The sequence below is a fragment of the Eurosta solidaginis genome, chromosome 3 (genome assembly GCF_040869045.1).
Source record: "Eurosta solidaginis isolate ZX-2024a chromosome 3, ASM4086904v1, whole genome shotgun sequence".
Taxonomy (NCBI): Eukaryota; Metazoa; Arthropoda; class Insecta; order Diptera; family Tephritidae; genus Eurosta; species Eurosta solidaginis.
In genome coordinates this window covers 792,103-936,281 of record NC_090321.1, presented here as the reverse complement: position 1 = coordinate 936,281, position 144,179 = coordinate 792,103, and the positions used below count along the sequence as shown (strand labels likewise).

Genomic DNA, 144,179 nt, shown 5'->3' with positions numbered 1-144,179 from the left:
GAAGCGAAGTAATTTATAACGTTAACAGTGGTAGCTCTCTGCATGGGTTTTAGCCAAACGTATTTGGAAAAATGGTCTAGTACTATGAAAAGAAATTGATTTCGCCGCTTGGATCTCGGATACGGCCCTAGAAAGTCGCAATACAACCGCTGAAATGGCCTTTCGGATTCAAAGGTACTCCCTATAGGTGGTCTCGACTGCTGATTGGTGGGTTTTACCGTTTTGCAGGTGTCACAACGCTGGACGTAGTCCCTGACGTCCTTAGCCTGCTGCGGCCAGAAGTACTTCTGCCTAACACGCTCTAAGGTTTTCTGCCATCCGCCATGGTAACTCCGGTTAGCGTCATGTGCTAATCTCACTGCTTCCTCAGTCAACCCTTTTGGCAACCACAAACGCCACAGCGAGTCTTCTTCCCCTTCCAACCCCTTACGAAACTTAACTCTCTTGAAGATTACACCGTCCACAACTCGTAAATCCGGAAGTGACTCCTCGTTTTCGGTGACGGTCCGAATTAAGTCTAAATACTCATTGCTGGTAAATTCGGGAGAGACTAAGTCTATTTCTCCGGGTGTGGTAGTGAAAGTTAACTCGTCAACGTCAAAACGCGACAACGCGTCTGGTACTACATTCAGGGTGCCCTTACGATGTTCCATTCTAAAATCGTATCTTTGCAGTAGGAGTGACCATCTCGCCAATCTCCCGCTCAAGTCTTTTTGTGTCATCAACCACTTGAGACTGGAGTGGTCCGTAACAATCCGAAAAGGTAATCCTTCGACATAGGGTCGGAAACGCTTCACGCTAATTATGGCTGCGAGACATTCCAGCTCGGTTACTGTATAATTGCGTTGAGCATTATTCAGCTTTTTCGATACGAACGCGATTGGATGCTCAGCGCCCTCATCGTCGACCTGGAACAACACTCCGCCAACACCTATTTTGGAAGCGTCGCATTGTATTACGAATTCCCTTGAAAAGTCTGGTTGGGCCAAGACAGGCGCCGAACTCAAGGCTACTTTTAGTTTTTCGAATGCCTCTATAGCTTCAGGAGTGAGTTTAAACGGGCCTGCTGATTTGCGGAGACAGTCGGTCAAGGGACCTGCCAAGTCAGCAAAATTGGTAATAAATGCTCGGTACCAATTCGCCATGCCCACAAACCTACGCACTTGCCGAGGGGATTTAGGGATCGGGAAGTTTTGTATTGCTTCTACTTTTCCCGGATCCACTTTCAGACACCCGCTGCCTATCAAATACCCTAAGTAGCGTATTTCCTTCTGACAAAATTTACTTTTTTCTACGTTTATTGTCAGACCTGCGTCTTTCAAACAGTTCGCCACTTCCGCTAGCAAGTTTAGATGATCCTCAAAATTAGTGCTACATACCATCAGATCGTCCAGGTAGACAAAGACGTTCTCTCGCAGACGCGAAGGAATTGCCTTGTCCATCAACCTACTCATAGTCTGCGGTCCATTGCACAGACCGAATGGCATCACCTTAAAGTGGTACAGAGGCCTCCCCGGAACTGCGAATGCTGTTTTTTCCTTTGAGGACTCTGTCAATTTGATCTGGAAGAACGCGTCTTTCAGATCAATGCCACTAATAAAATGCGTGTCCTTGAGTCTGCTCAATAAGCCGTTGATATGGGGTAGGGGGTACGAATCCTTCTTAGTCACCGCGTTGACCTTTCTCGAATCTATGCACAGCCTGACTTTGCCTGGTTTCCGGACCAGTACTACAGGACTACACCACGGGGAGTTGGATTCCTCTATAACTCCTAACTGTAGTAACCTGTCTAGTTCTCTAAAAGCTTCGGCTTGCCTCGGCGGCGAAAGAGGGAAATGTTTGCTTTTTATGGGTACAGCATCACCGGTGTCGATGTGATGCTCCACTAATTTAGTTTGCCCTAGGCCTAACTTCTCGTACGAAGGAAACGTCTCGATGACTTTTCGCAATCCTGATTTCTGTTCTGGTGACAATTCATGGAGGTTAAGTTCCTCTTCCTTTTCAAGCCTAGTCTCTAAACACTCTACGCTCGGGAATATTTCGGGAGCTAACGCGAATGCTCTCCAAAAATCTACCCCGAAGTATGCTTCTTGGAGCAATGAGGGAACAAGGTAAAAACGAATAATCTTTGTGAGATTTTTAAAAGTGACCGGCAGAGATACTGAGCCTAAAATTTTTTGTTTGTTGCCGCCTGCGGTATATACGAACGCATGTAAGGGCTGATATTCGAAGCCGTTATCCTTTAGGAATTCTACTCCATTTTTCCCTAAGATGGAGACGTTGGCTCCCGAGTCTAACAACCCTACAAGAAAACTATTTTTAATTCTAGCCTTTACTAAAGGCCTTTCGTCCTCTGTAAGCGTTAACGTGGTGGCTTGCAACAGTCTACGCTCCTGTACTCTCCGGTGGTATCTCTTCCTACACTTCAAAATATTGTCCGATACCGGATATTGGTCAAAAATGGTATGTCTCAATTGTTCATACCTATCCTCCCTTTCTTTTAAGGTTGGGAAAAGTTGCGTTTGGCACGCGACATCCCTATGCTGGCGTCGCAGAATTTTGATTTGCTCGCCCATCGTGAAAGAGGACGTTCGACTCTCGGCTTCAGAACTGTCTGTACTGTCAGGGTAGGTTATTATTACTTTGGAGGGCTCTTCTGCCAGGGTACTACAGCACCTCGGAAGCTCACCACCTCCATGCAGAGATTCGCCCTCTGGGTCAGCGCACGGGACGACGCCTCGAGCACTGGCTGATGTGGGGGCTATGAAGCCGAACGAGGTTCCCCCGCCTTCTCGCTCGGGTACTGGTTTCCCTGCCTGCGATGGTCCCTAGGGCATTTGGGGGTGAATACACCCTTATACCCACATTTAAAACAAAAAGGACTTTTTATGGGTTCCTCACAATATATATAGGAGTGCCCCATTCCTTGGCAATTCCAGCATTGGATTCCCGAGTAGTCCGGTCTTCTGCTGCGTCTATATTCCAGCGCCTCTATCTGCGGGTCTATCTCGCCGTCCTCGCCTTCCATCTTCATGTCCGGGGTTGTCACGCGTGCCTCGCTTACATGCCGTCCTGGGTAAATGGCTCCCAACAGCTTGCTCTCTTTCAGCACTTGTTCACCTCTGCGTGCTACATCGCGTAGATCATGGAGGTTCCTCACGTCCGCATTAAAAAGCATTAGCTTAAGGCTACTGTTGACGTTCCTTTTTATTATGTCAATCAGTAGAAGCTCTGACATTGGCTCCCTTAAGCGCGCGTTCAAGGAGATTATGTCCGCGTGAAACACGTCATAACACTCACTTGCCTTTTGCTTCCGCATGGAGATCTCCATCATGATCTCGTGGTCCGTTTTCAAAGTGCCAAACTCTCTTTTTAACGAGTAGCACAAGAAGGCATAAGTCGCATTTGGGTTTTGTTTGGTAAACAGCCAGTACCATTCTTCGGCTCGTCCAGAAAGGAACAAGTGGAAACTGGCCATTATTTGTTCGTCCGGGCATTGTGTGCGCTCACACAAAGTGTTCAGTTTAAACAGAAAATCGGCTACGCTGCCATTGCCGTCGAACGCGATTTTCCACTCCTGCGGTTTTACGGTGATGCTGCTTGGAGTCGGGTACATTGGTGGTACTCCCGATGGCAATGGGTTACGGTCCATCCTACTCGCGTTCCTGTGTTGCTGGTGCGCTTGCTGCGTGGATTCGAGAGCGGCGTTGAGCTGGGCCATGTTGGATCTAATTGAGCCCATCTCTCTCCGCATTTCCTCCTGCGAAGCCTGAAACAGTTGGTGTAGCACGTCCACCCACGAGCCTGCACGGTTGGCTTCGTCCTGCGTTCCTAAGGTCCGATCGCTTGTAGCGTCTCCGAAATTTCCTATGTCCTGGTTTGGGGGTAAGGCACCAGCTCCTTCGGGTGCGTAGATCGCCGCATTGGGCATTAGCCCCGAGATATCGTGCACGTTCACATGACTGGTGCTTACGGGTATGTCTATTTTGTCGCGCGGGTCGTTCAGGTCCGAGCCTATGTTAAACAGCGCGGGATCTCCGCGATGTCCCCCTACTGGGGTGTGCACCACCAAGGGACGCCTGGCCTTGGGGAAAGCCCCCCTATTATTGCTACCCCGATTCGGGTTTCCCCTGTAATTCCCCGCGCTCCCGAACGGTGTGTTCCGGCCCTGATGCCCGAATGGCTGGTCGCGCGACATGTTCAGGGGGGAAAAAAAAATTTTTTTGGTCAAGCAAAAACTTATGCCCGTACGGCGCTTAGAAAAAAAATTATATGGAGGAAAAAAAAAATAAAAATTTGAGCGCGAATAATTACTGCAAAAAAAAATCGCAAAAAAAAATTTTCAGTTAAATATGTGTCCTAATACTCATGGGAATGCTGACATCCCCCTCCGAAGGCACTCGGGATACAGGCAAAACTAAAAAATGAAAAAAAAATTACATAAACTCATTCATACATGTCCCTAGTGCTCCCAACCGCAGTGCGAGGGGGTCTTAAGGCCCCCTCCGGGACCGGTTGGGGTCACTAGGGTCACTCCAGGCACACACGGGTCGGTCTCAACACGCCCAGCCGCAACGCAGGGGCAGTCTCCAGGGGGCTTGCCCCTGGGACTGGTTGGGGGTGTTGAGGCCTCCCGTCCATCCTCGCTGGACACCCCTCCTGCCTCCGCCGCAATGGGTGGAGCGGTTTCGGAACCGCTCCCCCAGTCTGGCGGGACAGGAAGGAGTGCCACTCTGAATCCCAGCTCAACCCGTCACAGTCCAGGTGGTATTCGAATCTACCACCTGGGACGTGGGATGAGCTGGGGTTCTTCCAACTCACACACACTCTCACACAAGACAACACAAAATTCGGCATATAACTAAAAAAAACTACTTTACAAAAAAAACTTTTTAAAATTTACTAATAAGAGAAAAAAAAACCCAATTAGCGGACATATATTTTCCAATGCCGACTGCAGACAACTTTCCGGGAAAACAAAAAAAAACCCCAATTACAAAAAAAAATAAAGTGCGTGCAGCACTGCCTCACTGGGTGAAATCAAAAAAATCCGGAGGACTGACGTGAAGTCCCGTGACCCCTTCGGCCACTGCCCCCGATGACCAGCCCGGACAACCTGATCCGTCCAACCATCCCACCGCAACGTAGGTGGCAGCTTCTGTGGCTGCTCACTCGGACTGGTGGGATGGTCAACCTCACAGGTTGACCCGACTGACCCCCGCGGCCAGCGCCTTAGGTGCCACGTTGGGCGCCATCTGTTATGGCGCCCTCAGCAACTGTCAACGATGATCACTTCGGACAACTTGATCCGTCCAACCATCCCACCGCAACGCAGGTGGCTGCTCCTGCGGCTGCTCACCTCGGACTGGTGGGATGGTCAACTTCACAAGTTGACCCGGAATGATCAGCGCGACAGCGCCTCAGGCACCGAATCTCGTTGGGCGCCATCTGTTATGGAAACGCATTTACAATGGAAGCAGTAAGGAAGGCGGTCGGCATGATGTGTTGGTGCACAGTGGCTAGTCATTGTCGGCTGGGGCGGGTCCTTGCCAACCTTACTGTTCCTGCGCCATAAGCAGAAAAATGTTCCTATCATGCCTATCAAAACGAGCAGCTGTCAAATTCAAAAAAAACCTGGCAGAAGCGCAGAGACCGACTCAAAACGCTTATCAATACAAAATAAAACAACATCCGGCTGAACCGGATGTCACGGACAGACCGTTAACATTCCAAAAATTTAAATTCAAATTCAAAAAAAAACTGACGCAAAAAAGTACTACCGAACCGGACATGGCCGGTTACTAACGCTGAAAATCAAATTAAAAAAAAACCGCTGAAAAACCAACCAATAACAAAAAAGCTGAAAAATTTAAAAATAAAAAGAAAAGGGCCGAATATACATAGGGGGCGCCGCGGGTGTTGTTGCGACGCCCGGTGCTTTATCCCACCCTCAAATAACCATGGCCACCGACGCACCTGAATTTCGGTGGCCCCTTACCTGGTTCCCTAAGTGCCTTCTAAATGAGACGAATCATCAGCATTCCCATTTTTTTTTAAATTTATTGACAATTCATTATAAATTCCTTATAACCGTTCGATATAATTTCTTAGGTGGTTATTGCCAACCAAGCTGTCCTCATCTAAGAACTTATTTGAAATGTCTACAAACTCTTTGTTTTATTTTAACTTAAATTGCTAATACTGGAGTTACTCCACAGGACGCCAGTCATTTTGTTTTATTCAATGTTAAATAAGAAAATCAATAAAGTCGATACTTAGATTAAACTATTAATATTCGGAACGTATAATGAATGAAATTAATCAAAGCTGTCATGTCTATATTTTAATCTACTAGAACGACGAAGACCACTTTGAGTCACACTATTACCAACAGCTTTATAACTATCAAGAAGACTTGGAAATCCAGAACATGAAGCTTTAGTTTGAGATTCTTCTTTAGAATCTTCATCATTAATTTCTGTTAAATTTTCATTAATATTTCCCGAAAGTTCAATTTCTTCACATTGAAGGTCTTTACTAGGAAGAATTTGAACAGTAATCTCAACCAGGTTTTTATTAATCAAAGCATTATCATCAATATTTATCTCTTAATAATTGTAAATTAAGCAAAGCTCTAGAATAAATACAATTAGCTTAAATTTTTCTTTCTTTTGAATTATTTAAACTTTCGCATATTTTCATTTCTTTCTCATATGCTCGTATGTATGTACATCTACAACTGTGTTATATAAGGTATAATACAAAAATATGTTACGTATATGCTTAAATGTTTCTATACGTCTTTATTTTATTTGTTTGTGAGTTTTTGTTGAGAACTTTGGATATATTTTCCTTAAATTGTATATAGAAAAAAAATTTTATTGATTGCAACCTTTTTACATTTAGTTCTTGATAACCCTCCAAACGGGGAAAGGTATTTATACTTAGTTCCTTCCTTTTTTTTTTTTTTTGAGTGTATGAAATACAAAAAAAAGAACCTTATAGGTATGCTACGACTTGTTACTTAGACCAGGACCGCATGTTAGCAGTAATTTTCGAACCAAACGAAACAAAAAAAAATTTTCGCTTGGTTACACCCAACAAAAAATTGCGCTCTCATGAACGGCCTGCGTATGGTTTGAATCTTGCGTTCGCGCTTTCAAAGTAATTTTGCTAAGGTTTTATAATAAGCGTTTGTAAAAGAAATGTACTGCATATTAAGACTTAAGTGGAGTGTAGTGGTCAGTGACATGGAACGAACTCACCCATTGTTCTAAATGTTGTGGTTACAGTGAGTGGCGTTGCAACAGGCCTAGGTTCGGGGCCCTGTTGTTGTTGCGGTCCGCGTCGTGATGCTGCAGCGGCCTATAGTTGGCGGCCCGGCTGCCGTTGTTAGTAAAGCTGGTGGCTATTGCGCGCGACGATGCGCCGTCGAGTATGGTAGCGTGCGCGCGGATGGTGGCAGCGCGCGATTTCGTTGGCGCTATTGTTGCCGCACTGTAATTACGGCTCTGCTGTTGTTGTTGTAACTGGTGGTTTCTGTAAGTCTGGTGGTGGTGTTGCCAATTGAGTCGTTGTTGGACCATATAGATGGGTTGTGGCTAACATTGCCGTTTCAACGGGCACATGAGCATATAAAGTGTGTGCCACAGGTGGTTGTAACTTTACTGCAACCACATTCATGTACACCTAACCGCTTGCAAATGTTTGAACCAACTTTTCAATTGTAGTGAGACTCCTCGCTGTTTTAATGCGTTCAGCAAAATTCGTATATTTTATACTTAGTAAAAGATGACTGATTGAACATAAATGGAATAAGTTCTGCTTTTTATAGTTAATAGCAGAGAAGTATGTTATAAACGATTTTCAAATGTTGTCTTTTTAGATCACATTTATTTTTCTGCAGATTGATTGATAACGTTGCAGATATCTTTCTCGTAACTTCTGTAATATTGTTACTTCCTTTGCACTTTCCTGGTGTACAACTAGTTTTCTTTGTTTTTTTATAGTTGAACGGAGTGCCTTTTCCTAAAGACTTAGCTGGAAAAATATGTTGGAACCACTTGTTCTGTATGAGTTTGCCGTTTTTCATAGACGACACGCAATTCCAACGATGAGACCCACGTACGCACACGTTTTGGAGTTTAGTCAAAGCCTTCACAACTCATTAGACTTTTAGGTTATGGTTGCTGATATCAATTTCGTAGTACAATTAATCGTCACTTCAACTTGTTTCAAATTTTGTTGGCTTGTACTGAAGTGCCAAGTCCACACGAGTATCTATTACACACTTATTGCTGTATTCTCATTTTTTTTTTTTTTGGCCTTTCCGGACGCGTGCCATCCACTTAATTGAAATTTTCTTCTTTTTCGTGTCGTCTGCAGAAAACGTGGTAGTTAAAAAAGAAAGGGGTATTTTTTCCTTAGTGATCGCCGGTCTGTCATTTCCTTCTTGTTTTCGATAATTTTCATCGCAACCTTCGCCACATCGCTAGGTGTGTTCCCGTGAACACGCTCCCAAGTGGATCGCAGCCATATGCCGTAGCAGCAGACCGTAACATTACATAGAAAATCAAAATTCAACAGACTTCAAAGTCAAGTTAAGTTTTGAGTAATCAGTAACATGCAATGTTAATTTAACAGAACTGTAAGTGACAGTTCGCAAGCCAAGTCAAGTCTATGCTAAGTATCAGTATTGGAGCCTTAAGTCTTATATGTTATCTGTCAACTGACTGACAGGATGTTCAATATGGCTTCTTTTTAGCGTTTTGACAGTGTTCAATATGGCGGCGCCTATCTTCAGCGGGTGATAGAAAGAGATACAGAATGAGACAGCGATTTTCAATTACAAATCAGGTGATCCAATCACTTTGGAATTTTGACGTCTACGCAGAAGATATCACACTTAGTTCATTGTACAGGTTTACAAGTATGATATGTATGAGGGAAACAATTTCTTTCCCTTTCTAACACACGGCAGTTTGACACTTCGGTCAGTGTCAAACTAGCGTGGAACCCAGTGGAACCTGCGTGGAACATGAGTTTTGACACTGAACGAAGTGTCAAAATTACCGGGGTTGCTTCGTCGAAAGCGACACAGGGAAGCAAAAAAGGGATCGGAATATCAGATATGGGTTGCTGTGATGGTAAATTTTTTGAACGAATTTAGTAGGAAATTTTAAGTGCACCCATATGGGTCCTTCAGAAAATTATAAAAAAAGTCTTCAATTGGGGTATCTGAGGACGCGTAGTTATTTCAGTATTAAGAATACAAACACGGGAGTTAAGTTTTTCTACCCGTTCAAAAGTTCTCCGCGAAAAACAGTTTGAAACCGAAGTCGACTACAATAACCCGTCCAAAAAAGCGGAAAGAAAAATGAAAAGACGCGTTTTGTCCTGTTATCAATAGTCCAAAGGCGGAAAAGTATTCGAATTATTGGAACCGAGGCAAAAACGCGTCTATTAATACTTCCCTCAACGGTTTTGGCCATGTTTTAGCAATCGTACCCAGTAATAAAGTATCACAATTTGTTAATTAAAATTGTCCAAAACATATGCATATTAAAAAAAGATGTAATTAAGTGCTCATTTGAAAGTAAATAAGGATATTTCTTTGTAATTTTGCAATAAAAATTTTACACAGTTTTCGTTAGCAGCTACTAAATTTTCTTGGACCTAAGAAGTACAACACTGCCAAATAGCATCCACACAAAAAACGAACAAGAACAAGCAATTTATCAGGTGAGCGTGGCTGTGTATGTGCGTGCTGCTACATATCCTACTTGTAGACCTGTACAATGCACTAATGCGGCAGTTACCCACGAACGTACGTAGAAAAAACGTGTCAGCTGACACGACCTATCTTATGAGTGTGCAATGTAAACGAAAACTCACCGACGTGCACCGCCCTTACGTACGTAGCCCGGAACGTAGAAATCAAAACAATTTTGATTTTTTCCGTAAGAACGTGTCAGCTGATCGCTCTCTCACTAGACAGAGTTGCCTAGTAAACTTTTGTGCGCTAATTTTTGACCGTTTGCAATTTTATGCAAAAAAGCCTAATTAAAGTTTGAAAAATTGTGGAAATAATTCGAAATAATTATGTAAAAGTGCTGATTATAAATATTTAATCTATTTATACTTATTTAATATGTATTCCGGCCTTTTACAATATCAAAAATTAAATTGGAAAAAGTTGATGTTTCCATAAGCATACATGCAAAATGGTCAATGGCAACAGTGCTTATCTGTAAACAATACACACACAAATATGTTATGTACATGTACACAGACGCACACATTGATTCCTACGGGCTTGAGAGTTCGGTCAAACGTGCTTCGTACGACAAACGTCCTTACGTACGGCACACGTCGGTGGGTAACTGCCGCATTAGTTATCATCATTGTTTACTATATAGTTTGGCAGCTTAAACAGAGGTTATGTTGCGAATAGAGTGGAAGGCAGTGGACTAGGCAGTCGAATGTCATATAATGAAGGAATGGTGTTCGGAGTTTTTTCAACGTTTTAAACAAAAATGATAAAAGCTTTAATATAAATAAAACTATTGTTTTAATAACAACAAAAACGCCTTATATATTCTATATACATAAATTCGTAAGGATTATCTCACTTTAAAATTTGAGTTAAATAATCTAAAGTTTTTTTTTGAAACTGAGTCGAGAACTGTGCGTGTGAATGTTCGTATTTTCACCGATCAGCTGTTAGTTGCGCTACTTAGTAAAATTTACAATGGTTATCATTCACAATGCTGCATTGGAATTGATAGAACAAGATCATCAAACAACAGCATAAAAGTTCACATTCGTTAATTTTTTCTGATTGAAGCTGTCGGACATATTTCATAGACAGTTTTTTTTCACTATTCAATAGTTGAGGTTTAACCAAATTTCATAAATGAACTGAACGTCTCAAATTTGCCACTAGTTTTTTGAGTGCAACAATATATAGAACAGAACGTGGATTAAAGTTATAACCGTAGGAAAAAACGAATAGCCAAGGAACAATGGCTGTAACCACACCTTCCAAGTCAAGCCTTGCACGGGGCTGTTTCAATGCTTTTTCAATATATTTAGTAATTTCTGTGGTATTTACTGCATTAAGTACAATAAAAGCGCATGCTGATGAAATTGAAATAATGGATGGAATTCAGGCACCTAAATCATTGGTAGAGCTGAATGAAGATAATTGGCAAATGATGTTACGCGGCGAATGGATGGTGGAATTGTAAGTTAACTGTTTGTGTAAAGAGCAACAATGGCCGCATGTATTGTTATGTAGGATATAGAAGATGCGAGCAGCTAGAAGGTGCATATTGAAATTTATTTATTTATTCATTTTTCAAATGGGATTTCGCCCCTTTTATTCATTAACCACGTATCGTTCGGGAAATCGTATTGCATAAAAAAATGTAATAGTCTAGAACATGGGTCGACTGCTAATACGTGTCCAAAAATTTCGAGAGAGGTGTCAAAAGACGCGTATTGACCTCGACAACAATAATCCGAAGGCGGAAAATAAAATTTTAACTCGGTCAAAATATTAACCAAAAATCGAAAAGTGACCCCGGGGGTCGAATCCATAGTATTTTTGGGCAGAACACCTTTCTTCGTTGGCGGACTTCGGACGCGCTTATAAAAAATTATCCTGGCCGGTCCACCAATGGGGTGGGATCAAAATTAAATACGTACAAAATCCTGTTGTACACAATTTTTTTCAGGGCACAACAACATTACAACAACCACATGAAGATTGACAACTTCAAGTGCAAATATCTCCGGACAGAGGCAAAATTTGTCTTTTCCGCCTTCTGAGTTTTGTTGTCGAAGTCAATACTTTTGACACCTCCTCAATATTGGACGCCTATTAGCAGTCGACCCACCCCTGTTCTAGACTTTTACCAATGTGGTAATGTAAAAGCAGCAACAATTATTTTTGGTAGAAGTGTAGAACCGGCTAATAATACGCTTTCAAATATATCGGTAAAGGTATCAAACGACGTTTAATCCGAGTGGGAACAGAAACAAAATAACTTTTTTCGGAGATGTTTGCAGTTGAAGTTGAACATTTTCATGGGGTTGTTTAAATAGGAAAAACAATTTTTCGGTTTTTCGCTAATATCTTTTGAATGGCGCAAAATTTTTTTTTCGTTTTCCCGTTATTGATAATGAGATCAAAACGCTCCTTTTGACACCTCTTCCGGTATTTTCGGACACGTGCCAGCAGTCGATGACTCTTCTAATCTTTTACCAAAAAAATTTTGGTTCCTGGTAAAAGAAGGGGCTTAAGACCATAATGGCAATTTATTTTGACTGACTGTAACATTACCCTTATTGATGCCTTATGAAAAAGTGTTCACATGAAAACTCGGTTTGCGCCAAAAATGTAGTTACGTGGCTAAAACCGGACGATATGGCTTAAACTCGCGCATACGACATAAATAACTGGAGAAATATCAAGTTACAAGAGACCTGAACCGAATAGAGAATGTATTAGCTTACTTCATCGGTTAACTTCTTGCACTTTTGTTTTGGTTCATCAAAGGGTTTCGGTTCTTTGGACGTAGTTGGGCTGGATACAACAGTCCAGAAAGAAATAAAAAAATAATTTGTTACGTGACCCTGAACTCGGTGGATGATGGCGGATTTACTTTTCACTATTTATTAGTGTTGTGTTACCATATTAGCTGGGCAATGTTTATCGCATTGTTATATGCAAATTTTCTTATTTAGCTTATGGTAAGTTAGAAATTTTCGGTCCTCAATCAAAATATTAATAATTGTGTTTTGCGCTCACGTATCGAAACCATTTTGACTCAATCGATAAATATAAAACTGTCAAACTTTTTATAAAAATTATTGTAATTTATGGATCTAAAGTGTACTACGCATAGCACCTAGTACAAATATTTTACTAATCTGAATCACCATTTTAGGGCTATTAAACACGGTACTACCGCTATAGCTGGGTGAAGCTGATATTTTTTGCATTACCTCTGATACTCACGCTCAATGTTATCAAGATAAATGGTTTCGATTTATGTACATATATATTTATTTCAAAAACTGTACTTTGACTACTCCTGCTAAACCATTGTGAGGTACACAAAAAAACCTGAGGGAATTTTGAAGAGCGTGAAATTCCCCACAAGATGCATGTTACCGATTCGCAATATTGTAAAAGGTTGCCAAGCACTGGAAATTGGGAAAAAAAGAATTTTCTTACATGCATTTTAAGTCGTAAAACTTTTAATTCAAATAGTAATTACTTATAAATAATATAAAGAGCTCAGACTTGGCGAGGATTTTTTTCTATTTGGAGATTAATATTTTGACGGACCGGCGAAAAGAAAAAATTCCAGAGAAATTAATCACCCTAATGTACCTCTATACATTGCAGACGTTTTTGATTTTCTTTGATTTGCAATAATCAGTTGAGATTAATGATTAGAATATCCTCTAGTATCCCTTCATCAATATTTTCTAATTCAAAATAATATATTCTAAGGTGGAAATCGCTCTCTATACAAAAACCTGTATTGAAGGAATATTAAAGATGATTTGGACCACTTCAGTAAACTCTTTATCTGGGTAGTTATGTAAAAAATAAATCAATATTGGTAAAATAAATAAATGTAAGGCGCGATAACTTCCGAAGAGATTTTAGGCCGAGCTTCTTTTCAAATTTGCGTCGTGTCCTTTTTAATTTTTCCTACAAATTTGCGGGGCGGGACCTACTTGTTTTATGCCGACTCAGAACGGCATCTGAAAGGCAGATGAGTTTTCACTGAGAGCTTTTCATGCCAGAAATATACTCAGAACGCTTGCTAAGCACTGCCAAACCTTATTTCTAAAATTTTGATGTTGCTTTGCCCGGTGTGTGAACCCAGCGCATTCGGTGTGGTAGGCGTAGCATGCTACCATCACACCACGGTGGCCGCCTTTGTTGTGAAACTATTTGAAAGATCTATTTTTGGACGTGGTTTGATTCTTCCCTAATATTTTAGTATGAAAATGCTAAATGGTAAGCAAAGAAAAAGTTATAAATATATCCTTCGAAAACTTATTTAAGAAACCATTGAACCACTTCGAAAAGTGGTTCGGTTTCCAATTCGGAACAAATAATTGCGGACGTTTTTTGTTCGATAAATTTTTCAGTTATTTATTTATCTATTTGGCGGCCGCCGTGGTTTGATGGTAGCGTGCTCCGCCTACCACATCGAAGATGAGGGGTTCACGTCTCGGGCAAAGCAACATCAAAATTTTAGAAACAAGGTTTTACAATTAGAAGAAAATTTGTCTAGGCGGGGTCGCCCCTTGGCAGTGTTTGGCAAGCGTTCCGAGTATATTTCTGCCATGAAAAGCTCTCAGTGAAAACTCATCTGCCTTTCAGATGCCGTTCTGAATCGGCGTAAAACAAGTAGGTCCCGCCTCGCAAATTTGTAGGAAAAATTAAAAGGAGCACGACGCAAATTGAAAGAGAAACTCGGCAGAAATACAATCGGAGTGTTTATTAAATCATTGCACTTTTTTCTAATTGAAATTTTTTTTTTCTAAATTTTCGATGTTGCTTTGGCCGGGAGTTGAACCCACGATCTTTGGTGTGGTAGGTGGAGCACGCTACCACCACACCACTGCGGCCTCATATGATATTCTGTTAATATAATATTTGTTTTTAATAACCCTTTAGTTTTGCACCATGGTGTCCGGCTTGTAAAAACCTTGCACCCACTTGGGAACGGTTTGCCAAAAATGCCAAGGATTTTAATGTAAATGTTGCTAAAATTGATGTTACCACATCGCCATCACTCAGTGGCCGTTTCTTTGTTACAGCGCTTCCTACAATATATCAGTAAGTTAATTGAATAATAAAAAATAATTTCTTCTTAATCTACATATTAATGTTACATTCCAACTATAGTGTTAAAGAAGGGCAATTTCGGCAGTATCGTGGCTCACGTGATGGCGATGCATTGTCATTGTTCCTCAAGTTAAAACAATGGGAAAAAATTGATCCGATTTCAGCCTGGAAAAAACCCGATACCGTACACATGTCCATACTATCATATTTCTTTAAGCTGTCACATACTTTGAAGGTGAGTTATAGAAGTATTCACCTTTATGTTGGTTGCCTTTCTATATTCCCACGACGCCCGGGTCTGTCGGTACGCAGACTATACGCAGAATATACCCGCGGTAGGTATGCCTGTCGTAAGAGGCGACTAAAATACCAAATTAATTCGAGTGGTTGTGTAGCGCAATCCTCTCAAGAGGTTGCCAGCGCAATATATAGCTTCTCCAGCCCAATTTTCAACCTCACCTACCCGCGGCGAATCCTGTTTCATTAAATGCCGAGGCTCTGACGACCCCAAGCTCCTAAAGGAACTAGGGGGTGGGGAGGGCGGTATGGCCTAAAAGGTTTAGTATGGTCATATAAATCGTTCCCGAGATGGTACCTTAATGGTGCTTTGTTACCGGAACGTACCGGATCTATATCCGGCAAAAGACCATCAGCATCGAAAACACTACCCAAAGCCTTCGGAAAGTGTGTTTATACAACTAATGATTTCGATACCTTTGGCGCCGTAAAGATTGTCTTCTCCGTCCTTGATAAAGAGCCGAAAGGCGTATCTCCCACTGTCATCAAACAAAAACTGTAAAAGTCGACAAAACAATTCATGTTGTGTGAAGTGATAAAATGACAACGAATTTTCATACATTTGCACAAATTTTTGTATGACAAACTTATTTTGTTTTTTTCATTCAGAACGCGATTGACCTCATGATCGGAGTTCGCTGTAATAATAATAAATATAATAATAATAATAATCTAAGTATTGATATACAATGTATTTATATACGATGTTCAGAACAAAAAGTTATGCCAGATTTATAAAAAGCTTTGCCTAGTGCATTAGTAAACTCATCTCTCACAAGTGAAGATCTGGGCAAAGAGTTCTATGTATATAATTCGCATTCAGTGGTTTGAGTTTGGAATTTTTATATTAACATTTATTCTTTTTTTGCCTATTAGGACTTCAATGTTCGCCTACAGGAAGAATATGGTTTACCTACATGGGGATCATACGCTCTATTCGCCATTGGCACAATATTTGTTGGCGCCACTTTGGGCTTGATGCTTGTTTGTGTTGTAGACTTTTTATATCCACCAAAGAAATCACATCGTCAAACCTTTTCCGAGTCCAAAGAGAAATCTGGCGGTTCAGACGCAATTGAAGATTTAGCAGCGGATGAAATTGAAGACGAAAATGATTTAGTTGATGAGCAGGACGACGACGATGATGACGACGACGAAGATCAAGAAGAGAATATCGAAGGTGCTGAAGATGGCGATGATAATTATAATGCGGCTAGTACTTCAGAGGGTGAGAAAAATTCAAATGCTAGCGAATCGGATGAACCAGAAAGCGAGAAGAATGCAAAAACATCTGCCAACGAGGGTGGTTCACAAGCGCAGACAACAGCAACAACAATTAAAAAGGAGGAAAGAAATGATAATAGCAGCACTAGTCCGGTTGAGGTGCGCAAGCGTAAACCACGCAAAGCCGATTAAAATTATTCGTGCAAACAATAAGCAGAAAACTATGCATATGTAGGAAGAAGATTAAGAAGTAGGTTATATTCTTTAAATGAGATGAAGAAAATTAATTAACATACATTTATTTTGCGCGTATTTCTGGACAAGTTTTTAGCTCTAGTATTTTTTGTTATTATTATTTAATTTAATGTTACGATTCGTATTAAATTTCGATGCTGCTATAATGCAGCAAATTATTTTAAAGCCATCTGTGTGCATATTTTGTGAAAGCAAAAATAAAACCAAAAATACATGTACTGTAATAACGATAATGCTAATCCATTCAAATGTCTTAGTAGTCAAACAGAATTAGCCATTTGAAATAAACAGAATATCAAATTGTGCATGTATGCAAAAATATCTCAGTCTAACATAATTGTAAATCAGCCGTTAGCTTTTAAAACCTTAATTGGTTATTTGTTTTTTTAAGTCGATTATATGCTATAGTTAAAGAAATATATATAGCTATATAAGACACTCATCAATTATATGCTTTGAAGATTATTTGTCAAATTTGAACCAATTAATTATTATTGCTAATAAACAACGCACAAATGCACATCAAAATAATTTGAAAAAAGCATAAACCAAAGTTTCAATCTGTCTTTTTTGGACCCGGTAAATCATTTGCCCTAACTGCATCTACATGTTTTTTATTCTGGTTTTCTATTTAAGCTACTTCACATTAAATTTTGATAAATATGTGTATAAAAAAAATATATATATATATATGTATATGAGAATATATGCCTTATTTAGTTCCCACACGGCATTTAGATGATTAAATTTTGAATTTCCCTACATATAAATACAATTTGATTCTTCTTTCTGACTAAATAATGAGTTATACAATTGAACAAAAGAAATAATCAAATATGAATACCTTTGATGATCAAAAACTGAAAATCATTTTTCGATCACGTTTTGGAATCATTTTTGAAGTCCTTTGATGATTAAATTTTAATATTTCATAAAAGTCAACAAAAAGAATAATCAAATATGCTCACCTTTCGATGAACAAAAACTGAATATAGTTTTTCAATCACATTTTGGAATCATATTTGAATCAAATGTGTTTACTTTAGGTGATCAAACATTTATAATCATTTTTAATTCAGCTTTCTGAATCTTTTCTGACTATATTTGTTAACTGAATAATGAGTTTTATACTTGTTAAAATTTTACTTTTCATTGAAAAACTTATTTTTTTCACATACACACATTTTTCAATCATGAAGTTCAGAAAAAATATGTATATAAAATTTTTATTATTAAGACATTCTTCAAGACAATTTAATGCAAATGCTGCTCATGCCCGAAGATTTCCCCAACCATTTCTCCACCCTCCCAGATAATACATAATAGTTGGACAATACAAAAGTTGTGAGCTATTTGACCAGGTAAGTGAAACTCTCTTGACATATGTACCTGGATATGTCTTCAACATCCCGTACCGTATCGTAATTTAAGATATTGACGATCATAGCTGATGTTGGATGTTTTAGTCGCAGGTGAATATCGGTCAAGTTTGTTTGCGAGTGACCTGTGGTTCAAATAGCTCACTTCCGCATGCTTTCTTCCCCTGATGAAATAAGATTATTATGTAGTATCTTATTTTGAATGAGATATGGAGAATAAATGCATCATAATCGCATTCAAAAATGAGTCAAAAATCTAAACCAAAACGATTGAAATATATTCACGAATATGATCAGAAAATGACTGTGAAAAGCAGTCAAATATTACTCTAAAACAATTAAAGCTCAATTTTACAATGATATCAAATATGAATAAAAAGCGTTTCGAAATATGAATCATAAATGATTATTCAAGAATAATCACATTTATGGTACATTTTTCTCCCGACGATACGCTAATATTCGAACAGAAAATGCTTTTAAATTTGAACGTTTTTAATCATCTTAGGGTATGATATTTGAATATTTTTTGATCAAAATTTACAAAAAAATGCTGGCTGGGTTGGAATACGAAGAAGGGACTGATCATGATAATGTACTGGATGGAATAAAAAACGCTAAAAACATATAACAGTAAAATTGGCTTTGAAATAGTTTATTTTCTTGTTGTTCAAGCGGATTACCAACAAAAGGCCTAAGCTTACACATTATTACGTAGTATGTAAATGGGTTATTTAATTATAATTTTTAACAGAACCGAACATTTTCAATGTCGAAGTTTATCCGGCTTCTACTTATATTCTTATTTTTCGGTTTGTTGGGTCTTATTCCCTTTTGATCTAAAATCTACCTTTAAATTCAAATCAAATTGATTTTCGATTTGATTCCCCAGCCAAATCAAAGATATAATAATTTTTTGTGATTTGATCATTCCATCAAATCAAAGATACTTCATTGGTCGTTAAATTAAAAGCAAAAACATTAGTTTTTCTTTTTTTCCTCCGACGCAAACATTCAAATGAGAACACGAAAACAGATAACCAGAAAAAAATATTTACCGGCATAACATATGTACCAGGACTAACAGCCAGGAAAACGTTAGGCGCATACATACCCAACAACACTATAGCCTTTTCTCATCGACCACATCAAACACTTAATACAATATTTACAAAAACTAAATACAGAACAAAACAACACAACGTTATTTATGAAATTAAATGCAATGGTAAAGAAGGCGAACCTTGCGATAAAATATATACATATAGGAACAACGAAGCGAGCTTTGGGAGCATTGTGAATGATAACTAATGCGGCAGTTAAGTGGCAATTACCCACCGACGTGTGCCGTACGTACCATAGTGTACAAGCATAGTGTACCTGTATATATACCTGTACCTGTACCTATACCTATACTTGTACACTATGCTGTAGCTACGCATTCATCCATAATGAGCTCTTATATCATAAGGCCGGGAAACCAGGGGTGGCTTTCCGTAATTCGATGGTCGACACTCGTCGGTACGATAATTCAATTCGATATCGAACCCTCGACGAGGCCGTTTTGGTTTCCGTATTTCGATAAAGGCACTCTCGTTCTCATATTTTGGGAAGTGTTTGGAAAGTGATTTGTGGCTGTCAAAAAGTGCGTGCCATAAATAAAAAAATAAAAAGCAAAAAATGTTTAATTGGCGTTATTTTTTGATTTTGGACGATTTTAGTGTGGAAAACTCGTCAATTAATAGGAGAAGGATAAGAGATGCATCTAATCCTATGGAGTTGCCACAAAAACAGTAAGATTATACACATTTCAAAGAGTAAGTCTTAAATCTGTACATTTGCATTTCACAGCTTCCAAACAAAATACTGGCTAACCAAAGAAATATGGAAATCTTAAAAGAAATCAACCTAAGGGAAGGTATACGAAGCACGTATATTCCTCAGATTTTGAGGCTAGCAGCAACACTGGAGATATAAGCAGGTGGCGGTTACCAATGGCAAACTGGTGGAGCACACACAGCACCAATGGGGCATAGTACATTGTCGAAGGTTTTTCGCAGTACTTTTGTATCTATGGATGAACATCTTTGTAGAAAGTGGATACTTTTTGAAAAAGACTTTCAGCCATGCAAGGAGTGGTTTAACCAAAAATATAATTTTCCGGGAGGTAATGCAGCTTAATAAATCAATTAATAACGAAAGTTTAGTTTTTTTAAATTCATTCCAGTCGTTGGTGCCGTTGATGGTACTCATTTGCAGTTGCTAAGACCTGTGGAAAATGAACATATATATTTCAATAGAAAAGGAAAGCATAGCATTAATGCAATGATTGTAAGTATATATGTACGTGCATACCTATATACATATGTTCTTTAGAACTGTTTATTGAGTAAACGCATTGGACATGCTTTATTACAGATATGTGATCATAAACTAATAATCAAAGCTATATGCCCACAATATGGAGGTGCTGCACACGACTCATTTGTGTGGAAGGCCTCAAAAGAGCGACTGGTATTGGAGCGACAATACAACAGTGAGAATAGAAACTCGTGGCTATTGGGTGATTCGGGATACCCCCTTGAACCATGGCTAATGACCCCGTACCGGTTACGAGAAGATGAGCCAGACGAAAGCAAAAGCTTTTTTAATGATACTCATTGCAAAGCTAGGATCATTGTTTCCATCGTCCCGTTTAGGCCGCTGGAGGATTTTATCAGACGACAGAAAACCAAGATATAGCCCAACAATTGTTGCGAAAATTGCAAACGTGTGTGCCGCTCTTCATAATGTGTGCATTAGCCGAAATATTCCTTTTCGTACCAATAATGAAGCTATAAGTTCTAGGCAAGAAGGAGTGATAAACCCTATCCCGCCAGACACAGGCAACCGAGAAGCAGATAGAATAAGAAATTGAATAAAAGACCATATTTTCCATTCAGCTATGTAAGAATTTCATTTTAATTGATAGCAAATAAAGTAAAATTGTTTGTAAATTGGTAATAAATAACATAAAATTGCACTTCATTCTCGTAAAAGTTCACTCATAGGACGAATTAATTAAATAAAAAAATAGATAAACATTGTACTCATTTAACACATATATATATAGGTAGGTTCATTTGCTATTAATTTTTCTTTTCAGCAAAGAGAGTTCAACTTTTACCTTTTCCCAATCCGCCTCCATTATTTGCACTTTAATTTTCTTATACTTAACTTCAATTGCAATTTGTTTTTCCATTAACTGCAGCTTCTTTTGTCCAATTTCGTTGCTTTCGTTTAAGAGCCTTAACATTTCAGTTTGAAATTTTTCCTGATTATCTATTTCTTTTTCAATAATTTTCATTTTGGGATCTGTAAGTTTTCTTGCTCTGGGAGTTTGTGGTGGCTCGTTGTCGCTTACTGATCCTGAAGTTATATTATCTCTTGGCGACTCACTTGGCGTTTTATTCTCGTCGTTGCTAGAGGAACTATATGCGCTCGAAATTGCTGTGAAGCAATCGTTTATGAATGCTTCCTCCGACTGCTTAGAAGAACAAGGATGGTCTGTATTGCTTCCATGTGACGTAGCGCCTGGAACTCTCAACAAATGTTCATTTATTTTTGCTACGGCAATTATTCGTTCTTCCGTGTCGTTTAAAGAAACGGCGTCATATGGACCACCGCCAGTTCTTTTCAAACTGTTCATGCATTGTGTTAGTTTGCGTTTCGTGTTATATTTGTAGTCAGTCCATACGTAGAAGAAATAAAAGTATGTTGTTACCACAAACAATACATTTTCAAAGAGAATTTGTATAATTTCTAATGCCACAACGCACTTTCTACCATGCCTGCGTCACCTTTACAGGAGGACCGTTACTATTTAGCAGGTCCGTTAGGGATTCAAGGGGTTGTGTAGCGCAATATTTAGCTTCTCCAACCCAATTGTCAACCTCACCTTCGAGCGGCGAATCCCGTTTCACTAACAGACGAGGCTCTGGCGACCCCAAGCTCCTCATGGAACTTGGGGGTGGGGAGGGAGGGATGGCCTGAAGGTTCAATGTGGCCATATAAATCGTTCCCGAGATGGTCGGGCCAGCACCTTAATGGTGCTGTGTTACCGGAGCGTATCGGATCTGTATCCGACAAAGGACCATCACATCGATAACACTCCCCAAAGCCTTCGGGGAGTAACCTAATCGCTACAACAACAACAACAACAACAGCAGGTCCGTTAATTTGCTCCATAGCTGTTTTTTCTTTCCGCGGCCGTTATTAGTATTTTGTAAGCTATTTTTAGCTAACGCATTATGCTTTTCCATAAATTCAACTAGTAATTTCAGTTGAGCAGCGTTTGTTTGTTGGCTCCTATGTAAATAAATATCAAATATGTTAAATCACAAAAATATTAAAAATTTTAACTTACATTTTGATGCGGTTAAAGGTGTAATTAATGGTGACTTATAACCGTAAAACCGTAATCAGATAAAACAGCTGATCGAACCTACCTTATGGAAATCAATGTAACCGATTAATGGTGCCATACCATAACGCTAACGCCATAACCATACATAGGCAACCAATTGGTTTTTGGTTTTTCGCCATATCCATAACCTAAAAATATATGAGTTGGTGAATTTAATAACTTTGTGTAGATTTTATTCATTGTTTTGTATACGTTTTGACTAAGAGACTTATTTTTTGTGGAACATGCTTGTAATTTTTTGCGTTTTCTTCATTTTTATGAAATTTTCACGATTTTTAGGTTAAGGCACCATTAATCGATCACAATGGAGATGGTTATGGATATGGGTATGGTTACGACTATGCCGTTCGGGCTAAGGAAGTTTAATTTGGCTTTAATAGCTGCGAAAAAGAAAAACGATAGCAAAATTGGTGTCGAACTGTTTACATCGAACGTTCGATACAACGCGACCATATTTTTTGTTAGAGAAAGCAAAAACGATACTTTGACACTCGTTTCTGCTCGATATCGAAATACGGAAAGCGAAATACCGTAGCAGTTAACATCTTACAACTTGAAATCGGTCGACTTTCATTCTAAAATATCGTTTTGATTAAACGAAGACTATTGAAATCAATGTTGTGAACACAAACGTCTGCAAACTTTGGTCTACATTTTTTAATTTTTATTCAGGGTCCTTGTAAAATATTAATTATGTCGATGCGCCGAGGATTATACGATTTTCACCCATTACGCAATGACATCCACTTGACTGCTTATGATTTCGACGGCGGCATCCTTGCTACATCCGGAGCTACACCTAGAGCTTCTAGGAAAGTGAAGCCCACGAAGGTGAGTTCGAAGTCGCAGACCTATAGCTTCTGTGCTGGCATATGGTGTGAGGATCAGGAGGCGTGGTAGCGATTGGTGGTCGGGATTGCTACTGTTCGTACATCGGGAATTGTAGCTCTTAAAAACAGCCGAAAAAACTGGAGGCGCCGTGTACCACGACAGTCATGATTATTAATACACCATTAATAGCAACCTTAAGTCGCCTTTGTGCGTGACCGCCAAGGAGCCACAAATGATTTAAAGAAATTGTGTTCGCGACGATTATTAGGAGTTACCCCTAGGTGAAACTACGCTTTGCGCGAGATATGCAGACAAAAGTGTGACTATTTTATGTATCTCTATTTCTTTTCAGCAGACGTAGGGGTACCAATTCCAAAGACCGGGGTTAGGTTCGAAGCCTCTCTGGAGTAAGTGAACGAGGGACAATCCTTCCGCAAGGAGCTACTCCTGAAAATTTTTGAACGGTATGCGAGATCTTGAGGCAAAAACCCCGGATCTTTCCGAAATGGCCAACACGTTGATTTCCTTAAACACATACAAACAAAACCTTCCCTAAATATTATTTTTCAAATAGAAAAACCAATTTTTTTTAAGTAAGAGATCGGCGTAAATCTCTACTAGGTATAGCCTGCCTCTTAATTCGTCTATTCAAGTGCTAACATTGCTTTGTGATAATAATAAACAATTTTTTTTAACCGAACACAATTACGGTCGAACGTTTCCTACATAGAGACCAAAGCTCCCTATCTTAGCTAAAAATATATGCATATAAAAACTTTATTAACCAACCTCTTGACGTTTTGCTGATATAAGCCGTGTTTTGAACAATTTTCCATGATAAGCCACTTCTCCACTCAGTCGCCTGTATGTAAAATATTGTACCTTAGAGATGTATCAATTAGTGATGCTAATATTCGTCACAATATAAATACATTACTTTAACAATTTGTACTTGCTATTTTTAAAGAAGAAATTTGCTGTTCGTCCGGAAAATATGTTTTCTCGTCCAGGTTGGAGTGAAATGAAGAAAAAAGTCCGTCCTAATGAAGAATGTGGGTATCTACAATAGTTATGTACACAGGCGACAATTTCACATTATTTTTATTTTCTTGTGTATTTATTCACGGCCTTTAAGACCTAGTTTAAATTAAAAAAGAAAAAGTTCATTTGTCAGTATAGAAATAATAATTCTTTAAACTTATTAATATTTTCACAGCCTTTTATCTCATTTGGTAATTCATTTTACATTTTATAACCTACATACATATATATTCTAAACTCTTTTTATAGACGTCAGTTCTTACTTCTAGTTTCATAGTTGTGAATCTCATGATTAAAATGTATTTGGTTGCCCAGATACTTCGGAAGTATTCCTTACTTCACATGATGAATAAATTTCAATGTAAAATAACTTATGGACTGTTTTAGCCAATTTAGCTTTTTAAAGTTGTAATTCTAGGGGCTCTATTCGAATATTTTAAAATTAATCGCATTGCCTTGTTTTGCTGTATTTGAATTTTTTTTTATCTGTGTATCATTTGCTAATAGGGAGTTCGGCCAAGGATGCCGTCATTGCGTAATGGGTGAAAATCGTAGAATCCTCAGCGCATCTACATAATTGTATGTATGTATGTATTTATTTGAAAATTTGTTCCCAGCACAACAATTTTGACAAATTATTTAACAGTGCTAGTCATGAATAGCATGAGCTATAAAAAATTGAACATTTATAATAATAATAAATTAATTAAATTAAATTAAATACAAGTAAGGAAGGTTAAGTTCGGGTGTAACCGAAAATTACATACTCAGTTGAGAGCTATGGTGACAACATAAGGGAAAATAACCATGTAGGAAAATGAACCGAGCGAAACCCTGGAATGTGTTTGTATGACATGTGTATCAAATGAAAGGCATTAAAGAGTATTTTATGAGGGAGTGGGCCATAGTTCTATAGGTGGACGCCATTTAGGGATATAGCCATAAAGGTGGATCAGGGTTGACTCTAGAATGCGTTTGTACGATATGGGTATCAAATGAAAGGTGTTAATGAGCATTTTAAAAGGGAGTAATCCTTAGTTCCATAGGTGGACGCCGTTTCGAGATATCGCCATAAAGGTGGACCAGGGGTGACCCTAGAATTTGTTTGCACAATATGGGCATCAAACGAAAGGTGTTAATGAGTATTTTAAAAGGGAGTGGGCCTTAGTTCTATAGGTGGACGCCGTTTCGAGATATCGCCATAAAGGTGGGCCAGGGGTGACTCTAGAATTCGTTTGTGCAATATGGGTATCAAACGAAAGGAGTTAATGAGTATTTTAAGAGGGAGTGGGCCTTAGTTCTATAGGTGGACGCATTTTCGAGGTATCGCAATAAAGGTGGACCAGGGGTGACTCTAGACTTTGTTTGTACGATATGGGTATCAAATCAAAGGTGTTAATGAGTATTTTTAAAAGGGAGTGGGCCTTCGTTTTATAGGTGTTCGCCTTTTCGAGATATCGCCATAAAGGTGGACCAGGGGTGACTTTAGAATTTGTTTGTATGATATGGGTATCAAATGAAAGGTGTTAATGATTATTTTAAAAGGGCGTGGGGCTTAGTTCTATAGGTGGACCCCTTTCCGAGATATCGCCATAAAGGTGGACCAGGGGTGACTAGAATTCGTTTGTGCAATATGGGTATCAAACGAAAGGAGTTAATGAGTATTTTAAGAGGGAGTGGGCCTTAGTTCTATAGGTGGACGCCTTTTCGAGATATCGCCATAAAGATGGACCAGGTGTGACTCTAGAATGCGTTTGTACGATATGGGTATCAAATGAAAGGTGTTAATGAGTATTTTAAAAGGGAGTAATCCTTAGGTTCATAGGTGGACGGCGTTTCGAGATATCGCCATAAAGGTGGGCCAGGGGTGACTCTAGAATTCGTTTGTGCAATATGGGTATCAAGCGAAAGGATGTTATGGTTACGCATCTACATTGGAATCAGTAAGGAAGGCGGTCGGCATGATATGTTGGTGCACAGTGGCTAGTCATTGTCGGCTGGGGCGGGTCCTTGCCAACCTTACTGTTCCTGCGCCATAAACAGAAAAATGTTCCTATCATGCCTATCAAAACGAGCAGCTGTCAAATTCAAAACAAACCCGACAGAAGCGCAGAGACCGACTCAAAACGCTTAAAATTCAAAATTAAAACGACATCCGGTCGAACCGGATGCCACGGACAAACCGTTGACTTTCCAACATTTAAAAAAAAAATTCAAATTCAAAAAAAAACTGTCAAAAAAAGAAACTAACGATCAAAAAAAAACTAACCGAACCGGAAACGACCGGTTACTAAATCTGAAAAATGAAATAAAAAAAGCTGAAATACAAAGAAAAATAAAAAGAAAAGGGCCGAATATACATAGGGGGCGCCGCGGGTGGTGTTGCGACGCCCGGTGCTTTATCCCACCCTCAAATAACCATGGCCACCGACGCACCTATAATTTCGGTGGCCCCTTACCTGGTTCCCTAAGTGCCTTCTAAATGAGACGAATCATCAGCATTCCCATTTTTTTTTAAATTTATTGACAATTCATTATAAATTCCTTATAACCGTTCGATATAATTTCTTAGGTGGTTATTGCCAACCAAGCTGTCCTCATCTAAGAACTTATTTGAAATGTCTACAAACTCTTTGTTTTATTTTAACTTAAATTGCTAATACTGGAGTTACTCCACAGGACGCCAGTCATTTTGTTTTATTCAATGTTAAATAAGAAAATCAATAAAGTCGATACTTAGATTAAACTATTAATATTCGGAACGTATAATGAATGAAATTAATCAAAGCTGTCATGTCTATATTTTAATCTACTAGAACGACGAAGACCACTTTGAGTCACACTATTACCAACAGCTTTATAACTATCAAGAAGACTTGGAAATCCAGAACATGAAGCTTTAGTTTGAGATTCTTCTTTAGAATCTTCATCATTAATTTCTGTTAAATTTTCATTAATATTTCCCGAAAGTTCAATTTCTTCACATTGAAGGTCTTTACTAGGAAGAATTTGAACAGTAATCTCAACCAGGTTTTTATTAATCAAAGCATTATCATCAATATTTATCTCTTAATAATTGTAAATTAAGCAAAGCTCTAGAATAAATACAATTAGCTTAAATTTTTCTTTCTTTTGAATTATTTAAACTTTCGCATATTTTCATTTCTTTCTCATATGCTCGTATGTATGTACATCTACAACTGTGTTATATAAGGTATAATACAAAAATATGTTACGTATATGCTTAAATGTTTCTATACGTCTTTATTTTATTTGTTTGTGAGTTTTTGTTGAGAACTTTGGATATATTTTCCTTAAATTGTATATAGAAAAAAAAATTTTATTGATTGCAACCTTTTTACATTTAGTTCTTGATAACCCTCCAAACGGGGAAAGGTATTTATACTTAGTTCCTTTCTTTTTTTTTTTTTTTGAGTGTATGAAATACAAAAAAAAGAACCTTATAGGTATGCTACGACTTGTTACTTAGACCAGGACCGCATGTTAGCAGTAATTTTCGAACCAAACGAAACAAAAAAAAATTTCCGCTTGGTTACACCCAACAAAAAATTGCGCTCTCATGAACGGCCTGCGTATGGTTTGAATCTTGCGTTCGCGCTTTCAAAGTAATTTTGCTAAGGTTTTATAATAAGCGTTTGTAAAAGAAATGTACTGCATATTAAGACTTAAGTGGAGTGTAGGGGTCAGTGACATGGAACGAACTCACCCATTGTTCTAAATGTTGTGGTTACTGTGAGTGGCGTTGCAACAGGCCTAGGTTCGGGGCCCTGTTGTTGTTGCGGTCCGCGTCGTGATGCTGCAGCGGCCTATAGTTGGCGGCCCGGCTGCCGTTGTTAGTAAAGCTGGTGGCTATTGCGCGCGACGATGCGCCGTCGAGTATGGTAGCGTGCGCGCGGATGGTGGCAGCGCGCGATTTCGTTGGCGCTATTGTTGCCGCACTGTAATTACGGCTCTGCTGTTGTTGTTGTAACTGGTGGTTTCTGTAAGTCTGGTGGTGGTGTTGCCAATTGAGTCGTTGTTGGACCATATAGATGGGTTGTGGCTAACATTGCCGTTTCAACGGGCACATGAGCATATAAAGTGTGTGCCACAGGTGGTTGTAACTTTACTGCAACCACATTCATGTACACCTAACCGCTTGCAAATGTTTGAACCAACTTTTCAATTGTAGTGAGACTCCTCGCTGTTTTAATGCGTTCAGCAAAATTCGTATATTTTATACTTAGTAAAAGATGACTGATTGAACATAAATGGAATAAGTTCTGCTTTTTATAGTTAATAGCAGAGAAGTATGTTATAAACGATTTTCAAATGTTGTCTTTTTAGATCACATTTATTTTTCTGCAGATTGATTGATGACGTTGCAGATATCTTTCTCGTAACTTCTGCAATATTGTTACTTCATTTGCACTTTCCTGGTGTACAACTAGTTTTCTTTGTTTTTTTTTTTATAGTTGAACGGAGTGCCTTTTCCTAAAGACTTAGCTGGAAAAATATGTTGGAACCACTTGTTCTGTATGAGTTTGCCGTTTTTCATAGACGACACGCAATTCCAACGATGAGACCCACGTACGCACACGTTTTGGAGTTTAGTCAAAGCCTTCACAACTCATTAGACTTTTAGGTTATGGTTGCTGATATCAATTTCGTAGTACAATTAATCGTCACTTCAACTTGTTTCAAATTTTGTTGGCTTGTACTGAAATGCCAAGTCCACACGAGTATCTATTACACACTTATTGCTGTATTCTCATTTTTTTTTTGGCCTTTCCGGACGCGTGCCATCCACTTAATTGAAATTTTCTTCTTTTTCGTGTCGTCTGCAGAAAACGTGGTAGTTAAAAAAGAAAGGGGTCTTTTTTCCTTAGTGATCGCCGGTCTGTCATTTCCTTCTTGTTTTCGATAATTTTCATCGCAACCTTCGCCACATCGCTAGGTGTGTTCCCGTGAACACGCTCCCAAGTGGATCGCAGCCATATGCCGTAGCAGCAGACCGTAACAAACCTGCTTCGCTTTGGAGACCTGACGATGAAGCGAACAGGAAACCGGGTCAGCTGTGGGAAGCTACTGCCAGGGAACTTCGACGACAAGCAACGTGGGGCACGACTCACCCCTGAGATAAGAGTCTCAAAGTCCTACTACGAGCTAGCCGGGCAACATAGGTCCATCAAAAAAAAATTTAGTCAAATTTGGGAATTAATTTCGTTTCCTAGTTTTAAAAGGGGCTTTGCGGCAAGTAGACATTTGTTATGGAGAACTCGTCAAAACTCCGAAAGGTTTTAGTGGTTATCGCCCCCACAAAAGGCAAGACAAAAAAAAAGTATAGACATTTTGATGGGGAGAACTCGTCCAAACTCCGAAAGGCTAGTCCGGCTTAAGCGTGGACTGCCAGGGTGTTCACGGTCCTCGGTGAGTCGCGTGTGAACATCCTATGAGGTCTGTGCTCGGGGAGGATACTGGGCGAGATGTCCCCGACCGCCAAAACGCCCAGACAAAAGTCCAATTGGTGGGTATATAAAAAAAAATCAAATTGTAGTTCGGTAAGGAAACGTTTTCTGGTTCATTGCGGACGAATGTCCGAAGCGTGGAAGCGACCTATTAATTTCCCGTTTAGGTCCTCGAGATCATACAACGCATTGCCTACTTTTCGAAGCACGCGACACTTCAGGTATTTCGGTAAGAATTTGGCGTTAATGCCCTGTTTGAAGTTACTTAAGGCAAAGTTTCTTCTGAAAACTTCCTGACCTTCCTTGTAGTTGACTTGCCTAGAGCGCTTGTTATAGGTGATTGCTCCCCTATCCTTGGCCTGATCTAAATTTCTACGGATCTGCTCACGAATATTGGTCAACTTGTCAGCTCGGCTTTCTACCGTAACCTGGTCTTCTCGAAGGCTGTCGAGTTTCCCTAAAATGTTGTACGTTGAGGCATGCTGGACCATGTTTTGGCCATATAATACAAAGTATGGAGAACACTGAATCGCCGTATGAAAATCACTTCTCAAAACTGATAAAATTTCGGGTATATGCTTATCCCAATTAGTGTGGTCAGGTTTATCCTTCAGGAAAATCCTAATCTTAGAAACAATTTCTCTATTGACGCGTTCGGATGCGTTCGCTTGGGGAGAATATAGCCCCGTCCTCACGTGCGTCACCCCGTAGTTTGCAAAAAATTGGTTCATTTCCTTCGAGATAAACTGTTTACCATTGTCACTGTGAATAAACTCAGGGACCCCTACAGCCGGAAAAATTTCTGAAGCGAAGTAATTTATAACGTTAACAGTGGTAGCTCTCTGCATGGGTTTTAGCCAAACGTATTTGGAAAAATGGTCTAGTACTATGAAAAGAAATTGATTTCGCCGCTTGGATCTCGGATACGGCCCTAGAAAGTCGCAATACAACCGCTGAAATGGCCTTTCGGATTCAAAGGTACTCCCTATAGGTGGTCTCGACTGCTGATTGGTGGGTTTTACCGTTTTGCAGGTGTCACAACGCTGGACGTAGTCCCTGACGTCCTTAGCCTGCTGCGGCCAGAAGTACTTCTGCCTAACACGCTCTAAGGTTTTCTGCCATCCGCCATGGTAACTCCGGTTAGCGTCATGTGCTAATCTCACTGCTTCCTCAGTCAACCCTTTTGGCAACCACAAACGCCACAGCGAGTCTTCTTCCCCTTCCAACCCCTTACGAAACTTAACTCTCTTGAAGATTACACCGTCCACAACTCGTAAATCCGGAAGTGACTCCTCGTTTTCGGTGACGGTCCGAATTAAGTCTAAATACTCATTGCTGGTAAATTCGGGAGAGACTAAGTCTATTTCTCCGGGTGTGGTAGTGAAAGTTAACTCGTCAACGTCAAAACGCGACAACGCGTCTGGTACTACATTCAGGGTGCCCTTACGATGTTCCATTCTAAAATCGTATCTTTGCAGTAGGAGTGACCATCTCGCCAATCTCCCGCTCAAGTCTTTTTGTGTCATCAACCACTTGAGACTGGAGTGGTCCGTAACAATCCGAAAAGGTAATCCTTCGACATAGGGTCGGAAACGCTTCACGCTAATTATGGCTGCGAGACATTCCAGCTCGGTTACTGTATAATTGCGTTGAGCATTATTCAGCTTTTTCGATACGAACGCGATTGGATGCTCAGCGCCCTCATCGTCGACCTGGAACAACACTCCGCCAACACCTATTTTGGAAGCGTCGCATTGTATTACGAATTCCCTTGAAAAGTCTGGTTGGGCCAAGACAGGCGCCGAACTCAAGGCTACTTTTAGTTTTTCGAATGCCTCTATAGCTTCAGGAGTGAGTTTAAACGGGCCTGCTGATTTGCGGAGACAGTCGGTCAAGGGACCTGCCAAGTCAGCAAAATTGGTAATAAATGCTCGGTACCAATTCGCCATGCCCACAAACCTACGCACTTGCCGAGGGGATTTAGGGATCGGGAAGTTTTGTATTGCTTCTACTTTTCCCGGATCCACTTTCAGACACCCGCTGCCTATCAAATACCCTAAGTAGCGTATTTCCTTCTGACAAAATTTACTTTTTTCTACGTTTATTGTCAGACCTGCGTCTTTCAAACAGTTCGCCACTTCCGCTAGCAAGTTTAGATGATCCTCAAAATTAGTGCTACATACCATCAGATCGTCCAGGTAGACAAAGACGTTCTCTCGCAGACGCGAAGGAATTGCCTTGTCCATCAACCTACTCATAGTCTGCGGTCCATTGCACAGACCGAATGGCATCACCTTAAAGTGGTACAGAGGCCTCCCCGGAACTGCGAATGCTGTTTTTTCCTTTGAGGACTCTGTCAATTTGATCTGGAAGAACGCGTCTTTCAGATCAATGCCACTAATAAAATGCGTGTCCTTGAGTCTGCTCAATAAGCCGTTGATATGGGGTAGGGGGTACGAATCCTTCTTAGTCACCGCGTTGACCTTTCTCGAATCTATGCACAGCCTGACTTTGCCTGGTTTCCGGACCAGTACTACAGGACTACACCACGGGGAGTTGGATTCCTCTATAACTCCTAACTGTAGTAACCTGTCTAGTTCTCTAAAAGCTTCGGCTTGCCTCGGCGGCGAAAGAGGGAAATGTTTGCTTTTTATGGGTACAGCATCACCGGTGTCGATGTGATGCTCCACTAATTTAGTTTGCCCTAGGCCTAACTTCTCGTACGAAGGAAACGTCTCGATGACTTTTCGCAATCCTGATTTCTGTTCTGGTGACAATTCATGGAGGTTAAGTTCCTCTTCCTTTTCAAGCCTAGTCTCTAAACACTCTACGCTCGGGAATATTTCGGGAGCTAACGCGAATGCTCTCCAAAAATCTACCCCGAAGTATGCTTCTTGGAGCAATGAGGGAACAAGGTAAAAACGAATAATCTTTGTGAGATTTTTAAAAGTGACCGGCAGAGATACTGAGCCTAAAATTTTTTGTTTGTTGCCGCCTGCGGTATATACGAACGCATGTAAGGGCTGATATTCGAAGCCGTTATCCTTTAGGAATTCTACTCCATTTTTCCCTAAGATGGAGACGTTGGCTCCCGAGTCTAACAACCCTACAAGAAAACTATTTTTAATTCTAGCCTTTACTAAAGGCCTTTCGTCCTCTGTAAGCGTTAACGTGGTGGCTTGCAACAGTCTACGCTCCTGTACTCTCCGGTGGTATCTCTTCCTACACTTCAAAATATTGTCCGATACCGGATATTGGTCAAAAATGGTATGTCTCAATTGTTCATACCTATCCTCCCTTTCTTTTAAGGTTGGGAAAAGTTGCGTTTGGCACGCGACATCCCTATGCTGGCGTCGCAGAATTTTGATTTGCTCGCCCATCGTGAAAGAGGACGTTCGACTCTCGGCTTCAGAACTGTCTGTACTGTCAGGGTAGGTTATTATTACTTTGGAGGGCTCTTCTGCCAGGGTACTACAGCACCTCGGAAGCTCACCACCTCCATGCAGAGATTCGCCCTCTGGGTCAGCGCACGGGACGACGCCTCGAGCACTGGCTGATGTGGGGGCTATGAAGCCGAACGAGGTTCCCCCGCCTTCTCGCTCGGGTACTGGTTTCCCTGCCTGCGATGGTCCCTAGGGCATTTGGGGGTGAATACACCCTTATACCCACATTTAAAACAAAAAGGACTTTTTATGGGTTCCTCACAATATATATAGGAGTGCCCCATTCCTTGGCAATTCCAGCATTGGATTCCCGAGTAGTCCGGTCTTCTGCTGCGTCTATATTCCAGCGCCTCTATCTGCGGGTCTATCTCGCCGTCCTCGCCTTCCATCTTCATGTCCGGGGTTGTCACGCGTGCCTCGCTTACATGCCGTCCTGGGTAAATGGCTCCCAACAGCTTGCTCTCTTTCAGCACTTGTTCACCTCTGCGTGCTACATCGCGTAGATCATGGAGGTTCCTCACGTCCGCATTAAAAAGCATTAGCTTAAGGCTACTGTTGACGTTCCTTTTTATTATGTCAATCAGTAGAAGCTCTGACATTGGCTCCCTTAAGCGCGCGTTCAAGGAGATTATGTCCGCGTGAAACACGTCATAACACTCACTTGCCTTTTGCTTCCGCATGGAGATCTCCATCATGATCTCGTGGTCCGTTTTCAAAGTGCCAAACTCTCTTTTTAACGAGTAGCACAAGAAGGCATAAGTCGCATTTGGGTTTTGTTTGGTAAACAGCCAGTACCATTCTTCGGCTCGTCCAGAAAGGAACAGGTGGAAACTGGCCATTATTTGTTCGTCCGGGCATTGTGTGCGCTCACACAAAGTGTTCAGTTTAAACAGAAAATCGGCTACGCTGCCATTGCCGTCGAACGCGATTTTCCACTCCTGCGGTTTTACGGTGATGCTGCTTGGAGTCGGGTACATTGGTGGTACTCCCGATGGCAATGGGTTACGGTCCATCCTACTCGCGTTCCTGTGTTGCTGGTGCGCTTGCTGCGTGGATTCGAGAGCGGCGTTGAGCTGGGCCATGTTGGATCTAATTGAGCCCATCTCTCTCCGCATTTCCTCCTGCGAAGCCTGAAACAGTTGGTGTAGCACGTCCACCCACGAGCCTGCACGGTTGGCTTCGTCCTGCGTTCCTAAGGTCCGATCGCTTGTAGCGTCTCCGAAATTTCCTATGTCCTGGTTTGGGGGTAAGGCACCAGCTCCTTCGGGTGCGTAGATCGCCGCATTGGGCATTAGCCCCGAGATATCGTGCACGTTCACATGACTGGTGCTTACGGGTATGTCTATTTTGTCGCGCGGGTCGTTCAGGTCCGAGCCTATGTTAAACAGCGCGGGATCTCCGCGATGTCCCCCTACTGGGGTGTGCACCACCAAGGGACGCTTGGCCTTGGGGAAAGCCCCCCTATTATTGCTACCCCGATTCGGGTTTCCCCTGTAATTCCCCGCGCTCCCGAACGGTGTGTTCCGGCCCTGATGCCCGAATGGCTGGTCGCGCGACATGTTCAGGGGGGAAAAAAAATTTTTGGTCAAGCAAAAACTTATGCCCGTACGGCGCTTAGAAAAAAAAATTATATGGAGGAAAAAAAAATAAAAATTTGAGCGCGAATAATTACTGCAAAAAAAAATCGCAAAAAAAAATTTTCAGTTAAATATGTGTCCTAATACTCATGGGAATGCTGACATCCCCCTCCGAAGGCACTCGGGATACAGGCAAAACTAAAAAATGAAAAAAAAATTACATAAACTCATTCATACATGTCCCTAGTGCTCCCAACCGCAGTGCGAGGGGGTCTTAAGGCCCCCTCCGGGACTGGTTGGGGTCACTAGGGTCACTCCAGGCACACACGGGTCGGTCTCAACACGCCCAGCCGCAACGCAGGGGCAGTCTCCAGGGGGCTTGCCCCTGGGACTGGTTGGGGGTGTTGAGGCCTCCCGTCCATCCTCGCTGGACACCCCTCCTGCCTCCGCCGCAATGGGTGGAGCGGTTTCGGAACCGCTCCCCCAGTCTGGCGGGACAGGAAGGAGTGCCACTCTGAATCCCAGCTCAACCCGTCACAGTCCAGGTGGTATTCGAATCTACCACCTGGGACGTGGGATGAGCTGGGGTTCTTCCAACTCACACACACTCTCACACAAGACAACACAAAATTCGGCATATAACTAAAAAAAACTACTTTACAAAAAAAAACTTTTTAAAATTTACTAATAAGAGAAAAAAAAAAACCCAATTAGCGGACATATATTTTCCAATGCCGACTGCAGACAACTTTCCGGGAAAACAAAAAAAAACCCCAATTACAAAAAAAAATAAAGTGCGTGCAGCACTGCCTCACTGGGTGAAATCAAAAAAATCCGGAGGACTGACGTGAAGTCCCGTGACCCCTTCGGCCACTGCCCCCGATGACCAGCCCGGACAACCTGATCCGTCCAACCATCCCACCGCAACGTAGGTGGCAGCTTCTGTGGCTGCTCACTCGGACTGGTGGGATGGTCAACCTCACAGGTTGACCCGACTGACCCCCGCGGCCAGCGCCTTAGGTGCCACGTTGGGCGCCATCTGTTATGGTTACGCATCTACATTGGAATCAGTAAGGAAGGCGGTCGGCATGATATGTTGGTGCACAGTGGCTAGTCATTGTCGGCTGGGGCGGGTCCTTGCCAACCTTACTGTTCCTGCGCCATAAACAGAAAAATGTTCCTATCATGCCTATCAAAACGAGCAGCTGTCAAATTCAAAACAAACCCGACAGAAGCGCAGAGACCGACTCAAAACGCTTAAAATTCAAAATTAAAACGACATCCGGTCGAACCGGATGCCACGGACAAACCGTTGACTTTCCAACATTTAAAAAAAAAATTCAAATTCAAAAAAAAACTGTCAAAAAAAGAAACTAACGATCAAAAAAAAACTAACCGAACCGGAAACGACCGGTTACTAAATCTGAAAAATGAAATAAAAAAAGCTGAAATACAAAGAAAAATAAAAAGAAAAGGGCCGAATATACATAGGGGGCGCCGCGGGTGGTGTTGCGACGCCCGGTGCTTTATCCCACCCTCAAATAACCATGGCCACCGACGCACCTATAATTTCGGTGGCCCCTTACCTGGTTCCCTAAGTGCCTTCTAAATGAGACGAATCATCAGCATTCCCATTTTTTTTTAAATTTATTGACAATTCATTATAAATTCCTTATAACCGTTCGATATAATTTCTTAGGTGGTTATTGCCAACCAAGCTGTCCTCATCTAAGAACTTATTTGAAATGTCTACAAACTCTTTGTTTTATTTTAACTTAAATTGCTAATACTGGAGTTACTCCACAGGACGCCAGTCATTTTGTTTTATTCAATGTTAAATAAGAAAATCAATAAAGTCGATACTTAGATTAAACTATTAATATTCGGAACGTATAATGAATGAAATTAATCAAAGCTGTCATGTCTATATTTTAATCTACTAGAACGACGAAGACCACTTTGAGTCACACTATTACCAACAGCTTTATAACTATCAAGAAGACTTGGAAATCCAGAACATGAAGCTTTAGTTTGAGATTCTTCTTTAGAATCTTCATCATTAATTTCTGTTAAATTTTCATTAATATTTCCCGAAAGTTCAATTTCTTCACATTGAAGGTCTTTACTAGGAAGAATTTGAACAGTAATCTCAACCAGGTTTTTATTAATCAAAGCATTATCATCAATATTTATCTCTTAATAATTGTAAATTAAGCAAAGCTCTAGAATAAATACAATTAGCTTAAATTTTTCTTTCTTTTGAATTATTTAAACTTTCGCATATTTTCATTTCTTTCTCATATGCTCGTATGTATGTACATCTACAACTGTGTTATATAAGGTATAATACAAAAATATGTTACGTATATGCTTAAATGTTTCTATACGTCTTTATTTTATTTGTTTGTGAGTTTTTGTTGAGAACTTTGGATATATTTTCCTTAAATTGTATATAGAAAAAAAAATTTTATTGATTGCAACCTTTTTACATTTAGTTCTTGATAACCCTCCAAACGGGGAAAGGTATTTATACTTAGTTCCTTTCTTTTTTTTTTTTTTTGAGTGTATGAAATACAAAAAAAAGAACCTTATAGGTATGCTACGACTTGTTACTTAGACCAGGACCGCATGTTAGCAGTAATTTTCGAACCAAACGAAACAAAAAAAAATTTCCGCTTGGTTACACCCAACAAAAAATTGCGCTCTCATGAACGGCCTGCGTATGGTTTGAATCTTGCGTTCGCGCTTTCAAAGTAATTTTGCTAAGGTTTTATAATAAGCGTTTGTAAAAGAAATGTACTGCATATTAAGACTTAAGTGGAGTGTAGGGGTCAGTGACATGGAACGAACTCACCCATTGTTCTAAATGTTGTGGTTACTGTGAGTGGCGTTGCAACAGGCCTAGGTTCGGGGCCCTGTTGTTGTTGCGGTCCGCGTCGTGATGCTGCAGCGGCCTATAGTTGGCGGCCCGGCTGCCGTTGTTAGTAAAGCTGGTGGCTATTGCGCGCGACGATGCGCCGTCGAGTATGGTAGCGTGCGCGCGGATGGTGGCAGCGCGCGATTTCGTTGGCGCTATTGTTGCCGCACTGTAATTACGGCTCTGCTGTTGTTGTTGTAACTGGTGGTTTCTGTAAGTCTGGTGGTGGTGTTGCCAATTGAGTCGTTGTTGGACCATATAGATGGGTTGTGGCTAACATTGCCGTTTCAACGGGCACATGAGCATATAAAGTGTGTGCCACAGGTGGTTGTAACTTTACTGCAACCACATTCATGTACACCTAACCGCTTGCAAATGTTTGAACCAACTTTTCAATTGTAGTGAGACTCCTCGCTGTTTTAATGCGTTCAGCAAAATTCGTATATTTTATACTTAGTAAAAGATGACTGATTGAACATAAATGGAATAAGTTCTGCTTTTTATAGTTAATAGCAGAGAAGTATGTTATAAACGATTTTCAAATGTTGTCTTTTTAGATCACATTTATTTTTCTGCAGATTGATTGATGACGTTGCAGATATCTTTCTCGTAACTTCTGCAATATTGTTACTTCATTTGCACTTTCCTGGTGTACAACTAGTTTTCTTTGTTTTTTTTTTTATAGTTGAACGGAGTGCCTTTTCCTAAAGACTTAGCTGGAAAAATATGTTGGAACCACTTGTTCTGTATGAGTTTGCCGTTTTTCATAGACGACACGCAATTCCAACGATGAGACCCACGTACGCACACGTTTTGGAGTTTAGTCAAAGCCTTCACAACTCATTAGACTTTTAGGTTATGGTTGCTGATATCAATTTCGTAGTACAATTAATCGTCACTTCAACTTGTTTCAAATTTTGTTGGCTTGTACTGAAATGCCAAGTCCACACGAGTATCTATTACACACTTATTGCTGTATTCTCATTTTTTTTTTGGCCTTTCCGGACGCGTGCCATCCACTTAATTGAAATTTTCTTCTTTTTCGTGTCGTCTGCAGAAAACGTGGTAGTTAAAAAAGAAAGGGGTCTTTTTTCCTTAGTGATCGCCGGTCTGTCATTTCCTTCTTGTTTTCGATAATTTTCATCGCAACCTTCGCCACATCGCTAGGTGTGTTCCCGTGAACACGCTCCCAAGTGGATCGCAGCCATATGCCGTAGCAGCAGACCGTAACAAGGAGTTAATGAATATTTTAAGAGGGAGTGGGCCTTTCTGGACCAGGGGTAACTCTAGACTTTGTTTGTACGATATGGGTATCAAATGAAAGGTGTTAATGAGTATTTTTAAAAGGGAGTGGGCCTTCGTTCTATAGGTGTTCGCCTTTTCGAAATATCGCCATAAAGGTGGACCAGGGGTGACTCTAGAATGAGTTTGTACGACATGGGTCTCAAATTAAAGGTATTAATGAGAGTTTTAAAAGGGAGTGGTGGTAGTTGTATATGTGAAGGCGTTTTCCAGATATCGACCAAAATGTGGACCAGGGTGACCCAGAACGTCATCTGTTGGATACCGCTACTTTATTTATATATGTAATACCTGCCAAGATTTTAAGGGTTTTTTATTTCGTCCTGCAGAACTTTTTCATTTTCTTCTACTTAATATGGTAGGTGTCACAACCATTTTATAAAGTTTTTTCTAAAGTTATATTTCGCGTCAATAAAACAATCCAATTACCTTACCATATTTCATCCCTTTTTTCGTATTTGGTATAGAATTATGGCATTTTTTTCATTTTTCGTAATTTTCGATATCGAAAAAGTAGGCGTGGTCATAGTCGGATTTCGTTCATTTTTCATACCAAGATAAAGTGAGTTCAGATAAGTACGTGAACTGAGTTTAGTAAAGATATATCGATTTTTGCTCAAGTTATCGTGTTAACGGCCATGCGGAAGGACAGACGGACGACTGTGTATAAAAACCCATTTTCACAGAAAACAGTTAACGCCATAAAATCTATGCCCCTACCAAATTTCAAAAGGATTGGTTAATTTTTGTTCGACTTATGGCGTTAAAAGTATCCTAGACAAATTAAATTAAAAAGGGCGGAGCCACGCCCATTTTTTAGTTTTCTTTTATTTTTGTATTTTGTTGCACCATATCATTACTGGAGTTGAATCTTGACATAATTTACTTATATACTGTAAAGATATTAAATTTTTTGTTAAAATTTTACTTAAAAAAAATTTTTTTTTTAAAAGTGGGCGTGGTCCTTCTCCGATTTTGCTAATTTTTATTAAGCGTACATATAGTAATAAGAGTAACGTTCCTGCCAAATTTCATCATGATATCTTCAACGACTGCCAAATTACAGCTTGCAAAAATTTTAAATTACCTTCTTTTAAAAGTGGGCGGTGCCACGCCCATTGTCCAAAATTTTACTAATTTTCTATTTTGCGTCATAGGTTCAACTCATCTACCAAGTTTCGTCGCTTTATCGGTATTTTGTAATGAATTATCGCACTTTTTCGGTTTTTCGAAATTTTCGATATCGAAAAAGTGGGCGTGGTTATAGTCCGATATCGTTCATTTTAAATAGCGATCTGAGATGAGTGCTCAGGAACCTACGTACCAAATTTCATCAAGATACCTCAAAATTTACTCAAGTTATCGTGTTAACGGACGGACGGACGGACGGACATGGCTCAATCAAATTTTTTTTCGATCCTGATTATTTTGATATATGGAAGTCTATATCTATCTCGATTCCTTTATATATGTACAACCAACCGTTATCCAATCAAACTTAATATACTCTGTGAGCTCTGCTCAACTGAGTATAATAACGGATAATAGTGAAATATTTATGTATGTAAATGTAAATCTTAAAACAAAATAAAAGTAATTAATAAATATTAAAAGACAGCCGTAGTGATGATAACCTTTGGCTGGTTATAGATCGAATAATGTTTAACAAATGAAGAAAGAAGACACAGAGAAAGGAAAAGGACTTAGAAATGAACATTTTAACAACATCAATTTGAGATCCAGTTTAAGAGTCGTTAAAAAATGATGTTAGCTCTTTTTTGAAGTGCAGAGCATTACTTAAGAGTCGAAGACTTGTAGGTAGGGAGTTCCAAAGACGTATTGCAGTAACAAAGAATTGGCGCTCAGAGGTTAGCGTGCGGTATCTAATGTGCTTAAGAAGAAGCACCGATCTTGATGATTGCAGAAAAATAAGCTTACGATATAGATAGTCTGGTTCCCTCGTGTGTATCAACTTATGGAGGAAGGACAGTGTTTTGATTTTTAAAAGATTTTCGAAAGAAATGTTTAGCAACCTTTCAGCATGTTGCGATACGTGGTCAAGTCTTTTCAACCCATAAACATATCTAGCAATGTTGTTGTAAAATTAAAATTTTACAAGGACCGTGGATAAAATTTTTAAAATGTAGACCAGAGTTTGTAGACGTTTGTGTTCACATCATTGATTTCAATAGTCTCCGTTAAATCAAAACGATATTGTAACGAATTTACTTGCAAATCCTCTTATTTGCAACCTTCTGCTAAGTTCGAAATTTAATAATAAGTCCAATATTTAATAATGCAAAATGGCCTTTATTAAAGTACTTCACAACAAATAACTCTACTATTGCCCAACAGATAGCGTGCTTAATTGAAACTGACTCTAGCGCCTCTATCTGTCGCTGCCTTTTATACTCTTTGATTTCCTCGTTCGCATCTTCTAGGCGCTTCCATTTCCAGAATCTACTAGTTGGCCATCAGCTATCAAATTTCTCAGCTGTAACTACAATTGCACGATTTTATAGCTTTTCTCATTGCATACTTTCGGGAGTATCTCAGATATATGCATGTGGTTGTGCGTTGCTTCTCAGCTGCATATACGTACATACATATGTGTAGACATAATGATTGATTCGTTTATTATGTAGATACATAATTGCTGTCTTCCAGCAAGTTTTACAGCTCCGGCTCAAGTTCAATTCTCACGGGAATGCTCTGGATCATTGAGAGACTTGAAAATCAGATGTCGTGAAATTTTCGCACACGTGAAATGTGATAGGCAGATGCCGCCGCTGTTTTTCATTTAACTCATACGGCGAAAGGCTAAGCAGCGACATATATTTTTGAAAAAGTAGGTTTATTAAAGGCAGCGTTGCCAAACTAAAAAGAAGTAATTAACAAATTATCTGGCTCACAAATTGAACCAGACTTCTATCTGGATTTATCTGGCTCAAATCGTTGTTGTTGCATTTACATGCAAAATTATTTATCTGGCTCAGGATTTTGCCACCGGATGATGGCAAATGATTGATTTATGGATGTACATACAAGGCGCTGCTTAGCATCGGCTTAGAGATGGCAGTACCCCTTAGTGTTGCTAATATTCGTAACAATATTTTAGAATGAAAGTCGACCGATTTTAAGTTGAAAGATGTTTACTGCTGTTTTCCGTCCTAATGATATAAGAGCTCATTATTGATGACCGCGTAGCTTCAGTTTTCAGACTAGTTCGACTGTCCACTTCGTTAGGGTAGTAGCACACACGGTCATTTTTACGACTGTCTTGGGAAAGCTTTTGCTTCACCACTTTGAGTGTTCTTGCGAATGACAAAACCTCACCTGGTAAATACATATATGTGCCTACGTATTCACATTTGTAAAAGGAGCCGTAACGTGTAGGTGATATTTAAACTTGGTTGATAGGCTATAATCAATGTGATTAACTCCAAGGGAATAGTTTTGAATAGGGCCGCCAACTTTATGTCAAACCGGGAGACTTGGGTGTTGAAGGATGAAGTGTTAAAATTAAAATTAACATTTCAGACGCTATTGTATAGTTTCGCAAATAAACAACAGATGTTTGAATGTAAGCCCAAGTGATTTTTCATACCCTTCTCATACGTCCATATATTCTCAACTTAAGTATGAGGTAAAAAACATTTCAAAGGAGTGTTTATGCCTCTAGAACCTACTAAAGGATTTTGAATCAATGATTTTGCTTATTCTTTCAGCCAATCGCAATATAAAATTAAAAAAAAAATCGGGATTTTTTTTTGCTTTTTTTAACAACTTGAAAACAATTTGAAACGCCTTGGGCAATTTTATTTGAATTCATTGTTCATTATTTTTTGGAAAAAATATGCAAAGTGATTATATAAATTTATTATATAACATTTCTTTTACTGGTTTGTTTTAATAACTTTGTTACGGTCTGCGGTTATGGTCTGCTATTACGGTCTACTTGAGAGAGTCGACGTGCGAACGCCCTAAGGGCGAGGATATGGAAGAAGGTGGCATCGCTGATTAATCCAATGATGTGGGAAAATTCCCAATGACTACCACCACCATGGCGTAAACATACAAGGGGACAGCTGACTCATAGTTTCATGCGAATTGACACCTTACCTTTCAGCGCAGTACGATTTTGACATTAGTCCATCGGTTCGTCAACACGAAATATATCGAACTCGTAATGATGGCTGCAGTATTGTCACCACGGCTACCACCTGGTGTGGTTCCGCCATGGCAAGAACAGTTAAATCACGCGATATTACGGCGCCGTTCAACTGCGCAGTCGCAGTAAAGAAAAAAAAAAGAATGGAGGATTGGAAAAAAACGAATTGGATTTGTTGCGGTGGAAAAATTTTTAAAATAAAGCACATGATTTTGTTAAAAATACGACAGTTGCGGAAGATTTTCAGGCGGAGCTGAGCAAAAAAACAGCCCGTAAATTGTATTGTGTCTAGCTAGTGATCACAGTGAATGAGTAGAACAAAATTTTAGAAAAAAAATGAATTTCTCTCAATGTAAATACATACTTGGCATCAAAGTGTATTTTAAATTAATAATCAACATCATACAAGTTTAATAGAAGAAAAATATATACTTGAACTTTTATGTACATAAATACAATTAAAAATCTATAATCATGAATTCTAATAAAATCATAATGAAATTTCCTAATGAAGCAGCTGTGTATAAAGAGGAATACTTTTTCGAACATGCTTATTGACAATATGTGCATTCTTCAGTTAATCGTTCTTCAGTGACTTTAAAATACATGCAGCTGAACTTGGAAGAATGGAACTCGTGAAGGCCAAATTTAGATCAACAAATTGAAGCGGTTATGTGTACCTGAAGGTGGAGTCAGTAAAGTTACAACCACCTGTTGCAGCCACGTTATATGCTCAGGTGCCCGTTGAAACGGCAACAACAACAAACCGGGGAAATTTTTTTTAAATTAATTGCAACTATATAAAATCGATTTTGTATTAAATACGTAACACGGTCTTTGGTAACATGAACGTATTGGCACAAATAACAAATGGTAAGATTCAACAACAACAGCAATGAATTGAATCGGCAGTATCAGCAACATCAACAACAGCAAGTTCAACCGCAGCAGCAAAGGCCGCTACCTATAGGCCCAACGAAATAAGCCGGGCACACCCAGAGCCGGCCACCTCAACCAGAACAACTACCGCAATAACCACATAAAGGGGTGAGTCCGTTCCAAAGCCCCTTGAGTGGAGCTTACATACACTCCTAGGTACATGTACATTAGGGTAGGCACACGAAACATAATATACGACACTAACACTATTTACATCTAATCGCCACCCATTTACACGTATGATTAGCTACCTAAATTGGGTATAGTTATATGCATATATAGACATATACCCAATTAGAGTGCGCGTCGAGTGCAGCCACCTAGAAAATATACCAAGGTGCGTAGTGAGTAGGGGTATATGTACATATAAGCATATGACCACTTAGGTTGCACATATGTATGCAACCCCTCCTTGTGAAATACTTGCCTAAGTTTAGTCAGCTGGAGAATGCCAGCCGTTGTATTACGTTTGAATTCCCCCACTATTGTACCTTTGCGTTAAATACGCAAAACTAATTCTATGCCTTGTGTTAACCCTAAATAAAATTTCGCATATGTCCTGGCTATGCCAATTTCTTATAGAATTTTCTGACTAAGATTAGGCAAGGTTTGCATTAACGAAAGACAACCAAGAAGGCATACCCAATTTGGAAATCTCGGATTATTAAATTTAAAATCAAAACAAATACAATTAAAGATTCGATATCAGATGCATATGCATGATGATAAATACCTTGACTATGTATGTATATTTAGCCTTAAAGGACTAGACATGCCAATTTGTATGTTATATACCCATACTTGAAATGTAAAAGTTAAATATAATATTTAAAAAGTGTCAGATTATTTTTATTTGTTCTTATTGAAAATTAGTATATTCATACATACATATGTATATTGGAGTTTTCTTTATTTTTCAACTTCGCAAGTAAACATGTTTTAGATAATTAATTTAGAAAAGTCGGTCTGTATCCCCCCCGAGGGTATAGCGCGCCTAGTATTTATTTATTTTTTATATATTTTAATTTTTAAATAAAAGCCTAATTTACACCGTACACCTAAATAAAAATGTAAATTTTAAGTACAGACGTTGAAGTATTGCGTCAAACGCTAAACGTTTATTGGTCAATTCTAACCTGCATATGTTTCAGGGTATTTTGAAGAAAGTTCGTAGTTTAAAACAAGAGATTTGTAAGAACAAATAGGTCTGTCTTTACGTATAACTAAGCATATTCATTTAAAACAATGCTATTCGACATATGCCCACAATAAAGTGAGCAGGTATAAGGAAGCTTCCATGTATACCCCTGCCTACCCTCCAATTGGGATGGTCTACTTTTTTTTTGAATTCAGTACCAAAGTAAATATGACCTGGATCTAAATCAAGTTTATATCAAAAGGAATGAATATATGTACATACCTTTTTTTCTTACTAATCACTCCTAGTGAACCTCCTTTTTGTACGGCATCATTTCGCTCACTTTAATGTACCTAGCTGTAAACTTATATAAATTTAATCATAATCCTAAGTAATAAGCCGTAATGAAAATGAATTATAAATAAATTTGTAATTGAAATGGGAATGCTGGCGTCGCCAATTATTTAGAAGGCATAAGGTAAGACAGGTAAGGGGCCACCGAAATTATAGGTGCGTCGGTGGCCATGGTTATTTGAGGGTGGGTTAAAGCACCGGGCGTCGCAACACCACCCGCGGCGCCCCTCTGTATATTCGGCCCTTTTTGTGTATTTCCCTTTTGTTTATTTGTCTTTGTATTTCAGCTTTTTTTTATTTCATTTTTCAGATTTAGTAACCGGTCGTTTCCGGTTCGGTTAGTTTTTTTTGATCGTTAGTTTCTTTTTTTGACAGTTTTTTTTTGAATTTGAATTTTTTTTTTTAAATGTTGGAAAGTCAACGGTTTGCCCGTGGCATCCGGTTCGACCGGATGTCGTTTTAATTTTGAATTTTAAGCGTTTTGAGTCGGTCTCTGCGCTTCTGTCGGGTTTGTTTTGAATTTGACAGCTGCTCGTTTTGATAGGCATGATAGGAACATTTTTCTGTTTATGGCGCAGGAACAGTAAGGTTGGCAAGGACCCGCCCCAGCCGACAATGACTAGCCACTGTGCACCAACATATCATGCCGACCGCCTTCCTTACTGATTCCAATGTAGATGCAATACCATAACAGATGGCGCCCAACGTGGTTCCTGAGGCGCTGGGTGCGAGGGTCACTCCTGGTCAACTTGTGAAGTTGACCATCCCACCAGTCCGGGGTGAGCAGCCGCAGGAGCAGCCACCTGCGTTGCGGTGGGATGGTTTGACGGATCAGGGTGTCCGGAGTGATCATCGTCTCCGGTAGCTGAGGGATCCACGTGACTTAACGTCAGTTATCGGGATTTTTGTATTCACCCGTTGAGGCAGTGCTGCACGCACTTTATTTTTTTTGTAAGTGGGTTTTTTTTTTATTTTCCCGGAATGTTGTCCGTTAGTCGGCTTTGGTACATATATGTCCGCTAACTGGGTTTTGAATTTTTTTTTGCTTAAAGTTAATAGTTTTTTTTAAATTTTTTTTTGCCGAATTTTGTGTCGTCAGTGTGAGTGCGTGTATGTATGTGGAAAAAGAACCCCGGCTCATCCCACGCCCCAGGTGGTAGTTTAGAATACCACCTGGACTGTGGAGGGTTGAGCTGGGATTCAGAGTGGCACTCCTTCCTGTCCCGCCGGACTGGGGGAGCGGTTCCGAAACCGCTCCACCCATTGCGGCGGAGGCAGGAGGGGTGCCCAGTAAAAATGAACGGGAGGCCTCAACACCCCCAACCAGTCCCAGGGGCAAGCCCCTGGAGACTGCCCCTGCGTTGCGGCTGGGCGTGTTGAGACCAACCCGTGTGTGCCTGGAGTGACCCTAGTGGCCTCAGACCAGTCTCGTAGGGGGACCTTAAGACCCCCTCGCACTGCGGTTGGGAGCACTAGGGCCAAGTATGAATGTGTTTGTATCAATTTTTTTTTCGTATAGCCTACTGCCTTCTAATGATGGGATGTCAGCGTTCCCATCACCACCTACATTGTTCATATAAAATTTATATATAATAACCGTTTTCTTTTCAGCTTTTGAATTTTTTTTTTCTATTTTGGTGCGATCATTGATAAATGATTGCCTTAATTCTCGCACAATTTTTTTTATATATAGATATATAAACTTTTTTTTCCTCTTTTAACAAACCATCTTCTGGGAACAGAAGGTTTTTTTTTCGGATACTATTTGGCAAAGAATTTTTTTTTTCTCTAACGGATTATGTCGCGTGACCAGTCCTACGGGCAAACGGGCCGGAACACTCCGTTCGAGAGTGCGGGCAGTTTACGAGGGAACCAGCACCGGGGCGGCGCTAATAGGGGGGCTTTTTCGAAAGCTAGGCGTCCTTTGGTGGTGCATACCCCAGTAGGGGGGCAATACGGAAATCCCGCGGGGACTCATATAGGCTCGGGCCCGAACGACGACCGCGACAAACTGGACATACCTGTAAGCACCAGCAATTTAAATGCATCGCTGCTAAACACACACAACATCTCGGGGATAATGACCAATGTGTCGAACTATGCACCAGATGGAGCGGGTGCCTTACCACCAAATCAAGAGGTTGGAAATTTTGGGGACGCTACCAGCGATCAGGCGAACCTCCTAGGAATGCAGGACGAAGCCACTCGTGGAGGCTCGTGGGTGGACGTGCTACACCAACTGTTCCAGGCTACGCAGGAGGAAATGCGGAGAGAGATGGGCTCAATTAGAGCCAACATGGCCCAGCTCAACGCCGCTCTCGAATCCACGCAGCAAGCACACCAGCAACACAGGAACGCAAGCAGGATGGACCGTAACCCATTGCCATCGGTAGTACCGCCAATGTACCCGACTCCAAGCAGCATAACAGTAAAACCGCAGGAGTGGAAAATCGCATTCGACGGCACTGGGAGTGTAAGCGATTTCCTCTTCAAATTAAACACCTTGTGTGAGCGCACACAATGCCCTGACGAACAAATAATGGCCAGTTTCCACCTATTCCTTTCGGGACGAGCCGAAGAATGGTACTGGCTGTTCACAAAACAAAACCCAAATGCGACATATGCCTTTTTGTGCTACTCCTTAAAAAGAGAGTTTGGCACCTTGAAAACGGACCACGAGATCATGATGGAGATCTCCATGCGCAAGCAAAAGGCAAGTGAGTGTTATGACGTGTTTCACGCGGACATAATCTCCTTGAACGCGCGCTTAAGGGAGCCGATGTCAGAGCTTCTACTGATTGACATAATAAAAAGGAACGTCAACAGTAGCCTTAAGCTAATGCTTTTTAATGCGGACGTAAGGAACCTCCATGATCTGCGCGATGTAGCACGCCGAGGTGAACAAGTGCTGAAAGAGAGCAAGCTGCTGGGAGCCAATTACCCAGGACGGCATGTAAGCGAGGCACGCGTGACAACCCCGGACATGAAGATGGAAGGCGAGGACGGCGAGATAGATCCCCAGATAGAGGCGCTGGAATATAGACGCAGCAGAAGACCGGACTACTCAGGAATCCAGTGCTGGAATTGCCAGGGAATGGGGCACTCCTATATATATTGTGAGGAACCCATAAAAAGTCCTTTTTGTTTTAAATGTGGGTATAAGGGTGTATTCACCCCTAAATGCCCTAGGGACCATCGCAGGCAGGGAAACCAGTACCCGAGCGAGAAGGCGGGGGAACCTCGTTCGGCTTCATAGCTCCCACATCAGCCAGTGCTCGAGGCGTCGTCCCGTGCGCTGACCCAGAGGGCGAATCTCTGCATGGAGGTGGTGAGCTTCCGAGGTGCAGTAGTACCCTGGCAGAAGAGCCCTCAAAAGTAATAATAACTTACCCTGACAGTACAGACAGTTCTGAAGCCGAGAGTCAAACGTCTTCATCCGCGATGAGCGAGCCGAGTAGAATTCTGCGACGCCAGCATAGGGATGTCGCTTGCCAGACGCAACTTTCACCAGACCTAGAAGAAAGGGAGGATAGGTATGAACAAATGAGACATACCATTTTTGACCAATATCCGGTATCGGACAATATTTTGAAGTGTAGGAAGAGATACCACCGGAGAGTACAGGAGCGTAGACTGCTGCAAGCCACCACGTTAACGCTTACAGAGGACGAAAGGCCTTTAGTAAAGGCTAGAATTAAAAATAGTTTTCTTGTAGGGTTGTTAGACTCGGGAGCCAACGTCTCCATCTTAGGGAAAAATGGAGTAGAATTCCTAGAGGATAGCGGCTTCGAATATCAGCCCTTACATGCGTTCGTATATACCGCGGGCGGCAACAAGCAAAAAATTTTAGGCTCAGTATCCCTACCGGTCACTTTTAAAAATATCACAAAGATTATTCGTTTTTACCTTGTTCCCTCATTGCTCCAAGAAGCATACTTCGGGGTAGATTTTTGGAGAGCATTTGCGTTAGCTCCCGAAATATTCCCGAGCGTAGAGTGCTTAGAGACTAGGCTTGAAAAGGAAGAGAAACTTAACCTCCATGAATTGTCACCAGAACAGAAATCAGAATTGCGAAAAGTCATCGAGACGTTTCCTTCGTACGAGAAGTTAGGCCTAGGGCAAACTAAATTAGTGGAGCATCACATCGACACCGGTGATGCTGTGCCTATAAAAAGCAAGCATTTTCCTCTTTCGCCGCCGAGGCAAGCCGAAGCTTTTAGAGAACTAGACAGATTACTACAGTTAGGAGTTATAGAAGAATCCAACTTCCCGTGGTGTAGTCCTGTAGTACTGGTCCGGAAACCAGGCAAAGTCAGGCTGTGCATAGATTCGAGAAAGGTCAACGCGGTGACTAAGAAGGATTCGTACCCCCTGCCTCATATCAACGGCTTATTGAGCAGACTGAAAGATACGCATTTTATTAGTGGCATTGATCTGAAAGACGCGTTCTTCCAGATCAAATTGACAGAGTCCTCGAAGGAAAAAACAGCATTCGCAGTTCCGGGGAGGCCTCTGTACCACTTCAAGGTGATGCCATTTGGTCTGTGCAATGGACCGCAGACTATGAGTAGGCTGATGGACAAGGCGATCCCTTCGCGTCTGCGAGAGAACGTCTTTGTCTACCTGGACGATCTGATGGTATGTAGCACTAATTTTGAGGATCATCTAAAATTGCTAGCGGAAGTGGCGAACTGTTTGAGAGATGCAGGTCTGACAATAAATGTGGAAAAAAGTAAATTTTGTCAGAAGGAAATACGCTACTTAGGGTACTTGATAGGCAGCGGGTGTCTGAAAGTGGATCCGGGAAAAGTAGAAGCAATACAAAACTTCCCGATCCCTAAATCCCCTCGGCAAGTGCGTAGGTTTGTGGGCATGGCGAATTGGTACCGAGCGTTTATTACCAATTTTGCTGACTTGGCAGGTCCCTTGACCGACTGTCTCCGCAAGTCAGCAGGCCCGTTCAAGCTTACCCCTGAAGCTATAGAGGCATTTGAAAAACTAAAAGTAGCCTTGAGTTCGGCGCCTGTCTTGGCCCAACCTGACTTTTCCAAAGAATTCGTAATACAATGCGACGCTTCCAAAATAGGTGTTGGCGGAGTGTTGTTCCAGGTCGATGATGACGGCGCTGAGCATCCAATCGCGTTCGTGTCGAAAAAGCTGAATAATGCTCAACGCAATTATACGGTAACCGAGCTGGAATGTCTAGCAGCCATAATTAGCGTGAAGCGTTTCCGCCCCTATGTCGAAGGAGTACCTTTCCGGATTGTTACGGACCACTCCAGTCTCAAGTGGTTGATGACACAAAAAGACTTGAGCGGGAGGTTGGCGAGATGGTCACTCTTACTGCAAAGATACGATTTTAGAATGGAACATCGTAAGGGCACCCTGAATGTAGTACCAGACGCGCTGTCGCGTTTTGATGTTGACGAGTTAACTTTCACTACCACGCCCGGAGAAATAGATTTAATCTCTCCCGAATTTTGCAGCAACGAATATTTAGACCTAATTCGGACCGTCACCGAAAACGAGGAATCACTTCCGGATTTACGAGTGGTAGACGGTGTAATCTTCAAAAGAGTTAAGTTTCGTAAGGGGATGGAAGGGGAAGAAGACTCACTGTGGCGTTTATGGTTGCCAAAAGGGTTGACTGAGGAAGCAGTGAGATTAGCACATGACGCTAACCGGAGTTACCATGGCGGATGGCTGAAAACCTTAGAACGTGTTAGGCAGAAGTACTTCTGGCCGCAGCAGGCTAAGGACGTCAGGGACTACGTCCAGCGTTGTGACACCTGCAAAACGGTAAAACCCACCAATCAGCAGTCGAGACCACCTATAGGGAGTGCCTTTGAATCCGAAAGGCCATTTCAGCGGTTGTATTGCGACTTTCTATGGCCGTATCCGAGATCTAAGCGGCGAAATCAATTTCTTTTCATAGTACTAGACCATTTTTCAAAATACGTTTGGCTAAAGCCCATGCAGAGAGCTACCACTGTTAACGTTATAAATTACTTCGTTTCAGAAATTTTTCCGGCTGTAGGGGTCCCTGAGTTTATTCACAGTGACAATGGTAAACAGTTTATCTCGAAGGAAATGAACCAATTTTTAGGAAATTACGGGGTGACGCACGTGAGGACGGGGCTATATTCTCCCCAAGCGAACGCATCCGAACGCGTCAATAGAGAAATTGTTTCCAAAATTAGGATTTTCCTGAAGGATAAGCCTGACCACACCGATTGGGATAAGCATATACCCGAAATCCTATCAGTTCTGAGAAGTGATTTCCATACGGCGATCCAGTGTTCTCCATACTTTGCATTATATGGCCAAAACATGGTCCAGCATGCCTCAACGTACAACATTTTAGGGAAACTCGGCAGCCTTCGAGAAGACCAGGTTACGGTAGTAAGCCGAGCTGACAAGTTGACTAATATTCGTGAGCAGATCCGTAGAAATTTAGATCATGCCAAGGATAGGGGAGTAACCACCTATAACAAGCGCTCTAGACAAGTCAACTACAAGGAAGGTCAGGAAGTTTTCAGAAGAAACTTTGCCTTAAGTAACTTCAAACAGGGCATTAACGCCAAATTCTTACCGAAATACCTGAAGTGTCGCGTGCTTCGAAAAGTAGGCAATGCGTTGTACAATCTCGAGGACCTAAACGGGAAATTAATAGGTCGCTTCCACGCTTCGGACATTCGTCCGCAATGAACCAGAAAACGTTTCCTTACCAAATTACAATTTGATTTTTTTTATATACACCTACCAATTGGACTTTTTTTTGTCTGGGCGTTTTGGCGGTCGGGGACATCTCGCCCAGTATTCTCCCCGAGCACGGACCTCATAGGATGTTCACACGCGTACTCACCGAGGACCGTGAACACCCTGGCAGTCCACGCTTAGGTCGGACTAGCCTTTCGGAGTTTGGACGAGTTCTCCATATCAAAATGTCTATACACCTTTTTTTTGTCTTGCCTTTTGTGGGGGCGATAACCACTAAAACCTTTCGGAGTTTTGACGAGTTCTCCATAACAAATGTCTATTTGCCGCAAAGCCCTTAAACTAGGAAACAGAATTAATTCCCGATTTGACAAAAATTTTTTTTGATGGACCTATGTTGCCCGGCTAGCTACGTAGTAGGACGTTGAGACTCTTATCTCAGGGGTGAGTCGTGCCCCACGTTGATTGACAGTGGAGGTCCCTGGCAGTGGCTTCCCTCAGATGATCCGGTTCCCTGTTCGCTTCATCGTCAGGTCTTCAAAGCGAAGCAGGTTTGTTACGGTCTGCGGTTATGGTCTGCTATTACGGTCTACTTGAGAGAGTCGACGTGCGAACGCCCTAAGGGCGAGGATATGGAAGAAGGTGGCATCGCTGATTAATCCAATGATGTGGGAAAATTCCCAATGACTACCACCACCATGGCGTAAACATACAAGGGGACAGCGGACTCATAGTTTCATGCGAATTGACACCTTACCTTTCAGCGCAGTACGATTTTGACATTAGTCCATCGGTTCGTCAACACGAAATATATCGAACTCGTAATGATGGCTGCAGTATTGTCACCACGGCTACCACCTGGTGTGGTTCCGCCATGGCAAGAACAGTTAAATCACGCGATATTACGGCGCCGTTCCACTGCGCAGTCGCAGTAAAGAAAAAAAAAAGAATGGAGGATTGGAAAAAAACGAATTGGATTTGTTGCGGTGGAAAAATTTTTAAAATAAAGCACATGATTTTGTTAAAAATACGACAGTTGCGGAAGATTTTCAGGCGGAGCTGAGCAAAAAAACAGCCCGTAAATTGTATTGTGTCTAGCTAGTGATCACAGTGAATGAGTAGAACAAAATTTTAGAAAAAAAATGAATTTCTCTCAATGTAAATACATACTTGGCATCAAAGTGTATTTTAAATTAATAATCAACATCATACAAGTTTAATAGAAGAAAAATATATACTTGAACTTTTATGTACATAAATACAATTAAAAATCTATAATCATGAATTCTAATAAAATCATAATGAAATTTCCTAATGAAGCAGCTGTGTATAAAGAGGAATACTTTTTCGAACATGCTTATTGACAATATGTGCATTCTTCAGTTAATCGTTCTTCAGTGACTTTAAAATACATGCAGCTGAACTTGGAAGAATGGAACTCGTGAAGGCCAAATTTAGATCAACAAATTGAAGCGGTTATGTGTACCTGAAGGTGGAGTCAGTAAAGTTACAACCACCTGTTGCAGCCACGTTATATGCTCAGGTGCCCGTTGAAACGGCAACAACAACAAACCGGGGAAATTTTTTTTAAATTAATTGCAACTATATAAAATCGATTTTGTATTAAATACGTAACACGGTCTTTGGTAACATGAACGTATTGGCACAAATAACAAATGGTAAGATTCAACAACAACAGCAATGAATTGAATCGGCAGTATCAGCAACATCAACAACAGCAAGTTCAACCGCAGCAGCAAAGGCCGCTACCTATAGGCCCAACGAAATAAGCCGGGCACACCCAGAGCCGGCCACCTCAACCAGAACAACTACCGCAATAACCACATAAAGGGGTGAGTCCGTTCCAAAGCCCCTTGAGTGGAGCTTACATACACTCCTAGGTACATGTACATTAGGGTAGGCACACGAAACATAATATACGACACTAACACTATTTACATCTAATCGCCACCCATTTACACGTATGATTAGCTACCTAAATTGGGTATAGTTATATGCATATATAGACATATACCCAATTAGAGTGCGCGTCGAGTGCAGCCACCTAGAAAATATACCAAGGTGCGTAGTGAGTAGGGGTATATGTACATATAAGCATATGACCACTTAGGTTGCACATATGTATGCAACCCCCCCTTGTGAAATACTTGCCTAAGTTTAGTCAGCTGGAGAATGCCAGCCGTTGTATTACGTTTGAATTCCCCCACTATTGTACCTTTGCGTTAAATACGCAAAACTAATTCTATGCCTTGTGTTAACCCTAAATAAAATTTCGCATATGTCCTGGCTATGCCAATTTCTTATAGAATTTTCTGACTAAGATTAGGCAAGGTTTGCATTAACGAAAGACAACCAAGAAGGCATACCCAATTTGGAAATCTCGGATTATTAAATTTAAAATCAAAACAAATACAATTAAAGATTCGATATCAGATGCATATGCATGATGATAAATACCTTGACTATGTATGTATATTTAGCCTTAAAGGACTAGACATGCCAATTTGTATGTTATATACCCATACTTGAAATGTAAAAGTTAAATATAATATTTAAAAAGTGTCAGATTATTTTTATTTGTTCTTATTGAAAATTAGTATATTCATACATACATATGTATATTGGAGTTTTCTTTATTTTTCAACTTCGCAAGTAAACATGTTTTAGATAATTAATTTAGAAAAGTCGGTCTGTATCCCCCCCGAGGGTATAGAGCGCCTAGTATTTATTTATTTTTTATATATTTTAATTTTTAAATAAAAGCCTAATTTACACCGTACACCTAAATAAAAATGTAAATTTTAAGTACAGACGTTGAAGTATTGCGTCAAACGCTAAACGTTTATTGGTCAATTCTAACCTGCATATGTTTCAGGGTATTTTGAAGAAAGTTCGTAGTTTAAAACAAGAGATTTGTAAGAACAAATAGGTCTGTCTTTACGTATAACTAAGCATATTCATTTAAAACAATGCTATTCGACATATGCCCACAATAAAGTGAGCAGGTATAAGGAAGCTTCCATGTATACCCCTGCCTACCCTCCAATTGGGATGGTCTACTTTTTTTTTGAATTCAGTACCAAAGTAAATATGACCTGGATCTAAATCAAGTTTATATCAAAAGGAATGAATATATGTACATACCTTTTTTTCTTACTAATCACTCCTAGTGAACCTCCTTTTTGTACGGCATCATTTCGCTCACTTTAATGTACCTAGCTGTAAACTTATATAAATTTAATCATAATCCTAAGTAATAAGCCGTAATGAAAATGAATTATAAATAAATTTGTAATTGAAATGGGAATGCTGGCGTCGCCAATTATTTAGAAGGCATAAGGTAAGACAGGTAAGGGGCCACCGAAATTATAGGTGCGTCGGTGGCCATGGTTATTTGAGGGTGGGTTAAAGCACCGGGCGTCGCAACACCACCCGCGGCGCCCCTCTGTATATTCGGCCCTTTTTGTGTATTTCCCTTTTGTTTATTTGTCTTTGTATTTCAGCTTTTTTTTATTTCATTTTTCAGATTTAGTAACCGGTCGTTTCCGGTTCGGTTAGTTTTTTTTGATCGTTAGTTTCTTTTTTTGACAGTTTTTTTTTGAATTTGAATTTTTTTTTTTAAATGTTGGAAAGTCAACGGTTTGTCCGTGGCATCCGGTTCGACCGGATGTCGTTTTAATTTTGAATTTTAAGCGTTTTGAGTCGGTCTCTGCGCTTCTGTCGGGTTTGTTTTGAATTTGACAGCTGCTCGTTTTGATAGGCATGATAGGAACATTTTTCTGTTTATGGCGCAGGAACAGTAAGGTTGGCAAGGACCCGCCCCAGCCGACAATGACTAGCCACTGTGCACCAACATATCATGCCGACCGCCTTCCTTACTGATTCCAATGTAGATGCAATACCATAACAACTTGGTGAATTGGGTGATGCAAAGTCCGTGTTAAGCTGACATCGAAAACGCCTGTTTTTTAAATAACTTTTGAACAGTTAGAAAGAGTTAAATTTCGCAATTAGTTTCTTATAACTGACAGTGATGCGCATCCGTTAATACCACTTTCGACCATATCCGACCAATTTTCGACTTGAACAATAAATGGCCTAAACAGTCTTAAACGAGTAGAAAATATAGTGCCGCGCCGGACGCCGCCGCCGCCGCGCCGATATTTTTGACATTTGGCGGCGGCGTGCGAAAAACGACCCTAATCGGCGGCGGCGTTTATCGGCGGCGTATATCTCTAGCCCATATGATGTCTTAAGACGGTTTAGAATTTTGACAGCATAGCTATGAGAAGGGGTTGTTGGACGAAGTTTTGTTTACGCGCGCACGTATATATGCATGTATGTATGTTTATGTATAGAGATCAGCTGGTTTGAACTTTGAATAACAAACAGGCATGCGTATGAATAGGGTTTGTTTTGATTTCAACCACACCATGCTTATGCTTACATATGTACATATACAGCGTTGGCAAGGGACGTGGTTGTTAGAAGATGTATGTATGTAGCTTTGTTTATAAACGTTATTTTATTTTTATTTAAATGTTCTTTTATTTTTATAATTTGATGTTTGATAAATCAGAAGTATTTTCAATTCACAATATTTTTATACATATCTATGAAAACTGAATATCAAAGAAAAGTATATTAACATATTTCACATAAATTACATAGTTATTTTTGAAAGTTGACATATGTATGTTCAGGTGTAGGTATATTGTGGTTTACAAATTATATAATTTATTATATATTTGTTGCATAAATATTGTGCATGCTCTTTTGTATAAAATTACATTTCCAAAGCATGTAAATTTTGGTTGCCATTATTATTATTTGCCTTCGGCAAAACGCAACACTTCCCTCTGATTAATTAAATTGACCTATTATATAATTTATTTATTTAAGGTCATACAACCTTTCAATATCCCATAAATATTGTACATAAATATTCTAAGTAGTATTTGTGCAAAAGTATTAGCATGTCATTTTGCGTGAAAATTGCATTTTCTAAGCATTTGTACAAAAGTAAACAAAACTTCAAAAAGCTCAAATGCAGAAAATAACTCAGTCACTCATTTTTACTTCTTCACTCCTTAATTTTCGTCAGGCGAAACAAAAAATATGATACAACAATTTACGAAAAATAGGAAGAGACGGAATGGCCGAGCCCAAGAAATAGGTACATTGGCAAATTGAAGTTCTGCCCGACATTCACAGCTGATACCTCTTATTATCTACTCTCTTTGCTGTTACTATGATGATGTCAGAGTAGACATCAAAGAACGGTCAGCTTACTTGGGTGGCCTTCAATGTTTTTGGGCTTAACTTATACATGCAAACATACCAAAAAATAAAACTTTTGTTCAATATTTTTAACGAAAGAGTATTTTTCAAGAGATGTTTGCATTCTTAACCATTTATTTTGCATTAACTTGGTAACAACGCATAAATATGTATGTACACACATACATATGTCAAGCTGATATGATATGAAAATACATACATACATCCATACATATAAATGTACTCCCGAAGTTAAATAACGCAGCGAATGCTATGTGTCGCCTCACTCAAAAGCAATTAGCGGGCAAAGTTGACACATAACAACCACACACACGGATTTTTTGGTAAAAATGTTACTTTTGTTTAAACAATTTGGCTAATATAAGAAATTAATCAAGTATTTTTTTGATGCAGAACGAAGGTAAATATTTCAAAGTTTTACTGAAAAGCAGAATTTTTTAAATCCATCCATCCGTTTAAGAGTTATAGCTGTGTAAACAAAAATTTTATGATTTTTTACTACATTATGGCAAAAATTATATTCAGGCCTGTTCTGGATTCCGATTCCGATCAATTTTTTGAATCGAAATGGATTGGTGTTCTCAATTTCGATTCCGACCAAAAATTGTCGGTTTGAAAAGTATTGCCTCTGAGCAGTCGGAATGAAAATTAAGTGGCAGATTATACACAAATGTTGCGATATTTGTCTTTCAAATAATTTTTTTTAAATTCTTCATTTTATTTGGAAGAGTTGTATGTATTTTTTGTTTAAATTTGAGTTAAATTGGCATAATAAATATTTCTTTAAAAACTTCTATCAAGAAATCTATCGGGCCTGTTCTGGATTTCGATTCCGACCAATTTATTCGGAATCGAAATGGATTGGTGTTCTGAATATCGATTCCGACCATACTTGGTCGATTTGAAAAGTTTTGCCTCTGGGCAGTCGGAATCGAAAGTAATTAGCCTATTAAGCACAGATAATTAAATTATTTTTCCCACAAATAAGTTTTATTAAATTATTCATTTTGTTTGGTTGATTTATAACAAATTTTTGCTGGGCAATTTATTTATTTAGTATAACAAATCTTAATTTGAAAATTCCTATCAAAATTTTTTCAAGCTTAACAAAGCGATCATGGTCGAAACGAAACCGACGTGTTCTCAATTTCACTACAGAGCATGCGCAGTAATAATCGAAAAGTTCATTATTGCCATGTCCAAGGAATTAATAGTCGAATGAAGTATTTGAAGCACATTACAACGTAGAATATTTTTCTTTAGTTAATATTCATTTCTTTCCTCAGAATACATGGGAAGATATGAAAATATAATATAAACTATTTATAAAAACAATTGTTCACTGTTAGAATAGCAGAATTTACGAAAATATTTTTTTAGAGCGAATATTTTTGTTAGCATCTGTGACTTATGGCAACCCCTTTTTACTTAGAACAGCTGATTTCTTTTGTCAACAAACATATTTAATTTCGGCAAAATAGAAGATGCAAGCAAAAGTTAAATTTTATTAATTATTTGTATACGTACGAAAAGGAACCAAAATGTAAGTATTCAATTGACGCATTTTAATATATTTTATTGAATTATGACAAATACTTACATATGTATGTATGTACACACATATATTTAAGGGGGAAAAAGCGTAAGGCAAAACAAGAGCAAATCATTCTATCTTTTATGCAAGCTGAGGAAGATATTGCTAGAGGCTACACGAAAGGTGACAGAGTGGAGATAGAGCAAAAATGGGCCGATCTTGCTAAGTCCCTCAATGCTGTCGGGCTGTAGAGTTATCTACTTATAACAAATATACTTGTTATATTTTAAATTTATTCTTATTATATTAATTATTTTTTATTATCAAAAAATGAAAATATTTCAGTCATCAAATATATCTAATATAGTTTAGAAAAAACTATTTATTTTCAATAATTTATTTAAACTTTATTTACTTTAAAAGATATTTTTGATGACTGAAATATTTTCATTTTTTGATAATAAAAAATAATTAATATAATAAGAATAAATTTAAAATATAACAAGTATATTTGTTATAAGTAGATAAAATATAGTTTAGAAAAAACTATTTATTTTCAATAATTTATTTAAACTTTATTTACTTTAAAAGATATTTTTGATGACTGAAATATTTTCATTTTTTGATAATAAAAAATAATTAATATAATAAGAATAAATTTAAAATATAACAAGTATATTTGTTATAAGTAGATAACTCTACATATACTCCCCCTCCAGTGAAACGAAAAATTTATTTTTTAAATGTTAATTTATAGTGTATATTGATTACTGTAAGAATTTTGTGTTGTAGTTTGAAAAACATACATTTGAATTTTGTGTTAATTGTGTGAAAAGTTTATGTTGGTATTGATGTAAGTACTCAATCTTTTGATGATTCGATATACTTAATAGCTTATTTTAAGTTGTTGTTATGTTTACTTATTGCATTAATATTTTATGTATATTAATATTTGGTTGTGTTATTGTTATGTTGTTGAGGTTAAAAATCACTTAATAGCTATTTGTTAAATAATGTCAATTACAATTATGTTTTTGAAGAACCTAGAATCAGGTTGAATTATAGTAGATGGCAACTTTGTGTGCACCATTACTCAAAAATTACAACTTGTATTATGCAGAATATATGTTCAATATATAATTGTACTCTGCATAATGTATGTCCAAGTTGTTGATAAGGAATGAAAAGTTGGTTCCTTTAATTGTTTGAGGGTGAAATTGTCATTGATTCATGTTATGTTAATGAGTATAAATTGAGTTTTTAATATGATTTACATTTCAATGTATTGTATGTATTTCGTTAATATTTATTTTAAAAAATCTTTAAGAGATTTTTTAAAATTGTAGAAATTTGTTTGATTTTTAAAAATCAAAGCTATTTTTTTTTTTTTGTAGTGTATTGTGTTATTTTCGAATTGAATATGAATTAATTTGCATTGCGGAGTTTGTATGTCTGTTGTTGTAAAATATTGTATATGTGTAAATGATAAATATTCTTGAATATAAACTGGAGAAGAAGTGCGTATAATTAATATAAATAATAAATTGACTATTGTTTTAAATCAATTAATATAAATTTTTAAGCAATGTAACATTAGTATTCTAAATAGAATTATTTTGTTTAGATTAAATTTACATTTCATAATGTAACAAAAGATTGAAGAAACAAACTTTTTTAAATAAAATATGAGTATTAGTTGTCGAAAAATGCAAAAATTTTGAACAATACAGCTCACTAAATAGTCAGGTCATTCATTACACTGATACTATTAATTTTATGTGTTACATTTATTTTGATATTTTTTAAATTTTAATAAAGTTGAATTTTCAAAAACAAATTGCTGTATGTTATATGACTAGTTTAGTAGAATATTAGTGACAATTAAAAAATAAATGTGGTCGTAGACTAAAAGAAATGGTAAATTCGTAATGCCAAACATATATATATATTTAATTTTTGATTTAAGTATCTATATGATTGATACGATTATCACTGGCTAATAGGATTTCAAGATTTTTTTTGTTTCATCGAGGCAGCTTTGTATGTGATCAAAACGATTATTGTATATTTTCAACTCCCGTAACGTATTTAGACACCCAATTCTTTCGGCAGATCAGAAAGTTGATTGCATGACAAATTCAGCAAAGTAAGGCGTGTAAATAGAGACACAAATGCTGGTATTTTAGTTAGTTGATTCTTAGCAAACACCAAATCACTAGCACAGTCCTTTTGAATTTGAAGCGTTTATTTTGCATATAAACTATTTTGTAAATAATAGTCTTTATTTTAGTCAAAATTCTTTTATATGTTTTTACAGTTAATTTAAGTCCAAATTCGTTCTACAAGTATGCACGTTCAAATAATTTTAGGTCCGTTGGTAGGATCGCCAATATAGTTTAGATAAAATTTTTGTTTCATAATATAACAAAAGATTGAGTACTTACATCAATACCAACATAAACTTTTCACACAATTAACACAAAATTCAAATGTATGTATATAGTTTAGATAAAACTTTTATTTTTGTTTGTAATATAAAATTTATTTTTGTTTATTTTTGAGTTTAGATATTTTCCAACTAATTAGAATTTTCTTTTTTTGAAGTTATTCAAAATTTTAAGTTAACACGAAAACTCAATTAAAATTATTTTAAAAATTAAAGTAAAGAGTACAAAGTAGATAACACTATATTTACTCAACACAAAATTTATAACATTTAAAAAAAATTTCGTTTCACTGGAGGGGGAGTATATGTAGGGTTATCTACTTTGTAAAATATACTTTAATTTTGTAAATTATTTTTTATGTTATAATACTTTTAATCTTATTTCAAAATGAAAATTTTCTAGTTAGTTATTTTTAAAATTTTTAAAAAGTGAAAATAATAAATAATACATAGAATAAAATTATTCAAATATAACACTATACGGGCCACCCTGCAAAGATTTGGCTGGCTGGAAAAAGGTAATCAAAACTAACAAAATTTGGTCTTCCTTTTGGTATATTTTATTTTTCTTTACAGTCTTCGATTGATTGGAAAGGCAGCATAAAAAGAAACTTTCTGACAACCGTCGCGAAGTGAACGCCACTGGTGGTGGACCATACTTTCAGCAGCCTATTTCACCCAGTGAAGAAGCAATTGTGGTGCTTTGCAATTTGTTTAAATCGGTGGAGGGTACGAGTGGCGTCAGACGCTTTGGACTCTCACGAGTTAAAAAAATAGTTAGCAGTGAGGAGGCAACCAATGACGATGTTAAAAGCATAACTGACGAAAGCTGTGCCAGTACGGCCGAACCTGCTGCTGAAACTGAGCTACCAAGTACATCGCGTCAACGTCGGCGACCTGTTGACACATTTGAAAAAGTGTGCGCTGAACAAAATCTTTTGTTAAAACGAATTGCCGATGCATTCGACAAACTGTTTTTGCATAAAAAAACTGAACTAGAATTGAAAGAGGCCAGAGAAAAGGAGAAAAAGAGGCACCATGAAAGAATGGAGGAAATAGAGCAGCAGAAGTAGGATACTTTAAAAAAGTTTCTATAATTTGTATTTGTGCAATGAAAGTATGTATTTGAATCTCAATCTCTATATGTACAAAATTAAAAAAAAAAAAACTAGTTGTTAAAATTGTTTACTAGATGCATGTACATAGTATATGTATTTTTAAAAATATATACGTATCTACATACTTTGTATACTTTTTTTTTTCAATTTTAAAAAGGACTATCAATCAGGACTTTAAGGGCACCAAGTGGTACGATATGGAATTGTAACTGCATATGCCAATCGCCAAAGTCTTTTCCATGCGCGTCGTGTGGTGGGTTTTTATCTGTAGGTCCTCTCCATTTTGGTGGCTCCTCGAACCCCTGGTTATGGTGGAATGGTGCGCAATGAGATCACCAATAATTATGCGATCATTTTCCCCTTAGCAGCGCACAGCTGTCAGGATGACAACTACTTAGGCAGGTGATATTTTATATTTGGAGGTCTGTATCGCCTAACCGGATGGAAATGCCTTGCCATTCTAAGGAGTTATTCCTTTGTTGTTGTAGCGACAAAGACACTCCCCGAAGGCCTTGGGGAGTGTTATCAAGTTGACGGTCCTTTGCCGGATGCAGATCCGGTACGTTCCGGTACCAAGCCCGACCAATTCGGGAACGATTGGTTATGAACACATGCGACCTTCTAGGCCATTCTTCCCTCCAACCCCTAGATCCATAAGGAGTTCGGGGTGGCCAGAGCCTCGGCTGTTAATGAAACAGGATACGCCACGGATAGGTGAGGTTGACAATTGGGTTTGGAGAAGCTATGTATTGCGCTGGCAACCTGAAAGGGTTACGCTACACAGCCCCTTGAATCTGATATATTAGTAGCCTCCTACGACAGGCATACCTATCGCGGGTATATTCTAACCCCCTAACCTGTGCCTGATATCAGGATCAAATAGATTGTATCGCACGGAGTGATGTGTAATTAGGGCTAGGTCTATTAGGTGAGGTAACGTCCAGTGGAAACTCTTTCATCTTTCCACGAATAAACAGGGCATATATTTAAAGGCAGACGCAGCAGGTGTAGTTTAGAGTTTTAGCCTGTAACAGGAGATTTAGGATCGTTAAAGCTGTATGGATGACAATATGAGGGATTAAAACAGAGTCTTGTTAGTGAGAAGAACCGGCTATCGTAATAGCGGGACCTAACATATAGGTTTATGCTTAGTAAGCGGCGCCGATATGGTCACTAGACAGGCTCGTTCATCTCTTCGGGCGCAAAAAGAAACAATCACCGAAAGTATGAGACATCCAGTCATTGTATTTCGCAGGGTTGGAAAAGCACCTCACATTTGTCCAGAGCTTGTTTCCTTCTCAGCAGAGGGAGAGGAGCAAGTCGGACAAAGAGAAAAACTAAGGAATTTAAAAAATAACCGAAGCTCGTTTCGTTATTTTATTTTAATATTATGATAATATAAAAATTACTGATTTAGTACAGATCAGATAGAAATGGAAATGGAGTTGGTGATGTAGAGGTAGAGGTAGATGTAGAGGTCGAGGAAGAGGTAGAGGGAGGAGAGGTAGAGGTAGAGGGAGAAGTAGAAGTAGATTTAGAGGTAGAGGTTTAGGTAGAGGTAGAGTGAGAAGGAGAGGTAGATGTAGAGGTAGAAGGCGAGGTAGGGGAGAAGGAGAGGTAGAGGAAGATGTAGAGGTAGAGGGAGAGGTAGAGGTATAGGGGGGAGAGGTAGAGGTATAGGGAGGAGAGGTAGAGGGAGAAGGAGAGTCTTTCGGCCAGGAGTTTATATATATTACACAAGGAAAGTTAGAGCAACTTCATTTCTGACTTCCACTCCACCTATGTCGACTTGAGGAATGGTTTCACCCTCGTTTTCGTCGTCAGGATTTCTATGCTGAATTTCTTCATCCCTTCCATCATCTTCGTAGACAGGAATGTTGCGCTTGCGGCAAATGTTGTGCAGCGCACAACAAACATTAATAATTTGCCCTACAAATCGTGGTTCATAATGCAGAGTTCCTTGCAAGCACCGGAACCGGCTTTTTGACACGCCTATTGTGCGTTCAACCATATTGCGCGCCGCAGCATGCTTCTTGTTATATTTATGTTCCATTGATCCATACTGTGGGCTCCTATATGGTGTCAATATACAATGCTCCAAGGCCTAACCAGAATCCGCCAAAATCCAAGTATTTGGAGCACTATTATTTCTATAGAACTGCCTTACTTCACTTTGATTCCATATGAAGGAATCATGACACGACCCCGGGTGACTTGCATCTACAGCTAGTATTTCCATGTTATAATTGCAAACCTGGCAATAAAAATACTACGCATTACTGATGAAACCCAAATCTGTAAGTATTCTATAACTTACCACCATAACATTTATACTAAAATAACCCTTTCTATTAAAAAATAGGGTTTAATTAAAATACAATTTTATGATACTTAAAACAAAACACATAAACAAAAACAGCTGATTAAACTGGTTACCGAATCGGAATGAAAACGATTCGAAATCGACTTCGAATCGATTTTTTACAATCGGAATTGAGAACACCAAATAGAAACCGAGTCGAAATCAATGTCGTTTTACTTTTCATTCCGAGTCGGAATTCAGAACAGGCCTGATTAACTGTACCTTCTCACGTAGCTAAGCTTTCAAATGCAAAAAACCGTTTTAAAATCGGAGCATTCTGTGTGAAGTTATGTGCGTACATGCCATTTAGCGACTTTATTTTATAAGATTTATCACCCCTATTCTGCATTTCGATTACGTTCCCGTTCTACGCTCCGCTTCAATCGAAGTTTGGTATTCTGCATTACGACGGAATTGTAAAGAGAAGAGGAAGAGCAAATGATTTTTCGAAATCAGCTGTTGGTACGGAATGTGTGAACATTGGAACAAAATAAATTAAAGAAAATTTATAAAAAATACTGAAAAACGTTTATATTTTATTATCCACGCCATTTTGTACAAAAAAAAAGCAATAGAATATATTGCCGCAGTGTTATATTTTTTTGAGTGAAGTGCTTTCATAATTGTAAGTGTGTTTTTGTCGTTATTTTGGCCAATTCCCTGCCGTGGCCACCAAGTTTTGTTAAAACGGATTCCTGTACGAATATAGTTGACATTTTCTGAATTTTAAGGATGCTAATTTCATTGCACTGCCCTAAAATACTTTATGAAGATTTATTTATTCTTTCCGCAAGGATTGTTTACGTTTTCGCTTCACCTTCCTCTACTCCGGCAGCTTGCTTTGGCATATATCTGGACCCAACGAACAGACACAAATTATAGCTGTCTATTATAATGGAATCAATAGCCGCAGCATTATTTATGGAGTTGGAAAGCAACGCATACGAAAATTGCCAGGCGAGAATGGAAAGGCAAATATTGCGAGATTTGTGTAATCCATTTGAGATGAGTGACGAATTGTAAGAAATTGAACTTAAAAGTGGTATATTTTAATGACTTATTTTTTTATTTAGGTTCAAAAATAACTTTCGACTTAACAAGTATGTGTTAAATACTTTTGCGGCGCAAATACGTCCAAGGACTTCGACATCGACATGTTGTTTTTGACCTGGAAACATATAAAAAACAATCATCATCAAGCCTTCTACGTTTCTTAACAAGTTTTACTTACATTTTTGTTAAAATTCTGTTATAAATTAATAAAAAAATAAAAAGAAAACATTTTCCGCCAACTAATTTGCAACTTAGAAAAACGGAACTACGATCGAAATGCAGAATACAAAAAATCGAACGATTCGAAGTTGGATCGAAAGAGATTGGAACACAGAATACCAAAATTGCCAAATCGAAAAAATTCCAATCCAAGTCGAAATGCAGAATAGGGCTGTATATAGAATATATATATAGATATAGAAGATATGCAATACATATGTCTCCTTTTGATTTCTCCCAAACGGTTTAGGACGTCTATCTCTGGATCGACACAGTAAACAGCAGAAACGACCCCTTCCGTTAACTAGGAGCCATCGGTATACACGTAAATAGTTTATTTAGACTTATTAAATTAAATTTTGATCACTATTAAAAACTAATTTTAATTTAAATCTTTTTACTCAAGAATAATCATTTTGATTTAAATTTTTTTCTTCAGCAATAATTTTTACCTTAGATTTTTTTTTTTTGTTTTGATTAAGAATAATCATTGCCTTAAAATCATAAATTTTAAAATCAAGAATAATGATCAAAATCTGATTTTTAGATCGCGGGTTCGAATCGAGCTCAAGGCCTAACAATAATTTTTTATCATTATTATTGTTATGATAAATTTTTTCTTAATTGAAAAAATTTTTAAATTAGAATAGAAGAAAGAAAAAATTTTAGACAACTGCCAAAGCTCGTTGTATAGATCCATTTCGGGAACTGCTAAATTCCTTCATCGGCAACGTTTAGGCGCCGCTGTTATAACCATTCAGCCACCACAGCGGTTTTTTGTTTGTCTTCATTAATCCTACTTCCATTCTGGTTCGTGCCAATTGATATTCACAACACTGCGACATCTGTTGCAGAATAGCTGTGAAAATTGGACTTGCTTGTTGGCAATGCTGCCATAGTGTCATATTTTATTGACACTTTTTTCCCCGTGCTCTGGGATGTATTAACAATTTTTGTTGTTATATCGGCCTACTGATTTTAAGATCGCGGGTTCGAATCGAGCTCAAGGCCTAACAATAATTTTTTATCATTATTATTGTTATGATAAATTTTTTCTTAATTGAAAAAATTTTTAAATTAGAATAGAAGAAAGAAAAAATTTTAGACAACTGCCAAAGCTCGTTGTATAGATCCATTTCGGGAACTGCTAAATTCCTTCATCGGCAACGTTTAGGCGCCGCTGTTATAACCATTCAGCCACCACAGCGGTTTTTTGTTTGTCTTCATTAATCCTACTACCATTCTGGTTCGTGCCAATTGATATTCACAACACTGCGACATCTGTTGCAGAATAGCTGTGAAAATTGGACTTGTTTGTTGGCAATGCTGCCATAGTGTCATATTTTATTGACACTTTTTTCCCCATGCTCTGGCACGAACCAGAATGGAAGTAGGATTAATGAAGACAAACAAAAAACCGCTGTGGTGGCTGAATGGTTATAACAGCGGCGCCTAAACGTTGCCGATGAAGGAATTTAGCAGTTCCCGAAATGGATCTATACAACGAGCTTTGGCAGTTGTCTAAAAATTTTTTCTTTCTTCTATTCTAATTTAAAAAAAAAAAAAAATTTTTTTCAATTAAGAAAAAATTTATCATAACAATAATAATGATAAAAAATTATTGTTAGGCCTTGAGCTCGATTCGAACCCGCGATCTTAACATCAGTAGGCCGATATAACAACAAAAATTGTTAATCAGATTTTTATTTTATTGTTTCATTTTTTTATTTTTATTTTATTATTGCAAATTAAGAATTATATTTAAAAAACAATTTTTTTGGGGATATTAGTGTTCTTTTTTATATTTTTTAGAAAAAAAGAACTACGGAAATCCTTGCCATGTTTGCCGACACCACCTGGCGGCGGGGCACTATGAGGTAAGTGGGAAAAAGTTGTCTCAAAATCAAGTTTCTGCACAAGAAAGTTTGATAGGCCAATTCTTTGCCGTTATGAGAAAAATCGAATATTGACAAAAATTTCAAAACCGTTTTCAACAAAATCATTTTGCGTTTTTTTACCTTTTTTTAATTATTAAAAATAAACTAAACGCTTATTTTTCTTTAAAATCAATCCCACTTTAGATTTTGAGTTGCTAAACTAGAACTAAAAAAAAAGTATAGGTTACTGCGCAAATTATCACTTTATAGGTCTCCAAAATGTATGCGATTGATTGACAATTGGTACTATTCGCGAAAATTATTGTTTGAACATATATATTTTTTTACAGTTCAGCATCTCAAAATCGATCAAAAATGTAATTTGGAATTGGGAAAATTTCCTTTTTTATTTTACAATTAAAAACAGCTAAGAAATGGCAAAACTACGCTTTCAAACACGTTTCTCAATACTAATTTCTGGAGCTTTTAATTGCATTCGCCTTTTTGGTAGTTCTTTACTTTAGCTCACAACTGCTACAACTCGTCCAAAAATATCGGGAGAGGTGTCAAAAGACGGGTTTTAGAACCATGAGGACCACTAATCCGAAAGCGGAAACAAAAATTTTATTTCTGTCAAAAGATATTTCCAAAAACCCGAAAAATGGCCCGGTAGCGCTCCGAAACCGGGGGTGGGATCCATAGTATTTTTGCGCAGAACCCTTTTGTGCATTGGCGGCCTTTGGCCGCGCTAATAAATAATTACCCTGGTTGGGTCCAATACCGGGGTGGAGACTAAAACTATATCCGCGCAAAACACTTTTACCAACAGTGTTTTTTGTGGATACAACAAAATCATCAAAATTACAACAACCACATGAAAATTTTTAATTTTGTTTACAAATATCTCCGGAAAGAAATACAATTTTCAATTTCCGCTTTTGGATTCGTGATCCTGGGTCCAAAGCGCGTCTTTTGGCACGGCTCCCGATATTTTTGGATGAGTTTTAGCAGTTGTGAGCTAAAGTAAATAATTACCGCCTTTTTTCATATTGGAAACTGCGTATATGAACTTTAAAATAGTATTTGAAAATTCTTCAAATATAATAGGTAATATGTAACGATTTAAAAATTCGGTCATATTAATTGTACCACCGACCAATGCCTTAAACTTCATTCGTACTTCAAGTGAACATTTTTGTAAGAAACGTAACGTTATTTTAACATGTTCGAATTCAACATCTCAAAATCTATAAAAGGTTTGATTTTTAATAAAAAGAAAAATTAAATTTTTCTTTTATAAAAAAAGGCGTTAAAGAAATGCAAATAATTCTCTTCAAAAACGTTTTTGAATATTTTTATTTGAAATTGTTTCCAATTCGTTGCGGAGAAATTCGATATTAAGAAATAAATCTTCCTCTTCACTTATACTATAGTAGGAGTGCGGGTTCGACTCCCACTCCCGGGAGAAAAGGCTTTGAAGAGATTGACAAGGTATAATCGAAACAGCTGTCGCCTTGTCCGTCCTGATGTCACGTTGTTTAAATTTTTCCCAAATTAGTAAATAAATTATAAAAATAAAAATTGCTTCAAATAAATGTTTTCATACATTAAAAAAAAAAGCAATACGGGCAATCCCCGATTAAATCATACAGACAAAATTGGTTAATTCGTTGTAGTTATATAAATATAACAGAAACAGCAATACCAAGTTTCTTTGAAAACCGCCGTACCAATAAGCATAGCTTTGACACATAATTGCATACGAAGTATGCAATGTGTAAAAGATTAAAATATGCAAAAGAAGGCAATTGGGAAAAACTTTACAACTAAGGCATGACGTAGCTGAATGCGTTTGTAACCATTTCAACTATCGTAGGAGTGCGGGTTCGACTCCCACTCCCGGGAGAAAAGGCTTTGAAGAGATTTACGAGGTATAATCGAAACAGCTGTCGCCTTGTCCGTCCTGATGTCACGTTGTTTAAATTTTTCCCAAATTAGTAAATAAATTACAAAATGTAAGTAATTTTTTGTTTTGAAATTTGGTACTCTTATAATTATATGTACTTTTTTATTAGAAATAAATCAAAAAATAATGCACTATCGGCAGCTGAGTGGAAAAAAGTGAAATTCCTGTAACTATTGCTAAGTATGTAAATTCTTTTTTTATATCAGTCGGCCAAGTTATCCATTGTGGACAAAGCAACGGTTCCAAAATGTTGAGCACCTCACTGAAACAAGATTGGCTAAGGCCCACTTCACGGTCCTTTTCAACGCCTTTTCCCTATGCGAAAAAACGAAGACATGTACTCAACTTTACAATTGCTGGAACTCCAAATTTTTGCTTCAATGGTGGGAAGGAGTTGGTAAGAATAACTAGCAAATATTAGAATGCCGGCTTGTTTAGCCTGTAATATTGGCATACAATAGGAAAAAATTAACTTGTTATTCAAAAGTGCTGAAAATAGTAATTTTTAGCTTACAGTGAGTCATTTAGCTCCAAAGGGTTAGAACTGTCCCTTAATTGCCTTCGAATCACTTTCACATTTATATTCTCCTCGCGCTCAATCAATACCAACCTAAGTGCAATACTAAACGTTATTTTATAAATTTTTATTTCCATTTTTGTTTTATTTTTAGGAAATATAATATATATGCACAATTGTAAGTAAATTATTTGTTCACTGCTAATTCACAATATAGCATCAGCTGTTTCGAAGTGAACTTTTGTTCCACCGAAATTGCCGATAGGCGGAAAAAGTTACCGCGTGAACTTCGCGATAAGGGTGATTGTGTTAATAGCTTTACGCAGTCATGCTGGCTTTTGGTTGTTGTTGCACTAAAGTCACTCTCCGAAGGTTTTGGAGAGTGTTATCGATGTTAATGGTCCTTTGCCAGATTTATGTAGATCCGGTACGTTCCGGTAACAAGCACCATTAGGCTACAAGCCAGAATATCTCGGGAACGATTTAATATGATCACATTGAACCTTCTAGGTCATTCCTCCTTCCACCCCCTAGTTCCGTGGAACTTGAGAGTCGACAGAGCCTCGTCTGCTAAAGAAACAGAATTGGCCACGGGTAGGTGAGGTTGACAATTGGGTTGGAGAAGCGTTGACAACACCTCGCTATCAACCCCTTGAATCATTTGGGTATTTTAGTCGCCTTCTACGACAGGCATACCAGGCTTTTAGTCACATTTCAGTTTTCATTGAAATATTAAAATTATGGAAAAGTTTAATTTATTTTTGATAATTATCAGTCTGTGAGCCTTTCTCTATACCAACGGTTTTCAAACTGTGGGTCGCCTGCACCAGACTTTGTGTGGATTTTTTTTTTTATAAAAAAAAAAATACAAAATGCTAACATTTAAAGCTCTACTTTATATTACTTGGCAGATAAGAGGTTTTTAAAAATTTTCTTTCCACACTGCTGTCAATTTAAAAAAAAAATTTATTTCCTCTCGCACCAAGGTTACTTTTCTCATGGATCTCCATGATGCTCAGGCTGAGAAAGGACTGGTGACCAACAACCCTTGGGATTTGAGAAGTATATTAGTTCTCAATTTGCGCTCTAATGTAACTCAATCTTAAATGTTTTGTGGGTATTCAGTTTCTCTTTCATATATTTTTTACACTTTTGAAATATAATTTTTATTTTTATTTTTATATGTTTAACTTAAACAAGCTAATATCAATTAAATACTTAAACTAGTTTTTTGAACATATTCTTTTATTTTAAACCATTCCCATAAATAAATTATTCCCATAAGAATATTACGATGTACGATTTATTCATTTCACGAATCAGGAAAACATAAATAAGAAAGTTAAATCAAAGTTAAAATGGTGTACAAAATGTGAGAGAAAACATTTTATTTTCTTAATATGAAAAATTAGTATTAATAATACTAAAAATAAGAGTGAAACTTAAAAAAAAAATATCCCTGCAATTTCGTTTAACTATCGCTAATTTGTGTATTTGTATGAGGTGGTGGATAAGCCAAATCATTATAAGTTGTATGCCAAATATTAACTATTGCGTTTTGTGTTTGTAAATATATATGTATGTATGCTTCTCTTTATAAGTTTATAAACAACTATAAATAAACTACATATGAGGCAATCGGCGCAAAAGTGGTATAACCCACAACTGATTTATATTGTGAGCTTTCAATACGATAGAGTAATTATGCATAAATTCATAAATAGATGACGTTTAAAATGTAATTTTTGCATTTGAGATAATAGCACGGAATTAGACCAAGAGTCACAAAATCTGAATTACCAATTCTTTAGTCATAGATTACACCACTCACGCCCTGAGAGCGTCATATATCGTTTCACATTTCTACTTCATTATGTACGTACGTATTGTTATATAAAAAGATAAGTGGTGTAATAACAGTCATATTTATTTACTAAAATGTTTACAATAAATTTTTTAATGATTGTAATTTCAAATATTACTGATGAGAAAGAGTTGAAGGAAGGAGACAGAGCAAAGTGAGAAAAGAGAAAGGAATACAGGACAATAAAAGCGAGAAACAAAGGAACAGGAATATAAAAAACTTGGGAGATAGAGGATAATTTTTACGGAAGATAGTTTTATAAATTTAACTGTCAAACCATTTTTTTATTTTTTGTATTGCCTTTCGAATCCCACCGCAATTCGCGACAGAACCGGTAAAATTGTTTAAGTTCAACTTGCGCAAATTCATAATTATAAACGATAAACAGGTTTTGGCGCAGTTAAGTTGATGGGAGTCAGCACAGCGTCCACAGCTGCTCAAAAGAAGCACGGAAGAGGGTGGAAAGACACACCATCTGACCAGACAGCCTTTATTCTTTTTTGTTTCCTTTGTCTCAGCCTTAAGTTTTATCTCCACTCTTGCCCCTTTTCTTTCCTTCCTCAAATGCAGATATGAACCTAAATTTTGTCCATGTTGCTGTAAGTGAGGGCGGTGGAAAGACTCCGCCCAAGAAGATAAGCTAGTTGGGGCCCGCGAGCATATCCTCTTGCTGCCACTTCTCACCAAAGAAACAACCAGCGACAGAATAGTGTTTTACCCAGAAATTATTTAATGTTTACTGAAACCCGGCAGCAAAACATTTCGGCTTAAGAGCAAAAAGCTTACTGTTAAGTAAAATAGCCAGACCCGTCTGCTTAAACTGTTCTTCCTATCTCCTCTTTCTCTTATTTGTTTCTTACATCAGTTCTTTATATGCATGTTTCTGTGTGGTGTAAGTTACTGTTAAGTTTTATTATTATTATTTTAAAAAATTTCTGTCTTTATATTTTAACGGCACTTGTGTGTGAATCAACTGCTCCAAATTTGTATTATTTTGAAATAACATAATATTATAAGTCACACATTGTAAAACTGTATATTTAAAGTTTTCAAATACATACTTATTTTTTATTTTGCTTTATGAATTTTTATAATTATTACCACTGTTACTATTATATAAAATTTTTTAGTTATTCTATTTTATCTTTTACTTTAATATTCATAAAAAATCCCTGGCTATTGCATATTTGGTCTATTGTAGTTGGGTTGTATTTCGGGGTTTTAAAGGAGTATATTGTATGGGGTATAGGATGAAGGCTAGTTATGTTGGGTAGGATATTTAAGGTAAAGGATATTTATTGTTATTTGTGTTGTGTATATATAGTTTGTATATTTGTAAAAAAAAATATTTTGATAAAATGTTGTACTATTGCAGTGTGTGGAGGATATTTGGGGGAAGTTTATGCATTTTATGCTTCCTGGGATATATTTGTGTGCTGAAACCTCCATTACTCATACTTAAACTAGCACAACTTTAGAACTACCGAACATAATCGCAGTGTTTTTTTATACAAAAAAAATGTAGGCATAGAGTTAAGAAGATATGCTTAAAATACACACAACTTGGTATGCTAAGTATGAGCAACAGAGGCTTGAAGTTATTTCTATTGTGTAATTATTACTGATTTTCAAATATTTCAAGTAATTGTTGTAAATTTTGTTTTCAGTTATGTATTGTGTAATCGAAGTTTTCGACATATATGAGCTAAATATAATTTTACGGAAAGACTTTTTGTAAGTAGTTTTGAAACACAAAATCAACGAACGGCTAACTTACCACAGCGAATTATGTGCCGTTAAAAGAAAAACACACGCACATACCCGACATTGAGCAGTCTAAAGGAAAACCGTTGTAGACTATACGTAGTTTCGAACCAAAAGTTTAATTTGTATCACCTCTGGCCGGTGATAACGTTTCTATCTATTTCTTGTATTGTTTTGAATAAGTAAAAAAAATAGCAAACGGTATGTTTGTTTTTAAATAATTTTTTGTAAAGTATTAGTTTTTTGATTTGACTGCAAAAAAGCTGAGTGCACTTTGGGCATTTCCAAGCATAGTGAAATTTATCGTTCGCCGGTATTGTGATTCTCTCCTCTCTTACACAATCTGGAGTTTTATTTCGGTTTTATAAAAATACAAAAACAAAAAATGTATTAAAAGCAAGAGTTCAGCATAGATTTTATACATAATATAAAATTTAATTCTTTCAATCATGCTTTTGGTCTTTAGAACGCCGAAGAAAACACGCATACTTAAACCCGGCCGCCATCTCAAATATGCTCTATTAGATACATAAATCGAAATCAGTGATGCCTTTCTACCGAACTTTAACAATGCGAAACTGCATATACATTCAACGGATATAGAGCGCCCAATTCCAAGATTTGGAATAGGAAACTCTATGGTAAGGCGTTATTTTCAACAAGTCTATGAGCTGAGATGCATCTCATATTTTAAGTACATTTAATCCAAAAATAAAAGACTTATAAACCTGCTGCCTCTTTCCCGTTAATACATTTACAATAATTGACAAAACAAATTGTCTAATTACTTTAAATATTTAAAAAAAAAAAAAACATAACAGAATCTATATGGCTAGCTCTCGTTGTATCAAATTTAAATGTGAAGAGTGAATTAAGGCTGCCTCAACAAAGTTTCCTCATTTAAAATCGCTTTCTCAATGCCCGGAAAAACTTTAAAAATTGTTGGTGATCGCGGCTTTCTCTTTGTTAGTATTTTCAACTCTTCACACTTAGAAAAATATTTCAACAATTATACTTCTTACATTCTAAAGCAAAAAAAAAACTTAAACATTCATCTGTTAATAAAATCTATTTATGTGTTCATATTTTAAATATTAATGAGGTATGTTGTGGTGGAAATTTGGAAAATCAAATTTTGTAAACCGGTCTATTGCAAAAAATTGCAGGATTGTCTATATGAGTATGCTCTGTTGTAGCAACAGACATGCTTAAAAATAAAAATAAAAATTGGTAACGCAGTGTACGTCGACATATTTCTTGGGATTGTGGTAGATTTGTACGCGCGTATCTCGTGTCGCTTTATCACAATCACGCTATGCCACAAAATCAAGCGGCCGATTAAAGCCACCTTTACGATTCATATATTGGCGATATTTACGTTTTAGGATTACATGCACTTCTCCGACATCATTACCTTCAACTTTCTTATTTTTGGTTGTGTCGAACGTGCAGAAACCCATTGTTTTTAACATTTCCACTTCTTCCGCCGATTTCCCCTCCAAATCGGCTTCTGTGATTTTAGGACGTTCACTCGCTGCGCCACGACGTCTAGACGATATTGAACCTGAGGTAGATGGATGGTCACGCGAACGTGATCTAAATATTGAAAGAAGAGTTAAATATAAAAGAAAACTAAAAAAAAAGATGTTTATACTTTAGTAGTACTGTGTGACACCAAAAAATACTTGGAAAGTCATACCATTTTTCTAGATCTTAAAAATCTAATAACTACTACATACAAGATTTTCCCCGGACACCCCTTAAATCGTGAGTTACGGGTAAAAATCTGGGTTTTCGTACCTTTGGATTCATACGAGTATATCACTTTATTGGTTATAAAGCGGTTTTCAGTTTCTCTCCGGATCTTATAAGAGATTTAGACCTTCCTATCAATATATACATATATCAACTAAGAAAACATAACACCACTGTGGAATTTTTTAATTCAACATTTTTCCCCTTTTTTGGTGTTTTTCAACTTTGGTGCTATGTGTATGCACTAATTTATAATATATATATAAGTGTTAAATTGTATCAAAACGACTAACAAAAAATCCTTTAAAGACTGATTATGACTGTTACTTTTGTAGTTATCAACCGATTTTAAACTTTCCGCCAGTTTTAGATAGACAAAGTTACGTTATTCCGACATACACACTTTTGGGTATATTTACAAAACAAACCAATGAATTAAAAAATGTATTATGGTCTCCTAGTTGATATATGTATATATCGTTCTTTGATCCGGAGGGAAACCGAAAATCGGTTTATAGGCCACAAAGGTATAGGCTCGCAAGGGTCCAAGTACAATAAGATCCTATATGATTTGTATAGTAGAAAAAACGTTACATAAAAGGTTAACGGTATAATATTCGAATATTATGGTAGGTAGGTAGGTGAAATGGCTGCGACCCTGGTCACCCAAGTAGCTATTTAAAGCCGTTTTGATGCCATATAACTCGTCTAAAACCTACGGAATGTTACGGTCAATGTATTACAACCAGCCAGAGTTGTTGATAAAATTAAGGATATTCGGGATTGCTATCACAGATAAACCTCTGCCCAAGGAATTTTAGTAGGGCTCTAGCTAGAGCCGTGCATTTACACATACAGTGTTCTACTGTCCCCCTGGCATTTGCATCTTTGCAGCTTCTGCAGTAGTCGTTATACGGAATGCCCATCTTTTCCGCATGCGTACCTACTGCCCTATGACCGGTGCAGACTGCTATCAGTTTGCGTGTTTTGGCCCTGGATTTGTTCAGAAGACTTCGTCCTCTTTCCATTATAGTTTGGCCAAATGGATTTTGATATTGCACAGGTGGTGATGTCATTCCACTTTGTTTGTGCTTTCTTCAAGTAGAAGCTTTGGATATTCCCCTTGGCTACTGCTAAGGGTATGCCTACTTCGACACTGGTTATTTCCTCGCTCATCTCCGATGAGCCCCTGCGTGCCAGCTCGTCGGCCTTCTCGTTACCCTCTATCCCCCTATGACCCGGGACCCAGATAACGCATATTAATATATATAAATAATTAATATCGAATACATATTATATATTGTAAAACATTATTCTAAACTATTTATTAAACATATTATAATAGCTTTTTTTTTACATGTATATATGTACATATACACTTTATATAAACTACTTGGTGTGTAACTTTATCTACACTTCTGAAATAGTTGCGCAAAAAATTAGTACTGCTCAATTTTAGTATGCATTATACTCAGTTGCAACTGAAATGTGCCTCACCATTATTTTGTCTCTCCCTACTCTCCACTTCTATGACCGAAAAGTGTGAGCCCGCAAGTGATTAAGGTATAGGTTATAGAGGGGTCTCCTAAACATTGTCTAAGGCTGGGTTTTTCAGAGCGAGTTTAGACTCCAGTTAAAGTTGACTAGAGCTACCGAACAAAGTGGCAAGGTTAAACTCTAGTCAACTTTAACTGGAGTTTAAACTCGCACTGAAAAACCAGGCATGATGATACGCGTTTTTCTTTACCCGCGAATGTAGTTGTATGTATGTACATAAATGTAAAAAAAACACGGCTAATATAATATGTAGCTGAAACAAATATACTCGGTACATGGATTATATGCTGAAAAATTAAGTATCAAATCAGGACGTAAATTAACGAAAGAACGAATTGGTACTTCCTCAAAATAAGGAAGGACACACACCTTTATTATATTGTAATGAATTAAGTGCAATTCCGCTCATTTTTTATTTTTTTTTACTAACGTTCGTGTCGCTAAACTGTTGAATAAATAACTCCAATATTCAATAATACAAAATGGTCTTTATTAGACTACTTTGAAAATACTTCACAATAACACTTATACTTCGCAACTGATAGCGTGCTTAAATCAAACTGATTCTGCTTACTCAGCTTTTGATCCTTTTATACTTTCTCCTGTGTCGTTCGCATACTTCTAAGCGTTTCTTCTTCTAGAATTTACTACTTGTTTACCAGCTATCAACTCACCAGCTATAAACTACAGATGCACGTTTATAGCTTCTCGCATCCATATGCGCGTGTATATGTGAGTGATACTTCCACCGATGATTACATACTTTGTGAGTATCTCAGATATATGCATGTGTTTGTGCATATCTCTCCGCTTCTTGTATGTACATATGTGTAGACATAATGATTGATTTGATTATGTAGATACAAGTGACTGCTTAGGATCGGCTTAGAGATGATAGTATGCCATAGTGTTGCTAATATTCGTCACACTGCCCTCCACCTAAGTCTGATCGTCGCGATCAGACAAATTTCCTGATCTAAATGCTGCTAGCATCTCCAAATGAACAACCCTTCTATTTCGTGGTTTCCCAATGGTTTGAATGCGGTAGATGGTATCACTGATCTTCTTCACAACTTTGTACGGGCCTTCCCAATTGCACCGAAATTTGGATGGAAAACCTTTCCGCCGGTGAGAATTGTAGAACAGTATCAAATCTCCCTCCAAGAAACCTTCGGAATTTTTGTTCTCGTCGTATGTGTTTCCCCTTACTACTCATTATCCTGGTTCGTTCCCTCACATTCTGTTGTTTGGCCAATGATCTACTTCGTAGAGCTTGCCCTTGACGGATTGGCGTCGCATAATCAGTATCGTTCCCACGTTTCACAACAGTAGTTCGCCCTGGCTTGAAACTACCCTCGCATTCTTTCTGGAAAATTCTTTCCTTCGTTTTTGTGCGTTCATTTAGTATTGTCAATTCCAGTGTTTCTCTCGCAGGTATCTTTGATTTTGCTTTGTTTTGCCCATTCGTTCCATCAACCTTTACCTTTGACTTTCGTGGTCTTTGTCGAGTCTTCTGACTTCATCAACAATCTCCGCCACAACGAATTTGTGTAGAACCATGACCTTTACAATTAAGACTTCACAGATCACTTCTCCCCGGACTTGGTTATACTCGCCAATGCCCGTACGCAACCTTGCTCCAGGTAATGCCTTTACTCTCCTGGTGACCAAATCAGATCGAATCAAGGAATGAGATGCGCCCGTATCTACAGTCAGTACACGTTCTTTGCCATCCACGTTCCCTCTGACGGTAAGACTGGTTGATTTCCTTCCAATTTGCGACACAGATATCACAGGACATTCAATAGCTGGAGCTAGCTCTCGATCGCTACATTTTTCTCGCTCTTGCTCATCCCCTCCAGCTTTATTATTAACACCACCCATGCTGTTGAAACCACTAGAATCAAGATCACAATGACTTGCAAAGTGACCGGGTTTCCCGCATTTGAAGCATTTGATAACTCTTTCACTACGCTTTTGCGATCCTTTCAGCGCCTCCAATATTGTGTTCACCCAGTCTGGCCTTTCTGCCTCCGCACGGAGTGCTTTGAACGCTGGCTTACACAGAAGCGATGCTGTTTCCTGAATCAGAGCATGTGATACCGTTTCTGTGAATGTATGTTTTGGGTTTGCGTATGTCGCTCGCTTCGTTTCCACGTCCCGTATGCCATTTATAAAGCTCTGGATTTTTACCCATTCGGTTTATTCCACGGGTGCGTCCGCATTCGCTAAATGTGCCAACCTTTCAACATCCGACGCAAACTCCTGCAATGTCTCATTCGCTTTTTGGTAACGGTTTTGCAACTCAATTTGGTATATCTGTTTTCTATGCTCGCTTCCATGTATGTACATATGTGTAGACATAATGATTGATTTGTTTATGTAGATACAAGTGACTGCTTAGCATCGGCTTAGAGATGATAGTATGCCTTAGTGTTGCTAATATTCGTCACAATATTTTATTTTTTATGGTTCAATAGCATTTTGCTTGGCCTATCCTAGGTGCAAAAGGTATATTTTTCCATTTCTATTTTTCAAAATGAAAGCAATGATAATGTGGTTTCGAACGTACGAAAAAATTTAGGTGAAATATCTTCATCCATTTTATATTAAAAATCGAGTTGCGATTTTACGATTTATTTCTTATTATTTATGTCCTTTTATTATTGTGGGGGCTGGCTGAACGTTTACTATTTTCGAAGAAACCATAACATAAATTCTGTAAGTTGTATGTGCTAAATGCATACATCTTTTTTATACTCAGTTGAGCAGAGCTCACAGAGTATATTAACTTTGATTGGATAACGGTTGGTTGTACAGGTATAAAGGAATCGAGATAGATATAGACTTCCATATATCAAAATCATCAGTAGCGAAAAAAAATTTGATTGAGCCATGTCCGTCCGTCCGTCTGTCCGTTAACACGCTAACTTGAGTAAATTTTGAGGTATCTTGATGAAATTTGGTATGTAGGTTCCTGGGCACTCATCTCAGATCGCTATTTAAAATGAACGATATCGGACTATAACCACGCCCACTTTTTCGATATCGAAAAATTTCGAAAAACCGAAAAAGTGCGATAATTCATTACCAGAGATGGATAAAGCGATGAAACTTGGTAGGTGAGTTGAACTTATGACTGAATAGAAAATTAGTAAAATTTTGGACAATGGGCGTGGCACCGCACACTTTCAAAAGAAGGTAATTTAAAAGTTTTGCAAGCTGTAATTTGGCGGTCGTTGAAGTTATGATGAAATTTGGCAGGAACGTTACTCCTATTACTATATGTATGCTTAATAAAAATTAGCAAAATGGGAGAACGACCACGCCCACATCAAAAAAAATTTAATATCTTTACAGTATATAAGTAAATTATGTCAACATTCGACTCCAGTAATGATATGGTGCAATAGAATACAAAAATAAAAGAAAATCTCAAAATGGGCGTGGCTCCGCCCTTTTTCATTTAATTTGTCTAGGATACTTTTAATGCCATAATTCGAACAAAAATTTACCAATCCTTGTGAAATTTGATAGGGGCTTAGATTCTAAGACGATAACTGTGAAAAAGGGCGAAATCGGTTGAAGCCACGCCCAGTTTTTATACACAGTCGACCGCCTGTCCTTCCGTTCGGCCGTTGACACGATAACTTGAGCAAAAATCGATATATCTTAACTAAACTCAGTTCGCGCACTTATCTGAACTCACTTTGTATTGGTGTAAAAAATTCCCGAAATCCGACTATAACCACGCCCACTTTTTCGATATCGAAAGTTACGAAAAATGAAAAAAATGCCATAATTCTATGCCAAATACGAACAAAAGGGATGAAGGATGGTAATTGGACTGGTTTATTGACGCAAAATATATGTAACTTTGGAAAAAAACTTTGCAAAATGGGTGTGACAACTACCATATTAAGTAGAAGAAATTGAAAAAGTTCTGCAGGGCGAAATCAAAAGCCCTTGTAATCTTGGCAGGAATACTGTTCGTGGTATTACATATATAATAAATATATATATAATAAATTAGCGGTACCCGACAGATGATGTTCTGGGTCACCCTGGTCCACATTTTGGTCAATATCTCGAAAACGCCTTCACATATACAACTACCACCACTCCCTTTTAAAATAATCATTAATACCTTTCATTTGATACCCATATCGTACAAACACATTCTAGAGTCACCCCTGGTCCACCCTTATGACGATATCTCGAAAAGGCGTCCACCTATAGAACTATGGCCCACTCCCTTTTAAAATACTCTTTAATACCTTCCATTTGATACCCATGTCATACAAACGCATTCCAGGGTTACCCTAGGCTCATTTTCCTACATGCTGATTTTCCCTTATTTTGTGTCCATAGCTCTCAGCTGAGTATGTAATGTTCGCTTACACCCGAACTTAGCCTTCCTTACTTGTTTTCCTTTATTTTTATTCGTCGGCCATCATATTCGCTCTATAAAACGCAAGCTTTATAAAATCAATTCTTTGTTCAGTGTTGTACAGATAGTGACAAAAATCTATTACGAAGTGTTTCATAACCGATCGAAATACCTAACCACCCAAACAATACCTTTCGTTCTAACAAGCTGTTGTTTCATTAACCATTAACGAAAATTTCCGACATTATTTACTTCTTGGTGTTTCTTTGCCTAAATTATCTGCTGCCGGGATTGTCTTTGTTCTGCCACAATTTAATGGTTCAATAATTATGAATCTGTGCTACAAATAGCTAGCAGTCATGGGAAGAAATCCATTGCAGTAAATCGAAGAGTATATCATCGGTCCCATGGAAGAAAAAACTCTCTTCTTCTCTTGTCGTAGAAAACTACCACAGTTCGATGTTCACGTGGAACACTAGCACTTTACAATTGTTTGTTGTTTAAAAAAAAATTATTACATAAATGTAAGGCCCGATAACCTCCGAAGATATTTTACGCCGAGCTTCTCTTTCAGTTGGCGTCGTGCTCCTTTTTAATTTTTCCTACAAATTGGTGGGACGGGCCTACTTGTTTTATGCCGATTCCGAACGGCATCTGCAAGGCAGATGAATTTTCACTGAGAGCTTTTCATGGCAGAAATACACTCGGAGTGCTTGCCAAACACTGCCGAGGGGCGACCCCGATTAGAAAGATTTTCTTCTAATTGAAAAACCTTGTTTCTAAAATTTTGATGTTTCTTTGCCAGGGGCGTGAACCCAGGATCTTCGGTGTGGTAGGCGGAGCATGCTACCATCACACCACGAGGTACTAAACTAAATAACAAAGTACTTTTTTCTAAGGCAGATATGTATGCAGTGCACGAAATAAGCTGTGGCCTTAGTTTTTGATTTAATTTCAGTTTTTTTTATTAAATAACTAGAATACCCGGCAGACGTTGTCCTGCCCTAAACTTGGCCTATCTGCATACATTTTAATAAGCTTTTTCCGTCTGACTCTGCCCTCCCCCCCCATTCACTTTTCCCTAATCCTTTTATTCACTCCTCCCTCCGTCTTTTTCGCTTCATCTGTCTCCATCTTCGTCTTATTCTATCCCTTTCTCAATCCCCTTCTCTCTTTTCTCTTCTCTCAATTCCTTTTCATTCTTCTGCATCCCTTATTGCCTGTCCCAGAGGGTGGTATGTTTTTTATTCCAGTCCAGTCCCAGTCCCACCCCGAGCCTCAGTCCCAGTCCGTCTCTGGATAATATATTGCTAAAGCACTCATCAACAGCTTTCATTTGATATCCATATTGTATAAACACTCTCTAGGCATTCAATGGCCCACGTTTTGGCCTATATCTAAAGCACTCATCCACAGATTTCATTTGATATCCATATTCTATAAACACATTCTAGGGGTAGCCAGGTCCACGTTTTGGCCTAAATATCGAGACCCTAGTCACCCAGGGGTATGAAAATTACCCTCTAATAAAGCACTCATCAACAGCTTTCATTTGATATCCACATTCTATGGGTACCCGGGTCCACGTTTTGGCCTATATTTCGAGACCCTAGTCACCCAGGGGTATGAAAATTACCCTCTACTAAAGCACTCATCATCAGCTTTCATTTGATGCTGTTACGAATATTAGCAAAACTAAGGGGTGCTGCCATCTATAAGCCGATGCTAAACAGTGATATCATGCACATCCATAGATCAATCATTATGTATCTACATAAACGTATCAATAACTGCGTCTACACATATGTACGTATACGAGCAGCGGAGAAGCAATGCACAAACACATGCATATATCTTATCTGAATTGCTCACAAGAGAGAGCAATAATTTGTGCAAGTATTACTCATATGAGAAGTTATAAGCGTAGTTATGGCTGGCGATTTTGTAGCTGAAACTAACTAGTAAGTTCTGGAATGGAAAAGCCTGGAAGTATCAATGAGAAATCAAAAAGTATAAAAGGCGCGACAGTAGAGGCGAAGAGTGAGTTTTATTTGAGCGAGCTATCAATCAGTTTGGTTATTAAGCAAGCTATTCGTTGCAAAGTATAAGTGTTATTGTAAAGTACTTTAATAAAGGTCATTTTTCCATTATTCAATATTTATTTATTTATTTATTTATTCAGTATATGAAGATACAGGTCTTACAGACTGCCAATAATGGTAGATACAAAAAATATTAACACAAAGATAACAAAATATACATGTAAATATATAGTTTACAATAAATAATAAGTTCTTATAACAAACAAATTAAAAACAATTAAATAGCTGACTTTAAAATATTTATAAAAGCGTCCCTACCATAGAAAAATCAAGCTCAATAGAAGATGAAATCTTATTGAATTCGTTCAGGGCACGTGCAATTGGCGCATTCCTTCCATAATTGGTTCTAATATTGATACCATAAAACGGGCAAACATTACGAAGATCCCTCCTTGGAACATTAAAATTAATTTCACCAAGAAGGTCAGCGCAGTCTACATCTCCGTGGATAATGCCAAACAAGAAAGTCAAGGAGAGAATAGATCTCCTGGCTTCCAGGGATTTAAGATTCAAAAGAAGTAAACGAGAAGTATATGGAGGAAGAGGGTATGTAAACCTTAATGACCGTAAAGCATACTTAAGAAAAACTTTTTGAACTCGCTCAAGCCTGTTGATTGAGAATTGTTGGAAAGGTCTCCAAATGATGGTAGCATACTCAAGATGAGAACGCACGAATGAGGAGTAGAGTACTTTTAAAGTATACGGGTCAGAAAACTTCGAACTATTACGCCGAATGAAGCCTAGCATAGCATAGGCCTTGGCAACGAAGCAATCAATATGGTTCACGAACATAAATTTTGTATCAAATACAACCCCAAGATCTTTGATTTTTTCAACAGTCTGCAACGTACTGTTAGCGATACTAAACGAACTGTTGAGATTTGAACGAGATTTTGAGTAGGTTACGTGGAAGCATTTATTTATATTTAATGAAAGATGAGATCTAATGCACCAGGAGTAAAGTTTATCAATATCAGCTTGAAGATTAATCATATCGTTTGCGGAATTTACAACAGAGTAAACTTTGAGATCATCGGCGTACAACAGAAATCTGGCGTAAGAGAAGCATGAGCTAATGTCATTGATGAATAAGATAAAAAGTAATGGTCCCAAAATACTACCCTGCGGGACGCCCGATGTCGCCAAAAAGGGATCTGATGATACCCCATCAATAGAGACGGCATACCATCTATTACTTAGATATGATTTTAGCCACTGCAAGAGGTTGAATGAAAGCCAAGGCAGTACAGTTTGTGCATTAGAACATCATGCGATACCTTATCAAAAGCTTTGGAAAAGTCGGTGTAAATACAGTCGACCTGAAGACCAGATGAAAAGGCAGATACAATATTCACTGAACTCCACAAGATTGGAAACGGTATAGCGACCAGAAACAAACCCATGCTGTCTCGGACAGATCAAGTGCTTCACTGAAAAATAAATCTTTTCCTTGACACCGCACTCAAATAGCTTAGAAACGGTGGAAAGCTTTGAAATTGGCCTGTAATTGCAGACATCAGTCTTACTGCCAGATTTATAAATAGGAGTTATCGAGGCGAATTTCCAAGCATCAATAAACTCACCAAAGCTAAGTGACAAATTGAACATGATCTCTAACGGGACAACTAGGGAAGTGCATCCTTTTAGCAAGGCAGCCGAGAGACTATCAATGTTATACTTTATATTCGTCTCAAAGCTTGTAATGTAGTTTCTGTAAAGAAACTTCTCTAGACAGTTGAAATCCTTCATATAATGTTTATATTTGGTAAGAAATAACGGGTTTTTGGTTCTTTTAAACTTTTTGAAGAACTTGTTTCTTAAATTCTTCAACTTTTTTAACCTTGTTGTGTACCATGGCAACCTATATGGTTTCCTTTTCGCAACTGGTACATGCCTCGTACACAGATCAAAGAGAGTCAACTTAAATATTTCAAAGCAATGACCAACATCAGAGATGGAAAGCAAATTGGCCCAGTCTATTTCAGCTAGATCCTGATCGAGTCTAGAAAAATCACACTTCGAAAAGTTAAATGAAAAATCATCAATTAAAGAGCGAGCTCCAAACTCATAAAATTCGAGTTTAAGAATTAGAGCAGAATGGTGCATATCCGTCGGAGCGAATGGCGCATGGCACTCAGAAAGATTAGAATTTATGTCATTACTAATAAAAATTAGATCTAATATTCTATCGAGCCTGTTTTTGAAACTATTGATTTGATGCAAATTTAGACTTAAGATATTATCTATAACGTATGACTCAAAAGACTTAGTAATATTATTAGGTAATAGGCCTGACGCAGAGTAACTATGAGACCAAGAAATATCACAAAGGTTAAAATCCCCTAAAACACATAAGTGATTATCTCCTAATTTATTTAAAACTAGGGACGATATATTGTTAACATGAGCTTTGTAAATTTCTTCCAAGCTGTTCGGCGGTATGTATGATGCAACCAGATATAGAGATCCAGACTGTGGAGAACCACGGACATTGACGCAGATCTGGTCAAGGATGGTATCAGAATTATCTAACATAATAAGGGAGGCATTATACTTGCGTTGGACAGCGATTAGTACGCCACCCCCTCTTGAACGCCCAGTTTTAGTATAATCCCTGTCCTTACGAAAAACGACGAATAGCTTGGGATCGAAGAACTCAGCGTCGAAGAAATCCGAGGTAAGCCAGGATTCAACAATGACAAAAATATCGTACTCCAATTGGCAACTAAATGCTCTCAAAATGTGCGATTTAGTCCTGATACCAGAAGCATTTTGGAAATACACTTTAAGCTGTTTGTTAATTATGTTCTCATTACTGCTGGAAGCTAGGTGAACTGGAGTTGCTTTTCCACTTGAGGAAAAAACGGAAAGGGCGAACATTCACACCAGCAGGTCACAAGTCTGGCGATAAAATTTTCTCATAAACAGCATTAGTAACGCCAAGCTTAAAGTTGACTTTGGTTATTGAGTCAACAGGTGTATCTTTCTTAGCGAGCCCTTTGCATGAAAAATTAGATCGATCAGTCTTCAGATGCCTTACCAGGTAGCTAATAATATCATTAGAAGAAACTGACGGCTGAAATGACGATAGATGAAGCCAAATCATTCCAACGACTCCCAACTCATTATTAGCATTAGAGCCAACGAAATTTGGCATACGACGCTTGAAAACTTCAGTGCTATCTTTCAGCGCAGAAGGGGATAAAGATGCAGGCGTAGAAATAGATGTAGGTGCAGAAGTTGTAATCCAACCGACAGTGCTAGGCTGCTTACGACGTTTGTATGTTTGTTTGGTATTAACATTGTTTTTATTACCAGCGCCATCCATACAGGTAACATTAGAGTTATTAGCCTGTGGTTTAAGAACCGAAGCAAACGATCTACCACTATTAGCAGAATTATTAACAGAGTTATTCTCATACGTTTGAGACACAGCTGTGGTGGTAGCATTGTTAATAGCTATTGGTACTGAAGAATTATGTTTGTTGTTTTCAACGTTCATAGCACTATTTTTAACAGTAGAACCAAAGAGGATAAATACAATAAGAGGCGTCACTCGTTATTTTTTTGGCATTTACTCGATGTATACTGAGAGGTAGCGCTACATTTTTTTTGGGCGAGATGTTTATAAATGTCTTCTATACATTTTCGTGGGGTATTTGTGTTTATTTTTCGACTGTATTTAATTAATTTGTTTAATTCTCTTTCTAAAAACCACAGTTGCACAAGGGGCCTACACGGCATGGATAAATGCGAGACAATTAAAAATGTCCCTCTCAGAAAACATTCGGCATCAATTTTTTCAATTTCCAGCGAGGTACTCGCCACAAAATAACGAGTGACGGCTCTTATTGTATTCATCCTCTTTGGTAGAACAAGCATCAAAATTGTTAGCCATAGCACACGTATTAGCAACTGCTGTATGTTTAGAAGCAGCAGGCAAAGCAGAAAGAATAACAACTTTTTCACTTGTCGTGTGTGACGATGAGGAAGTACCATTAGAATGAGCAGCACCAATTATACCCACATTCGAACGAACATTGGAAACAGCAGCAATGCATGACTCAGAGGAAGAGCGAGAGCGACAGGTAGCCAGCGGCAAGTTACAGAGCGCATTCTGCATAGAGCTTAACTTGCAGGTCGCTGACTTGTCGACGTAAACGATTACCTTCGTCTATTGATGTTTTAAGCAGACGTAAAATCTTCTCTTCATTGCCTTTTAGCACAGCAATATCACACACTAACGACTTCAATGTTTTTTCTATATTGCACAAATTATCGTGATTGGAGTTATTTATTCAACAGTTTAGCGAAACGAACGTTGGCAGAAGATTGCAAATAAGGGGAATTTCAGTAAAATTGTTACAATTGGTGTCAGAAGAGGAATTGTCGAATAAATTCCAGAAGACAACAAGGACATGGCAAAGTTCAGTGAATTGAAGATCTAGCAACTGAAGAAGAAGTTGGAGAGCCGTGGATTGAATACAAGCGGCGTTAAACTCGAACTTCAGGCACGGCTACGAGAGGCAATGGAAGCAGAAGGAATTGATGTGAACGAGTCCTGATGTCTTTTATCCTGATGGGGGCGAGACAACAACAACAATTGAAGAGAAAAACGAAACATCGCAGACAGTTACGAGCACAGACTTGAACATGATTTTGGCTGCAATATCAGCTCAAACATCGACAATGTCATCACAGATGGAATCCCAAGAGACACGAATAACATCGAAGATTGAAGCACAAGAAACTCGTATGTCAGAAATGTCGACACAGATTACATCCAAGATGGAAACACAGCTCGAAGAACAGAAGACAAATATGTCAGCACAGCTCGAAGAACAGAAGACATATATGGCATCCCAATTGGAAGAGCAGAAGACATATATGGCATCCCAACTGGAATCACAGGAAGCACGTATTTCAGAAATGACGTCGCAAGTGTCATCTCAACTGGAAGACCAAAAGAAATATATGGCATCTCAATTGGAAGCGTAAGAGGCACGTATATCTGAAATGTCGGCAGAAATTTTGGAACAGGTATCATCAAAACTGGAAGCGCAGGATGCAAAAATGGCTCAATTTCAGGCAGAAGTAGATGATTTAATAGGTCGTATGGAGCAGTTACAACTAAATCGCTCAGCTGTTTCAGCAAGCAATCCAAAGGTAAAAACACCATCCTTTGACGGTTCTGTTCCTTTCCAGGTGTTTAAGATTCAGTTTGAGAAGACCGTAGCAGTGAACAACTGGAGAGGTGAAGATAAAGTTGCTGCACTATTCGTGGCGTTGAAAGGATCTGCTGCTGAAATCCTACAGACTATTCCTGAGGGAGAGCGGAACAACTACGAAACATTGATGAGCGCTCTAGAGAGGCTATACGGAAGCGAACACAGGAGGCAGATACACCAAATAGAGTTGCAAAACCGCTACCAGAAAGCAAATGAGACATTGCAGGAGTTTGCTTCAGATATTGAAAGATTGGCTCATCTTTCAAATGCGGACGCACCCGTGGAATACACTGAAAGGGTAAAAATCCAGAGTTTCATAAATGGCATACGAGATGTGGAAACGAAGCGGGCTACATATGCGAATCCAAAACTAACATTTGCTGAAACGGTATCGCATGCACTGACTCAGGAAACAGCCTCACTTTTGAGTAAGCCAAAGTACAAAGCTCATCGCGTGGAAGTGGAAAGGCAAGACTGGGTAGATGGAATTTTGGAAGCATTGAAGGGTACGCAGCAGAAAAATAATGATGCAGTCAAATGCTTTAAGTGTGGAAAGCAAGGGCACATTGCGCGTTATTGCAACACCAACCCTAACAGTTTCAACAATGTCGTCGTAAACGCAGAGCTGAAGGAGATGAGCAGATCTCCAAGACCAATCAATCGTTAAAATAAAGCGAGGCAGCCGCAAGGGGCGACAGCTGGCTCCCTCAATTAAATGCCCCATAATCTCTATCTCACAAATTGGAAGAAGGTCAAACAATCTTACTGTCGGAGGACATGTGGACGGGAAGGAACGTTTACTGACTGTAGATACGGGTGCATCTCATTCTATCATTTGAGCGTATTTAGTCAACAAGAAGATAAGACCATTGCACGGAGCAAGATTGCGTACAGCCACTGGAGAAGAAAGCACGGTTCTAGGAGAAGTATCATGTGAAGTCGCAATTGGGAACGTCACGGTAGTACACAATTTTATAGTGGCGGAGATTGTTGATGAAATCATAATTGGAGTGGACTTCTTAATCAACCAAGGCATCAAGATCGATATGCAAAGCAAGACGATGCGATATAAGAACATGGATGTGCCACTTAATTTCGGCTACGAGAGAGGCAACAGCAGTAAACGAGTGCTGGTGGAAGAGAGTCAGCAAATACCACCAAAATCCGAAGCAGTCATCTGGGCGAAGGTTGATGGAGATTGTGGGACAAACAAATTGTGGGTTGTCGAAGCAGCAAACAAATCAGCACAGAACATACTTGTAGGAAAAACCCTGGCTATGACAAAACAAGATGGACGTATTCCGGTAAGAGTACTCAATGAGTTCAAATCACCACTCAAACTGACCAAAGGTGCTATTTTGGGAAGATGCCAAGAGGCTGAAGTAATAATTAACTGTGAACAGCTCCAGGAACACGTTTCATCTAGTAATACTGATCTTTCAAATGACATCACGGCATGGACGGAGGGGCTAGAGGAAGCATATCAAAGTAAGGCAAAACAACTGCTCCTAAAGTACGCAAACATATTTGACCAGGATGGTTCCAAACCAGGCCGCACCAACGTTGTGAAACATCAAATTGACACTGGAGATGCGAGGTCGATCCGTCAAGCTCCACGTAGTGTTCCACTGGCGAAGCGGGAAGTTGTGAGCCAAATCATACAAGAAATGAGCGACGGCGGCGTCATCGAACCATCAGCTAGTCCATGGAGCTCACCGGTAGTACTTGTAAAGAAGAAGGATGGAAAAATGAGGTTTTGCGTGAACTACCGGAAGTTGAATGACGTAACGAAAAAGAATAGCTACCCATTGCCAAGAATTGGCGACACTCTGGACTCGCTATCTGGTACGAAATGGTTTTCCACGCTGGACTTGAAAAGCGGTTACTGGCAAGTGGAGGTGAAGGGGGAAGATAAAGAGAAAACAGCCTTCAGTGTCGGTGATGGTCTTTGGCAATTTACAGTGATGCCTTTTGGACTTTGTAATGCACCAGCTACTTTTGAGAGACTCATGACCCAGGTACTGAAAGGACTACATTGGAAAACATGCTTGGTGTACCTGGACGACATCATCGTATTGGGGAAGAACTTGGATGAACATCTTAAGAATTTGGAGGAAGTTTTCCAGAGAATAGCTGGCGCTGGTCTGAATTAAGTCCCAAAAAGTGTACGCTGTTTAAAAAGGAAGTAAATTATTTGGGTCACAAGGTAACGACAGAAGGTATCCGTACAGCGAATGAAAAGATAGAGGCAGTAAAGGATTGGCCAAGACCACAGAATCTGCATGAATTGAGAAGTTTCCTTGGGCTGTGCACATATTACCGCCGATTTGTACCAAATTTTGCCAGCGTAGCCCATAGTCTCCACGAGCTAACAAGAAAATATAAAGCTTTTGAATGGAAGAAGGAGCAAGAAGTAGCTTTCCAAACATTGAAAGAGCGTTTGTGCACTGCCCCAATGTTGGCATATCCGATCCCAGGAGCAACGTTTATTCTAGATACAGATGCGAGCGGATATGCTATAGGAGGCGTTTTATCACAACTGGTCGATGGACAGGAGAAGGTAGTTGCATATTACAGCCGTTCAATTGGAAAACCAGAGAGGAACTATTGCGTTACACGGAGAGAGCTGCTGGCTTTGGTAGAGTGCATTAAACATTTCCACAAATACCTCTACGGCCAGCGATTCCGCGTCAGGACAGATCACGCAGCGTTGAAATGGCTTCTGCAGTTCCGTAATCCGAAAGGACAATTGGCACGGTGGATCGAGCGACTACAAAGCTATGACTTTTCCATTGATCATCGAAAAGGTAGTACCCATGGAAATGCTGATGCAATGTCACGAAGACCATGTAGTTTGAATGCAAGCACTGTTCAAAGGCCGAGGCTAAAGAAGACATTATATATGTCCGGCTAATGACTATAACATGTACAGATGAATGGGACAAGGAACAGCTAAGAAAGTGTCAGCTAGAAGATACAGATCTGTAACGTGTTATGCAAGGGCTCGAACGAAACGAAAGACCAAACAGAGAAGAGATGTCAGCAGAGAGTCCCATTGCGAAGTCATATTGGGCACAGTGGAACAGTTTAGAATTGATATCCGGTTGCCTTCATCGAGTATGGGAGAGTGAGGATGGTCAACGCAAGAAGATACTAATAGTTGTTCCCAGAAAGAGGATTCCTGACGTGCTCAGCGAGCTGCATAATGGTCCAAGCGGAGGTCATCTTGGAATCACGAAGACGCTCGAGAAAATTAAGCAGAGATTCTATTGGGTTGGTTGCCGTCAGTCGGTCACCGAGTGGATTGCCAACTGCGAGGTATGCAACAGAGCGAAAGGGCCCAAAACACGAAGTCATGGCCAGATGAAGCAGTATATTTCAGGTGCACCATTTGAAAGGATCGCCATGGATGTCGCAGGTCCATTTCCTACTAGCAACCGCGGAAACAAATACGTACTGGTAGTTATAGATTATTTCAGTAAATGGCCAGAGTTATACCTAATCCCAAACCAAGAAGCAGAAACAGTAGCAGAAGTGGTTACGAACGAATGGGTTGCAAGGTATGGTGTACCAATGGAGTTACATTCTGACCAAGGCAGTAATTTTGAATCAGCTGTGTTCCAAGAAATGTGCAAGAAGTTGGGCATTCGAAAAACACGGACAACTGCATTGCATCCTCAGTCCGATGGTATGGTGGAACGTTTTAATAGAACATTGGATGAGCTTTTAAGGAAAGAAGTAGACAAGTACCATAAGGACTGGGATACACACATATCAATATTCTTGATGGCCTACATGAGACAACGGACCGAACTCCCGCAAAGGTAATTTTTGGCAATGACCTTCGACTGCCAGCTGATTTGAAGTATGGGATAGATGCCGATGCGGAGAGGAATGTCAAGAAATCCACTAGTGTCTTGGAAGAAGAGCTGAGAGAGATACACGATCTGGTAAGGCTACGAGCAAAGATTATGAGTGACAAGATGAAAGCGAGGTACGATAAAGCAATTAATTCGGAAGGGTTTCAGGAAGGAGATTTGGTGCTGCTATACAACCCACAACGAAAAAAGGGTTTGTATCCGAAATTGCAGTGTAACTGGGAAAGCCCATACAAACTTGTAAAACGGATCAACGATGTAGTGTATCGCATACAAACCATTGGCAAACCACGAACCAAAATGAAAGTGGTTCATTTGGAGAGGCTAGCAGCGTTTAGATCGGGAGATTTGTCTGATCGGGACGATCAGACTTAGGTGGAAGGCAGTGTTGCGAATATTAGCAAAACTAAGGGGTGCTGCCATCTATAAGCCGATACTAAACAGTGATATCATGCACATCCATAGATCAATCATTATGTATCTACATAAACGAATCAATAACTGCGTCTACACATATGTACGTATACGAGCAGCGGAGAAGCAATGCACAAACACATGCATATATCTTATCCGAATTGCTCACAAGAGAGGGCAATAATTTGTGCAAGTATTACTCATATGTGAAGTTATAAGCGTAGTTGTGGCTGGCGATTTTGTAGCTGAAACTAACTAGTAAGTTCTGGAATGGAAAAGCCTAGAAGTATGCAATGAGAAATCAAAAAGTATAAAAAGCGCGACAGTAGAGGCGAAGAGTGAGTTTCATTTGAGCGAGCTATCAATCAGTTTGGTTATTAAGCAAGCTATTCGTTGCAAAGTATAAGTGTTATTGTGAAGTACTTTAATAAAGGTCATTTTTCCATTATTCAATATTGGAGTTATTTATTCAACAGTTTAGCGATACGAACGTTGGCAGAAGATTGCAAATAAGGGTAATTTCAGTAAAATCGTTACAATATCAATATTATATAAACACATTCTAGGGGTACCCGTTTTGGCCTATAGCTCGAGACCCTAGTCACCCAGGGTTATGAAAATTACCCTCTACGAAAGCACTCATCAACAGCTTTCATTTGATATCCATATTCTCTAAACACACTCTAGGGGTACGCGGGTCCACGTTTTGGCCTATATCTCGAGATCCTAGTCACCCAGGGGTATGAAAATTACCATCTACTATAAAGCACTCATCAACAGCTTTAATTTGATATCCACATTCTATAAGCACATTCTAGGGGCACCCGGGTCCACGTTTTGGCCTATATCTCGAGACCCTAGTCACCCAGGGGTATGAAAATTACCCTCTACTAAAGCAGTCATCCACAGCTTTCATTTGATATCCATATTCTATAAACACATTCTAGGGGTACCCGGGTCCACGTTTTGGCCTATATCTTGAGACCCTAGTCACTCAGGGGTATGAAAATTACCCTCTACTAAAGCACTCATCAACAGCTTTCATTTGATATCCATATTCTATAAACATACTTTAGGGATACCCGGTTCCACGTTTTGGCCTATATCTCGAGACCCTAGTCACCCAGGGGTATGAAAATTACTCTCTACTAAAGCACTCATCAACAGCTTTCAATTGATATCCATATTCTATAAACACATTCTAAGGGTACCCGGGTCCACGTTTTGGCCTATATCTCGAGACCCTAGTCACCCAGTCACCTATCCTATATTTCAAGTTAGATCAAACTACACACGGGATGCAAAACAAATTCAAAATCGGTACAGTAGTTTAGGAGTCCATTGGCCTCAATTGTGTGACACGTGTTTTTTAAACATTAAGATTATGACAAACATGTAAACATATGAAAATTGAGTATTTGCAACTTTGCAACAAATATTCATATTTTATTTTGAAAAAATTGTCTTTCGTATTCAATGTGAATAAAATCATAATTTATAACTGTAGAAAAATAGTAATTTCCAATGCGACTCTGTATTGATAAAATCAACTTTGCTTATATTGATACTTTGCGGATATGAATACTTGGAACTACTAACACATACATTTGCATACAGTCGTAATGAGTTCCATGTATCAGATAGAGAAATTGGATGAAGGTAATTATGATACCTGGAGCATCCAAATGCGTAGTGTGCTGGTGCATGAAGAGACATGGAAGGTAATGGAGGAACAACGGCCAGAAACAGAACCAGCTTCTTGGGATGCAATGGATCAAAAAGCTTTAGCAATGATTACGCTGAACGTGAAGCCGTCACAACTATGCTATTTGAAGAATTCCACGAATGCAGCGGATGCTTGGCGGAAGCTTAAAGATGTACACCAACCCAGCGGACCAGTAAGGAAGGTAGCTGCTCGGTTTGCGAATGATAGATGGTGTCGGTATGTGTGAATATATAAATAAATTTTGTTCAGTCATAGATAAGCTCTCGGAGGTCGACATTAAGCTTAGCGAGGAGCTGGAAGTAATAATATTGCTTTCTAGTCTATCGAAGCAATATGAAAATTTCGTCATAGCTATGGAAACACGCGATAGTTTGCCTTCCCTAGAAGTCTTAAAAATTAAATTACTAGAAGAAGGGGAGCGCAGAGGGGTGGAATCTAAACCAATACAATGCAGCGAGCAACAGGCGTTTCATGCGAATACCAAGCCATTGCAGAAAAAGCGTCGAGAAAAGAAAGACTTCGAATGTTATAAGTGCGGTCAGCGTGGGCATTACAAAAATCAATGTAAAAATTGAGCCAAGGCGGAATCGATCAGTACGCAGAAGCAACCAAATCGTTCATTTACAGTTTCGGCAGCAACAGAAACGGGTAATGCAGATGTTTCGACCTGGTGTGTGGACAGTGGAGCAACAGCGCACATGTGCTGCGTACGTAATTTGTTTACGAATTACTGCTTTCAGGAGGAAGACGTAGTGTTGGCTGATAATAAGGTAATACCTGCAGTAGGCAGAGGTGATGTCGTACTTCAAACCGATTCATGTGAACTTAAGTTAGAGAACGTTCTGCATGTCCCGCAAATGAGGGGGAATTTTATTTCGGTAAGTCGAGCAGTTGATCGTGGTTGTACGTGAGTTTCAACAACAAATACGCTATTATAAGCCAACAAAGCGAAAATATGTTGAGTGCTCAAAAAATAGGAAAGTAATTTATCTTTGAAAGCAAAAATAATGTATGATATGGTTTAACGCAGGGCAGTGGAGTACTATGGCATAACAGGTATGGCCATTTGAATTATGGTAGTTTGAAAAATCTCATGAAAAATAAGATGGTGCTGGACATAGAAAATGCCGATTTTCCTGACAGTTCGCAGTGCAGAACGTGTATGAAGTGTAAAATCCATACACAGCCATTTCCAGCTGCGTCAGAAAATCGCTCAAAGGTATTGATCGAGTTAATACATACTGATGTATGTGGCCCTTTTGAGAAGCGTTCCCTTGGTGGGTCAGCTTATTTTTTAACTTTCATTGATGACATGTCTAGGCGCATATTTACATATTTTCTGAAGTCAAAGGATGAGGTTTTCGAAAAATTTATAGAATTTAAGAATATGGCAGAGCGTCAGACTGGGCGAAAATCAAAGCAATCCGTAGTGATAACGGCCGAGAGTACATCAATAAACGTTTCGATGATTTCCTAAAACAGCATGGTATAGTGCGGCAATTGTCTGTTCCATATAGTCCACAGCAGAACGGTGTTGCAGAAAGGGCGAACCGCACTCTCGTTGAAATGGCAAGAAGTTTGCTTGTACATTCTAATATGCCAGAGTTTCTCTGGGCGGAGGCAGTACAGACAGCGTGTTATATACGGAACAGATCGCCAACATCAGCGCTAACTGGCATGACTCCATTCGAGGCGTGGAGCGGAAGAAAACCCAATGTAAAAAATATGCGTACATTTGAGTCCGTAGCTGTAGGTTTAGATAAGACACGTCATAGCAAATTTCAGCCGAAAGGGAAGGAGTATCGCCTGGTAGGATACTCATTAGTGTCAAAAGCATACAGACTTTACGATAAGGAAAACCATCAAGCTGTGGAAAAACGTAATGTTTTGTTTGATTAACCTACAGATTTTTATCGGAGTGATGACCAAATATTGTTTGATCTACCAATAAGAAGTTCGCCAGATAACGTGTCAAGTCATGATACAGTCAAGCAGTCTCCATGTAAAGTTGAAGCCATCCAGCTTGAAGAAATGAGCAGTGGAGACGATATGGAAAGTGATGATTTCGCGAGTGCAGAGGAACCAGATTTTGAACATACACAAGATTTAAAAATCGGGCCAGGCAGACCGAGACTGATTCGGGCAGGCACCAGAGGACGTCCGAAGAAGAGTTATAATATCATAAATTCAGTGCAAGCCGAGGAGATTCCGCTGCCACTTACATTTAAGGAAGCAACTACCAGTAAGCACTCATATTTTTGGAAGGCAGCCCTGGACAAGGAATATGAGGCACTGATTGTGAAGGGTACGTGGACGCTGACAGACTTACCCAAGGGTCAGCAAGTAATTGGATGCAAGTTGGTATATACAACCAAAAAAGATGAAAATGGTGCGTTATAAAGCTTGTTTGGTAGCCAAAGGGTAGGTAGGTTGAACTGGCCGGTCCATGAGGACCTCACATAGACTGATTGAGTCCGTAGTGTTACCAGAAGTTTGTTTTAACGACCAAACTGAAAAACCCTATCAAAAACCAGGACCTATGTTATAAAATAACTCCGTCCTCTTAGCAAATACTAGAAGCTTCCTAGGACTTAAGCCACTTGCTGCTTCTAGATCTGACAGCTGTATCACTCCTAATAGCTGGAGTCTTAGCCTGGCAAGTGCAGGGCACGAGCACAGAACGTGCTCGATCGTTTCCTCCTCCAACCCGCACTTCCTACATCTGCTATCACTGACCAAGCCTAGTTTAAAGGCATGTGACGCCAGAAGGCAGTGTCCAGTCAGAATACCCGTCATGAGTCTACAGTCCTCTCTTTTTAATGATAGGAGCAACTGTGTTAGTCTAAGGTTGTAAGACCTACACATAATCTTCGACACTTTACAGCCCCGCGCTTGAACCCACGCCTTTCCCGCTTGGTAGATCATGTGCACCTCTCGCCTTCGCTTAATCTCGCCCAATCTAATTGGGACATCTACGGAGCAAGCTTCATGGGATGCGCCCTTTTTAGCTAGTTCATCCGCTTTTTCATTCCCATCTATTCCCATATGCCCTGGGACCCAATATAGATGTATGCTTCTCCCTGTCCCGATTCTCTCCAGAGACTGCTTACACTCTAACACGCATTTAGATGCTGTGCTATGCGAGATTATTGCCTTAATTGCTGCTTGACTGTCAATATAAAAGTTAACACGGTTGCAGCTTAAGCTATTCTCTTCCAGGGTTTCTACTGCTTTGGTTACGGCTAATATTTCCGCTTGGAAAACGCTACAGTAATCCGGCAGCCTGTAGGATCTGCTTATTTCCGGATCAGCGCAGTATACCGCAGACCCTACTCCTTCCACTACTTTGGAACCATCGGTGTACACATGTATCGCCTCGTCCGCCATTTGCGCACCCTTGCGCCAACCGTCCAACTCTATTGTGGCCTTAAGATCTCCCTCGAAGCGCAGATAGGGAATATGTAGTCTGTTCGTCTTGTGATTGATGACGCTATACTACTATGGCCATATGGTCGGCGCTCAAGCTGCCCCGAAGCACCGAGCCTGGTTGCGGTCGTTAACGCTTTGTTCTTTGCTACCAGGTCTACAGGTGGGATGTGCAAAATGGCATACAGTGCAGCCGTCGGGGTTGTTTTCAGGGCTCCCGTAATGCTAAGCATCGATAGTCTGCATACCCCCTCTAATTTTTTGAGGTATGTTGTTTTTTGTGTGGCTTTCCACCAAACAAGAACTCCATAGTATAGAATAGGGCTTACAATCGCTGTAAAAACCCAATGAGAAAGAGAGGGCGATAGGCCCCACGTACACCCCAGCATTCTTTTACATGCGTAGAGTGCCGTTGAGGCCTTCTTGACCCTCTCCTCCACGTTGAGCTTCCATGACAGCTTACTGTCTAGGATGATTCCTAAATATTTTGTGCAAGGTTTCTCCTGTAAGGTCACCCCTCCTAACTTAGGCCTGGTCCAATTTGGGACCTTGTACCTCTTTGTAAACAAGACCATATCCGTCTTCTCCGCATTGACTTTCAACCCGACATTAGATGCCCAGGTATGAATATCGCGAAGCGCCCGATCCATCAAAGAACTAATCGTTGGTAGGCACTTTCCACTTATGACAATTGCAACGTCATCTGCGTAAGCCGTAAGTTTTACGGGTCCCTCATCGAATTGCCTGAGCAGTTGGTTGATGACCAGCGTCCACAGCAGAGGTGATAGCACCCCTCCCTGCGGCGTGCCCCTGTCCACTGATTTCGTGGCCTCGTACAATCCCCATTGTGATGTAATCTTTCTGCAATTTAACATGCAGCCGATCCATCTGATTAAGGCAGGATGTACTTTAATGTAATGAAGACCATCCATAATCGCCCATTTTGCAACATTATTAAAAGCCCCGGCAATCTCCAAGAAGACTCCTAGAGCATACTCCTTATATTCCAGGGATTTCTCTATGCTTATTACCACCCTATGCAATGCGGTGTCTACCGACTTGCCTTTGGTGTACGCATGCTGTGTTGTGGAGAGCAGCTTTTCATCCACGTTGGACTTTATGTACACATCTATCAGCCTCTCAAAGGTTTTGAGCAGAAATGATGTTAAGCTAATGGGTCTATAGTCTTTGGAATACATGTGACCGATCTTCCCCGCCTTTGGTAGAAAAGCTACACGAGCAGTTCTCCAAGAGTGCGGTACATGATTCAGTCGTATGCACCCATCGAATATTATTTTAAGCCATTCCGCGACCGCCCTACTTGAGACTTGTAGCATGGCCGGGAATATACCATCTGGGCCCGGCGATTTAAACTTAGAAAACGTCTTCACTGCCCACTCGATCTTGGTATCGGTCACCAAGCCCGGCACTACTAGCTCCGTGATCGGAGTGTGAGTGATGTCTGCTGGCTCCTCTAAACCGTCTCCCGATGGGAAATGTGTATCGAGAAGCACCTCAAGGGATTCCTCACTATTACGTGACCATTCCCCGTTCTCTTTCTTTATTAGTCCCTGGACTATGTTTCCCTTTGCTAGGACTTTTTTCAACCGTGCTGTTTCGCTGGAGCACTCTATGTCCGTACAGAAACTTTTCCATGAGTTTCTCTTCGCCCTGGTAATTTCACGATTGTAGATCCTCAGTAGATCCCTGTACTCGTCCCGAAACGCTTCGCTTTCCGCGGTCTTTGCGAGCTTAAACATTTCTTTAACCTGTCTTCTTAGAAGACTCAGCTCATTGCTCCACCATGGCGGCTTTGCTTTTCCTCTGAATCTTCTTAGAGGGCAAGCTTTGTTATACGCAGTCATAAGCGTCCTTGTTAGGAATTCATTCGACTCTTCCAGTTCCTCTACATTAGCAACCTCTTTGGGTTGTCCCAGTTTTGTTTCTACATGTTTCTGGAATTTAGTCCAGTTCGTTGACCTAGGGTTTCTAAGGGTTCCTCCCTTCTCTACCCTCTTTAGGGGGATGTTGAAGCTGATATACGCATGGTCGGAGAAGGATGGTCTATCAAGAACCATCCAATCATACCTTGATATATCACGCTCGGAGCTCAATGTAATATCCAGAACATTGCTGGATGTTGGACCAATGTATGTAGGGACATTTCCCCTGTTGGCTATCTGCAAATTGGTTTGCAGGATGTAACAAAACAGAGATTCGCCTCTCTCGTTCGTATCTGCTCTTCCCCACGCATTGTGGTGCGCATTTGCATCTGCGCCTATGACCAACCGCCCTTTGCGCCCTTCCTCCTGTACTAGCCTTTTGCACTCCATCGGTGGGACCTCCGCAGCATGGGCCATGTAGCAGGACGCCAGGATAAATGCCTGCTTATTCTTTTGCTCAACGGCCACCGCTACGAGATCCTCAGTGGTGTAATTAGGCAGCATATATGAATGCAGCTGTTTCCTTACCATTACTACAGCTCGCACTCGTCCTTCCGTTTGCGCGTAGTAAACGCCAAACCCGCGCGCGCTAAGTCCAGAAACCTTTCCTCCCGATGAGAGCCACGGCTCCTGGATCAGCGCCACGTCAAACGAACTCTCCTCAAGGGTTAGGAGGAGTTCGCTCGACGCCGCTTTACTGTGTTGGAGGTTTATCTGTAGGACTCGCAGCACCATTGGGCTGTTTGTCCCCCTCCAGCACCTTCGTCTTGACGTCGTCGTCCTCCCCTTGCCCTTTTGGTTTAGAGTATTCGAGGCCCCCCTTCAGCCTCTCGTGACTGTTGTGCAGGGTGTTCCTCTGTGCGAGTCACAGCACCATTTAGCGGTTGGTCCTCTTTTAGCACGTTCGTGGTGACGTCGGGGACCTCCACCTGTCTTTTTCCCTTAGGCTTTTGAGGTCGTTTTCGACTTCGCCCACCTCTAGCATGTTAGGGTTTTTATCCTCGGGACTCCTTTTCCTGAGTCGCATGTAAATTTTGCCAGTGCCAAAGGACATTTTACCAAGCTGCGTGTACAAAATATCCTCCGCCTGCTTGTTTATTTGGAAGATGTAGAACTGACCATCCTCGGTAGGCCGAGATACAGTAAGTATCTTCCAATCCTGTGTCGGTATGTTCGGATTCTGATTCTGCAGAAGTCGCAGTGTATCCTCCGACTTCATCACGCATGGTATCCATACCTTAACTTTTGGTACCGTGGGGATTTGCGCTTTATCCACCACCTCAAACCGCGCGTTCGTGCCTCGCCTTTGGAGGTTTGGAACCACTTCCTCCAGCCACTGCAAGCTCGCGATGTTGTCGCACGCTATCATCTTCACACCGTTATACCATCCCCCCGAATTAAAGGTTGGAAGGGGCTTACTTGGTTGTTCCCGCATCATCTTAAGCATTAAGCTAATAAGCTCCCTTTCCACAGATCTCCACCTTTCAGTAGTCATTTGTCCGAAAGGACTGCTACGATCAACCAGCGCCACAGTCAGTGACTGCTTTGCCACATCACTCATCTTCTCGGGAAAAGCAGGAGTCTTAGTGTTATCTCCCTTTGGCACCTCCGAGAAGGCCGGAGTCTTAGCGTTAACTCCCTTTAGCGCCTCCGAGAAAGCCGGAGTCTTAGCGTTATCTCCCTTTGGCTTATCTCCTACTTCCTTAATTGGAACTTCCCTCTGACTCGCAGCTTTCGAGGTAGTTGCTATTGGAGCCCATCTGTCTTACAGCTTTGGGCCTACTTGTCTTGTCTATGCGACTGCCCTGCCTCGCGGCTCTAGGACAGGGTCCTTTCTGCCTCTTGAAAGCAGGCTTATCGCCTTCCGCCGAACGTTGCCTCTTCATTCTGCCATTCGACGCTTCTTCCTCCTCGTACCGGTTGCAGAACCGAGGGTTTCTCGCAGCAAACCTTTTGAACTGCCTTCGACCTACTTCTACCGCTTCATGGGCCCATTCCAAGCGCTCGATCTCTACTTCTGTTGGGTCGACCACTGCTCCCAAGCGTTGAACAATTATTAGTGCTGCACGGTACTGCGAGAGAGCTCTTTTACTTCCTCTGCTCCGTACCCTTCTCCACTCTTCTACTCCGTTTTCATTTGTGTGCTTCGCCAACACGGAGCTCATTGAATCAGCACTACTCTCGCTCCCCGAGTCCGACGCATCGCTTAATTCGTATTTGTCGTCCTTGGATTGCGACTCAGTCCTCCTCTTTACATCGTCCTTATTACAGTCAGTTAATGAGTCGTTCATCTTGGTCGTACGACCACCTGCCCGACAAGGTGGGGTCAGCGGTCCAGTATTATATACGGGGAAAGAACAGTCCGCCACAGCAGCGCCCCTTGCTGTGGTAAGGCCATTAATACTTCCCGAGGTGGCCCGGTATCGGGAAGGCTCCGTTCGAATACAGCCGAATTTATCCCCTGGCTGCAAATCGTCCAATAGGCACGGTCCGCATAACACCCTGGATTATGGGGTTGGCAGTTCTTGGTCACCGACATCCCGCCGCCCTCGTATGAGGCGAAACGGCGTAGATGTCAGTCCTAACCAGCTCCGCCTCATAGTCGGGCGCTATGGAGTTCGGCTAAGCCCTCACACCAACGACAAGGTGCCTACCCTAGTGAGGGTAGCCAAAGGATGCTCACAAAAGTTTGGCGTAAACTACTGTGAGACGTTTTCACCAGTGTGCCGGTATGAAACGATACGTTTATTGCTTGCTTTGTCTGTTGAGCTTAAACTATACTTACACCAAATGGACGTTTGTACCGCCTATCTCAATAGCGAGTTGAATGATGTTGTCTATATGAGGCAGCCAGAGGGGTATGAAGACAGTAGCGAAAACGTTTTGAGGCTCAACAAAGCTATTTATGGTTTAAAACAAGCGGGGAGAGAGTGGAACTTAAAATTAAACGCAGCGCTATTTGAAATGGGATTTACTCAGTGCAAGAATGAGCCATGATTGTATAAACATGATATAAAAGGTAGTCTATGTTTAGTATTAATCTATGTAGATGATTTACTAATAGCATGCCAGAGCAAAACAGATTTGATGAAAATAAAATCGATGATTTCGACGAAGTTTGAAAGCGTCGATAAGGGTCAATTGAAGATGTTTTTGGGTATACAGATTCAACGGGACGGTGAATTAGGTGACATATCAATGAATCAGTCACTTTATATCAATAATATGTTACAAACTCACAGTATGCAACAGTGTGCAGCTACGCCATTAGATACAGATTTTCAAGTAGCGTGTGATAACGAAGAGTGCGTAATTGAAGATTTAACGACATATCAGTCAACAATTGCTGAGCTAATGTGGCTAGCTTTGACTTCGAGACCAGATATATATCATTCGGTTGTAAAATTGGCACAAAGAAATAACAATCCCCATAGTGCACATGTCACAGGCGTAAAACATGTAATACGCTACCTAGCAGCTACAAAAGATCTTAAATTAAACTATTCTGCATGTGGCCGGGCACTTGAAGGTTTCGTAGACGCAGATTGGGGTGGTGATAAGAGCAACCGCAGATCGTACACCGGATATGTATTTTTCTTAGCTGGTGGACCTATTTCATGGAAGTCGGAGAGCCAGGGATGTGTGACTTTAAGCAGCACAGAAGCAGAGTATATGGCATTGTCGTCTGCAGCTAAAGAAGCGTTACTTTTGAGACGTTTAATTATTGAGATTGGTTGTGGTAAAGCTAATACACCCACCGTATTATATGGTGATAATCTGAGTGCACAAAATCTGGCGAAAAATCCTGTTTACCATTCCAGATCAAAACACATCGACATCAGGCATCATTTCGTCCATGGGGTTATCCAAACTGCCGATGTAGAACTAAAATATGTTTCAACTGAAAATGTGATAGCAGATGTTTTAACTATGAATCTTAAGAAAGCAAAACATTCGCATTTTTTGAAATTAATGAACCTATCTTAGTTAATGTGAACAGATTCTCATTGAGGAAGGGTGTAGAAAAATAGTAATTTCCAATGCGAATCTGTATTGATAAAATCAACTTTGCTTGTGTATTAATTAAAATTGTGTCTTTTTATACGTAAAGAGTGAGTAAAGTTGTTTGTATTATTGTGAAATGTGCCTTTTTTGATGAAATAATTGTGAATGTACGAGTAGTAAGTTTTCTTAGAAATAGTCATAATTCAAAATTCCTATATATTTTGTCCGTAAACAAATAATTACAATAAAATTTCGTAAATCCATTTTATAATGAAGGTATCCTTCTTTGTAAAACTGGATTTCAGTATAACATTACATACGTTTTTACATAAACCGTTTTTCTTCTCTCCTGAACATTTACATTTTTTCAAGTTGTGACTCTTTTGTAGTTAGTGTGCGAAATATTCAAATGTTCAATACTTAAAGTATTTGAAAAATAAAATTTTGTATGGAAATTCTACAAGTCCAAGATATGGAAATGAAAATATCTAGCATCAATACCGCGGGCCATTTTTTTCTCAACGGAATATCATAGAGAGTAAAATTTTGGGTATGTGGTTTTCCTTGTGTGTAAAAATGTGCTCCAGAAAAAAATTTTTTGCACGGTTTTTGCAACAATTTTAAAAATAGAAATTTATTTCACAGAAATAAAATATGTGCTCTTAAAAAATTTTTATTTACAAGCAAATTGGTGTTTGAATTGTCGGTAAAAGTCTAGTTGAGGGGTCGACTGCTAATACGCTACCAAAAATATCGAGAGGGGTGTCAAAAGACGCGTATTGACCTCGACAACAATAATCCGAAAGCGGAAAAGAAAAATTGTATCTCTACCGGGAGATATTTGTAGTTGAACTTGGCTATTTTCACGGGTTGTTGTAATGTTGGAGTACCCACAAAAAAAATTGTAGATATAAGTGTTTTGCGCGGATATAGTTTTGGTCTCCAAACCGGTGTTGGACCACCCCAGAGTAATTTTTTATAAGCGCGGCCGAAGGCCGCCAATGCAGAAAAGTGTTCTGCGCGCGGGTAATTTTTCGGTTTTTGTTTAATATCTTTTGAACGAGTTAAATTTTTTCTTTTCCGCCTTCGGATTATTATTGACCTCAACCCGTCGTTTGACACCTCTCTCGATATTTTTGGTAGCGTATTAGCAATGGACCCCTCAACTAGAGTTTTACCGAATTGTCAAAATCGGCTGATATTCAATTTTAAAAGAAAAAGGTCAAAGAAAATTCAAATGACGATAATTAAGGATACAGTATTTTTTGGAAAAATCGAAGACGAACATTTGTTTGTATTATCGATAGCTATCAAATAATATCTCTGTTGCTCAAAATAAATTATGACGTTTTTCGGTGATCACTTTCAGTAATTTTCACTCTGTCTTTAAACATAACATTTATTTAGATTGTTATTATTACATTGTTTTATAAAAATTATACAAGTATGAAATGTACACACTAGAACACCCACAGAATGTATGTGATTTGCAAAAGTATCAAATTATTTCGCACCCCACGCATTGTCCTAAAGAATGGGGATAAAAAAAAGATCTGTAAAAAAATCTGGCCATCTGTAGTGAAAAAATTCCATGGGAATTTGACCTAAAGGCTAAAAATGCACTAAAAAATTGTATATGTCTTTATTGGCTAATATCTCGTAAACCAGTAATTTTAGGAGAACTAATGACATAAGGACTTTTATTTAGATTGGAGTCAGGGCTTAATTGCCCATATAAATGTTGTACCTGCGAGTGTCCTTTCAAGGACTTTTAATAAGTCGAAGTAAATTTTTTATTTTTTGTAATGGTAAAATAAAATACATGCAAAATAATGGATTAGATAAGCTATACACTGTTTGGTAGGATATTAACCAGTTTCATTTTAACATTGGATTTTAATTTTATTAACGTTTTTGCAATGGTGGGATGCTTTAAAACTAAGTAAAAACGGTTTTTAAATTTCTAAAAATATACAAAATAAGATAATTCAGGGGTAAAATTGACCTCTAGAGGCAATTATAGAATAATCGCCCATGTCAATATCAAAAAGAAAGAACAAGATGTGTATGTACATACGTTACAGGGATGCACCTTAACGTTAAGCTAATCGTTTATCAAAAAATTTCCACCGTTTCCGTTGAAACACTTCGAAATATTATCGATAAAGAAATTATCAAGATAAATTGTATCTCGTTTTTAACCGAAACGAAAAGCTTTCGTTAACGTTAAAAACGTTAACAAAAACGTGATACTTTATGTTTGAATTGTGCTGGCAATGCTATAGCCATGGTGAAGCCGTAAGGTGGTAACAACGAGCGCACATACACACACAAACTCCATATAATTTGTTTGTGTAATTCGTTGGTGGTAATGTCAAAAACACTCTGAGAAATGTTCGTACTGTCAAAATTCATGAGAAAAGTTGCAATCAGCTTGGCTATTGCTTTCACCTTTAATGACTCCGCCATCAATCAGCTTTGCCAGCATAGTTTGAAATTAATAATGAACATAAACGATTTGATTCCGTTTTGATATGGCAGAAAACGAAACGAAATCATTTCGTTAATTTGACGTTTTTAACGTTAATAAACGAAACGAAATGACTTTGTTTCGTTTATTAACGTTAATTATCGTAACGAAATGATATCGGTTCGTTGGTTAAGCATGCCTGATACGTTATAAGCAATGAATTAATTTACATTTAATGTAAAAGAAAAATCTTTCGAAATAAAATATTGTGGCGAATTTGCACATCACTAAATAAATGCACAACAACAAAAACATTAAAGCGAGCTACATAAACACATTAATCATCATCTACACACATACATACAAGGCAACGAAGAGATAAGTCACACACAGATGTAGTCATCAGCCGAAGTAGTACTCACATATACACACATATGGCTATGCGAGAGACTATAAACTACAAATATACATGTACATATATGGCTGGTAACCAAGCATGAATTTCGCGAAGTTACTAGACCTTAGGAGACATGGGTGAACGAGGCAACAGAGAGTAAAAAAACAGCGAAAGCTGAGTAGTCAGTAATCAGTTTGATTTAAACACGCTATCAGCTGCCAAGTGAAGTATAATTGTACCACTCCCACAGTAATCTATTAAAGACCATTTTGCATTACTGAATATTGGAGTTATTTATACGACAATTTAGCGATTCGAACGTTTGCAGAAGGTGTAAAATAAGCGGGGTTTCCCTAAATTCGTTACAATATGAAAATTTCTTCCGAAGCTGCTTTGTTAAAATAATATTTTGGGATATGGCTCATAACTTTAATCATATCGAAGTATAAAGGAGTCCTAAATTATCATATTTCTGAGGCTTAAATTTGTCACATATTTCAGATTCATTTTTGATTTTTTAATTTTTTCGCAGAGCAAAGAAAATATTGATTTTTCGTTGATTCTTTATAAAAGTGGGTAAAAATGCTAGATTTCCGCATCGAAGGCCATGATGTTGGTTCTCAAGGCAGGTATTATCTTATCCTTACAATAATCTTAATTTTTTTTTTGCTAGCTCGAATAAAAAAGAAAATAAAAAATTTGGTAAACCTTTGGCCTAAAATTTCTTGTGGTTATGGTCCCTTGGCTCAATTTTAATGTGAAGGTTCAGGAACTTGTTTGCGCTAGTTATGAAGAGAAACTATATTTTAAGTTGGATATTTATTTGATCGCTTTACGTCTTTTTCTATTAATTTGATAAACCGCAAGGAACTAGGTAGCAAAAGTACATCGTCACATTAGTTTTGCATCTAAAATTTATTAAGAGAACTACCCTTTTTAAAAATAAAAACTAATAATTTTAAGGCTTCAGGCCATTTTTTCATTAAGTTAATTTAGCAAACTTCTGAAAGCAATAATTTACTAAAGTTTAACCATTTTTGCTTAACTATGTTCAAAAAAATATTAAGTTAATCAACTTTTTAGCCTTCCGTTTCGTTAAAAAATTTTCGCATTGTTAATAGTATTGCCCCGAGACTCTTAAGTTTCATGGAGCTTATGATCATCACAGGACAGATTCGAATTAATGGCAAACTCCAGATTTGTCGCTTAGGAAACATTTTTATCAGAGTTATCATTAACGTACAGATACGAAAGATTCTAAACTTAAACATATCTTTTTGGTGGTCAGTACCTACATAAGTTTTTGCACTATTAAGGGCCAATTAATGGTGACTTATAACCATAACCAGATAAAACAGCTGATGGAACCTACCTTATGGAAATCAATGTAATCGATTAATGGTGCCATACCATAACGCTAACGCTATAATCATACCATATCCAACCAATTGGTTTTTGGTTTCTCGCCATATCCATATTTGAGTTGGTGAATTTAATAACTTTTTGTAGATTTTATTCATTGTTTTGCATACGTAATGACTAAGGGACTTTTTTTTGTGGAATTAATATGTTTGTAATTTTTTGCGTTTTCTTCATTTTATGAAATTTTCACGATTTTTAGCTTAATGCACCATTAATCGATCACATTGGAGATGGTTATGGATATGGGTATGGTTACGACTATGCCGTTAGGGTTAAGGAAGTTTAATTAGCCCTTTAAGGCCCGATTTTCAGTACAAGTTCAACTCAGTTTGTCAGTTAAACTAAGCTTTAACTTAGTCTGCAGTTTTTCAGTCTACTTTAACTGAAGTTTAAGCTGAGCTTAAGCGGCCCATCTGGCAGGGTTAAACTCTAGTTAACTACTAGTTATTTGCGTTCGTTCTAAATGGCATCGAATATACCCAACTAGCATTTGGGCTTCAGTGCTATTAGAGCTCATGTTGACAACTAGGCATACTTCTATAATCTCAACAGTTGTTTCGAAACAGTGGCTCAACTCGAGAATCATAGCGTACTCTCTTTTTTATAAAGCAAAAAATGCTATTGCTTAAGTTGAAAAAATTCAATTAACAACTTGTGGTTCTCTAACTGGTCCCATATGTAACATTCCATACCACAGTATTTTCACGAAAATAAAATGAAATATATATGGGGTATTCCATCCCATTTCGACCAATTTTGAACCCGACCCCTTTAGAATTGGCTGAAAGTTTTTCTTCTTTTTCTAGCTTACGAAAGACGTTCTTCAGAAGTTTTTCAAATTTTTTCATCAAACTCAAAAAAAGTTATGAATTTTTAAAAAAACACCGTTTTTGTTTTCAAAATGCTATAACTTTTTCAAAAATTGACCGTTTGGGATCTTTTTTTTTTTTTAATTTGTTTTTAAATGTACTTTTCGGAAAAAATTCAAAAAAATCTTTAAAGTTTTTTTTTTAATTTTTCAGTTTATCGAGATTTTTCGAATTTCGCCCTTTTTTTTCTCATAAAAAACTTCAATCAATTCTGCAATCATCCACACTAATCCCGGAGTGGGCCGAGAATTTTTTTTTTTTTATTTAATTGAAAAAAAAACTAAAATTTATTTTGTATTTTTTCCGAAAAGTACATTTAAAAACATATTTAAAAAAAAAACAAAAAATGATCCCAAACGGTCAATTTTTGAAAAAGTTATAGCATTTTGAAAAAAAACACCGTTTTTTCAAAATTAAAAACTTATTTTGAGTTGGAAAACGGTTTTTTTTTTCAAAATGCTATAACTTTTTCAAAAATTGACCGTTTGGGATCATTTTTTTTTAAATATGTTTTTAAATGTACTTTTCGGAAAAAATACAAAAAAATTTTAAAGTTTTATTGACGACGAAATTTAATGACGAAGATTTTTTAAGGTACGCAACAGAAGATAATCGACAGCTTATAGTTAATATTTTTCCAAAAACAATAAGTTAAGAACAGCGGTCGACTGCTAATACACGTTGGACCCACCCAGAGTAATGTTTTATAAGCGCGAGTGCCGCCAACATAGTATACTATGAAGATTTACTATCGCCGCCAATGCGGAAAGATGGTCTGCGAAAATGTACCTCAAACGACGTGTTTTGACCTCCAGTTTAAGAGTCCGAAAGCAAAAATCAAAAATTTCACTTGTAATGAGATATCTCAAAAAGTGCCGCGGGCTGCTGCGAAACCTGCGTTGAGTGTCTTTGACCGCGCTTAGAAATTGTTATATATTATTAAATCTTTGGGGAGTGTTGTCGATGTTAATGGTCCTTTGCCTGATGTATATCCGATATGTTCCGGTACCAAGCCCGACCATCTTGGGAACGATTTGTTATGACCACATGCGACCTTCTAGGCTTCCCAAGGCAGTCGGTTCTATGTACCGACTCGGGATTTTTCCCGACCAAGGACTGTCATTTCAGTGTAACCCCATTTAATTTGTTGCGTCCCTCCCACAAATTGTCATCCTCCCAGCAGTTCCTTGCAGCGGGACTGCTCCATATTCTCTTGCTCCGGGGAGGTATCGAATCCAATCCGGGTCCGCCTCCTGACCCCGGTCCTGAGAAATGGTTTTGCTGTGTCTGCCGGAAAAGAATATTTTTAGTACGGTCATACTCTTGTCATTGTGTCTCGTGCAAGGGATGGTTGCATCGGACAGGTTGTTCTGGGCTAGATCCCAAAACCCGACGTCCACGTAATTTTTATGAATCTTTTGTGGCTTCTTGCTGTTCACGCACAAGGGCGTCCTGTAGTCTACGCCTTAGCGCCCCCACTACCTTCCAGCAGCCCCGCTGCTCAGCAAGTCACAAGTACCCGCTGCTGCTCGCGCCCCACGGCACCATCAACTCATACGGCCGCTCCCACTCATACCTACAACTTCCGTAGTAGAGTCGGGAGCAATGCCGAGCATCAACCTCTGCCCCCGTCTTCCCCCTCTTTTCCGGCAGCAATCGTGTAGGTCAGGGAAACAGACTATTAGTCCCTACTTATTTTTGCACCGTTTGCCAGCATAGAATATATATGTTTGCGACATCCGCCCAATGCAGCTCCTACCTTGCACGGTGCCACTTTCCTAGATGTTCTGGTCTCCGCGACGGCAACCCCCCGACGGGTTTCATAGCGCCATGTTGGCAGGCCGCAAAACCCAAATACACCGGGTACCCCAACGCTTACCCAAGGACGGCCAGTCCCAGGGCCACAACAGCAGTTGCGTTCTAGCCTTTCACAAACCAGGCGTAGTAACCCGTCACTTACTCCCAGAGTGACGACGTCTCCCCCGTTGCACTTCAGAATTCTGCAGTTAAACTGTAATGGGTTAACTTGGAAGATCACGGAGATAGTCGATTTCATGAAGCGGCACAACATCCGCATTGCTGCGATTCAAGAGACTAAACTCACAGCAAGATCTGCTCTGCGGACTTGTTCTGGGTATAATATCCACAGAAAAGATCGCGAGAGCGTAAATGGAGGTGGCCTCGCGTTTATCATACACCACTCTGTGCAATATCATATATTTGATCCCGACATCAACCGCAGGGACCTAAGATACTGTCCCTACGTCAATGCTTATCTGTCCGGTCAGGCGATGCAAACCTAGAAATCATCAACATCTACAGCCCTCCTTCCACCTGTTGCCCCAGTGGATACCGCCCTAATATCAGCGCCTTACTCAGTGGCGATAATCGCATTATCTTAGGCGATTTCAATGTTGCAGGCAGACAGTTGGCGGATCAAATAGAAGAAACGACGTTCTGCACAATAAACGGAGACGCCCCCACACTATGGTAGGAATCTGCCGCAGTTCGCCGGATATATCAATAGTGAGCGCAGGACTCATAAACTGCAACTGGCAGCCGATGGTAACATTGGCATCCGACCACTTACCTGTACTTATTTCGCTCGAGCGTGCCGTCGCAAAAAAACGCACCTTCATAAACTTCAAAAAAAAGGAAAGTGGGATGAATACAAATCCTTTACAGACAACCGCTTTGCTGCGCTCCCTATTCCGACTGATGCTCGCCAAGGGGAGCGTGCTTTCCGCAAGGTCATTGAATCCGCCTGGGCTCGCTTCATTCCCGCCGGTAGAATTCCCGAAATTCGGCCTCACTTTCCGGTGGAGGCCGCAAATTTAGCGAGATAACGTGACCTTATAAGACAGCTCGATCCCGGCGACCCCCAAATTAGGGATATAAACCAACGCATCAGATTGCTTGTGGATGAACACAAGCGGGCGAAATGGGAGGAGCACCTAAGCGGTTGCAACCTCTCTGCCGGTGTGGGTAAGCTTTGGTCCACCGTAAAGTCCCTATCGAATCCGTCCAAACACAATGAGAAAATTTCCTTCGCCTTTGGCTATAAAGTGCTGTCGGATGCGAAAAAACGCGCGAGCGCTTTCTGCCGACAATATATAATGCATTCTACGGCCGACAAAGATAGACGGAGGGCCAACAGACACGCACATAAACATAAATGCAGCGCGTCTCCAATTACCATCACCGACAAAGAGGTTGAGGATGCCATCGGTCATGCTAAACCACCCAAAGCAGTGGGCCAGACGGCATGCATGCCGATGCTTAAAAGCGTAGGGAAAGAGGGGTCAAATATTTAGCGCATGTCTTCAACTTGTCTCTCTCCACCTTTGTCATTGCCGAAAAATGGAAAATGGCTAAGGTGGTCCCGCTACTAAAATCTGGAAATCAGCTAACATAGGAGAGTCATATCGCCCGATATCCGAATGGCTTGAAGCCATTTTGCTCCCCTACTTCAAAGCAAATTTGCAGCTAGCCTGTCATCAGCATGGCTTCAGAAAACTCCATAGCACCACCACCGCGCTAAATGCCATCAGCACCCAGATAAATTGCGGTTTAAATCAAAACCCCCACCATAGAACAGTACTCGTTGCGCTAGACCTATCAAAAGCTTTTGATACGGTCAACCATGGCACGTTACTGTAAGACCTGGAAGGGTCTACCCTTCCCCCATGTCTTAAAAGGTGGACTGCAAATTATCTGGGTGGTAGGAAGGCATCGGTGCAATTTAGAAATGAAACATCATCATCAAGAAGAATTAAACAAGGGTTGCCACAGGGTGGTGTCCTATCCCCACTTTTGTTTAACTTCTACATATCTAAGCTACCTTCGCCACCAGAAGGAGTTACTATCGTTTCCTACGCCGATGACTGCACAATAATGGCCACATGCCCAGGCCCACAGATCGATGAGCTTTGCAACAGAATAAACGGCTACCTCCCTGCTCTCCAGCCTCGCGAAACCCGGCATTATCACCGACTAAATCCTCCGCGACCTTACTTACAACATGGACGTCCCAAATGTCGACTATTTTGAACATCCACGTCGATGGTACTACGCTACCGACTGTCCTAGAACCCAAAATCTTGGGTGTGACGTTTGATCAGGATCTACATTTTGGTGAGTATGCAGCCGTAATTGTACCGAAAATCCAGATCCGTAATAAAATCCTCAAATCCCTTACTGGCAGTACTTGGGGAAAAGACAAAGAAATCCTCATTACCAATTACAAAGCAATTGGCCAACCGATTGCATGCTACGCGTCCGCTATATGGTCGCCAAGCCTAAAAACCACTCACTGGAAGAAGCTACTGGCCTGCCAAAATACTGCTCTCAGAACCGCCAGGGACTGTCTTCTTATGTCCCCAGAACACCATCTACATAATGAGGCGAGAATACTCCTCATCAGGAAGAGAAATGAGATGCTAACCAAAGAGTTCCTGTTGAATACCCAGAAACCTGGTCATGCCAACAGACATCTGATTGATGAGCCAACACCGCCTAGGGGCTTAAGGAGTCATCTACGTAAGCATTATGAGGAAATACGGCACCTGAGAACTCAGCCGTATGAAGCAAAAAACCCAATCAGGTCCTCAGTGAACTCCACAAACAGTCAGGAATTGCCCGGTGAATCCAGTACTCAAAGAACAGTACCTAAAACTTGCGGAAGAGGAACGCATACTCCCCAGGAAAACGCGAGTCACTCTAACTCAACTTCGATCTGGATACTGTAACAGGTTAAACTCTTACTTATCCAGAATCAACCTCGACATACAAAATGTATGCCCCGCTTGCAATGTGTCCCCACCAGAGATCTGCTTTGGGTACTAATAAAATTAGTGCACTTAGTCATGAGCCAAAAAATTTTGTCTAAATGTGTACTTAGTCAAGTACAAATACTATGAGTGATTAGCACATAAAATAGAAAATATATACGAGTGCCCCGTAACACATATGTCTCATACATATATGACATTGTTGAGTATAAACTGATGTCATAGTCGCTTTAACTCAGTGGCACGTTGATTTATTTATTTATTTATTTATTTGTTAGTCTACAAATTTTACAATCAATCAGACTAAATATGAATGAATGAATGAATATACATAAATGCGGATTACAGTGTAAAATTAACAAGCATACATAGTGAGCAAAATTATATTATAAAATATGTATATACATATATTATTGAATCAGTTGTCGGGATGGACTGTGATGCCGATCAACGGAATTGATTATCAGTGCTGTCGGAATGGACGTGATTTCGAGCAGCTGATGTATATTTAACACACAATAGTAGGGCTGCGATGTGTGGGAGGTTGGAAAGGACGTGATTGCAAGCCACCCGCCCAAAGTAACTATTGATTATTAGTGCTGTCGGAATGGACGTGATTTCCAGCAGCTATGTATATTTAACACACAATGAGTAGGGCTGTGATGTGTGGGAGGTTGGAAAGGACGTGATTCCAAGCCACCCGCCCAAAGTAACTATTGATTATTAGTGCTGTCGGAATGGACGTGATTTCGAGCAGCTGATGTATATTTAACACACAATGAGTAGGGCTGCGATGTGTGGGAGGTTGGAAAGGACGTGATTCCAAGCCACCCGCCCAAAGAAACTGGAGCAGGTAACAGATTTAGTTTAACATGTGATTTTGAAACAGTTATGAGTTCAAGGCAGTGACTATATATATATTTTTTTATACTGTAAAGTGTGTCGCAAGTATCAATACTATTACAGTGATTATTGAAATCTTGACACAGACAACGAAGAGGTTCATGCATTTGAAAATTCGATCTACATGTATTTCAATATAGCGGTTGCAAATACCGAGAGGGCCTAAAAGGGGCATTAAACATCACCTCGCCAAGCAGAAATGGACTGTTTATCATCCCCCTTAATAGTTTTACCATAAATAAAACGCAAAGCATCTCCCTACGGCTCTGTAGTGAAGGCAGCTGTAAAAGTTTTAACCGGCTGCAATAGGGCGGTAGGTTCCTTGATGGATCCCAGGGCAAATGATTTAAAGCAAAGAGCAAAAATTGCTTCTGGACCGATTCCAATTTTTCGCTATGAACCTGATAAAACGGATTCCAGATAATGGAAGCATATTCCAATATAGGTCTTACTAACGATAAAAAAAGAGTTTTAGTGACATAGGGGTCATTGAATTCCTTTGACCACCTTTTTACGAAAGCCAAAGTGTCTCTAGCCCTATGCTCACACGATTCGATATGTAATTTGAAGTCCAGTTTAGGGTCCATTATAACGCCAAGATCAGTAAAGTTTGTGACTTGCTTAATGATATAATCGCATATCATGTACTGATGGGTTTTAAAAGATTTCCTCGTAAAACACATAAACTTGCACTTCGGTAAATTTAGTGACATGACGTTCACGTCACACCACTCAACCAGATTATTCAGATCCAATTGAAGAAGTGCCCTATCTTCAGGTGGGCGAATGGGCATAACCAGTTTGACATCGTCAGCGTACATCAGCGGTATGCTGCGCTTCGTGTGTAATACACTGTATACTTCGTTTTCATCGGTTTTACTTTGACGCGGTATTCACTTTAGTTTCGTGTACATCGTTGTGTTGCTAGCGTCAGAAGACTGATATGACTTTATTCATTTTATTGCACTGTTAGTCTTACTTATTCCAATTAGTGTTTTCGTATAAGACAGTTGACTTTCTTGCTCAATAAGACAATTGAGTACTGAACTGCTTCGTGGCTTATGAGCGGTTATTCATTTTACGAAGCATGACTGTAAATGTGTGTTAGTGGATATAAGTGCTTGATATTCTTTGTTTGCATACGCACTAATACTCATTTTTTGGTTAGTCCACTAATAACCTTAAAAGATGAATAATTGCAGCTCACTGGTCCCCACATGACACCAACCCTCTCTTTAATTGTAATGTGGAACCAACGCCTCTAACACCCCTTTCATTATGCTCCACCCCTGTTGAAACAGCAAGTTTCCTTGGACTCCCGTTAGAGGATATTTGATGACAATTTGTGAACGGTCGCACCTATTATTGGATGGGGCGAAGCACTGCTACAACAACAACAACAACAACGACGAAACCTGGCCGCTTCCCAAGGCAGTCGGTTCTATGTACCGGAGCGACTCGGGATTTTTCCCGACCAAGGACCGTCATTTCAGTGTAACCCCATTTAATTTGTTTCGTCCCTCCCACAAATTGTCATCCTCCCAGCAGCTCCTTCAGCAGGACTGCTCCATATTCTCTTGCTCCGGGAAGGTATCGAATCCAATCCGGGTCCGTCTCCTGACCCCGGTCCTGAGAAATGGTTTTCTTTTTAGGACGGTCATACTCTGTTCAGTGTGTCTCGTGTAAGGGATGGTTGCATCGGACAGGTTGTTCTGGGCTTGATCCCAAAACCCGACGTCCACGTAACTTTTATAAATCTTTTGTGGCTCCTTGCTGTTCACGCCCAAGGGCGCCCCGTAGTCTACGTCTAAGCGCCCCCCCATTACCTTCCAGCAGCCCCGCTGCTCAGCAAGCCACAACAAGTACCCGCTGCTGCTCGCGCCTTACGGCGCCAACAACTCAAACAGCTGCTACCACTCATAACTACAATCTTCGTAGTAGAGTCGGAAGCAATGCTGAGCAACAGCCCCTGCCCCCGTCTTCTCCCCCCTATTTTCAGGCAGCAATCGTGTAGGTCAGGGAAACAGACTCTTAGTCCCTACCTCCGTTTGCACCGTTTGCCAGCACAGAATATATATGTTTGCGACATCCGCCCAACGCAGCTCCTGCCTTGGGTGGTGCCACTTTCCTAGATGTTCTGGTCTCCGCGACGGCAACCCCTCGACGGGTTTCATCGCGCCATGTTGCCAGGTCGCAAACCCAAATCATCCAGGTACCCCAATGCTTGCCCAAGGAAGCCCAGTCCCAGGGCCACAACAGCAATTGAGTCCTGGCCTTCCTCAACCCAGGCGTAGTCACCCGTCACTTACCCCCAGAGTGGCGACGTCTTCCCTCATGCACTTCAGAATTCTGCAGCTAAACTGTAATGGACTAACTGGGAAGATTACGGAGATAGTCAATTTCATGAAGCGGCACAACATCCGCATTGCTGCGATTCAAGAGACTAAACTCACAGCACGATCTGCATTCCAGACCTGCTCTGGGTATAATGTCCACAGAAAAGATCGCGAGAGCGGAAATGGAGGCGGCCTCGCGTTTATAATACACCACTCTGTGCAATATCACATATTTGATCCTGGCATCGACCGCAGGGACAACGTCTTAGAACGTCAAGGCCTATCTGTCCGGTCAGGCGATGCAAACCTAGAAATCATCAACATCTACATCCCCCCCGCCACCTGTTGCCCCGGTGGATACCGCCCTAATATCAGAGCCTTACTCACTGGAAACAATCGCATTATTTTAGGCGACTTCAATGCCCATCATGATCTATCGCATTCAAATTTGCGGGCGGACAGCAGGGGCGTGATGTTGGCGGATCAAATAGAAGAAACGACGTTCTGCACAATAAACGGAGACGCCCCCACACGTATGGTAGGAAGCTGTCACAGTTCGCCAGATATCTCAATCGTGAGCGCAGAACTCGTAAACTGCGTCAACTGGCAGCCGATGGTATCATTGGCATCCGACCACCTGCCTATACTTGTTTCGCTCGAGCGTACCGCCGACTTCATCGTCACCGAAAAACGCACTTTCATAAACTTTAAAAAAGGAAAGTGGGAAGAATATAAATCCTTTACAGACAACCTCTTTGCTGCCCTCCCTATCCCGACTGATGCCCGCCAAGGGGAAGGTGCCTTCCGCAAGATCACTGAATCCGCCTCGGCACGTTTCATTCCCGCCGGGAGAATTCCTGAAATCCGGCCCCACTTCCCGGCGGAGGCCGCAAACTTAGCGAGAGAACGTGACCTTATAAGGCAGCTTGATCCAGGCGACCCCCAAATAAGGGATATAAACCAACGCATCAGATTGCTTGTGGATGAACACAAGCGGGCAAAATGGGAGGAGCACCTAAGAGGTTGTAACCTCTCTACCGGTGTGGGTAAACTTTGGTCCACCGTAAAGTCCCTATCGAATCCGATTAAGCACAAAGACAAAGTTTCCATCGCCTTTGGCGTCAAAGTGCTGTCGGATGCGAAAAAATGCGCGAGCGCTTTCTGCCGACAATATATAATGCATTCTACGGTCGACAAAGTTAGACGGAGGGCCAACAGACACGCACATAAACACAAATTCAGCGCGTCACCAATCACCATCACCGCTAAAGAGGTTGAGGACGCCATTGGTCGCGCTAAACCATCCAAAGCAGTGGGCCCAGACGGCATAGCCATGCCGATGCTTAAAAGCCTAGGGAAAGAGGGTTTCAAATATTTAGCGCAGGTCTTCAACCTGTCTCTTTCCACCTTTGTCATACCCGAGATATGGAGAATGGCCAAGGTGGTCCCGCTACTAAAGCCTGGTAAACCAGCTAACATAGGAGAGTCGTATCGTCCGATATCTCTCCTATCGCCAGTAGCAAAGACGCTCGAAGCCATTTTGCTCCCTTATTTCCAAGCAAATTTGCAACTAGCCTCCCATCAGCATGGCTTCAGAAAACTCCATAACACTACCTCCGCGCTAAATGCCATTGGCACCCAGATAAATTGCGGTTTAAATCAAAACCCCCACCATAGAACAGTACTCGTAGCGCTAGACCTATCAAAAGCTTTTGATACGGTCAACCATGGCTCGTTACTGCAAGACCTGGAAGGGTCTACCCTTCCCCCATGTCTTAAAAGGTGGACCGCAAATTATCTGGGTGGTCGGCAGGCATCGGTGCTATTTAGAAACGAAACATCAAAGCCAAGGAGAATTAAACAAGGGGTGCCACAGGGTGGTGTCCTATCCCCACTTTTGTTTAATTTCTACATATCTAAGCTACCTTCACCACCGGAAGGAGTCACAATCGTTTCCTACGCCGATGACTGCACAGTAATGGCCACAGGCCCAGGCCCACAGATCGATGAGCTATGCAATAAAATAAACGGCTACCTCCCTGATCTCTCCAGTTTTTTCGCCTCGCGAAACCTGGCATTATCACCGACTAAATCTTCCGCGACCTTATTTACAACATGGACGTCCCAAATGTCGACCATTTTGAACATCCACGTCGATGGCTCTACGCTACCGACTGTCCTACACCCCAAAATCTTGGGTGTGACGTTTGATCAGGATCTACATTTTGGTGAGCACGCAGCCGCAATTGTTCCGAGAATTCAGAGCCGTAACAAAATCCTCAAATCCCTTGCTGGCAGTACCTGGGGAAAAGATAAAGAAACGCCCATGACTACATACAAAGCAATTAGCCAGCCGATTACGTGCTACGCGTCACCCATATGGTCGCTAAGCCTAAAAATTACCCACTGGAAGAAGCTACAGGCCTGCCAAAATACTGCTCTCAGAATTGCCACGGGCTGTCTTCTTATGTCCCCAGAACACCATCTACATAATGAGGCGAGAATACTCCCCATCAGGGAAAGAAACGAGATGCTGACCAAACAGTTCCTGTTGAATACCCAGAAACCTGGGCATCCCAACAGACATCTGATTGACGAGCCAGCACCGCCTAGGGGCTTAAGGAGTCATCTCCGTAAGCATTTTGAGGAAATACGGCATCTGAGAACACAGCCGTATGAAGCGAAAAAACACAAGCAGGTCCTTGGTGAACTCCACAAACAGGCGTCGGACCTTTATGCCGGGAATTCCCCGGTGAACCCAGTACTCAAAGTAAAGTATCCAAAACTTGCGGAAGAGGAACGCATACTCCCCAGGGGAACGCGTGTCACTCTGGCTCAACTTCGTTCTGGATACTGTAACAGGTTAAACTCTTACCTATCCAGAATCAACCCCGACATACAAAATGTATGCCCCGCTTGCAATGTGTCCCCACATGACACCAACCATCTCTTTAATTGTAATGTGGAACCAACGCCTCTAACACCCCTTTCCCTATGGTCCACCCCTGTGGAAACAGCAAGTTTCCTTGGACTCCCGTTAGAGGATATTGATGACAGTTTGTGATCGGTCGCCTCTGTTAGGTGGGGCGAAGCACTGCTACAACAACAACAACAACAACAACAACGAAACCTGGCATTATCACCGACTAAATCCTCCGCGACCTTATTTACAACAAAATGTCGACAATTTTGAACATCCACGTCGATAGCACTACGCTACAGACTGTCCTACACCCCAAAATCTTGGGTGTAACGTTTGATCAGGATCTACATTTTGGTGAGCATGCAGCCGCAATTGTACCGAAAATCCAGAGCCGTAATAAAATCCTAAAATCCCTTGCTGGTAGTACTTGGGGAAAAGACAAAGAAACGCTCATTACCACATACAAAGCAATTGACCAGGCGATTGCATGCTACTCGTCCCCTATATGGTCGCCAAGCCTAAAAACCACTCACTGGAAGAAGCTCCAGGCCTGCCAAAATACTGCTTTCAGAACCGCCACGGACTGTCTTCTTATGTCCCCAGAACACCATCTATATAATGAGGCGAGAATACTCCCCATCAGGAAGAGAAAAGAGATGCTAACCAAACAGTTCCCGTTTATACTCAACATAGCTTATCTATACGTAGTGTTTACTCTCAGTTGCGAGATAGGGACCGCCTGGTGGTGCTTGGTGACTTCAATTTGCATACAGTAAGTTGGATTGGCAACAGTGAATTAAACTTTTTGACGTCCACCACTCAGCATGATTTTTGTAAGAGTCTGCTTGATATACATTTACTACAATTAAACAATATATTAAATTGCAAAAATAAAATGCTGGATTTGGTATTTGCGGATGACCCTGTGGGTATTGCTCTCAAGCAAATTCCCCCATTATCACTTCCAGAGGATCCACTTCATGCTACACTTGAGGTTGTTGTTGTTGTTGTTGTAGCAGTGCTTCGCCCCACCTAACAGACGCGACCGATCACAAACTGTCATCAATATCCTCTAACGGGAGTCCAAGGAAACTTGCTGTTTCAACAGGGGTGGACCATAGGGAAAGGGGTGTTAGAGGCGTTGGTTCCACATTACAATTAAAGAGATGGTTGGTGTCATGTGGGGACACATTGCAAGCGGGGCATACATTTTGTATGTCGGGGTTGATTCTGGATAGGTAAGAGTTTAACCTGTTACAGTATCCAGAACGAAGTTGAGCCAGAGTGACACGCGTTTCCCTGGGGAGTATGCGTTCCTCTTCCGCAAGTTTTGGATACTTTACTTTGAGTACTGTGTTCACCGGGCAATTCCCGGCATAAAGGTCCGACGCCTGTTTGTGGAGTTCACCAAGGACCTGCTTGTGTTTTTTCGCTTCATACGGCTGTGTTCTCAGATGCCGTATTTCCTCAAAATGCTTACGGAGATGACTCCTTAAGCCCCTAGGCGGTGCTGGCTCGTCAATCAGATGTCTGTTGGGATGCCAAGGTTTCTGGGTATTCAACAGGAACTGTTTGGTCAGCATCTCGTTTCTTTCCCTGATGGGGAGTATTCTCGCCTCATTATGTAGATGGTGTTCTGGGGACATAAGAAGACAGCCCGTGGCAATTCTGAGAGCAGTATTTTGGCAGGCCTGTAGCTTCTTCCAGTGGGTAATTTTTAGGCTTGGCGACCATATGGGTAACGCGTAGCACGTAATCGGCTGGCTAATTGCTTTGTATGTAGTCATGAGCGTTTCTTTATCTTTTCCCCAGGTACTGCCAGCAAGGGATTTGAGGATTTTGTTACGGCTCTGAATTCTCGGAACAATTGCGGCTGCGTGCTCACCAAAATGTAGATCCTGATCAAACGTCACACCCAAGATTTTGGGGTGTAGGACAGTCGGTAGCTTGAGGTAATGCTTGATTATGCTCAGCCTGTGTTGTTTGATGCAGCAAAAGTAAAATCTAGCTTTCTATCAAGATGTTTTTGTAAGGCAGATTTTAATAAGCTGAATTATCTTATTTCCACCCATGACTGGTCGGATCTATATGCTTGTAAAGATGTTGAGTCAGCAACTTCTATTTTTTACAGTTCTCTCGATGGTTTCTTTGCATGCTGTGTGCCTCTTCGTCATGGCAATGCTGGAACCAACGCCTCAAACCCCCGTGGTTCTCAAGACATCTTGTAAGACTATATAATATTAAATCTAGGCTATACAAACGATTTAAAATATCAGGGTCATGCTCCGATTTTTCTAAATATTTAGTTGCTAGATCAAACTTTCATCGTCTTAATCAGCAGTGCTATAAACGTTACTTAAATCGGTGTAAGCTTCAATTTTATAACAACCCGAAACAATTCTTTAGTTTTGTCAATTCTAAGAGAAAAACCTCAGGATTTCCATCTGCTTGGGCCTATGGATGTAAGAACGCAAGCTCAGATGATGATGTTGCCAACTTATTTGCTGAATACTTTAAGTCGACCTATTCATCTCAACTTTTTCAATCGGATCTCTATCCTTACACCTTAGAAAGTTCTAATTGTATTCTGGTTCCTGTCGTAGATATAGATACTGTTCTGAAGTCTTCTGGAGTTGAAACCAATTACCTCTCCGGGTCCAGATGGTGTTCCTAGTTGTGTTCTAAAGTTTTGCGCTGTCAACTTATCTAAGCCGATCCTTAAATTATTTACACTATCTCTTGAATCTTCTGTATTCCCTTCAATTTGGAAGCAATCATTTATTATTCCCTTACATAAGAAAGGTAGTAGGTCCAATATCGAGAACTACAGGGGCATAGCTAAACTTTCGGCTATTCCTAAAATGTTTGAAAAGATCATCACCTGCCAAATTCAATATGCATGTACTTCTTTATTATCACCCAGCCAACATGGTTTTGTGTGTAGAAGATCAACCACAACCAACTTGTTTGAGTTCACCTCTCTAGTCATGGATGGATTTTTATCCAATAAGCAAACCGATGTCATTTATACCGACTTCAGCAAAGGATTTGATTCTGTTAATCATGAGCTTTTAACTCATAAACTTGACTTACTGGATTTTTCGAAGAATTTATTACTTTGGCTTCGCAGCTATCTCTTAAATAGAACTCAGCGAATTATTTTCAAAAACAGTCTCTCAGAGTCGATAGAAGTAACTTCTGGTGTGCCTCAGGGTAGCCATCTGGGTCCATTACTTTTTACCCTCTTTATAAATGACTTACCAATGGTTATCTCGTATTCCCGTGTTCTAATGTATGCAGATGATGTTAAACTATGCTATTCATACTTGCCTTCTGACTCTTCCCGTTTGGATTTACTTCAGGCCGATTTGGACTCATTTCAATTATGGTGTACAGTAAATCTACTAGTTTTGAACTGCTGCAAATGTAAACTAATGACATTTCACAGAGTCAACCCAGTTTTAAAATCCTATATGCTAGATGGTGCTCCCTTGGAGCGTATATCTGAAGTATGTGACCTAGGTGTTCTTTTTGATGCGAAATTGAGCTTTAACATGCATATTTCATCTATTGTAAACAAGGCATCGGGTGTACTCGGATTTATTAAAAGATGGGCTAAAGACTTTGATGATCCTTATTTAACCAAGACCCTTTACACATCTTTGGTTCGCCCAATACTTGAGTATTGTTCCTGTATTTGGTCCCCGGGGTATAAAAATCATATAGATCGGATTGAATCGGTACAGAAGCAGTTTCTAATCTTCGCTTTACGCGGTCTTAACTGGGAATCAAATCAACATCTTCCACCTTTTAGCAATAGACTTCTTCTCATTAGTTTGCCAACTTTAGAGAATAGAAGAACATTACTCGGGGTAATGTTCCTTCATCAACTGATAATCGGTGAGATAGACTCCACTGACCTTGTAAGCAGACTGAATTTTTTCGTTCCTGCGAGAACTACAAGACACTTTGTACTCTTTCATTTACCCATTCTACGGCGTAATTTTGCCAAATATAGCCCTCTTCGCAATTGGTGCTCGCGCTATAACGAACTGTACAACTGCATTAGTTTTGAGTATTCGATTGCTGCTATCCGTAAGGAAATACTCTCACGTCTGGCATGATATTTTTAAAGATTTTTAAATAAGATGTCAATTTTATTTCAATATTAATTTTAACTAATCTTTATTTTTGATTTGATTTATGTGTTAATTAAAATTTAACTTAATTAATTTGATTGTTTATTATTTAAGTTTTTACTTTAAATTTTGTTTTTTACGCTTATGTTTTCTTTCCTTGTTATATGTATTGTATCTTATATTCAGTAGTCGACCGCTTTGTGTCTGTGTTGACTTTAACAAGCAAATAAATAAATAAATACCCAGAAACCTGGACATCCCAACAGACATCTTATTGATGAGCCAACACCGCCTAGGGGCTTAAGGAGTCATCTCCGTAAGTATTATGAGGAAATACGGCACCTGAGAATTCAGCCGTATGAAGCTTCCCAAGGCAGTCGGTTCTATGTACCGGAGCGACTCGGGATTTTTCCCGACCAAGGACTGTCATTTCAGTGTGACCCCATTTAATTTGTTTCGTCCCTCCCACAAATTGTCATCCTCCCAGCAGCTCCTTGCAGCAGGACTGCTACATATTCTCTTACTCCGGGAAGGTATCGAACCCAACCCGGGTCCGTCTCCTGACCCGGTCCTGAGATTTTGCTGCATTTGCCAGAAAAGAATCTTTTTAGGACGGTCATACTCTATTCAGTGTGTCTCGTGCAAGGGATGGTTGCATCGGACAGGTTGTTCTGGGCTTGATCCAAAAACCCGACGTCCACGTAACTTTTATAAATCTTTTGTGGCTCCTTGCTGCTCACACCCAAGGGCGTCCCGTAGTCTACGCCTAAGCGCCCCCCCCCCCCCCACTACCTTCCAGCAGCCTCGCTGCTCAGCAAGCCACAACAAGTACCCGCTGCTGCTCGCGCCCCACGGCGCCAACAACTAAAACACCTGATACCACTCATAACTACTACCTTCGTAGTAGAGCTGGTAGCAATGCTGAGCATCAGCCCCTGCCCCCGTCTTCTTCTCCCCCGTCTTTTCTGGCTGCAATCATGCAGGTCAGGGAAACAGACTCTTAATCCCTACCTCCGTTTGCACCGTCTGCCAGCACAGAATATATAGGTTTGCGACATCCGCTCAATGCAGCTCCTGCCTTGGGTGGTGCCACTTTCCTAGATGTTCTGGTCTCCGCGACGGCAACCCCTCGACGGGTTTCATCGCGCCATGTTGCCAGGTCGCAAACCCAAATCATCCGGGTACCCCAATGCTTGCTTATTTCGTTCGAGCGTACCGCCCACTTCATCGTCACCGAAAAACGCACTTTCATAAACTTCAAAAAAGGAAAGTGGGAAGAATAAAAATCTGCAACAGACAGCAGCTTTGCTGCCCTCCCTATCCCGACTGATGCCCGCCAAGGGGAGCGTGCCTTCCGTAAGGTCATTGAATCCGCCTCGGCACATTTCATTCCCGCCGGGAGAATTCCCGAAATCCGGCCCCACTTCCCGGCGGAGGCCGCGAACTTAGCGAGGGAACGCGACCTTATAAGACAGCTTGATCCAGGCGACCCCCAAATAAGGGATATAAACCAACGTATCAGATTGCTTGGGGACGAACACAAGCGGGCGAAATAGGAAGAGCACCTAAGAGGTTGTAACCTCTCTACCGGTGTAGGTAAACTTTGGTCCACCGTAAAGTCGCTATCGAATCCGACTAAGCACAAAGACAAAGTTTCCATCGCCTTTGGCGATAAGGTGCTGTCGGATGCGAAAAAATGCGCGAGCGCTTTCTGCCGACAATATATAATGCATCCTACGGCTGACAAAGATAGACGGAGAGCCAATAGACACGCACATAAACACAAATTCAGCGCGTCACCAGTCACCATCACCGCTAGAGAGGTTGAGGACGCCATTGGTCGCGCTAAACCATCCAAAGCAGTGAGCCCAGACGGCATAGCCATGCCGATGCATAAAAACCTAGGGAAAGAGGGTTTCAAATATTTAGAGCATGTCTTCAACCTGTCTCTTTCCACCTTTGTCATACCCGAGAAATGGAAAATGGCCAAGGTGGTCCCGCTACTAAAGCCTGGGAAACCAGCTAACATAGGTGAGTCATATCGTCCGATATCTCTCCTATCGCCAGTGGCAAAGACGCTTGAAGCCATTTTGCTCCCTTATTTCCAAGCACATTTGCAGCTAGCCCCTCATCAGCATGGCTTCAGAAAACTCCATAGCACTACCTCCGCGCTAAATGTCATTAGCACCCAGATAAATTGCGGTTTGAATCAATACCCCCACCATAGAACAGTACTCGTAGCGCTAGACCTATCAAAATACGGTTGATACGGTCAACCATGGCTCGTTACTGCAAGACCTGGAAGGGTCTACCCTTCCCCCATGTCTTAAAAGGTGGACCGCAAATTATCTGGGTGGTCGGCAGGCATCGGTGCAATTCAGAAACGAAACATCAAAACCAAGGAGAATTAAACAGGTGGTGCCACAGGGTGGTGTCCTATCCCCACTTTTGTTCAATTTCTACATATCTAAGCTACCTTCACCACCGGAAGGAGTCACAATCGTTTCCTACGCCGATGACTGCACAATAATGGCCACAGGCCCAGGCCCAGAGATCGATGAGCTATGCAATAAAATAAACGGCTATCTCCCTGATCTCTCCAGTTTTTTCGCCTCGCGAAACCTGGCATTGTCACCGACTAAATCTTCCGCGACCTTATGTACAACATGGGCGCCCCAAATGTCGACCATATTGAACATCCACGTCGATGGCACTACGCTACCGACTGTCCTACACCCCAAAATCTTGGGTGTGACGTTTGATCAGGATCTACATTTTGGTGCGCACGCAACCGCAATTGTTCCGAGAATTCAGAGCCGTAATAAAATCCTCAAATCCCTTGCTGGCAGTACCTGGGGAAAAGATAAAGAAACGCTCATAACCACATACAAAGCAATTAGCCAGCCGATTACGTGCTACGCGTCACCCATATGGTCGCCAAGCCTAAAAACTACCCACTGGAAGAAACTACAGGCCTGCCAAAATGCTGCTCTCAGAATCGCCACGGGCTGTCTTCTTATGTCCCCAGAACACCATCTGCATAATGAGGCGAGAATACTCCCCATCAGGGAGAGAAATGAGATGCTGACCAAACAGTTTCTGTTGAATACCCAGAAACCTGGGCATCCCAACAGACATCTGATTGACGAACCCAGCCGTATGAAGCGAAAAAACACATGCAGGTCCTTGGTGAACTCCATAGACAGGCGTCGGACCTTTATGTCGGCAATTGCCCGGTGAATCCAATACTTGAAGAAAAATATCCAGAACTCGCGGAAGAGGAACGCATACTCCCCAGGGAAACGCGTGTCACTCTTGCTCAACTTCGTTCTGGATACTGTAACAGATTAAACTCTTACCTATCCAGAATCAACCCCGACATACAAAATGTATGCCCCGCTTGCAATGTGTCCCCACATGACACCAACCATCTCTTTAATTGTAATGTGGAACCAACGCCTCTAACACCCCTTTCCTTATGGTCCACCCCTGTTGAAACGGCAAGTTTCCTTGGACTCCCGTTAGAGGATATTGATGACAATTTGTGATCGGTCGCGGCTATTAGGTGGGGCGAGCATTGCTACAACAACAACAAGCAAAAAACACAATCAGGTCCTCAGTGAACTCCACAAACAGGCGTCGGACCTTTATGCCAGGAATTGCCCGGTGAATCCACTACTCAAAGAACAGTACCCAAAACTTGCGGAAGAGGAACGCACACTCCCCAGGGAAACGCGAGTCACTCTAGCTCAACCTCGATCTGGATACTGTAACAGGTTAAACTCTTACCTATCCAGAATCAACCCCGACATACAAAATGTATGCCCCGCTTGCAATGTGTCCCCTCATGACACCAACCACCTCTTTAATTGTAATGTGGAACCAACGCCTCTAACACCCATTTCATTATGGTCACCCCAGTTGAAACAGGAAGTTTCCTTGGACTTCCGTTAGAGGATATTGATGACAATTTGTGATCGGTCGCGGCTATTAGGTGGGGCGAGCATTGCTACAACAACAACAAGCAAAAAACACAATCAGGTCCTCAGTGAACTCCACAAACAGGCGTCGGACCTTTATGCCAGAAATTGCCCGGTGAATCCACTACTCAAAGAACAGTACCCAAAACTTGCGGAAGAGGAACGCACACTCCCCAGGGAAACGCGAGTCACTCTAGCTCAACCTCGATCTGGATACTGTAACAGGTTAAACTCTTACCTATCCAGAATCAACCCCGACATACAAAATGTATGCCCCGCTTGCAATGTGTCCCCACATGACACCAACCATCTCTTTAATTGTAATGTGGAACCAACGCCTCTAACACCCCTTTCCTTATGGTCCACCCCTGTTGAAACGGCAAGTTTCCTTGGACTCCCGTTAGAGGATATTGAGGATGCCAATTTGTGATCGGTCGCACCTATTAGGTTGTTGTTGTTGTTGTTGTTGTAGCAGTGCTTCGCCCCACCTAACAGACGCGACCGATCACAAACTGTCATCAATATCCTCTAACGGGAGTCCAAGGAAACTTGCTGTTTCAACAGGGGTGGACCATAGGGAAAGGGGTGTTAGAGGCGTTGGTTCCACATTACAATTAAAGAGATGGTTGGTGTCATGTGGGGACACATTGCAAGCGGGGCATACATTTTGTATGTCGGGGTTGATTCTGGATATGTAAGAGTTTAACCTGTTACAGTATCCAGAACGAAGTTGAGCCAGAGTGACACGCGTTTCCCTGGGGAGTATGCGTTCCTCTTCCGCAAGTTTTGGATACTTTACTTTGAGTACTGGGTTCACCGGGCAATTCCCGGCATAAAGGTCCGACGCCTGTATGTGGAGTACACCAAGGACCTGCTTGTGTTTTTTCGCTTCATACGGCTGTGTTCTCAGATGCCGTATTTCCTCAAAATGCTTACGGAGATGACTCCTTAAGCCCCTAGGCGGTGCTGGCTCGTCAATCAGATGTCTGTTGGGATGCCCAGGTTTCTGGGTATTCAACAGGAACTGTTTGGTCAGCATCTCGTTTCTTTCCCTGATGGGGAGTATTCTCGCCTCATTATGTAGATGGTGTTCTGGGGACATAAGAAGACAGCCCGTTGCAATTCTGAGAGCAGTATTTTGGCAGGCCTGTAGCTTCTTCCAGTGGGTAATTTTTAGGCTTGGCGACCATATGGGTGACGCGTAGCACGTAATCGGCTGGCTAATTGCTTTGTATGTAGTCATGAGCGTTTCTTTATCTTTTCCCCAGGTACTGCCAGCAAGGGATTTGAGGATTTTGTTACGGCTCTGAATTCTCGGAACAATTGCGGCTGCGTGCTCACCAAAATGTAGATCCTGATCAAACGTCACACCCAAGATTTTGGGGTGTAGGACAGTCGGTAGCGTAGAGCCATCGACGTGGATGTTCAAAATGGTCGACATTTGGGACGTCCATGTTGTAAATAAGGTCGCGGAAGATTTAGTCGGTGATAATGCCAGGTTTCGCGAGGCGAAAAAACTGGAGAGATCAGGGAGGTAGCCGTTTATTTTATTGCATAGCTCATCGATCTGTGGGCCTGGGCCTGTGGCCATTACTGTGCAGTCATCGGCGTAGGAAACGATTGTGACTCCTTCCGGTGGTGAAGGTAGTTTAGATATGTAGAAATTAAACAAAAGTGGGGATAGGACACCACCCTGTGGCACCCCTTGTTTAATTCTCCTTGGCTTTGATGTTTCGTTTCTAAATAGCACCGATGCCTGCCGACCACCCAGATAATTTGCGGTCCACCTTTTAAGACATGGGGGAAGGGTAGACCCTTCCAGGTCTTGCAGTAACGAGCCGTGGTTGACCGTATCAAAAGCTTTTGATAGGTCTAGCGCTACGAGTACTGTTCTATGGTGGGGGTTTTGATTTAAACCGCAATTTATCTGGGTACTAATGGCATTTAGCGCGGAGGTAGTGCTATGGAGTTTTCTGAAGCCATGCTGATGGGAGGCTAGTTGCAAATTTGCTTGGAAATAAGGGAGCAAAATGGCTTCGAGCGTCTTTGCTACTGGCGATAGGAGAGATATCGGACGATACGACTCTCCTATGTTAGCTGGTTTACCAGGCTTTAGTAGCGGGACCACCTTGGCCATTCTCCATTTCTCGGGTATGACAAAGGTGGAAAGAGACAGGTTGAAGACCTGCGCTAAATATTTGAAACCCTCTTTCCCTAGGCTTTTAAGCATCGGCATGGCTATGCCGTCTGGGCCCACTGCTTTGGATGGTTTAGCGCGACCAATGGCGTCCTCAACCTCTTTAGCGGTGATGGTGATTGGTGACGCGCTGAATTTGTGTTTATGTGCGTGTCTGTTGGCCCTCCGTCTAACTTTGTCGACCGTGGAATGCATTATATATTGTCGGCAGAAAGCGCTCGCGCATTTTTTCGCATCCGACAGCACTTTGTCGCCAAAGGCGATGGAAACTTTGTCTTTGTGCTTAGTCGGATTCGATAGGGACTTTACGGTGGACCAAAGTTTACCCACACCGGTAGAGAGGTTACAACCTCTTAGGTGCTCCTCCCATTTCGCCCGCTTGTGTTCATCCACAAGCAATCTGATGCGTTGGTTTATATCCCTTATTTGGGGGTCGCCTGGATCAAGCTGCCTTATAAGGTCCCGTTCACTCGCTAAGTTTGCGGCCTCCGCCGGGAAGTGGGGCCGGATTTCGGGAATTCTCCCGGCGGGAATGAAACGTGCCGAGGCGGATTCAATGACCTTGCGAAAGGCACGCTCCCCTTGGCGGGCATCAGTCGGGATAGGGAGGGCAGCAAAGAGGTTGTCTGTAAAGGATTTATATTCTCCCCACTTTCCTTTTTTAAAGTTTATGAAAGTGCGTTTTTCGGTGACGATGAAGTCGGCGGTACGCTCGAGCGAAACAAGTATAGGCAGGTGGTCGGATGCCAATGATACCATCGGCTGCCAGTTGACGCAGTTTACGAGTTCTGCGCTCACGATTGAGATATCTGGCGAACTGTGACAGCTTCCTACCATACGTGTGGGGGCGTCTCCGTTTATTGTGCAGAACGTCGTTTCTTCTATTTGATCCGCCAACATCTCGCCCCTACTGTCCGCCCGCAAATTTGAATGCCATAGATCATGATGGGCATTGAAGTCGCCTAAAATAATGCGATTGTTTCCAGTGAGTAAGGCTCTAATATTAGGGTGGTATCCACCGGGGCAACAGGTGGCAGGGGGGATGTAGATGTTGATGATTTCTAGGTTTGCATCGCCTGACCGGACAGATAGGCCTTGACGTTCTAAGACGTTGTCCCTGCGGTCGATGCCAGGATCAAATATGTGATATTGCACAGAGTGGTGTATTATAAACGCGAGACCGGGAAGGTATCGAATCCAATCCGGGTCCGTCTCCTGACCTCGGTCCTGAGAAATGGTTTTGCTGCATCTGCCGGAAAAGAATCTTTTTAGGACGGTCATACTCTGTTCAGTGTGTCTCGTGTAAGGGATGGTTGCATCGGACAGGTTGTTCTGGGCTTGATTCCAAAACCCGACGTCCACGTAACTTTTATAAATTTTTTGTGGCTCCTTGCTGTTCACGCCCAAGGGCGTCCCGTAGTCTACGTCTAAGCGCCCCCCCCATTACCTTCCAGCAGCCCCGCTGCTCAGCAAGCCACAACAAGTACCCGCTGCTGCTCGCGCCTTACGGCGCCAACAACTCAAACAGCTGCTACCACTCATAACTACAATCTTCGTAGTAGAGTCGGAAGCAATGCTGAGCAACAGCCCCTGCCCCCGTCTTCTCCCCCCCTCTTTTCCGGCAGCAATCGTGTAGGTCAGGGAAACAGACTCTTAGTCCCTACCTCCGTTTGCACCGTTTGCCAGCACAGAATATATATGTTTGCGACATCCGCCCAATGCAGCTCCTGCCTCGGGTGGTGCCACTTTCCTAGATGTTCTGGTCTCCGCGACGGCAACCCCTCGGCGGGTTTCATCGCGCCATGTTGCCAGGTCGCAAACCCAAATCATCTGGGTACCCCAATGCTTGCCCAAGGACGCCCAGTCCCAGGGCCACAACAGCAATTGCGTCCTGGCCTTCCTGAACCCAGGCGTAGTCACCCGTCACTTACCCCCAGAGTGGCGACGTCTCCCCTCATGCACTTCAGAATTCTGCAGTTAAACTGTAATGGACTAACTGGGAAGATTACGGAGATAGTCAATTTCATGAAGCGGCACAACATCCGCATTGCTGCGATTCAAGAGACTAAACTCACAGCACGATCTGCATTGCAGTCCTGCTCTGGGTATAATGTCCACAGAAAAGATCGCGAGAGCGGAAATGGAGGCGGTCTCGCGTTTATAATACACCTATTAGGTAGGGCGAAGCACTGCTACAACAACAACAATACCAACAACAACAACAAAAACAACCCCAGCGGGTTAGGGGGTCAGAATATTCCCGCGGTAGGTATGCCTGTCGTAAGAGGCGACTAAAATACCAGATTCAAGGGGCTGTGTAGCGCAACCCTTCAGGTTGCCATCGCAATATATAGCTTCTCCAAACCCAATTGTCAACCTCACCTATCCGCGGCGAATCCTGTTTCACTAACAGACGAGGCTCTGGCGACCCCAATCTCCTCATGGTGGGGAGGGAGGGAATGGCCTGAAGGTTTAATGTGGCCACATAAATCGTCCCCGAAATGGTCGGGCTAGCACCTTAATGGTGCTGTGGTACCGGAGCGTACCGGATCTGTATTCGGCAAAGGACCATTACATTGATAACACTCCCCAACGCCTTCGGGGAGCAACCTTATCGCTACAACAACGGAAACAACCTTCTAGGGAATCCCGCTCTCCCACCCCCTAGATCCATGAGGAGTTGGGGCGCCATAGCTTCGGCTGTTAATGAAACAGGATTCGCAACCGATAGGTGAGATTGACAATTGGGTTTGGAGAAGCTATATATTGCGCTGGAAACCTGAAAGGGCTGCGCTACACAACCCCTTGAATCTGGTATTTTAATCGCCTTTACGATAGACCTACCTTCCGCGGGAATATTCTAACCCCCAAACCAGCTGGGAACAAACTTTGCACATATGTTTTGCTAATTTCTCTCGACAGAAAAAAAGCGTCCGCTTCAAAATTCTTAAATAGTCGGGCTTGTGAAACGTTACCAAATGCTCCCTCCGTATTGCGAGCGTGTTTGTTCAAAGAGCTCATCCTTAGCTCACTTCTGTATTGAAAAGCTTAAACTCGGTAGCTTCACCCAAGCCTTGAAGCGATAAGGCCACAGCATATACATTATAAAAAGCATATATATCGCACGCGTCGATTAAAACAGCGATCAACTCAAAAACTCGTAATGTTCAGAGCACGCAGGAAAATGACTGCCTCCTCCATATACGCCTATGAAGTGGAGGTATTAGTAAATCGAATATAAAGGTTGATAGGTATTGAATTGGGAAGCCCGGAGGTATCATAACTTCGAAATTTAAAATTTTTGAGTTAGTTCACTATTGATGTACGTGTGCGATATGTAGAAAGTACTAATATTAAATTAATTATGTTACATTTATTTTTATTACAAAACTCTTTTACATATCATTCTAATTTCGATGAGTTAGCTCCACAGAAAATAAGCGCTTGTATATAGAATACCTCTTAAGACATCTCTTCAATAAGTGCAGCACGCAACTTTGTTGTGACGGTGGTTGGTTCGGCATGATTCAATTTGAATACGCTCTCAATTACTGACATCTCTGTGGCCGTTGAACTCATGCCAACAAATGAGATCCAGTCGTTTACTACCATACCTGCCGCTAACACATCACTACCACGATTCACTGTACCAGCTACTAATGGCACTTGCAGCAGCGATGATAATTCATTTTGATCTTGTATACTGGTTTTCGGATGTACCATACCACCCTGATTACTTAGTATTGCATATGAGCCCACTAATGGATTTTCGGCTATAGTTTGCCTATATACCTCCACCTTCAGCACATCACCTATGATTTCCTCTGTTTCCTTATCTAAATCGGGATGTACTAAAGCTACATAATCATTGCAGGCGACCACATTTCCCAAAGCCGAAAGACGTTCTTCGACGCGTTGAATTTTTACTTCATCCGGTAATGTGTTCCGCAAATGCTGTAATTCAACATCGGTGGTGGAATGTGGTACAAGCAATCCATTCCGATTGCCCACTGTGAGACGGCCAATGATGCGGCAACCGCCAATGCTGGCATGTACAACTGGTATTGTATCAGCCAATTCCGATTCGTAAACACTGTAGAATGCCTCGGAGCCACCAATTGCTACTAAACAGTAGGCATTTGTTAATTTGCTGAAAACACCGATATCATCGTTGTTCTCAAATTGTACGCGTAATGCCATATTGCGTACTTTTTTCTTTTTAATTAATTAATCACTGGATTCTATTTTCCGCTGTACGGTACTGGGTCTGGCACACTTTCAACAAAGCAATTTTATTTAACGAGTAATTAAATTTCGTGATGAAATCAAAGGATATGTATACTCGTCTATGGAATTGGCATATATTGTTTCGTTTCGTTTGATATTTTTCACGTGGTAATGGTCACCAACTAAAGGGCGAATTAATGGTGACATAACCATAAAGCCATAACTAGATAAAACAGCTGATCGAACCTACCTTATGGAAATCAATGTAATCGATTAATGGTGCCATACCATAACGCTACCTTATGGAAGTCAATGTAATCGATTAATGGTGCCATACCCCTACAAAAAAAGTTGGTCATAAAACTTACTCACTCCCATGCAAATGTGACTATGAATATAACCTATGACTGTAAAATGACTAGTCAAATGACGTGGAATGACGAGAGCGTTTTTTGCAGGGACCATAACGCTAACTCGGTTACATTGATTTCCATAAGGTAGGTGTGATGCAAACCTCAAGTCTAGAGTTGCATTTTTGGTACATAAGACTACTTTAAGCTGAGTTGCATTTGATAGTTTAATAAAACTTTGTACTATTTACAGATAAAATAGTTGCGTATATTTCCACGGATATATAAATAATACAAGACTTTTAGCCTCCAACAATGCGGAAACACACGGAAAGCAAAATTTATTTAAATTAGAGTAAAAAAGTCTAGAGAAACTTAACAAAATATAAAGCGCCGCACGTGTACCATTATTTTTTTCATTTAAAAATGCTCTGACCAGATTATTGTGTTACACAAATAAAATGAACTTGGGTACAGAAATTCAGAAATCAAAGAAAATATTTTACCGATATACTTTGTTGTTCTGTTTAAAAAGTCCTTCACAATAATTCGAAAAACTCTACGTTTTCTATGCTTTTTACACTTAGAGGAGTAACCTCATATAATAAATTAAATTTTCAATGAAAATCAATCTCTGAACTGAACAATTTTCGACATGAAAAAAAATTAAAATGCTGTGTAACACGAGAAACACTTTTGTGACTACATAAACACTGCTTCAATCTTTTACGTCCCTTCACAGAACCACAATTGACCGTTTTCAACCGAAATAACGATGGCACCCAGATTTTCCCGTTGTGCTAACCATGATACTAAAAAGAAGGTATTTCCACTCAAAATTTGTTCACGTATTTGGGGATTTTTAAAGTTTCATAATGTTTGTTGTTTTGCCAGAAGCGTTCCCATACCGTTACTGTTTAAAAGCCAAATTAAACTTCCTTAACCCTAACGCCATAGTCGTAACCATACACATATCCATAACCATCTCAATGTGATCGATTAATGGTGCCTTAACCTAAAAATCGTGAAAATTTCATAAAAATGATGAAAGCGCAAAAAATTACAAACATATTCCACAAAAAATAAGTATCTTAGTCATAACGTATCCAAAACAATGAAGAAAATCTAAAAAAAAAGTTATTAGGGGGACTCATGATAGCATATAAACTTATAAGGTGTAAAATTACATCCATTTACACACGCGGTTATATGAACGCACCTAGTAATACTCTTGATAAACTTGATTGTTTTTCAGCTGTATTATTTCCAAAAAAATTTTTTTGATTGTTATCCAAATTAAAAAATACCAAGATTAAGTGAAAAATCAAAATTAAAACGCCTTTACTTGTTGATGTTGGAGATTTTTGATGAAAATGCCGTCTGTAATGTCTGCAAGGTTGCATTCCTTTGAGTTTACCGCGTTTACACAATGAAATGTGCGCGTAAATTTATACAAATTAGGGGGACTCATGATAGCATATAAACTTATAAGGTATAAAATTATATCCATTTACACACGCTGTTATATGAACGCACCTAGTAATACTCTTGATAAACTTGATTGTTTATCAGCTGTATTATTGCCGAACAACATTTTTTGATTGTTATACAAATTAAAAAAAGCCAAGACTAAGTGAAAAATCAAAACTAAAACGCCTTTACTTGCTGATGTTGGAGATTTTTGATGAAAATGCCGTCTGTAATGTCTGCAAGGTTGCATTCCTTTGAGTTTACCGCGTTTACACAATGAAATGTGCGCGTAAATTTATACAAATTGTGTAAATGATTTTTCATACAAAATTTGACAGCTCGTGCGTAAACTAGATAAATTTATACGTTTACACACTTTATAAGGCATTTATACGGTTACATGAGTCCCCCTATTGTGTAAATGATTTTTCATACAAAATTTGACAGCTCGTGCGTAAACTAGATAAATTTATACGTTTACACACTTTATAAGGCATTTATACGGTTACATGAGTCCCCCTATTAAATTCACCAACTGAAATATTTTTAGGTTATGGATATGGCGAGAAACCAAAAACCAATTGATTGGCTATGGCGTTAGCGTTATGGTATGGCACCATTAATCGATTACATTCCTTTCCATAAGGTAGGTTCGATCAGCTGATTTATCTGGTTATGGCTTTATGGTTATAAGTCACCATTAATTCGGCGAAATTGTGGTTTTTTGGGTTGGAAATTTCCTTTAGGATGAAAACGTAATGGTCATCTGAGAGAATAATAATATGCCTTAGCGCGATTTATGTGTATTCATACCGATTGAGAATACAGTAAAACATGCAATTTTATTGAAAAATAGTGGATAATGACTCATACTTTGGTTAGTGACTTATCTTTCTGGCAGCTTGACCCCTAGACAAAAAAAACAAATACACGAAAAATCTTGTTGTTCTAGTATGGCCCTATTATCATGCCCCTACAGTGGATATTTCTCAAGGCATGTTGAGAAAAAGTGTACATCCAAAGTCTACACATCTATGTCAATACTAAAAGGGCACATAATGTGTATAGGCGGGACTGCCCCAAGGCGACCCCTGGTATAACGACAAAAACACTTTCATAATTAGTGGCTAACCTGCAGAGCTACACTGTAAAGTTCTCCCTAAAAAATATCAGTTGACTCACAGCAAAGATGACACTGACAGAAATTGTATTTTATGAACGGCGAGTTCAGCCAATCGCCAAGTGAAATAATTTTTAAATTTTAACGAAGAGGTTGGCCATTCTATAAGACTGCGAGACTAAAAAAACAGGTAAAAAAACGTCGGACGTCAAACGACACGTTTTTGACCCAGTATCGCGAATCGGATCCAAGACATGTTTGTGAATCAATTATTTCCGAACAAAAAACTTAACAGCCACATGAAAATTGTTTGCCCCTTTCACAAATATCGACAGAAATAAAATTTTTCATCTCCGACTTCGAATAATCCTGGGTCCAAAATGTTTCGTTTGACACCCGACAGTTGTTGAGTCATACAGTCGTATAAAATGGCCAGCCTCTCCGTTAAAATTGAAGTATTTGTTCATTTGGCGGTTGGCTGAACCATAGTGTACAGGTACAAGTGTGTTGACTTCTTTCTGACAGGCACTCGCTTAAGTGAGCATAACGGGAAAATCTGGGTTGCCATTGTTGTTTCGGTTGAAAACGGTCAATTAGGGTTCTGTGCAGAGACGTAAAAGATTGAAACAGGGTTTATGTAGTCACAAAAGTGTTGCTCCTGTTCCACAGCATTTTAATTTTATATCATGGCGAAAAGTGTTCAGTTCAGGGTTATTGATTTTCATTAAAAGTTTAATTTATTATGGAGGGTTACTCCTTTAAGTGTAAAAAGCAGAGAAACCGTAGAGTTTTTCAAATTATTGTGAAAAACTTATTAATTTGAATTTCTGTACCCAAGTTCATTATATTTGTGTAACACAAGATTATGGAGGTCAATTCCTTAACTATGAAAAACTGAAAAATGTACACTTATTGAAAACTCATTTGCACACACAATTTACACTTTGAATTTAGTTATATTTTTATGTACGAAATTTTGAAACTAAAAACAAAATTTTCATTTGTCAGAAAAAATAGATAAAAACATCCTAATGTCAAAAAACCCTATCGAAATACAAACTGGCTTGTTTGTTTTTAATGGACTACGTTGTATTTTTCTTGTATTTCGTTAGTTTTTTTTATACTCAGTTGAGCAGAGCTCATAGAGTATATTAACTTTGATTGGATGACGGTTGGTTGTACAGGTATAAAGGAATCGAGATAGATATAGACTTCCATATATCAAAATCATCAGTATCGAAAAAAATTTGATTGAGCCATGTCCGTCCGTCCGTCCGTTAACACGATAACTTGAGTAAATTTTGAGGTATCTTGACGAAATTTGGTATGTAGGTTTCTGGGCACTCATACATAAATGCTTTGGTTGCGTGCCTACGCTTCGACAACGCAAGACGAAAAACAATGAAACGCCGTACGTTATCTTTGCTTTGAAGCGACCAAAGCGTTTATATAATTTTGCCCTTATGCATTTGTGTAAACAGCCTTAAAAGTGAAATTTTTCCATGTTACACGTGTGGCGCTTTATATTTTGACTCTAATTTAAATAAATTTTGCTTTCCGTATGTTTCCGCATTGTTGCAGGCTACAAATCTTCAAGTATTCTTATTTCCGCGGAAATATATGGAACTATTTCATCTGTAAATACTACAAAGTTTTATTAAACTCTCAAATGCAACTCAGCTTGAAGTACTCTTGCGTACCAAAAATGCAACTCTAGACCTGAGATTTGCATCAGGTGAGCGAGGCTGTTTGTAGTTTTGACGTTTATCGCTTAGCTGACACACTTGTATAGGTACACTATGGGCTGAACTCGCCGCGGCATATATACCAGGCATGCTTAACCAACGAAACGATATCATTTCGTTACGATAATCAACGTTAATAAACGAAACGAAGTCATTTCGTTTCGTTTATTAACGTTAAGATCGTCAAATTAACGAAATGATTTCGTTTCGTTTTCTGCCATATCAAAACGAAATCAAATCGTTTATGTTGATTATTAATTTCAAACTATGCTGGCAAAGCTGATTGATGGCGGAGTCATTAAAGGTGAAAGCATTATCCAAGCTGATTGCAACTTTTCTCATGAATTTTGACAGTACGAACATTTCTCAGAGTATTTTTGACATTACCACCAACGAATTACACAAACAAATTACATAGAGTTTGTGTGTGTATGTGCGCTCGTTGTTGCCACCTTACGGCTTCACCATGGCTATAGCATTGCCAGCACAATTCAAACATAAAGTATCACGTTTTCGTTAACGTTTTTAACGTTAACGAAAGCTTTTCGTTTCGGTTAAAAACGAGATACAATTTATCTTGATAATTTCTTTATCGATAATATTTCGAAGTGTTTCAAGGGAAACGGTGGAAATTTTTTGATAAACGATTAGCTTAACGTTAAGGTGCATCCCTGATATATACCAAGATTTTCCATAGGAATAAAAGCAAACATTTATGCGAGTGTATTAGTGATTCAAAAACTCTGTTAATGTGTTGGAGTTTCCGTCAGGTCTGTCTAGCAGGGCGTTCATAAAACACAATTTCTACCAGTCAGCTGACGGAAACATGTTTGCAACTTATCAATTAAAGTTTTCTTAATATTTTGATAAAAAATTGTTTTTATAACACTTCAAAAGGACTGCCAAAGAGCCGAGTAAACACGTTTTTGCTTAGTAATTTGACACAAAATTCAAACTGTTGGGCGAGATCAAAGATACTCAATACTTTCAGTGAAATGTCAAAGAACTGATAACCGAATAAACACGTTGAGCGAATGTAGCGAAAAAATGTATGCTCAGTAATTTAACTTAAAATTTCAACCGTTGAGTGGATCAAAAATACTCAGCGGTGAGTTCAGAAAACTTAAGACTGTAATCGCTGCAAGTGCCCAATGCGTTTATTCATCTGCCTGGCAATTCTGGGGGAATATTTAGAATAGTTAACCACGACTTTCCCTTGGGGGTTGAGGGGTTCTAAAACCCACATCATCCGGAACTCTAGGAAACTCTTAGTTTATGAAAAAAAGTTCCGAAATTTGGTAACATTGCAACATAAGTTTCGCACCTGAAATTCGAGTGGAACTTGTCGAAAGTAGTACCCAACACACGTATTTTCATCAGTTTCAGAATCGAAATGCGGAAATTATATTTTTTAACCGTTTAAAAGTTATTCGCGTAAAACCGGCAGAGGTGTCAAAAGACCCGTATTGACAATAATCCCAAGGCAGAAAGGAAAAAATTGCATCTCTGTTCGGAGATATTTGCAGTTGAAGTTGGAAATTTGCATGTGGTTGTGGTAATGTTGGTGTACACTGAAAAAAAGTTGTGTACGAAGGGATTTTGCACGGATTTTATTTTGATCCCACCCCATTGTCAAAATTTAATTAAAATGCCGGCATAAAATCAAAATAAAGAGGGAAACTTTACAATACAGGGTTGCACTTTTCAAACAAACAGAAATAATAAAATACCCCCAAATTTAGTTATATAGTTTAAAGCCAAAAATGTTTTATGTATACTCATCTTTTGGAGGTTCAACATGTTGAACGTTTGAGTTTTGGGAATGAATTCTTGCAAATCTACATATTTGCGATAGAGATTTAACATGCAAATGCAACAACAATGTCGTCCATATGAATCAATTTGTTGGTGCATTTGCATATTAGGTCTATATCCGTATCTGGATCACGATTCATCGAAACGGAAAGATTATGTAGTGATTTCAATAATATAACCACAAAAGTCGTACTTCATAGAGACCGGAAAAAACGCAACATGGCATCAACTATCGATTTGGGTAGCCGTGTATATATTTTCAAATGTATATATGGTTAATAAATGATTATACTTAGTCTCGTGTGGTTTTTGCCATGGATTCATAGATACGATACTCTTTACTATTCACCTAGTGCGGCGTCTGCTTGATCTATCTCTTTCACCGGTATGGCTATGATCACGGTCCTGTTCACCAGCAACACCTCCTCTATCTTGGGAACGTCTACGCAATGACCGACTACTGCTAGTACCAGCACCCGTTTCACGTTCTCTCATGCGTTCACGTTCTCTGGAACGACGTTCACGTCGCTTTTTTCTTTCTGTACGTTCTTTTTCACGTCGACGATGAGTTGGAGATGGACTGCGTCCCATTCTTTTGTTTTCGGTAAAGCAGCTGTATGTAATATGATATGCAATGTATGCCGCAATATATTTGTGGACTTAAATTAGACGCGATCTTCTGTTCGCATTTGTAGGCGCCTAGTATTCAAAAACGTTTACTTTTTACTCTGTCAACCACTGCTCAAAAATGCCTGCGAATTTACAACTGTATTAGATTAAATGAGATGGATATTTTAGATTAACCTACCTTTGTTTATTATGTGTCTTAATATTTATTTACGACACCGGCATTAATAATTTTTGAACTTAAAAACTAAAATAAAAGACTACTACACAAACCACAGCGTTTCCTTCCCAAAATCATGCAAATAATCATGCTTCTTCGCGTTGCCAACGTTTTATTCACAATGTTGCCAACGCCTTATTTCTTTTCAAGTAGGATTTTCCCGTACTTTTGTGGCTAAATCCCGAAAACTGTCAAAAACCCAGAATTCGCTCAGAGCCATGGTTCAACTATATGGTTGGCTCATCTCTTCAGCAACAACATTTCTCGCATTCCAGATGGATCACATTTGCCGTCTTCCAGTGAGTTTTACAGCTTTCGCACACGTGAAATGTGAAAGGCACATGCCGCCGCTGTTTTTCATTTAACTCATACGGCGAAAGGCTAAGCAGCGACATCAATTTTTGAAAAAGTAGGTTTACTAAGGTCAGCGTTACCAAACTAAAAAGAAGTAATTAACAAATTATCTGGCTCACAACTTGAACCAGACTTCTATCAGGATTTATCTGGCTCAAATCGTTGTTGTTGCATTTACATGCAAAATTATTTATCTGGCTCAGGATTTTGCCACCGTATGATGGCAAAAGTTGTTGCATTTGCATGTTAAAACTCTATCCGTGTCTGGAGTACGCTTTATTGGAAAGCAGAAATACTTATGTTCAGATTGTCAAAATATGGACGTTGGTGTTAGACATAGTTTAATATAATTTGAAAATTTGACAGAAAATAGTCTAGTTCCTAGGGATGGAATATATGTAAACGCGTAGATTATCTATTGACTATTTATTGTAGGTTAGGGCATGTGTAAACGTGCTTTTGGGCCAATCGAATTTCCTTTTCATTTATTGCAACAAGAATATCAGTACAATAAAAGCTTGGTTTCCTCGGAATATAGCGGCCGTTACATGGCTGTACAGTATGTTGTCAAAAATTTTGTAGTGTAAAAGTAATTATGTGGAAACTAAGAAGATGGCGAAGTTCACCGTAACGTAATATAGTGGCAGGGCATAAAATATTACGGCCGTCATGACGGTAGAAACTAGTTCATCACCGTTGATTGCCACCGCTATTGTCAAAACGGTGCCACCACGTAACTTACGCCAACATAATGTGTTTACTATTGAAAAGTAAGTGTAATCAACTCTATTAATTCCATTATTATTATTATTGCATGACTTTTCTATATCTCGAACTTGCTTTAAAAATATGTTATTTTCTGTTTTAAGCTGAATAGTTTAGTACTATCCATATACATATGTACACATATATCCATATGGAATCTAGTCTGTAAGATTTTTGTAATCATAGACTTAAATAAAT

The 144,179-nt window shown here is 40.0% G+C and overlaps 3 protein-coding genes and 3 long non-coding RNA genes across 6 annotated transcripts; 3 read left to right on the top strand and 3 right to left on the bottom strand.

The window, feature by feature from the left end:
* The first annotated feature begins 10,766 nt into the window (after positions 1 to 10,766).
* LOC137243052 (thioredoxin-related transmembrane protein 1) lies at positions 10,767 to 17,207 on the top strand. The gene is made up of 4 exons (XM_067770221.1): positions 10,767 to 11,245; positions 14,708 to 14,869; positions 14,939 to 15,113; positions 16,052 to 17,207. The coding sequence occupies exons 1-4, from the start codon at positions 11,025 to 11,027 to the stop codon at positions 16,589 to 16,591; spliced, it is 1,098 nt and encodes a 365-aa protein (XP_067626322.1). The 5' UTR covers positions 10,767 to 11,024; the 3' UTR covers positions 16,592 to 17,207.
* Positions 17,208 to 20,123: 2,916 nt separating this feature from the next.
* Positions 20,124 to 20,668, top strand: LOC137246177 (uncharacterized). The gene is made up of 3 exons (XR_010951427.1): positions 20,124 to 20,200; positions 20,261 to 20,364; positions 20,452 to 20,668. It is a non-coding gene; the product is annotated as an uncharacterized lncRNA (long non-coding RNA).
* A 38,337-nt stretch (positions 20,669 to 59,005) lies between these two features.
* Positions 59,006 to 62,420, top strand: LOC137246176 (uncharacterized). The gene is made up of 4 exons (XR_010951426.1): positions 59,006 to 59,261; positions 59,350 to 59,435; positions 62,102 to 62,216; positions 62,275 to 62,420. It is a non-coding gene; the product is annotated as an uncharacterized lncRNA (long non-coding RNA).
* Positions 62,421 to 65,689: 3,269 nt separating this feature from the next.
* LOC137243051 (uncharacterized) lies at positions 65,690 to 66,501 on the bottom strand. Its single transcript, XR_010950432.1, has 2 exons — positions 66,410 to 66,501; positions 65,690 to 66,346 (listed from the first exon to the last, which is right to left on the bottom strand). It is a non-coding gene; the product is annotated as an uncharacterized lncRNA (long non-coding RNA).
* Positions 66,502 to 71,968: 5,467 nt separating this feature from the next.
* ytr (U4/U6.U5 small nuclear ribonucleoprotein 27 kDa protein yantar) lies at positions 71,969 to 142,957 on the bottom strand. Its single transcript, XM_067770220.1, has 3 exons — positions 142,824 to 142,957; positions 142,365 to 142,767; positions 71,969 to 76,034 (listed from the first exon to the last, which is right to left on the bottom strand). Exons 2-3 carry the CDS (start codon positions 142,604 to 142,606, stop codon positions 75,752 to 75,754), a joined length of 525 nt encoding a protein of 174 aa, XP_067626321.1. The 5' UTR covers positions 142,607 to 142,767; positions 142,824 to 142,957; the 3' UTR covers positions 71,969 to 75,751.
* eIF6 (eukaryotic translation initiation factor 6) lies at positions 134,640 to 135,688 on the bottom strand. The gene has a single exon (XM_067777257.1). The coding sequence runs from the start codon at positions 135,486 to 135,488 to the stop codon at positions 134,751 to 134,753; it is 738 nt and encodes a 245-aa protein (XP_067633358.1). The 5' UTR covers positions 135,489 to 135,688; the 3' UTR covers positions 134,640 to 134,750.
* Positions 142,958 to 144,179: the final 1,222 nt, after the last annotated feature.

Coding starts and splice junctions, on each gene's coding strand:
- LOC137243052 (XM_067770221.1), top strand. CDS start 11,025: ATGGCTGTAACCACACCTTCCAAGTCAAGCCTTGCACGGGGCTGTTTC. Junction 11,246..14,707: donor GGCGAATGGATGGTGGAATT/GTAAGTTAACTG, acceptor ATAACCCTTTAG/TTTTGCACCATGGTGTCCGG. Junction 14,870..14,938: donor GCGCTTCCTACAATATATCA/GTAAGTTAATTG, acceptor TTCCAACTATAG/TGTTAAAGAAGGGCAATTTC.
- eIF6 (XM_067777257.1), bottom strand. CDS start 135,488: ATGGCATTACGCGTACAATTTGAGAACAACGATGATATCGGTGTTTTC.
- ytr (XM_067770220.1), bottom strand. CDS start 142,606: ATGGGACGCAGTCCATCTCCAACTCATCGTCGACGTGAAAAAGAACGT. Junction 76,035..142,364: donor TCAAGCAGACGCCGCACTAG/GTGAATAGTAAA, acceptor TTCAATATTTAG/ATCACGTTCGCGTGACCATC.